Here is a 144,179-nt window from a genome sequence, read left to right as displayed (position 1 = left end):
TTAGTCCCGTGATTTAGTAATTAGAGCCCATCTTTCTACATTTTACTGAGGAAAAACTAAGGAAGCAGAAAATTCATGAAAATTGAAGCATGAGGTATGAAAGTGGCAAAATATGGAAAGTTTCAATTTAAAAATAGAAGCAAAAATCCATAAATGGTTTTTGAGGAGATCAGAACTGCATGTTTACCTTCTAGCTTTATGTGGTTGCAAATCTAAAGTGTATTAAGCAATACACCTGTCAGGATCACTTTTTTCTTGTAAGAACAAAAACAACCCTAACTACAGAAAATGCAGATAGCTTCTCCCCTAACAAGACTTCCGCTGTTAAAGGTTATTGATGTTAAAAGTTATTGATAGGCATGGCAAGTCTCTGCTTTAAACAGTTTTAAATGAAAGCCATCACAGGAATTGATCCATCAACGTGTCATTTGCTACATCAGTACAATCCAGTTCAATCAAGAGATGATTTAAGGCATTGATTTTTACAGTGGATCCTGACATGCCATTACTATCACTCAACTGTGTTTTTTGTGTCAACATGCTTTTAAGCAACTTTGCTGGTTAAAATTGGGATTAATAGAATGAGCTCCAACAATTGCAAACATGGGACAAGCTAAGATCTCATATGGCTTTTTTGACTTAGCAAAAAAAAATGGTGAAGTAAACCATGATCAGAAAATAGAGTTCTTTCAGAGATAATTATGCTGTTCAAACTAATAATGCTTAAGAAGTGTAACATTTGCATGAATGTTTCAATCACTATGATTTAAAATAAACTGTCACATATCTCGTGTTACAAATAGGACCGAAACGGTTAAAATAAAAAAGTACCGTTAAGGCATCAGTCAAGTTGCTCCAGGGCAGCTTTGTCCCACCAGGGTTTCTAAGCAGCTTCATTCATGAATTACCGCAGCTGCAAAATGGTGGCATGAAAAGACAAAACGGCAAAACATGGAAACAAGATAGGGTGACCAATTTTCAAAGCTGGATATGATTGCTTTTAAACATTAGGCGGGCATTCAAAAGTAATAATTTAAAAATAAAATGTTACACCTGGTTTCAGTTTTGTCTAGAGATTGTTTAAAAGTTCTGCTCTTTTACTTGGTAAAACGGGGGCAACAGAATATTAAAATTGTTATCACTAATGAAACACCAGCTCATTAGGACTTTATTTACAATTATAGTAGTATTTTGTTAAATTAAGTTTTTTTTTTTGGTTTTTTTCCCCAAACGTCTAGTATTGTCTCACTGCTCTCAGGTTTGGTGTTCAACTAAAATGTCTAATTTCCCACAGGGCTTCAGAAAGCGCTAATGGAGGAAGTCTTTATTGAGTAAACAAATAGTTATTCAAGAGAAGAGTAAAAAATAAATTGAGCAGATTTGCAAATAATGAGAATAATTGTTGTTTGAGCCCCATCGATAGCATGCTTTAGTGAAAACAGCCTGAACATATCCAGGCCTACGTTGTAGCATTATGCTCGTTACACCAGCAGCCGTTGGACAGGGTGCACACACTTGGCTATGATTTGATACGTGAGCCACAGAAGGATGTGTTGAAAAAGTGTGCAAAGATGAGACCATGACCAAAATAGGAAGCTGTCTGCATCTCAGAAAAACAAGTCCCCTCAGGGCACACCACTGTCAGCTTCATCTAAGTGTGTTGTTTAAAAGACAGTAGAAGACAACACACACACTGCGGTATTCATGTTCCCGATGTCAGTAGCTTTCTGAGTGGACTACTTGTCAATTAGTGTTTGCATGGAATGGGTTATCGGAGTTATGAGGAAAGGGAGAGAAACAGTGAAGGAAAGCGATTAGTGCAGCCAATAGGGGTCCTAGAGAGAATGTGTGATTAGTGTATTAAACATGCATCAGAGCTCCTCCGAGCTGTCTCGGCAGAGGAAGGGCGGTTAGACAAATAGCTTTAATATCCCTGTATTGCGATAGAGAAGCAACAGTTGTTTGCCGTTGATAGCTTAGGGGTATGGCAGACAAAGACACCAACCTTTGGAAAACATCCCCCACCCTTAGAAGGCCTGTGACCATTGAGGCTTTGGAAACAATATAGCAGCAGAGGGAGAAGTCCATGTATGTTAAAGGAACAATGGCAGCTAATGCTCTGTTTCTCTCTCTTTATACCCAGCTGGGGATAACCCGACCTTCTGCCACTTGTTTCAACATGGTGAAAGCATCACTAGTAAGACACTGACCTCTGGACCTTTGACCTCCATGTCCGTACCCCCACTGAATGAATACATGGACTTAAGCAGATGCACACAAAACTTCGGCTTCCTGAAAGTCTAGAAACATATTCAGAGGGAACATATTCTAGATATGCAACTCAAATATGGACCAGTACATACCCAAGGTTTTAAAACAGCAATTTTTTTATCCTGTGTTTAGAAAACACAGGATAGAAAGTGCCAGACTTCTTCTAGTGTGGAGAGCATAAATAATCGGCTTCACTACTCCCCCACCTGTGGCTGCGCACTGCTGAATAGCATGGCTCCTGATAGGAATTTTTTTTTTAAATAAAAAAAAACACAAAGAAAACAAAAAGCTTAGAGGTATTACTAGTCATACTAGTCATAATATTTAAATCCATCCATCCATCTATTTTCTTACACCCTTTAATGTACTATTAACCTTTTTTAACTGCTAATACATCTTCTGAATGAGACAGGATTTCTGTAAAACAACCTGGATAGGTAAAAAATATACAGCTCTGGAAAATATTAAGAGACCACAGCACTGAACCCCATAGAAATCCTCATGGTTATTCCACCAAATATTGATTTCTGAACTCTTCCTGAGTTAAAACATTAGTATTGTTTCTAAATGAATGTGAACTTGTTTTATTTGCATTATTTAAGGTCTGCAAGCACTGCATCTTTTTCATTACTTTGACCATTTATTATTTTCTGCAAATATTAAGTTTTTGCTTTGAATTTCAGAGACATGTCAGTAGTTCATAGAGTTAAGAAAAACTGTTCATCTTACACAAAGGAAAATCGGAGAAACTGGTCATTTTAAGAGGTCTTTTATTTTTTCCAGAGCTGGATATGGTAAATGTTGCTTAAGAAGTTTGAGATTTTGTAAGTGTTCACATAAGATTTTCACATGATGTCACTGTTTGAAGAACTTTACAGGAAGTTAAACAAACACTAATAAAAATCTAAGCCTAATTTCTATCTGCAGAGAATTAGTCACAATGCACCTAGCATTAAGATTTATTAATTGAAAAAATATATGACTGCCATCTAAAATTACAACCGAATGCACCCTGCTTTCAGACATATTTTCTCAAAGCTTAAATATCTTTTTCCACAAGGAGATGGAATGGATACTCTAAGCTGCTTTCATGTCTGTAGTTTGTAGTTTGTAGTTGAGAACGCTGCATTTATGCTTAAGGCAGTAGCTTTTATGCTTAAGGTCACATCTCAGCTTATCTGATGTATTTGCCCCTTTGAAAATGTAGAAACTCAAACTCCCTAAAGTCCAGTATTATTACTCAGTCTCCTTACTTTAACTACAAATCAAGAACATCCACACAGATGGCTAGTGAGGGAAAGGAAAAGGTTTTGAAATATCTTTCCATAGGTAAAAAGTTCAAAATGCATATGCATTTCACTACTGTTGGTCAATGATGGTTGAAATGATCCTGATTTTCCTTCTGCTGTCATGGAAAGGCAGTGAGAAGCAGAGGTGAGCGATATGAACAAAAAACTGAATTTAATAGCGCAGTAATCAAGCACCGTTTTCAAGGCAATTTCATTGTAAAACGATAACACTAACCGTTAGAAATTATATCATGGCATCCATAAAAACTAGCTTGCATTTCATCCCGACTGCATTCAAAGTATTGTTTTAAATCTGTCTGGCTGTCATCTCACTCAGCTAAAAAGACAGACTCTTATTAATCCTCTAATACCCATTATGGAAGTACCTTTTCTCTTCAAAGCTTCAGGATGAAAGCCCATCATGATGTTACATTTGAGCACTAAGAATCCAGCATGTGCAGAGGAAATGGAATTCATTGATTTTATGTGCTGCTGTTTGTTCTGTAATATTTCTGATCGAGCCTGGTGTATGTAGACATAAATCAACCTGAACAACAGCTGGCTCTCTGATTTTAAAAATAAATCTCTCTGAAGGCCCTGGCATGGCAGAATATCTGCCATGTAACACCATCAAATCATTTACAGATGAAATAATCAAGATTGACTGCCAATTAAAACATGGATATATTTATAGTATTTGTAAAACAATTTTTACACTAATCATATTGCATAAATATCATTTGAAATTAAACAAACATGCATTTTAAACCATTTTATTTTTATACTATAAAAATATGTAAAAACATCACATCACAGAAATCTCAGGAGGGACCCATCTCCACTTCCCCAACTTCTTTCAGCAGATATTGACACTTAAAAATAGCACAAAGTAATCTCAGTCATCTTCCACTTTCTATATACCCTCCATCTTTCCCCTTCTTTCACAAAAGACGGATTTGAGTTGTTCAAGTGATAGCTTGAGTGATGGCCATCTTGGGAAATGAAATATTTGCTGAAACTCTGTGCCCTTGAAAGTTAATTCAAAAGAACATAGGGGGTACGGTGGAAACGGCCAAGAGAAGCAGTAATGAGTTTTCTTGCTTTGGCTACTTCTTGTTTCTGCAGTCTACTTTACCATTCCTTTGAAGTTTCAAATATATATATACAGATTTATAGAGGTAGCACAAAAATAAAAGAAAAGGCCATCAATGCAAATATTTTTGATCACTTCAAGCTTGTCTTTTTTATTAGATAAATTTTCATCTAAACTGAGGGAAATAAAAAGTGCAGTAAGGGTAACTCTGCTCTTCTATTCAGACAGTTTAGTGTATTCATGAATGGGCCAAATGAGGAAACTTTGCTTATTTTGATACAAAGCAAGTGGAGTTACTCAAATGTAATGTCTGCTGACATGACAAACATTTTCAGGTGCTTCACTTTGCCGCCTGTTGGCCTCAACACCAGGCTCAGCAGGGGAAACACCCATTTTAGACTGTTCTTCATGTTTTTCTTAAAAAAGAAACAGTTTCTTCTCTTTTTAGCTTTTTTTGTAAACGTCTTATTACACCTTGTAGTCTGCTCTCAGTATGATTGATTATATACATATAAATTGAACGTAATTACTTCAGTGAGAAATGTCAGTGTTACATAAACATGTAGCAAGTAATAAGGTAATATTAAGGTAATGACTGTAATAAGGTTAACCTGATGTGATACAACTGTGACTTTTGCTATGTTAAACAGGAGTAACTAGTGTTTTTTATATTAAGTTTTACAAAAAGCTTTTTTAAAACCTTTTCATTTTTATTTTAATACTCGATTTTTTTAAAAATACCTGTCTGTCCAAATATGTCAGAAAAAGGACAGGATCTTATATGGTGTCTCAATTTATTCCACAAGATGACAATCTGAATTATGAGTTATTATATATATGAGCCATAATCATCAAATTAAGACCAATTACATAAAGTGAAAGTGCACCACTTTCACTTTATGTAATTAATCTACACAAACTTAGTTTCTATTTATTGAAACAAATAACATTTTGTATAAGATTATCCAAAAGACTGTAATACTGCATCTAAATATTTAGGAAAAATGCTTTCTATTAGTTTCTAATAACATAACTTACATGCTTCAACAGATACAAGCATACCATTTAATTTAAAATGGTAAATGGACTGAACTTATATAGCGCTTTTACAATCATTTAGACAGGAAAAGCGTTTTACACTGGAGTCACAGTCATCCATTCACACTCAAACTCACATTTACACTCAGGTACTCGGGGGTTAAGTGCCTTGCCCAGGGGCACATTGAACCTACGACCTTCTGGCCACAAGACGACTACTCTACCCACAGAGCCACAGTACAATGTTTGACAATATTACATTTATGAATCTATTAATTCTGAATACCAAGCTATTTCAAACAAATATCTAAATATTTCTCCTGGTATTGAATGTTTGGAGCGGAAAGTGAAACAAAGTTATACTGACACCCAGTGATGTTTCACTTCAGGCCAATTTTCCCCACTTCTAGACAGTCATTTGCAGACCACAGACATGAGTAATTGGCTAAAAGTGTCAATGGTACATCTACACCACCTCTTTGTTTTCACTTTTCTGCTCTCCTCTCTGCTCCTGCAGTTGAATCAGCAGTGTTGTGTTCCACGCAGTAATTGCAAGAAGTAAAAGGACCGAGCCTCTCTCTGCAGCACCTTGATGGTTCAGAGGTTACTGAAGTCTCTGCAGTTTGAAGAGCTGTCTGCTTGAAAGGGAAGTTGACCTAGACAAGACAGGAGCCTCTCTTTGCCTTGTGGGAAGCACTAAAGGAGGGGCAAAGGTCACCCCTGTCTGCCCGCATTGCATTACTGAGACCTAACAGCAAATTGTCACAATGGAACACACCTCAGTGGCAAAGAGATGTTTCAGGGAGTGAGGCGAAAGTGACCACTTCAAGGTTGGACAGTTATTGCCAATAGGGAGTTTTGAGTTGATTCCAGTAGTACTGCTCTTTATGGTCTGCAGGCAGAAAACATGTCAGCTGTTTTTTAGCCTTCAGTGAATAAAAGGTGTGAAAATAGCCAAGAGGAGAGTCCTGGCTTTACTGTATGTTATTTTTTGGATACATCATGAACGACATCTCTGAATATATTAAGACGGTTTTTGTTAGCTTGTATGTATTCTCCTATGAATTATTTTGTTTTCTGCTGGAACAAAAATAGACAAAAATCAAAATTAAACATTAAATTTCATCTATGTGACTCAGGAGCCAAAAGGTTTATAATACAAATCTGTCATATATCTTTTAAATAACTTGTTTGTGACTGCCATTAGTTTGATTCCAGTAATATTAAAACACAAATACTGTCTTTTTGCCAGCATTTTTAAGTTACCATCTGTACACTTTAAATATTACTGTTAAATTGTTGCGCAGCTAAAATGCATCAATGTGTGCCAGGTTGAAAATAGCAAATAAAAACACATTTCTTGTACAAAGGAGCTCTACAGTGGAGGCTGGTGTCCAGAAAATTAATCAGAAACCACATCTGAAATCCTGCTTTACAGTATACATTAAAACACAATGGATAAGCATAGTGTGTTGCTGTTTGCAGAGTATGCTCTATTACAGCAGCTATGTGACACAATAAGAAAAATATGCAGATCCAAGACCTCCTGGGGTTGCCTTGATCACTCGGTGCCAGATTTCTAATCTCTCCTCTGTACGTTTTGCTTAAACAAATTAATTTCTTAGGGAGGGCAATGTTCCACTACTCTCCTACGACAAAATGCACTGTAAGCATATTCACAGCACCACTAAATCCCAGTTCTACTACTGTAATTGTATCCAAGTAAAGCAAGTGCAAATTTACAGAGGTTGGACGTGAAAAGTAATTTCTTTGAGACTAAATGATTTTAATAAAGCCCATCAAACACTTTAGCTTGTAACTAAGTGTTCCGAAATATACTGAACATTATAATTCAAACATAAACTTATTTAGTGTTCAAGCAGGCATTTGTTTCAGTTATGACAAGACAGACTTAGAGGAAACTTAAAGTGGGGGGGGGGGAGTTGAATGAGTTTACCCAGTTTTTCCTCATTATGCATCTTCTTGTTCAGTAACTTTACTGATCAAGCTAGAGATGCACTGGTCAGAATTGTCAATTATTGATTAGTTGGTCAATTATTTGGTCAGTCACACGTAAAGTTTGATTAAGTATGTAGACTATAACAAGTTTCTTCCTCTCACCTCATGAAAGCCCTAAACTGGAGTGTGTTTCAGGTACACCTGATGCACAAGTTACATCCACAAACAGTGATGGACAACAAAGCCGCTTCTCTTGGTCCACTGTTACTTAATTTTTGCTTTAACAAACAATCTAATGAGACGCTTCTGATCCGATGAGACAGTCCTCTCTTGAAGTCTGAATGACCTGAATATACAGTATATGTCATTCCCAAGACGAATTGACGCTGTATTGGCCGCAAAAGGAGGCCCTACACCATACTAATAAGTTATTGTGGTCTAAAACCAGGTGTTTCAGTTTCATTGTCCAACCCCTGTAAGTCTTAGCAAGCTGTAGAAAAAACTATTTCATGTTAAGTAGCTTGGATCTCTGTGCTTCCTCTGACTGTATTGTTAAACACCTCAGCTTAAAATGGCTACCCACTCAGTAACAGCATCCGCATTGAAGACCGTTGCTACTTATGATGCATTTATTGACCCAAAAATAAACAAATCATTTTAGTTTCAAAGCTAAAAATGAGGTCACTCTTGTCAGCTGCAAATTTTTTAGCTGGTGTCTAACGTACGCTCTAGAGAACAACTTACAGGCTCGAAATAAATTAAAAAAATAAAGTACATTATGCATGTTTCAAGTTATGATTGGAGGAAATTAAGTTGGCAGCTAATTTTCTGTAACTGTTAAGAACAAATAAAACATGAAGAGCTACAATTGGAGAGACATTCAGTCGGAAGCAACTTGCTCTGTTAGGCTTTTATTTTGAAGATGGCAGAGCTGACAGGATATTTTATAGCAGTGATGCCACAAAATGAAATGTACTCACTTGCCACTAAAATAAATCACTAACTCTATTTAAACTAATAATTTTTCTACCATCTTTTAAAAAGAGCCTCTGTGTCTCACTGCTTTAGTGGGTGGAGGGTTAACACTCAAAAGAACCACAGTGACTTTCTTATCCACGGCTTAGTAGGAGTGTGCAATCGATCAAACTTGTATTTAGATTTTTGGCAGCTAACAAACAACAACAACAAAAAAAGAGCTAATATTTTTGCCACATTCCACTGTTAAAAGTGCAACAAATTGCCTGGCTTGCCAAACTCGATGAGTAATATTTTCAAATTTCACCAAAATAGTTTTACTCATTTCTCAGCCAGATAATCAAGCAGCTTTACAGCTCAGTAAGACCAGGGCAGCTCTGCAGGCATCTCAGTGAAAGTGAAGTCAGTTCTAGCAGATGGTGTTTTTCCTGTGAGTAGGGAGCCATGATCTACAGTTTATTGCTATTTGATCTTCGCAGTATGAGCATAGCAGAAAAGTGTGAGAGAAGCTTATACAACCGTATACAGGTAGACATCCAAGCAGGGGAGTAAGCTTATTGACAGGGTCCTCATTCACTAAATAGTATTTTTTCCCTTCCTATACAACTCTAGTGAACAGTCTTTTAAAAACAATGATATGACAGCTTTCACTGTTCCTGAGAACAGCTGCCTATTTTTTTTTGTCTGAGACATTGCTAATTATAGCAAGAAAGTCGCTGATTTGGCAATAGTGGGATTAACCACAAACGTGCAGACGTGACCTGATGGGCCGGTCCAACAGTCAAACCTCTCACACGACAGAGCAAAAGAGCACTGATTGATTTTTAGATCTTTGGGGTAAGATCGGCTCCATATGCAAGTATCAGCTGATCGCCGATCTCCCAAAATTAAGGAAATCAGGCTGATTTAGTGGTGCACCCATAGTAAAGCAGCGCTAAGCATTAATGACATTTCAACATTTCAGAATACACATCAAATCCACAGTAAGAAATTATTCTTGAGATATTTTGTCAAAGCAGACAGCATCAGTCTAATCGGAACATTTAAATTATATCACAGTCAAAGCCCAGGGTACAATGTCAACAGACCAGTGAATGTCAAAAAGAGGAAGAGCATGCGTTAAGTACAGTAATTTCTGCTAGATTTAAACATCTGAGTGACTGCTGCAGTCCACCATCACTTCAATGGCAAGTAGTGCTACTCCATTCACTCCAACAAAGGTAACAGAGTGTCAAAGAGCAATCACACAAGCCACTGAGCACAACAACGCGCTAATGTGACAGCCTTATGAGAATAATGTCAAATGGAGATGAACTGATGTTCAGTCACAAGCAACTCAAGCAAACCAGAAAAAAGCCAGTCATGAGAGACAGAGCAATCATAAAAAAAGCCCAAGCTCTTAGCACTGCACAGACAACAAGACGCTGCTTCGCACAGAAAAGTAAGTGGTGTAAAGCTCTTACCTTAAGAAAAAGTATCTCCGCAGGTTTAGTTTTCAAAGTATATGTTGAAGTCCTCAGCAACGATTAAAGTCACTTCTGAACTCACGAGAGTTGAAGATATTTGAAGTAAAAGGTAGAAGTTAATTCCTCAAATTGTTGTTCAGTTTCTTCCTCTTCCCAGATGCTAATGAACAGAGCCACCATCACCGTCTTTGCACAACACCCATGCCTCTCTAGCGCTTGCTAACTGATTGAAAACACCTGCGGCAATTTCACAGGTCGCTTCTACATGAACTTTCTATGTTTCCACTAAAAAAAGCTGAGGTTTCGTCTTTATTCAACCGCAGCAGTGTAAAAAAAGAAGACGAAAAAATAATAATTTGGCTCTATTTAGACACCTAAATTAGATTTTATCCTGAGTGATTAAGTATATATATTCCTGGTAGGTGAAAAAAATGATTTCAACCCACAGGCTCAGCTTGAAAGTATATAAAGCCAAATTTGAAGCATGTATAAAAGAATGTTGTTTGAATGGATGTCAATGCGGACCAATTCGGACCGAGGTTGTTATGTGTGCAGTTTAACTGTAATTTTTACACTGTTGAGGGGAAATGAGAAAAATTAAAAAGTGACTAAAATAAACTAATTGGATCCCAGGGACCCCACAGGGATAAAGTCACAAAAACAATTAAGAACAGATTCTATATCACATGATTGTATTTTAAACTCATGCTACTACTGTGTAAATAGGCCTGTCGCGATAAACGATAAATCAATTAATCGTACGATAAATTAAAACTACCGACGTCATTTCAATTATCGGCATTATCGTCTCTTCTGACCTTTTTCTCTTTCTGTTGATGACACTGAATGAAAAAAGGCTCAACTCCGGTGCTCTCCACTGACTCCTCCCTTCCTCATTTCCTTAGTTTAATGCCCAGCGCACAAGACACGATCTTAGAGCTGTCAGCCGATTGTCGGCCCATTTTCAAAACCTGACAGACCACACATTAGCCGACAGAAATCCTAGCTATAACGGTTCGATCGTGTGGTGTCCAACAATGGGCACAAAATAATGGCTACAAGTCCAGTTAACTAATTTTAAAACCAGGCATTAATCAACGCTTTACTACAATCTACCTGCAATGCATGTGGCTAGTGTCAGTCCTGACTGAATGAAAATCATTATAACCTATTTACGTCACGTTAACGAAGAACAGCTGAAAAGTTACCGGGTTTATCAACTGCGGTAGCAATTTCGCTCCAACTCCTCCTCTTGTCATTTCTATATTCTTTGCACAAAATGTTGAATAAACATTAATGTTGTTTCCACGTATCAATGTCCGCTGGACTTCGGGTTGCGCCGCCTCAGCTGTTTGGGATTCCCCTCTGTAATTTCCCCTCAGAAAACATGGAGGAGAATCCGCGCTTTCTGATTGGCTACCTGTCACATTCAACAGGCTGCGTTAAGCTCCCAGTCGGGAAAATCTCTGATTTAGATCGGAGCGGCAACGACGATCTACCATAACACACCACAATCTTAGAAAGACCAACGTGCTAAGGGGAAAAATAGCAGCAGAAAATCATGTAGTGTGAACTATTGCATCAGGTAGTCGATGTGCCCATCTTCTCTATTTAAATCTAATTATTACTGAAGGGCAACATAATATACAGACTTCATAATCTGCACTCTTTTGGTTGAATGCAGTATTTATTTACACTTTGGCTTTATGTTGTTTAGTTTTTTTTCAAGTGCGTTTTTTGTTAATGGCTTTTGTTTTGTTTTTGGTTGTTTTGTTTATTTTGTTTATCAGTTCCAGTGTTAAGTGTTCTTTTGAAAACAAAGTGTATCTACGTATCTTTGGCAGGAAATCGCATGCGTTATTACGTCATTTCCATTACATCAGTGTTAAAAGGTCTTTAAACAATATTATCGCTTATAGCAATAATTTTTTGAGACAATTAATCGTTCAGCAAAATTTGTTATCGTGACAGGCCTATGTGTAAACATAAAAAGTTGCTAAATAAAAGAAAAGAAATCTGCCGTGTCTCATGAAAATAACCAGTCAAGGTTTTGTGTGTTTTTCATAGAATGACCACAGCAAATTTGACAGATTGTCAGGTTGTATGTGTGATATAAACTGAATGTCACGTTGTTCTATGATGGCAGTAACAATGTGACAAGCAACTCCGGTTCTTTTTTACAGCTGAGCCGCTTCATGCATTGGTATAAACACTTGTCAATATGTCCTACTTTTAAACTGCATATAGTTGAATCTTGATCTGCTCCTGCGAGTATCAAAAAATAATTTTGAGAACAAGAACCATTTCTTTTTAACAGAGATTATTCAGCATCCAGGTAAAATTCACTTTTACCAGGCTTTTGTAATTCTACACATTGTTCTAACGTTTGGGGTTACTTGTCTTTTCAAGTGATGTATGGGGCCTCTGTATGTTACGCCCCGTAGCATCAGCTGATTCTGTTGTCTGGTGGTGGAGCTGATATTGTTCACAATCACTTTCAATTTGTTAAAATATCACCAACAGTTGAGTAACGAGGAAATGTCACAACTGCAACTATTGCTCAGGTGGCATCCTATCATGGCATCATGCTGGAATACGTGGAGCTCCTCAGAGCAACCAATTGTTTCACAAATGTTTGTTGGGTTGAGTTCTGGATTTTATGCAGCATCAAAATGATTAGAAGACCTGAATTCAATGATCTGGAGAAGTAAACAAATACTTTTGGAAATATAATGTTCAAAATAGAAAAGCAAACCTTTAATCCAGCGCAAACAGCAGTTTAGTTGGACAAGTACAGGTAAGAGCAAAGTTATTCACACCCATGCAGAAATAGATTTACAATTATGTATTCAACCCAACATGTGTTTCTAATAAGAAACAAGACAGGCATTTCATAATACATAATAAAGCCCAGTTTCATTTAAAAATGTATTAAGCCTGCATCTGGCAGAAATGAGAAAAATGTTGCCCATAACTGTAAATTTTTACAAATAAGCAATTAAAATATTCCAAAAGTTTGGCTTCCGAGCTAGTTTCAAACTAGAGTGACTTGCCTTTGATATTCCTCACCATGGCAAGAAATGCTATGTAAAATATGTGAGTGCTCATTAGAATAAAACTGTTTTCAATGCAACAGTCTGATCGTCCTTACCTCAGAAAAAAATTTGCCTCGGGGGACAAGCTTTATGTATGTTTTTCAAAGAGATACAAGATAAAGCAATCATTAGCATCTTCTTGGTATGAGCTGTGACCAGTACCTCTGAAAACAATACTTCCAATGACATTCCACTGTTTGATTCGCTGCAGTAACCTTGGCAATTGCCTCAATCACAGCAAATTTATTCCAGTCACACCACCACCACAACCTCCCCTCCTCCCCTGAGTTGTATCGGGTCTAAGCATTGTACCGCTGGCCTTGATTTACCCTGACCATCAGCCAAGCCCAAAGATTTTCTGGTCCCCAGACAGGTATCTGTCTGCTCCTGCTCCCAAAATGGTCAAAGTTGTGGCAGATTCGATCTTCCTTGATTACCATATTCAGACATGATGTCATAGCAAAGAGGCTGTCTTTGCTTATACGACAGCTTCACATTGTTTTGGACAAGATTGGAAATGTTTGCCTTATTGACAGTATTGTGTACAGTGCAGTAGAAAAGTGTGGTTTTTCACATTTTATCACATTACAACCACAAACTTCAATATGGTTTTAGGGATTTCATGTAACAAGTACATAATTGGGAAGTGAAAAAGTGAAATTACTCGTCTTTTTGCTGCTTCTTGTTTTTAATCAAGAAGCAGTCCCTTAGCATTATCTTCCCACCACCATGTTTGACTGTGTACATTGTAGTTTTAGTTTTCCAGCACACACACTGTAAAATCTGACAGCCTTATAAAGTTAAATGCACTTATTTTTTTTAAACGCCTCTTGAGTGAGTTTTTCATACAGAATGTAAGTTTATAAGTTTTAAAGTGTCTCTGTCATAGCCGCCATTTAACTTTGTCCAGACTGTTTTTTTAAGCTCGTCAACATTGGTTTATCTCACGTTTAAAAACTGACTTTACTCACTGTTTTGAACTTTAATTTTGAAGTAAAATTATTTATTAGTGTACTATTTTTTTCATATTACCCAAAAAGGGCAATTTATTTAGAAGTACCAGAGTGAAGAGTGTTGAAAACAAATGCAGGCCACATGTTCAGGATTTGTGAGCAAATCCTGTGTACCTACTCTATTGTGTGCATGCTTGTGTTAAAATCCAGATAAAGTACATGAATCTATGGAGTTTTCATGTGACAAAATGTGAAAAAGGTCACTGCTAGGCACTGTAAATAATAAGATCTTCCACAAGGATTTAAATTTTTTCATATGAGCACAAATGTGTTGCCACTAGGATATCAGATCGAATTTTGAAAGTACTTTGCCAATATCGGCTGCTCTCAGTTTCAGCACATAGTTGAATAAGGAAACAGCATCTGCTGCTCGCTGCCGTTGTGCTGCATATTGCTGTTACCACTGACTCTCCCTATTCAAAGGGCCGTGTAAGTAGCTCCATCAACAATAACGGATGCTGTGATGCCAGGCAGGTAGTCTAATTTCCACCACCTCACTTTTTGTAATGCACAATTAATGAGCCGTCTCACACAGGTTAGACGAGGTCTTTTAAACTCTGAGACATTTTCAAGAGCATTATTTAGAGTCTTATTTGTTCTGGCAGACTGGCCTCCTGCAGGATGAAATGTTGTACTTTTTAGTTTGAAGCCGTTTCTTTGTCAGTTTTATACAAAGTCATAATCCAAATTTCATAGGGTGCTCTGTTGGGAAGGTTTTGATGAATATATAATTGACAACTGATTGCCGTCATCTCACAGCATGCAGGTCATGGTTTAAAACCCAGAGCTGTCAGGAAAGTTTTTATTCGTCTGTGTTTCAAACTCGTACATTGTCTCCTTGTTTGTCTGAGTTTCTCAGTAATTCTCAAAGACTCCAGATGGTGGGTGAGAATATACTGAAACTGTAACAAATGTCTTTAGGTGCAACTGTGAGTGGTTATCCATCTTCATATCAGAAATGGGTGACCCACATATGTCATGCAAAACCTTCTGTTGTAATTTGAACACCCTGTCTTCAACGACCCTGAACACTATAACAGGCAGGCGAATGAATAATTAGTTTTTGTACAAGACAGAATCTGATTTTAGCAAAAACTTTTAATGTTTATTCAAATACTTACAGATTTTCCTTTATCATCATTGGCAAATTCATCTGCAAAGCATTCATAATGTAAGTTCTGAATGGATTTTTATCAGGGGGAATGATGTATGGCTCATGTAAAGTAATGGTGACTTTGGGGGAGGTAAGTTGAATCTACAGTGAGAGGTTGTCTTATACCAAAGGCATCTGTGTGGGAGTGGCTGTAATTGGCTGCAGTGTGGAATTGTCTCATTAATATGTGGCCCTGGGGAAGGAGACGACCAACTTCTTCCCTCTGTGTTTGAATGTTTGACTGGATCTTCATTGATGCTAAATGCAGAGCTCGCGGGAAACCCCATGCATTTTTGCCCGCTTCGTTAAAACCAAGAATATGAATATTAATGTAACACAGTCTCTGAGTCGCACTAATAGATTGGCGTCAGAAGTCTGAAAGGCCTTTAACCCTGATGTCTGGATGGCTCTAATGGAGCCTTTGTGATATGGGCTAAACTTGCAGGATGGGATGGTTCATTGGTGTATGGCTTACATTTTATATACTGGTTTGCAGTCTCCAAACACCTTGAAAATGTACAGGGTGCATAAAATGCAATGTTTCAGTCTATCAAACATGTTCCTGGTCATATGTGAAAACATAAATACCTAATAGTTAAACTATGAGAAAACACATTTTTTGGAAACTTTAATTTAACTAGCCAAATTCATCTTACCACACCACAGACCTGCAGGATCAAAATTCACTTCAACAGAGCCTGTTTGGCCATATTAGTAGGCTAAAAGATATAATAAAGTAGCATATCATGCCTCAATCTACAGAAATTCAAGAACAAATGACAAAAAAAATCCATTGACATCTTCTCATTTGAAAGCATTGCAAGACTAACAAAGTAATTTTAAAGGATTTGTGACAACAGAGAAAAGTGTTAATGGGTAAGAGTGGTATAAAGAAATTAAAACCTGGGACAGTGGTGAAACTTTCCCTGACAAAGTGCATCAGCGACTCATCCAGGAGGTCACTAAAGTCACTGAAACAACTTAGGTCCATATTTAAACTCCTCCAGGCCTCATAGACCTTAAAGTTAAGGTCCACAATTCAGCAAAGAGAAAGATACCTGACAACAATAACAAAACTTTCAGTTTTTAACTTTAAAATTGATTTCTCATTTCATTATGCATTATACATCTAAAAAGAGTGCTGAGGGTTTAAATATCATCTTGTTTGTTCAGTAGTTTCAGCTCTCAACAAAGCACCAGAGTTCAAAGACACCCAGATAAGCTTTACACATCTCATGGAGTTGAGGGATGAGTTTGTTTATGTTCATATCCCTCCACCAGACCATGCCACCCTGGACAGTCAGCCATATCACCCATATCAAAATCTGCCATCGGTTACATAATCAACTAGAAACACTTCATTTAGGGTGAGTGAATAGACTGGAGCAAACTACTAATATGTCGGTCTCTCCACTGGACTGCTATCTGTCTGTGATGAGCGGATGAATAATTAATCACAGAATACATAGAAGCCTCACTAGGGAGCTGCTCTGTATCCTCCGAACAGAAAACCACACAGGGACAGTCAAGGTCAGATAAAACAGGTTTCTTTGCCGACTATGTAAGAATAAAGACACTGAAAAATACTTATAATTGGTTTAAACACTGGCTCCACACTAGCCCTGCGGCCATATTGGCTTCTCTTCTAGCTGAATTTCGGCAGAATTAATGAAACTTCAATTAACCATCAGGGGTCCATCATCTGCCTAACCTTCCTAATCTACTGTGATAGAAGCAGTTAAAGAATCAGCAGATCCAATTTATACTATCCCTCCAAGTAGTCAGAGTGAGAGTATTGGGTACTGGTAGTTATAACAGTGACATGCTTTCCCTGTCATAGTGTGCAATGTTGCATCATGCAGTGTCACACTGTTTCTGTTTAGCCTCCCCGATAATTTGTAGCTCTATAAACACTGCCACATTATAGAGCCGATGTCACACTGTTTAATAGAATCTGACCCCTGATGGTTAAATTATTTAGGTGCTTTGAAGAGAGGAACCCAGCGAGCCTCCTTAATTGATACGCCCTCACACAAACGCTCCCGCTGCTGTGAAAGGGTGCGCTGATCAGCAGCGCCGCGGAGGCCTTTTGGGCGCATTGTCATCCTTCCCTCAGCAAACTGGAGGCTTTATAACGAGCGACCACCCTGTTTTCCGTAGCATTGTTTGCAGCTCAGCTATCCACAGCTGGATTTCAGGACCAGGTGGAGTATTCATTATGCTGCCTCAGTAAATAGGATGAATCACTGTAAAAGATTTTCTTTGTGTCCTACATCATTTCCCAATTACCATTTTGCTGATGCTTCTTGTCACACATCATTTGCGTGGTTAGTCTCCAGCACAGTTTTACCAAATGATCTTAATTCAGGTTAATTATGAAGGGAAAGAGAGTTAGTTATTGATTGCACTGTCTGCGCAGCGGATTTAAACGGATTAATCAAAACAAGTTTGAATTTGTGAATTCTAGCACATCTGCGTTGACGTAAACATGCAACAAAATGGCACCAGTGTAAAGCTGCTAATCAAAACACGCAGCATTCTGTTAAGTTAAATATTCATTAACCCAAGCACTTTTTGAATACATTTTATTTCTAATTTTTGCATCAAGAATCAAATGCAATTCTGAAAAAGCTGTCCCCTGCGTGCAAGTGGGTTCTTGTGCAGAAGCCAAAATGTGCCGAGTGAAATATTTATCTTACCATTAACATATGAGTGACTTATGCTTGCCTAAGAAATTGCTCTGTAATCCTACTCCCTGTCTCCCTTCCAAGGCTAACCACAAAACATTGGAAGGACTTAAGGCAGCTCTGGCCAGGAAACAACAATGAGCCAATTGCCATTTGTTAGCTCCATGGTGTGCAGGTAATAACATAACAACATAATTGGCACCCTTTCTTTTAAAGAGACAATCACTCAGAAATATTACATCCAAGCCAAGCTGCAGGCTGCATGTTGCGCTGAGTGTTTCGACCGCGGTTATGAGTCGGACATTTCCTTCAAAAATGAAAGCATTTTTATATTGGACATTTTAATGGATCTGAGATTTGATTTTTGCTTCAGGTCAAAGGTTTTTGATTAAACTGACAATGGACAGTCCCAAGGATATAAACAAATAAATAAATAAACACCAAGAGGGTTTCTGTTGTGCTGCTCAGTTCAGAGAAAAAAGTATTCATTTCTCCCCCTATTCACATGCTGAACCTGTAGACAATAATCAGATTATCCATATATTTATTAGAAATCAAAGCACATCTTCACAACTGGTTTACTTGAATGTTCTTGTATTTTTCATTATTAAGACTTCCTAAGGAAAAATGGCTTCTATATAACAATATACAGTAGCTTACTAAACTCTTCACACCCCTGGAAGTTTTCAACTTGAGGTCATGTCAAAACCACAAACTTCAAAGTATTTTATGGGGGTATTTTCTGGTAGAAAAAAATAATGCATGGATTTGTATTTAGCCTACTTTTATTCTGATAGCACTAAAATAAAATAACCTTCAGTTAACTAAGTATAAGTACAGCAGTTCTGAAAAGGCCTCTGAATTTTGCTTGAGACTAAAACTGAGCAAACAGCATCAGGTCAAGAATTAAATCACAGAGACATTTACAGGAAAGTTAGTAAGAATAACATTCATCAGAAAAGCTGTCAAAACATTCATGGTAACTCTGGAGGAGCTGCAGAGAGCCACAGCATAGGTTGGAAACTGATTAAAAATAACAGAGAAATCTCTACAATATGAGAGAAGACGTCTATTGCCCAAAAAAAAAAAAAAAGCCGTCAGACGTAACATTTGTAATGTGTCAAAAGCCAAGTTTGGCACTGCAAACGTGGAAACGTGCTCTGGTCAGGGGAGCTAAACATAAAACTGAATATCACCCTGACAAACATTCCCTACTGACTGCTGCAGGGAGCCTTTCATTCACGGATCAAAACTTGAGATAAAATCACAAAGAAGGGAATACATTTCATAAACTTTCTAGAAATTACTAAGAGAGTCTGCAATGTGACGCATTTGGTATCACTGTTGCCTTGTAACAAGAAGGTTTGAGGTCCGACGCTCCCAATGACCCTCCAAGGAGACGGGGATAAAGACACAGGCGATAATCCAGGGACTCTGTTAAAAATATTCATAATATTTTATTCCCTGGTTAATAAATGTTCTCAAAATAAAGGTTTTGCTTCTACAATGAATATAATAATTGATTTTAAAGCTTTTTACTCATCTTCACCAGGAGTGGCATTAATTGTGGAGGGCACTGAATAAATTCTCCCAAAACAAAATTAGTTGAATATATTCGTATCTACTTCACCGCAGAGCAGCTTGTGAGCTCCTCATATTCACCTGCATTAAAATGCCAGCTTCTTTTTTAACTTCCATGCTCAGAATAGAGCATCTATTTGTCTATTTACATGTGTCTCTGTGTAAATTTGCACAAAATAAATATCAACTTCACCTCACGGATGAAGTGAAAATGTCTCATTTGAATAAGGAATGTTGGCAGCGCCAGGAAAGTCAGCCTCCTGAAAGATCCAAAACTTCACCTGGAATATTGTCACATAAAATATGGCACTTAAAAATTGCTTGTGACCCAAAAAGACAAAAATTAGCGAACAGCATGATTTCAAATTATTTTCCACGGCTCAAAGCAAACAGCTAAGTGTGTTTGGTATTATTTAGAAATCAACAGGGGACTACACTAAAAGTAGATGCTAATTCATTATCATCATTGCAGATTGTCATTTTTTATGTTTAGGACGATTAATCTCATTTCCAAACTGAAGCCTTCTCTTTGCAGCGAGCGTACGGACAGGTGTGGTGAAACTCATAGGTGTCAGTAGGGAAACGGTGATTTAATGCTCGCTCCATATGCTTAATCATGTAAAACACACAAACATGGCGGTGATTTGTTGGCTGCCAGTCTCACCCGCATTCAGAGCGAGCCATTTGATAGATCAAGCCAGCTGGATTTTCACGCCTCCATTTTAACTTGAAAGTCATTAATCCATGCCTGTCTCTGTGCTTTTGTTTTGTAGTTAGTTTGACAGAAAACAATAACGGTGATAGGAAAAAAAATCCCCAATCGCTTTCATTCTCTAGCAGTGATTTTCTCTTTCAGACAAAATCAAATGGAACCCACACAGGGTTGATCTATTCCTGTAAACATTTTAATGAGGTGTATTGTGTAATGTTATTATGAATCAGCTGTTCATTGTACATGATTCTTCTCACATCAAACAGGAGTAATATAAGAAATAACAAAAGAAACCAAATGCAAATCTCTTGATTTGATTAATTTAACACCTCAGCTTTCCAAGAAAAAAAGTGCTCAGAGAAACTGGCTGGTGAGAAATGCTTGATAACTCGATATTTTTCCTAGAAGGTAATACACTATACATAATTATTAGCTTAGCTCCCATTTTTTAGCTTAGCTTCCATTTTAGCAACATCTTTGTTGAGGTTTTTATTACTTTAAAATGTTCAGTCCACGTGCTTCATATTTCTGGAGCCACATTTGCAAGTCCGTTTTGCAATGTATTTGCTAAATATTTTGTGACCTTCATGTTGATCTAATAATAATTTACGATTCATCCGAGATATTTCTAGCTACTTAATTCAGGATTTGAAAAGGTTAAACTTTTCTGGAGTCTGAGTCGGACAAATATCAAACAAATGAAATGTCAGAGTTGGTACCCCTGCACAAATGAAATCTCAGGGACAAACCTTAGCCCAAAGCCCTCCCTCACCTGGCTCATCACCTCCATGGAGCCATATTTGTAGTTGAACATAATCTGACAGACCAAATAGGCTTTCTTTCATTGTGCTGACCCATTAGCACCTTGTTATTTGAACTGCTGAATGAAAAGTGCAAGGAACTTTTGCACCTATTGCAGAGAATTAAGGTCACAAAGTTAAATTTTCAGGTGGTTTTTCTCCATCTTTGGGCTCTTTGGTTGTGCTGTCTCTTGTTTCCGCTGCCTGGCACAGAGCCCCGATTCCTCCCAATGTGGACATTTTCCCGTGCACCAACTCCCGACTATCAAAACAACAGTCATTAGGCAAATTTGCTTTGGTGCAGGATTACGTTAATTATCATGGAATTATCACTTCATTAAAGCAGGCAGAGATAAATTAACTGTGATGAAACGAATTCAAAATGAGGAAATAATGATCATGCCAGGGAAAAAATCCCCCAAAAATAAATAAAAAAACAAAGAGACTACTCGTTGAAGGGAATCAAGTCATTGTGTTCCAGAGAGTTGATCCCTCTGAGGCAATGCAGCACAGCACAACATGACGGAGCAAGTGGGACTCCACAGAGAGAGGAGTTAGGACCACCCACCCCTTTACCCAGTGCGATCCAATTTTCCTGCCGGAGACTCGACAGAGCCCGTAGTCTCGGCTGCAAATTGTGAGTGTCATTAATCATGCCAAATCCCACTTTTAATGAATGCCTGCATACACCCAGTAGCACTCTTTGTTTCCGGGCAAAAAAGCCTTTGTTGCTACAGCAAAACTGGAGAGGGAGTTTCTTTTACTACTGTAAAGATGTAGAAGTACTTCATGGTCATAAGCAAGCTTTTATTGAGCTAAATGCAGTCATGGTGAAATGATAGTGGTGAGTTGACACAGCCCACTCTGCTTTATTATGGGGGTAGTGGCTTGCGAAAGAATTAATACCCCTGTTTATTTTTATTTTTTTGTCACATTATAATAACAAATTAACAACAAACAAAATAACGTTCAGTTGTGAAGCAAAAAGAAAATTAAAAAACTAAGAAAAAAGAATGAAACACGTTTTGTACTAAGCTCCTTTTACCCCATGCACCTAAATAAAACCCTGTGCTATCATTTAAAAATTAGAGTTCAGTTGTATGTAATTTGACAAGAAAACCATTAAGTTTTACTTTACTCACAAATCTACTTTTTATGTAAGAGAGGCAAGATAAAAAGTAATTGTTGAAAGAAAAACCTTTGTAGATTCCTCTGCATCTGGAAACATCTATGAAAAAAATTCAGCATGCAAAAAGATAAAGTAAAACTTTTTTTTTAATAGCTTTTTTATGTGGCAGCTGCAAATCACTCCTAAACCACAATCAACATTGTGAAACATAGTGGTGATACCATCCTGCTGTAGGAAAGTTTTCTTAAGCAGAGGCAGGGAAGCTGTTCATTTGATGGAAAGATGCTAACTACAGGAAAATCCTGAAGGCTTCAGAAGTGACAAGACCTATGACATGTTCTCTGACTGAGGTTGAGGAGTTTTCCAGAAGATTTGACAAATGTGTCAGTCTCTAAGTGAGCTAGCACAAAATACTAACAGTTGAAAGAGTAGCCAAAAAGTAGCGCTGCAAAGTGTTAAGTCAGACAGGATAAAAAGAAAATCAATAGCAAACTTTCCAGACTCTTGTTTTGTGAAATCAATATGTTCTTTCAATCCCGCTTTACAGATCGGCACCACTTTCTGTCTATCACAGAAAATCCAGATAAAATGCAACAATTTTTGTAGTTATGACAAAATGTGAAAAAGCTCAACGATTCAGGATATATTTGCAAGCCCCTATGTATGCTTTCAAAAGCAGGAATTACATGTGCAAACGCGCAGCTGTCATTTCTCCATCTTGTAAATAGAAATTTAGCACATTTATTCTCAGACTTGTCCATAAACCAGTGTGTGACATCTTGATAAATTAATCATTCTGCATCCATAGTTTTCCTCTGTGGAAGTGAGGAGTGGCTGTGATGAATTTGAAGCATTGTTACAGCAGCGTTTTCTGTTTTAATGAAACTATCTGGATCACACAAATCGCTTTGTCACACCACCAGATCCCCGGGAACAGAAAAATAACATCCTCAAAGTGACAAGTTATTCTTTTCTTGTGTGTTTTTCCCCCTCATCCAGACAGTCATTTAAATGATTGCAGCACAAGGACAGTGGTCTCTGTTTGATATACTATCATGAAAATAATCATATTTCTATGGTGGCATTATGCAGTAGCAGGGGTCTTGGCAATATTCACTGACTCGCAATGTCTAAAAAACAAAGTGCTCCTGTTAAGGTCCATCGTCTGTGAGAAATATATTGTGGAAGTGTGATAAAGGAAAAATATTGCCTCAAATTATGCTTGACCTTTTATCTCCCGTGTAATTTATTTGTGCACTCAATCTTCTGGGTAAAACCGCATTGTTCTGTCGCTTGTTATGCAGCAGGTGTGATGATCGGTTTTGTTGCTTATTCTCGAGGCTTCCAGCTCTAACCGCCTATTTCAGACACACTGACAAATTGTTGCCCTACAAACCAGAAAAGGCTTTAATCCCGCTCAAGTGTTGTATTTTGTTGACGTTGGGGGCAGCCTTAGAAATAGTTCCTACAAATTTGACCATGTGCTGTTTGAAAGAATGGCTCAAATGCCTCACCAAAGGTCCAATAAGGTCTCGTTTATGCTGACTGTGACCATATTAAAGTTCATAATTTTTGTTTTCGCTCGCACGTGAAAATGGCTGAAAATAGATGCGTTATTCTACAACCGTACATCTTTGAAAAGCAGAAGTGGAGCCTCCTGCATAACTAACAAGAATATAGCAAGTGGTTTCTGGATGGTAAGTCAACGACAAAGCACTTTTCTTTTCCAGTAGCCATTGTACGGCGGAAAACCAGCTGACCACATGTACTGGAGCTCTGTTTCTGTTGCTAGGTGAGAGGGGCAGTGCTGGCTAATTTGTGACGTTACATTCTGAAGGATTTTTAAACGATTAATTTTCCAGACACTGAAAACTTTAACTTAATGCCAAAAAACAGCTGGATGGGGTTTTTCCAAGTGCTTAGGTTGTTTTTGGAAGTAGTAAATCCCAAATGAAATCACAAAAGTGTGCAAAATGTGATTTTTTTGCATCATAGATCCCCTTTAATGCCTCCTGGTCCTGTTGGGACACCTAAATATGTCCCATTAGAACAAGCAGATTTTAGTTCTGAGACATTTATATATGCTTGTTTTTATTCAGGTATAGTTTAGGGATTATTTCTCTCATCCCTGTGTTTTCCCTGTGATCCTTAAATTGTTCTGTTATCTTCTCCAATATTTCTTTGTAGTTGTTATATATTCTCTTTGTAATTTCTAGTCATTTTCTCTCATATCCGCAGTTCATGCTCTTCCGGAACTACTCTTTATTCAGTTATGTAGACTCACCTGCTCTTTGATTCACTTATCACTGCTCAAAGTATATATGTTTCTTCCCTTCCGTTTCCTTATATTCACCCCTCATGCTATTCTGCTGTTGATTCTCACCATGTTCTCATGTTCATCTCTTTAATGATCCATGTTTTGCCTCATGCCCCTGGCCTCCTCTTGGACAAAGTTTCATTTCAATGGCATGCTACACATTTGACACTGCGACATATACAATTAGATCATTGTATAATCAAGACTGCCACTGATATTTTTAAGACTTGTTGAAAGAAATTCCACCATGAATAGCCACAGCACCGTAAAAAGTTCAACTGTGATTCAGACATTGTAGCAATGACCCAATAATAACGTTACTTAACCTCACCTTGAAGCTATGCAGACACTTCACTGCCCTCAGGATGCTTGATGCTTGAAACTGAAGGTGAAACTGTGGGAGTCACTTTCTTTCTGATTAATCTGAAAGAAAGTAAATATGCACATATAAATATTTACAAAAAACACTTTTAATTTTACTTTCCCCTATATATATATATATATATATATATATATATATATATATATTATGCTGAAGTCTGGATCCAGAACTGTGATTTTCAAGGACTCAATTCCAAGGCTCACTTACTATTCAAGGCGCCTTTTAAAAGTGCATACTTATAAAGCATAAACACACAAAAATGTGGCAGGAATTTATGTTGCACAGAATTCTATTAATTAGATCGCTTTTACCCAAGTAAAGCAATTTTTTCCAAAATATCAGAGTATGGATGGAAAGATAGGAAATAGTATAACAGCAACTTTGTGGATTAGATTCCTTTACTTTCTTTAATCCATTTATATGTTGTTTTGGACTCTTTATCATAGGTGTTTATATGTATTCAAACTAGTGTAGATTAAAGAAGATTAACAGAAAATTTGTACTAGTGCACCCATTTTTTGTTTTAAAAAATGCACAGCATGTTTAATCATTATCAAATAAACCTTCCACAAGAGCTGTAAGTCTACTTTAATTGTCAAGAATAGTTTCTGCTCTGCAGATATTCATCAGGGCCAGGGATTGGATTAATAGCAACACGAAAGCTTTAGTGTAGCATTCTCTGAAACCCTCATAATAGTTGTGCATTAAAAAAATAGGTTTATTTCAGAAACATAGAAGCATTGTGGTTAGAAAGCAGTCTGTTGAATTTGAGATTAGGTTCCCATGTGAGTTGCTGAAGAACGACATAAGAATCACCAGAGATAGGGGATTCAAACGTCCAACACTGACAACTTTCTTTAGTGAATCCCTTGCAGCTTTCCTCCTCTCTCCCTCCCGAGTCGTAATGGTGGTATAACCCAGGTCTTCCATTGTTTGAGTGTTTCTGGGGGGAGAAAACCTCACACCAGGCAACTTATTCTTCATGAGGTCACATTATACAAAGACACTTTCTCCCCATGGGGGACCAACTCTGCAGGTTTTTCTCTGCCTCCTAAAAGCCTTGCATTGTTAGACCAAAGTTGCTTTGGCTACAGGAGGCAGAATACAGCTTTCTAAGGACAAAAAAGGGGGCCATAATCAATTTTAACAAGAAACACTAAAGCTTGGAAATTTAAATAAGGCTTTGAGGAGCAGCAAGCTCGGTGTTTGACAACAAAAGTATGGCCAGTAGAATATTGCGGATAAGGATGTTATCCAGGAATAGTAAGTCAGTGGCAAGGCCACAAGTGTTGGTAAATCTTCAGCTTTTGTATGCAGTACTGGCGAATCCAATACCACAGTATGGAGACTTATACACTAGGCTGATTATCCTGGTGTCGAGTAACAAATTACATAAACCACCCACAAGAAATCTGTGAAGATGCATTGTAATGATGGAGCTACTTGAATACTCCTCGCACCCTTTTTTTGAGCCAGTATTTAATGTTGTCCCTTTGTGCTGCGGAGAAAATTGTTTTGAACAATTTATACAAGTTTGGCCCAACATAAAAACGTGTCCAATTTCCTCTGCCTGTACCACTTTAAGCTACACACACCTGTAGACAAAAGCTCCAGGCTCTCCGTTAGCTTTTGTTCAGAGATTTAAATAACGCAGGGAACAGTAAGCAGCGTGCTCTCTGCAAACTGTTCCAATTTCAGCTCCGAGTAATCTCTCATTCTTCTCTGCGGAGAGCTGAAATCCATTCAACCTTTTCTTGTCATTGACTCGCCAAATATTCACAATGGTATTTATTCAGAACTCCAATGTAAACAGAAGGACTATGTACCACCTAATCATCTTAGACTCAGCTTAAGTTCCTTATGATTTGCTTTATATAAGTACAAGATGTCCTGTATGAATTATAAATTGAACCATACACAATAGTTCTAACAAGAGGTGAAAAAAGCCTAATTGACACCTGGCCACATTCAGGTGATCAGACTGAAGAACACTTTTTAGGATGAAGGGGAGGCAACTTGTGTATCAGGCTTGGTTTGCAACATTTTGAGCGCAGAAAAAAATCCTTCACACACAGAGGAAAATTCATTACAAGACATGCAGAACAAAACAGGTAAATATATTATATTAATATTTTCCCACTAATATGTTCATCGCGCTTTGATTGCCCTGCCAGAATGAGCATACAGCACACATTTTTCATTAAGAAAGATTTTGCAGTCACACCTTTGTTTGGATTTGAAGAATAAAGTGATTTGTATGATTTAACAAGCATTTAAGGCACTTTATTCTCTGTGCACTTTCTATTATATTGTTTAACTACATCCAATGATTTTAATCAATAAAAGTTTGATCATGAACATCCTCAAAAGGGCCAATTGTAGCAGAATGTATAGATAAAACTACAAACAGTTAAAATATTATAGCTTTCTCTACATTTGACTTGTATTTCTTAAGATTAAACAACATTTATTATTGATATATTTTGGCCATATACAAATAAAAGCTCTTTTGACTGATAAAATGATATTTAAACACAGTAGTACCGTCTTGAAATTCAATTTCTGTGGCCTTTTGTACCTCAGACTGCCACAGAAATTCCTCTAACCGGGTGGGATTTGGCCCCTGTGCCTTGAGTTTGACACCTTATTTACAGTGTGTAGAAAACACCCTCATTTGGCTGTTTCAGTAATGCTAGCCTCGCTAGCCATTCTAATTGCTACAATAAGACGCTAAGGAAAGTCTAGCCTAATTTTACATTGACTACTCACATACACAAAAGAAGTGTGACATTGCATCTGCTCCTAATTAAGATTATTGCTCACTGTTCATGGCAGGAAGGCTGGAAAATATTTTACTGATGACATTAGCAACACTTTAAAATAAGAGTTCATGTCCAAGCTACAGAAGACTCAACAACTGGATCTTAGATTATACAAAATATGAAGTCATATTTTGGTTGAAGTAGCCACCAAATTAAAGCATCTGTAATTCTTTTTAAAAAAATTGTACACTTTCATCTAAGCTAGTTGCTGATTACAGCATTTGAAACAAATACAGTTGTGCATGTTCACTGGCTATACAGTTATTCATAGAAAACATGTAAACCCTTTTGCTTGTGGAAGAAAGGAGTTGACACAGTAAGGAGAAAACAACTTGAACCATAATAAAAGGGGTGCAAATCAAATGGTACGAAGCTTGAAAACACACTGGCACTGATTATATTTTATGTAAGAGAAACTTAATTGTCAAATTATCTCGAGAAGCAGAACATCTAATAACACTTGAGAAAACAAAGAGCTTGAACTGTTTTAAATGTTTTTTCAATATGTGCCACATTCGAGGAAACGCCTCTTGTCTTCTAGAAATATGACGAGATAGCAGTTTCAGTCATGTGTGGTGACATCTTAAGTAGTACTTTTTTTTCTTTTGTATTGATCTCACTAACACTAGAAGCCAGTTCTCCTGCATCTAAAAGAATTTTTAAAATATTTATACCACTTATGAGCTAAAATTCAACAAAATTTTGTTGCTTTTCTCCTCCTGGAGGTCAGCAAGGTCAGAAAATGTCCCCTGTGCCAAGGGTAATATAAATCATTGACAAGCAGAGACTTTGGGTCAAATAATCACCCCTTTGATAATCCATGTCCATGGATTGGGCTGGTGAGATTCATTGCAGCACTCCTTCTGACAATAATGGAGGCTTTCAAAGGCCACAGTCTTTAATTTCTAGTCCCTGCCATCAGCGTTTTTATCCTCTGGAGAAGGGGAGGTCAACTACCCCTGTTCCACAGCTCTAGAGTCGGCATTCTGGGCATTAAGGGCTGGGAGAGGTGACAGAGGTCAGGCTGTGATTGCTGCTGGAGATGGCTGAGTGACGAGTCCCGAGGCTCATCGGACCCATCCCAGACAAAGAGGCTTCACAGAGCAGCTCCCAGGTCAGTCTTTATCGGGGCATCACTAATGGTTATGATATGATCTGTCTAGCATCACTTCCAATTAAAGCTTGTTGGGGAATGTGGCAGACACTGCTGCTCGTCTCACTGTGTGGACTATTGTTTGAGCCACTCATTTCAATGGCGATCAAAGTTCTATTGTGACTCCCACAAAGGGAAGTGGATACTGGCCGGGCCTATTAGATATGTAGCCATGGTGGGGAGATAGAGAGGGTAATCAGTCTTCTTACCGATAGCAGCGACCACTGTGACAAAGACTAACCTCTGCAATACAATATCAAACTATAACAAAAGACTTATTCTTGTTCAGATTGCCTAGCATTTCAACAAGGGAAAATACATTCTTTTAACTTTCAATATTCTATGAAAAACTTTTTTTCAGGCCTCACACCAGTCTCCAAGCTAATATCCTATTCTTGGAACTTGCAACTTTCAAATGACTGTGACTGCAGCAAAAGCTTGAAGGTGGCAAAGTCTGAACATGTCATCCCAAGCAGAGTGAAAGCCCTGAATCCACCAAGGACTCAAATCTCCTCCAGGTCCAGACTGACAGCTCTGCAGGTGTTACTTAGGGATACACACTCTGGCCCGATTCAATTTCCAGCCAATAAAAGATGTAAAAATACACGATAAAGGAAATTGCCCAAAGACTGATGAAATGATAGCACATCTCATGAGAAAATAATTTATAGTTTGAAAATGTCTATTATGTGTGTGAGTGATAAAGATTAGATGTCAAAGTATATAATATATTTTTGTAGACTTCTCGACTCAGATTCTGGATTCCTGACCGCCCCACCTGCTTTTCAGTGATGGAAATGAGAGAAGAAATGTCATCTTGAACTTTTTAAAGTTAGAGGATGTGTTGGAAAGAGTCTTTTTCCAAAAGACATAGTGTGCCCCACAGTATGAAGGCATTGGCACAGAAGAACCAAACTGAGAATCCACACAGTATTCGATTCCATTCACCTGATTTATATGAAATTAGTTAAAGACAAATGTCATCTTAAGGCAATTATTCATTTCTTATCCTCCACCACGCCAATCCTTTAGTGATAATGTAGTAAATAGATGATGCACCATGTTACAAAATTCACATAAATTCAGACTTATTCTTGTTGCCATTGTTTATCTATTGCAAAAGCGACAATTGACATCAAAAAACATGCAAGGCTAATTTTTGGAGCACGACATTCAGCTTACTGTACGGAAATGATCTCAATAGCCCCCAATCTCCAACCGAACACCTTTGGGATTTAGTGGAAAAGGATTCAGTTATATTAGAGTACAGTCAAATTTACAATATGATGTAATGCCAACAGGTTAAATATTATTTAACAGGGGAGTCCCTTTAACAGGACTCCCCTGTTAAACTCTGGGAATCGCCCAGGCTTGAAGTCAAGCCCAGTTCTTCCAAGACCAAGACTAAATGTTTAGAGTTTGAGTAATATTTTATGATTTTTTTTTTTTTCAAAAATTGTACACCACAAAATGTAAAAATCTATAAAAAAAAAAAAACAATTACTCAATTATAAGCACTTTCTTGTATTAAACTAATAACTGTCAGAATACGCCAATATTTAAGTTATGAAATGCAGCCGCACAATCTCTTAACTGAATTCATCAGCAAGCATTGCACAATAGTTATCTGAGAAATTAAAAAAATAGTAAGAGAGGAATAAATCCTGGTTTACCAGAGATGTAGACCAGGAAAAACTCACAAACACACTGCCTAACATCACAGTTTCTTCGTCTTAAGTTTTTGTCACTGAATTAATTCCTTCTTCTATGTCTTAAATTAAAACGTTTATCTTTCAAAATGTTCATAAATGTTACCGTTTAAGATGAAACCAATATAATTTTATGGTTTTGAGTATGAGCTGCTTCAGAGCATCAGACACATTGGCCGTCAACCTAATCCAATCCTGAACTTCCACCAGAGGTTAGTGAATGGAGTTGTTGGTCATAATGAGGCGGCAGCAGCTGCAAGCCCTTTTGATAGAATGAGGTCACTGGAGCAAGAGCTATCAGTGTGTCTGATTGGGGGGTTGGCTCAGCGCAGATCCCACTCAAAAGAACAGACGACAAACTATTTCGTATTGAAGGAATGTCAAGCTGCAAGCCCTCCCCCTGCTTTTTGTCAATTCACAAATACACTGAAATGAATCACTGTAATTGTTCCATGTTTACCCCGGTCACCATTTTACACCGTGATAATTAAAACATTAATAGGATCTTAATGGGCTGTATGTCCCGGTAACCTTTGCTATAAACCTCAGCATGATGTAGAAAACTCTCTGTGATCACTAAGAATAAAGGGTAATTAAATATGTGTGCACAAGAAGCAGTTTGGGAATTTCCTGCATTAAAAACGAGGTTTAGACGGTGAACATGTATGTATAATGAACAACACCTGCAATATTGTGTTGAGGTTAATGACAATCAAAGTAGGTTTTCTATCTGAAGTTTAAACTGCCTACTTTGCCCTTCAGATGGAGGCAGGACTGTACCTTTGGTGTAGTTTGTTATGGAAACCCAGGGGTCTAAACAGTGCTGAAAGGGCATGAGTAATTCATATGAGTGGGGCAGGGCTAGAACAGCGGTATTGCCCATGAGAAGAAAACATAGCTGGAGGAAACAAGATCTTCCTTATAGACTAATGGATGTGTTAGCAAGTAAGCTTTCAGACCAGCTTTCATGTTGGCTCCACCAGGGGGTATAGAGGGAATGGCAAATTAATTATAGAAATGAAGCCAGCCTGTTTTTTTCTTATCATAGAGGGCAGCTGTGTGTTTTCTTCCACTTGTATACTCCCTTCTCTTTCCCGCGCCAGAATGCGTCCTGTTCTGTGTCGTTTTTCTGCTGCTCTTTATCAATCCATACTAACTTACTTAAGACAGATACCTGCTGGCTGCGGGGGAGGTGAAAAGTGGAGCTTTTATCGAGTGAAAGTATCGCTCAAAGTGTCGTAGGCCTCGCTGAGAAAAAAATCTTGCTTTTCCACTTGTCTCATGGCTGTAGGACCTTTCCATGAAAAAACAGTTGACTGATGAATCAATACTTCAAGTAGATTCTGGTGTTTTAATGACATCATACTGGTAACCGTGAAAGCAAATCACTGTTAGAGCATGAAGAGCCTCAATGACAGGCTACATGGCTCTGATCAGCAACAGCATTATGGTGCTTTGAGAGACGTCTCAAATATAGCAGGTCTAACATGCTGTAGCAAATAAAAAAAGCATTACATCAGAAAACAACTCTAGTGGACAGTTGGCTCACTTTTAGGAACATTCACACGTTTCTCCTCTGGCATAGTAATGAAAACTAATTAAGTTTGTATGTTAGAAGCTGATTTTCACTAATATACAAGATTATGCTATAAAATAGGTATTTTGGATTGGCTTCTTTACATAGATAATATTTAACCAGTTGGCATTACATCATATTGTGAATTTGACATCCATCCTCCAGGGTAATAATTTTGATTTCCCTCTTAATTTTTTCACATATTTAAATCAGCACCTCATGGCATAGATTCAAAAACTTATTCCAAACTTTCTTCAGAGAATTTCACCCACATTGACATTAAAGCGTCAAGACGTTGATGCAGATTTGTCAGCAGGACATCCAGGATGTTCTCCTGTTCCAGCACATCCCAGCTTTGCTGTATAAGAATAAGTCATGTCATGTTAAAGAACTCAGTTTAAGGTGAGATGAGCTTCCGCTGCTGAAAGTAGGCCTCGGAAGACAGAGAGCTAATACAGGCATTTACATGGTATGAACCAATATTTAAATGATATTGCACATGTACAATGATACCAAAGTTGTTTTTGCCAGTTTATTCATGGCTTCTACTTGTTCAAGTCAAGCTAATTTGTCTGTGAACGTTACACACCTGGCTGGGGCTCATGGACGGCGGTAGCTAGCTTAGAAACTGACATATACCTCCTCTCTCCTGAAATGTTGATCAATTTACCGACTTTGCCTGAATTCAAACCACATGATTTATATCACTGTGTCATAAATGTTTTTTTCCCCCTTACACAGGAGCAGCAATAAAAAGGTACAAAAAACGCTAAAAATGGTAACCAGTCTATTTTCATACATGCTAGGCTACATGACGGTGCGGCACTGTCTCCATGGTTACCAATTGATAGAAGCAAAAATTCTCTCTAATGCCATATATTATACCTTTCTAATAATGCTTATTTATAAAAAACGTTAGTCTTCTTACCTTGTAAAAAGAGGTCGCTGCAAATCCGCGATTACACCGTAGACTGACAGTCATTATTATTGCCGGCTGCTATCCATCTGCGCTGTATTTTTCCTCATTAAATGTTATAAAGTTAAATGACAGGTCTGGTTTGCATCCCTGTCTGTTTGTGCAACCGACCGCGCAGCAACCTATGACCATTTTTAAAGTGAAATCAACTAAATGGAAGCGATATCATGTTACAGATATTTGTTTTTAGGCTAGCTTTAAGGGAGTGCATTGATTGTTTTCACGTCCGTTGTGGCGGAGTGGGAGGAGTTCTGGACAGAGTGACGTGACGTGCAAAGGGTCATGACCCCATGCCATCACACCACCACCACAACCTGCAGCTCATAGTAATGCTAAACACGATGTGGTAGCATCAACCTTTCTTCAGTGGGACAGGAAGTCTCCAGACCAATCCTAGACATAAAAGATTTTCAATTGTCATTATGTTGCTGGAACATAATGAAATTTTAGTGGTGACCTTGATGATAAGGAAAATAAAAATTAATAAACTAAAAGTAAAAAGGATGGATGAGAGAAAACCTATTAAAGTCTGCAAATGACCTGAGAATGGGGTGGAGGTTCACCTTCCCACAGGACAAAAACCTTAAACATAAAGCCAGAGCTACAATGAGTATATCAAGGCATGTGTGTTCGAATGGTTAATGTTAAAATTTAATTGAGAATTTTATCAGCTTAAATGTGGATGTGCAAGTACCAGTGCCCTCTTTGTCCAATTTAAGTGAGTCCCAAAGAAGAAGGGTAAAAAAATAATAATTCTTTCTAGATGTGTAAAGCAGAGAAATGTTGTTCTAGGAAGGACTCATGTCATGCATGTGACACTTTTTGCTATTATGGTTCATTTTAATAAGGCATTACTTTGTACTGGTAGCATAAAATCCAATTATATACTTTGAGGAGCTTGAGAAGAGCTATATGCGGTTTCGACTTGGATTGCAGAAACATAAGAGGCTCAATAAGATTCAGAATGCAGAAATCATGAATCAGTTTCCGAATCATCTGAACACACTACAAATCAGTCCATAATTATTAAAAAAAAAGCTAAAAAAGCCAGATTCTTGTTTGAAGCCTTGGAGGAAGGAGCATCTTCCTGTGAGTGTTTGACAGTTAATCCTCACACTTGGTAGGTTTTACTGCCAGGAACTCAAGGTGCAGTAGAAGGTGTGAAGTTGTTCATATTGTCCTGAGAACTGCCTCTGCCTTGGCACTTTCTCCGTATCCATCCTCTCTCTGTCTTTTCTTTCCTTATGGTGCTTGATTAGAGAAACAGTGGACGGTGTGTAGGTTTTAGACCAACAGCAGCTGCCCACATTTTGACTTAAGGCTTAAAACAATGTTTTATTTTTTGAATTATATGAACATCAAATTTTTAGTTGAATACATAAAATTTAAATAAAGTACATTGAGTTTTTACCATTGTGTCATATTATGACAACAAAGAGCATCAAACTGATCAAACATCTTTTTCTTTCCTAATCATTTGTTCTCAAGATTGCGTGTGATCACATTTTAAACAATTATGCCAGAGATTAAAACAAAAGGCTTGATCTGTTTTTTAGCAGTTTTGTTTTGCAGGATGAGTAAGCTTTTAAGACGAGCATTATGTCGAAGCTGTAGTTTTTCTCTTTGTTCGCCTCAGATATTAATCATTCCTCTTCCTCGGTGGAAATACCACAATCAGCCCACTCCAAGCAAACAATGAGAGAAAACTCTCTCCGAGGGTAAAATTCATGGCCGGCTTGAAGCAGCTTCAGCAGAACCTTTTTATTTTATTTTTCTTTATGACAGCAATAAATAAGATACAATCCTGTTTTTTTTTAAACATTAATTCTCACCTCATATTTTAGACTGTATAAAATATTGCTTCAACTCTATATATAATCTGGACACACTCATACTCGCATCCCACATTTATTTTATTGACTTTTCAAGATTAATATCTTCCATTTTAATAAACAATACACATAAATGTTGATACTGTTCAGTCCTTATATGTTTTGATTTTCCTTGTTTGTTTAAATGTATATAAATCAAGTTGAACAAGTAAATGTAATTTTGTTCATTCTCAGCTTTGACTGTGTCCTCTCATTTGTTGTTTGTGAAGCAGCAATCTGTTCTAAAAATGAACTTTTTTCATATGGATAACCATTCAGTGTAGGTAGATCACAATAAAATAGGCTGCAGTGAGTGAACATACATTTTTTGATTCATTATGCAGAGATTGATATGTTTTAAACGCTGACTTCTTTTACTTTAAATGAATGTGGCTTTCAGTTTTTGAAAACCAAAAATTATTTTGGAAATTCAAAAATTTTGCATAAGAGCAATGAAAAATATATGCTTAATGCAGAAATGTAATGCTATGACATATATACGTATTGGAAGATTGCTAAGTTAACAGTCCACCCTCCTAAAATGGCATTTTGGTAATAAAAATGATCTTTTATTTTCCATTTTTTATTCGACTAATGTAAATATTGAACTACCAGAGGTTAGAAAATAATGCACATTTACTGACAAATAATGCACATTTCACAATGATAAATGTTCTTTTTTCAAGGAACTAGAAATGAGCAACTATAAATGTTTCTACAACAACCTAGGTTGATCCAAATTTGAAACGCTGTTCCTACAGGTTCCCATGTTATCTTGATTATTGACAGCTTCCTCTTGTTCACAGGAAACAACTGCTGAAAGAATGGAAAAACATCATTGTAGGATACCCTCTAAAAGCATTATTTTAACAGTATTGTACTGGGAAAGGCACAGTGCTGCAATAAACTGTGATGAAAAAGATAATTAAAAAAGGAAGAGTGTGATAATAGTTAACATTAGGCTTTTCCGACAGAGAAATTGTGAAGAAAGTCAAATTGTCGGTGAGAACAGTCCCCTTCCTTAACATCTGGGACTCAGAAACTCGAAGAATCTTTGACAGGAAGATGCCTGAAGAGCCAAGAACTTATGAAAAAGGCGTCTCATGGGACAGAAGCCTCAAGCACAACTTAATACTGGCTGTAGTAAGCAAGTCTTAATCTTAACTGCGGAGAGAAGACTTTAAAGTGCAGCAAGAAAGATATTGCTAAGATATCAGAAGAGAAAAAGGATTTCCTGGACCCTGAAACATGAACCAATGGGTTACTGACAATGGAAAGAAGGTGTTATGGATCCTAGAATCGATAATTGAAATTTTTAGTTTGTCAAAAATAATTTTTGTAGAGTCCAGCAGGGTTTTTTAAAACCTAGTTCAAGGTACACTGCCTTGCATGTTTTAGGGGTTTCCCTGCTTCAACACACCTGATTTGAATTGCTGGATAATTAACAAGCTTTTTGCTGAGCTGCATTCATTTGAATCAGGTGTGTTAACCCCTGACATGCATCTAGTTAGTCAGTAGATTAATTTTACGTTGCAATCATTACCAATGGGTTACGTTTGTGCTTCCTTAAGAAAAAGTTTGACACCGTGGAATGACCAGCAACGTCTCTTAATATTACCTCCATTGAGCTGACTGGGATGAACTGACAAGACAAGTGAAAGCAAAGCACCGATCAGTTGGGAAAACGTATGGAAACTTTTGCAACACACCAATGAGTGCGTTCAGCTTTTAATTTGAATTTATTGTGTGTCACTGTACATATGTGCAACGAGATTAAAGCCAGCTCCAAAACAGCGTAAACAATGTAGGAAAATCTATACAATAAAGACATAATATGGTGATATTTGCAATATTCAATCAGTTAAATTTATATATACACACATACACATATAACCATCATATAATTAGTGCATGTGGGCAGTCAGAGTGTTAATTGTTTATTTTTTATCTGCAGAGTGACTACTTTAAGACCTCAGTGTAGACCTCAATGTAAAAAGCAAATCAGTTATATATTTTTAATTAACTGTTACTTTCAGGCTAGTGTGACATATTAAACTGCTTGATTTTAAATACAATACTGGAAGACCAGATGTTCTGCAGTGTTTGAAATGAATCTGATATATAAGTTTCACTTGTTGAATTAAACTACACTTTGTTGAGGTTCGAATTTTACCGAAATGTACCTTGATGCATGATTTTAGTTTAACTAGCATCATTTCATCAGGTCAAGTAAAGACAAGAAAACAATGCAGAGCACATTTAATAGTTTAATTATAAGCTGCTGTATACATTCAGTGATTATTCCGATTTTTATGTTGCCAGAAGCATGGGTGAGACCAGCAAAACATTCAGCCACAGGATCTAGTGTGTTGTATGCAATCTGTCCATTTTCATTCATCGACTTCCACATTGTACATACTACTGTGCACTGCAAAGAAACATTAAAGCCACACTGCTGGCGTGCAGCGTGGGTCTTCCAGGACCTTTGCTGGTTCAGACATGATTCCACCCAGTCTGTTGTGTGGTGCTCATAGGAGGGGAGAGCCCTGTGTCTACCACTCGCTGCGGTCTCTACCTCGTCTTGGAGATCAGCTGAACACAGATGGCACATGGTGACAGCAGTGCTGAGTAAAGCAAGTCTGCATGTCAGGAGCTCATTTGAACTCAAGTCCAGCGTTACAAGCTGGAGCTAAAGGTGGGAAACTGCAACAGCTTTCTCCTCCTGAGATGCTAAGGATAAGCAACATCCTGCAGTCAGCACAGTTGGGTTTACATCTTTTTTTTTTTTTTTTTTTTTGGTTTCTTTTGCTATCTCACTCTAAGCTTGTCAAACGGACACACTAATGTTGGTGCTGAGATTGCTTTTTTTCTTCTTTTTTTTTGTCTTTTTTTTCCACATTTTCTAGTAGCCCACACAGAAACTGGATGGCACAAGAACTGACCAATAAGAAACTCTTTACAACAAGGTAGACTGCAAGTCAACGGTTGCCAGGGATCACACATTAAGCAAATCAAAACAAAAAATCCAATTTCATAAAAAAGAAAAAAAAAAATCAAGATCCATATAAAAGCAAAAGACAAATGAACAAAAAGCAAGTTAATTTCAAGTATAACTTACTCATAAAATAACTACACAGCATTAAATATTCTCATTATACATTTTAAATTATTTATAAAATATATTTTGGCATATATGTTTTTTTTATGTTATTTTCGTGTTTGTGTAACAAACGCTACCGTAGCTTCAGTTGAACACCAATGTTTATTCGATTTTTTTTTCCTTTTGAAACAAAACATTAAAGGGATTGTCACATAACAACAGGTTATTAAAAATGATAATAGTAAACCCTATACAGAGTTTCACATAGCAAGACATGAGTGACGATCCCTTCTATCCTAGCCCCATAGTCAAAAGTCAAAAAAAGTACAAGACCAAAAGCACAAGGCTCTAATTTGTGCTCCACTGGCTACAATCAAGGTTGGGCACAGGAGATTTCAAAAGCATTAAAGTATTTAATTTGTTCATACAACTTGTTCTGAACACAAAGATTGGTCTGTCCCACTTCCAGCGTTCAGAGAGGCTTGGCAGATAGCAGGAGTTCATTTAGCTCCATCCGTGATAAAATATAAATACTTTAAAGACCTCACAGTCTGATGATACCAGGTTGTCCTCAGGGGAAAAAGCAGAAGTTTTCTCTTATCAGCCAGGCAGAAGACAAACGAGACTGAGAGGACTCTTGATCCTGCTCCTGAATGCACCATGAAGGAGCCAATGAGCAACATGTGTTTGGGTGAATCTTGCGCGTGTATCTGTGGTTGTTTATTACAGTGTCAGAGCTCACTATACAAAGGAACAAGGAGCGATTTTAGCAGCTAAAACACACTGCAAAACCAAAAAAGGCAAATGTCATTTTAGTCATACAAAAGTAGTTCAAAAGGCATAACTGTACGTAGGAATTGGCACCTCATGCGTCCAAACATGTAGTGTCCTGCTTTGGCTCGAGGGCTGGAGGAGCTCCACTGGCCGCGTCCATGCAGTCAACAGTAACCTGCCTGTTTACTTAATGCAGACTGAAAGAAAAACCAAACAAAAGCAAACGAGGAAAAAGTACTGCGACTACGACAAAGCCACATCCACTACCTGGGCTTGAGCACACAACTATCTGCAGCAGACTACAGTTCATCATCAGCAGCCCAAGCTGGTTCTGGAGTTTTGGATTCTGCAAATGGGTGTGTCTCTACACTTCCACAGCATGGCTGTGTACACACAGCTACCGTGGAGTAAATATATATATGTGAGTTTACACTGTATATGTGTGTGCATGTTGGAGTGTCGCCAAGATGCTTGCTAAAGCACAATGTCCTTCAGGCGCTTGCTGCTGGGGGACTCCTTGTCCCGGCCGTCGTGCAGAAGCGTGTTGATCTCCCTGACGGCCGGCTCACTGTCCTTCCCCTCAGGCTGCCGCAGCAGGCTGTGGTTTGCGATCCGCTCTGCGTCACGACATTTCAGTGTATTGTAGGAAGATGACGCCTTGGACATTGGGCTCTTCAGGTGCACGGGGGAAGTGATGGGGCTGGCGGCCTCACGCCCGTTGCCAGCTTCACGAACAGCCCCTCCGTTGGCCTTGGGGCTACACACCTGAGACTCCTGAGTCCGCTTTCCCTTCAACTCTCCCCGTTCAACATCCTCTGGCCCATCCTTGCCAAAGGTGGCAAAAGTCCTCTTGATTGTGCCGTCCTCGTAATGCGGCACGTCCACCGTGGTGGCCTCGATGGACAAAGCGATGACGTTGCGAGCGTGCTCGGGTGACTTGGCGCGTGCTGGGACCGAAACCCGAGGCATCCAGCAGCGGTCAGAGTGGCCCAGTATGCGGCACTCGTCCTGGCAGTGGAATCCCTCTCCAGGATCTGCAGACAAAGATAAAAAGTTTCCGAGATTAGTCTAAATTTAAACCACAAATTTTATTTGCGATCATTAGGGCTGGGAAATAAATCAGTAACAACATGAATTGCAATAAACACCTGATCAATATCAGTAGATAATACATGTATATTAAATAATTTCACTCCGATCAATAACCAAAGAGCATTCTGGGAAATATAGGCAGGAAAAAAACTTTAGCCGCTCAATCTCTCACGGCCAGTTAAGTAAGGTTGGTGGCATGAACTAACTCACTCACTCTTCGGTTACCTAGCAACTCACTCTTTGGTTACCTAGCAACAACCTGTTGAGTAACTTGCACAGCAGTAGTTTCATATTTTGCCACCAAACGATAGTACCTCATAACTGCTCAAAAATAAAAACAAAAGAGTGAAATGGAAGGAGAAAATGAGTACAACAGCTTGAGAGAAAATTGTGGATGAAACAGAAAAGGTCACCAGTTTGGCTGTATTGCTGATATTTGAAACAAAAAACTAATCAATAATTATCAATATCGACAGATATGAAACACTGGTATTGTGATATGTTTGTTAGACATATCATCCAGCCGTAGGAATAAATTACAGAAATCATTTGTTCGTGTCAAATCAACCATAAAACAAGTTAAAGAAAAATTAATGAACAAGATAGGAAGATTTTTTGAAGATGATTTGGCTTCATTCAGCAGGAAACATCAGTAGTCCCCCGTCTCTCCCAACAACCACAGGCTAATATGAGGCAAGTTAACTTTTAACTGGATGTGTACTGCCTCCAGAATGGTTTTGTGTATCTGTGTAACTGGTTACCAGCCTCTCAGGTCTTTGTGTTCTAGCCAAGACTCTTCTTGTTTTCACTAGGAACGGCAAAACATTATTACAAGACTTTCGGCCTTTTCCACTAGCTTTTTACTTTAAGTGACACAAATGAACTGAGACACAACTTCCTGTAAACTTTCACAATAAAATAAGGCACTATAAATTTTAAGAAGCACATTGTAAAAGCTGATGAAAACAGACACATCCTTTCTGCTCATAACTACTCAACAGCATAAATGTTGCCTGTACTGTTTGTGTTCAACATTTGCTTGGAACACATGTTTTTTATTTTACTTTATTTATTTATTTTTTTACATATTTTAACAGAAAAATGATAAGATTGATACCCACAATGGTTTTAGGCTGTTAAATTCAAGATTTAGTCTCTCTCCCAGTCCTCCCAGTCATAAGCTAGATGTTTGAGGCACATCTAATGTACCAATTAAATCATGTATTGTTAAATCAAAAGTCCATTTGTAGCTGTTGCATAATTGGGTTTTCACTACCAAACGACAGATAAAAGGCAGGTTTAAACAGTGCAATCAGATATCCCAGAGAAAGACACCAGACGAGTTGCGGCGTTGCTGCCTGGTTCATATCTCTTCCTCCCTCTCTGTCTCTGTCATCTGGCGCCGAGTTATAAATATGTAATGATGTTTAACGCTGGAGCAGGGGGAAAAAAAGCAGATTAGTCTGACTCTGTATGGCTGTGCTGCACTTTGTTGTTGGTGGGAGAACTTTCAAGAACATTTTGGCATCATTGGTGTTGACAAAAAGATGCTATGATGACTCATTTAAATTTAAATGCTGCTTTTCCTCAAAACCAGTGAACAATTTGTTTGATAGAATCTAAATAAAAACATATTTGACATGAGGTAAGCAGAGCATCAAAAAGTGCTTCAAAATTGTTTGACTTAAAGTATTACAGTTCATTTTTAAAATCTCTCATTGCGGATGTAGCATGTTTTTCCTCCAGCTCAAAGTCTAAAAATGAACCTGCTGCACGAGTACATGTGAGATATTTCTGTGCTCCCTACTGCTTGTTTCACTCCAAGCAGCAGCCATCCACCGTTCCAGAAGCACAAAATGACAAAAAAAAAAAAAAGGAATTGTGAGAGAGGGATTGGGATCGACCCAAATGCATATGCTTACATCTGGCAATCCCAGCTTGAAAGATCACCTAATTAAAATCACTAATGATCTGTTTTTTTTCCCCCCCCCTTCTTTTCCGCACTGGTGAGAGGCACCTCTGCTAAGGCCCTGGGGATCGATATTTAAAGATCGAAGACAGGCTTTTCAGGGGCAGATATGTCAGCGCTGTCTCTCATAAAGTATAATCTGATGGCGCTGACAGATAACACGGAAACTAAATGCCTGAATGAAGTGAGTAAAAGGGATCAAAGGCTATCTGAGCCCAAATATGTGGGAGTTGAATTATGGGCAGAAAATATGAGCACTGGCACCAAGAATGCAGGTCACGAGTGACTGATACAACGGCACGACATTTCTTTGATGATCTCAGCCTAAATTTGGACACTGGGAAGCATTTATGAGCATTTAATGGCTTTGAAAAAACCTCGGGTAAACATGCAAGTCATGAGGTAGTGACTGGTTTCAACGAATCTAAATTTTTTTAATTGTACCAAGAAAGTGCCAGACTGACCAGAGTTTTCCTAATTTTTACGGCTCATGCAGTCAAGCGTTGTTGCCGCTCCCAGCTTGCTGCTAAGCATTCCCAGAATCAAAAATGTCTTTTTTTTCTGTCACGCCATTTCCTACGAGCTCTCGGACATTCAATGAGGTTCCAGATGAAGTGCAGAAGTGACCAGAGGTCCTCCATTGTTCCTTAGCATTTGATAACGCAGCGTTGCCCCTCCCCAACTTGTTGCTATGTGAAGCCGTGTAACTGTATGACGCTTTTCCCCCCATTGACCATTCCTAACATAAAAAAATAGCTTTTAATGACACACCATAGAATATTCTGGGGTGACTGGAACATTTTACAGTTTTCTGGAGCACAGTCTACAGTTGCCCCTCCCCTACCTGTTTCTATGCACCACCAACCAGCTTGCTAAATGAAGGCTCCTTAAACTTCCTGCTGCTTACATGTTAGAGGAAAAGAATCCTATTGCAAAAACATTGTGATGTTGACTGAGATTGTCATATTTGATCAAATATGAGATGTTATGTGTATTATTACAGCATATAACATTATCATAGCATAAATAATAAGTCTGTTTAAGTACTTTGTCAGGAGAAAGGAATAATTGGTGCTTTCCTTTTTGTTTTTTAAATAAAAGCAATTAGATCATGCTCATTATACCATAAACGTATGCTGGTTTTCCTAATGTTGTCATCTACTGATAACTTTAAAATGTTTGAAAAAAAGATTAACTTTAGTTAATATACTGCCATAAGAACCTCAGGGAAGCATATGAAATAATTTTATGCGGCAAAACATAACAAAAGAGGAAACCGTATGTTTCTCTTCCTGGTTTAATAGCCGGTGTATATGTTCCTATAAATCCACACTGATTGAACTGACAAACTGCAAAGGCAGCAATCAAGCAGACAAAAGCTGTTAAGTCGGGGATTTTTTTTTTCTTTTATAAGATATGCAATCAGTATGTAACAATGCAATCACAGGAAAAAGTCTTTACAAGGTACCACAAACATAATGAATGGTGATGACTGAAAAATAAGCACATCATTTAAGGCTATATGGTACAGAAAAACAGCCCTTTTTAAGCAATTTTCATCTCCCTCTGCTTTCTGCAGGTCTTTTGTTACGGCTTTCTGAGCGACGAGTTTTTGAATGCATCCACAAACAATACAGGAACAATAAGAAGTCCCATTTTTGATCAGTACACTAACATATAGTTACCATTTCAGTGCTCACTCGTGTAAGTAATTTGATTTTACACATGTTGGAATGTGAAAATTCCTGTAAAATCTTGTTTGGCGTGTTTGATAAAGCAGATCTTTTTCTCCACTGATTAAAAATTTACAAGCATCCTGGTAATGAATGCAATTTCCTCTAAACACTTTGGCTTATTTCTATAGCCCAAAGCATCCTCTGGGGCATGAAAAGCCTTAAGGCACAAAGAAATATACACAAGTTGCATGGTTGCTACTTAGCCGAGCTTGCATATGCAGTGGAAGCCATTTCTCTCTTTCCTTTAGGGGTCTATCAGAGAGCAACTGGGTTGTAAATGACATTGTTATGGAAGCCAAGTGCTATTAACACTCACACATCCTGCCTGTGCTCGGAGCTTCATAAAACGCAGATGTTGCTCTGAAAGATCCACAAAAAACTGAGAGAAAATTTAAATAAAATACAGTGACAGGCCATCGACCTCTGACAAAGCATAATCTCTTCCTATTTGAAATAAAACGAGGCGACTGTAATGGAAAGAGATGAATTAGTGGCTTCTACAGCAGCACGAGTACAGAATAGGAGGCAGTGAAGGCACCTCCTGCTGAGAATGTGTATTCAAAGTCATCAAGAAAAGTCAGGAAATAGGGTTGCCAATCAGCACAAGGAGCAGATTTAAAGCAGACGCACAAAGCAGGATGTTGTTGGGAACATTTCCGTTTGCAGATTTAATACCTATTAATTACTAAGTGACTTTCACTGAAGGGCGGAGGTTGCTTGTCTTTTGTTTTTACATGATTGAAGCACTTAAACTACAATGCATTCTACTGGAAATGCAGTCTAAAATCCTTGTTTATTCACCATTGCCTTTGACTCAGGCATACTATGCTTTAATACAGATTTTAGGTCAAAGGGCCTCTACGCTCGTGGGAAAACTTCCACAGCATGGAAATCTAATAAATAATGCCACTTCAAATGCCCAGGACAAATCCCCCGGCAATGCTGCTGTCCTTGTTTTTCTGTTTGCAGTTACCTGGAAAAACATCCCTTTGCATCACCACGGGGAGAAAACCTACACATTCTGAGTCATTTTATCTTAAATTTGCAGCCTGCGACGGCAGATTCAGCTCTGACTCATTCTCTTGATCAGTTAAAGGCATCTGAACTTCAAGTTACAGATCTTTAGCTTCACTGTGGGAATCCCACAACCTGACTAGCTCATTGCTCACTTTACTCTGGTGTACTAGATATAATGATCCCTTCATATTACATGCCTGCAGGCACTATTTTTTGTTGCTAATGTAGCAAAAAACGAGGAATCAGCAAAAGACTTAAACCCTCTGACACAAAAGCAAAGAGATGTGCTCCCTGTAAAACTCCTCCAGCTTTCGCCAGCTATTTTTTGTCCTTTTTGGCTCACACATGGAGCCTCTCTTGGAAAACACAGCCACTTATTGTTCCAAAAGTAAGTGTTGCAGCTTCCACCTGTATGTAGCACCTCGTAATATTAAAACATCACAATGTGCCTTGTGAAGCACTATGTAGTTGCTATTTTAGTCCAGGCAGTTATTACAAGCCCCAGATTTGAAGGTATGTGCTCTAGATGATTTTGTCCTTTTTTCCTTTTTTTAATCCAATTGATGTCATTTCTTACCTTCCTTGTTACATTAAAAGATAACTTGCCCATTGTGTAGTAGTGTGTTTTTCTTTGAAGTTAAGTATTTTTATATATTACAAAAATAATTTTCAACATTTTAAAAAAATTCTTAATTAATTCACATGAATAATTTAGAATAATTTGATATGCACCAAGGTCCATTGACTATAGTTTAGAAGTCTAATTACGCTTAGCTACTTTATACTGTTAAATATTATTCATTGGAGTCATAATGCCTCATTTCACCTACTACTCAAAGTGCGTATGAAACGTCCACCTGGTAAGTATGAATTACCAAATGTTTGATACCAACCATTTTACAATAACTTTGTAAAAATGACCAAAACTACATTCTATCGATATAAAGCTGCAAAGTGTCAAAATGACTCGTTTTTTAGCTGGATTCCCTGTCTGACATTATTTTAAAGTAAGGCAGAATACAGTTCTAGACTTGCTGAACACTTGTCTGATGAAGAGTGCACATTTAACTCTGTAACATAGACACTGAAGGTATAAGTGGAAAATAAATGGTGGCAGGTTGACAGACAAGATAGAAACAACTTGTAAAAAATACAAATGGCTAATCATTAGCCAGTTAGCACCAGCTTTCAAAAACCAGCTTGTAATTTGGTCCAGATACATTCTTTTAAACTGGAATTTATGAGAACTTTATTCTAGCAGTCAAAACAAAAAAGGAACATTTTTAAACTTTTCCGGAAATTCAATCACTTTCAGACCAAGCACAAAAACCACAAAAAGCAGATTAATAAAAACCTGACTGGAATCTAAACGAGTAACAGACTCTTTAAAATGAAGTTTGTTATTCTGGGTACTCTAGAGTAAAAAAAAAAGAAGAAACAAAAGATACAACATATTGTGAAATATATTAGAAATGATTTTAAAGCATTTCAAGAACACTGCAGCTGGCTAACTCTTAGCCAACAACAACTCTGCAGTTGGCAGCAAAGGCATCTGAACTGTATTTGTAGTGCTCTACTTCAACGTCTAAAATATTTATAGAGGTAAACCTAAACCTGATTGCTTAACACTGAGCAGCGGTTCTTCAAAGCCCAGTTTGAGATTTATGAAATATTAAAAATTCTTTGCAGTAACACACAATAAATGGTTTATTTTTTTGCTTTTTTGGTATTAGTACCCTCTTACACTTAGAGATGATAAAAATCATAGCAGATTGACTCATCACACTTGGACTGAATTATTCTACATTGATTATAGGCTCTTTAAAAATTCACTTGTAAAAACAAAAAAAAGTGGTTTATAAGTTTTTTCTTGTCTTGTGAGCTCAATCTTACGTATCATGTCAGGAGCTGGATGTATTGTTACACCTCAGTATGTAGTCATGAAAATTAAGAGTAATGGAGGACGGGAGGCAGGACTGAATTCTCCTGGAGTCAGATTCGAGTGGCAAAATCTTAATTTTAGATGAACCACAAGCCCACAAGTATGTGCAGCATGACACAATTCAGTCAGTTCAGCTTTAAAGCAGATGAACTCCAAAAAGAATGTGGAGCAGCTATCTGGTATGATAAATTATTTGACAAAGAATATCAGCAACTTTTGTCCTTCACTACTTTTTTGCGTTTTCTCTTTATGCTGACATTTATGCTGAAGCAACAAATGTCCCAATTCTGTTAGTCATGAAAACAGATATCCTTGCACAGACAGCCAGACATTTTAGTATGTTTCTCCTTGTGATGCAGATGTTACAAAAGGAAATAATTTAGAGCACTTTAAAGTAGATACACGATTCCTGTGGCCTACACAGACTTTACACATTCTCTTTGATTTCCTGTTTGCACATTGTCTTTGATAGTGAACCCCATTAAAATGCTGTGACAAAGCCATCACACAGAGCCTGTATAGTCAAGAAAGACAGTTATTAAGCTCTGCTGACTGAAAGAGCAAACAGCGACTATGTCATTGCTCTCTGGCCTTTTTTTCCATCACAGTAGCATGTGGTATATTTTAAATGCAAAAGAACTACACCATAGGATAAGCAAAGTGAAACCTCTGAGGATCCTGTTTAGAAGTTTCTATTTCCCGCAGAGACTTTCCCTGCTTTTCTGCTCTCATCACCGTATTCGTGAGCGTCTTTGACACCGAGATGACTGTTTTCTAATTGCTCTCCATATTAATTTTCCATCCTAGCAGTCACATGGCAAAGATTGATTAAATCTAAATTGTTGCTACAGTGTCTTGATGGAGCCTGCGATGCAGATGCTGATGAAAGTCTCAGAGTGGAGGAGAAAAATCTGATAATACAGCAGCAGCGGCGGCAGCAGCAGCTCAGAGGGCAACTCTCTCTGTGGCTGCGCTCGAGACGTAACAGGCTGGGTCCCTTCTGATCTTTATGCTGCGAATGGAGCTCAACATCCAGCCTGTCCTGTCTGAGGACAGTTCTACGGCCAGCTGAGGCTGAAGCTCGGCCAAGCAGCCTCCCACACTACTCACGAGGGAGAGTCCAAGCTCTGCTGTCATCCCAGCCAGCCAATTCAGTCTGCAGGCCATAAATCAGCCTGGAGGCTTGGCTCCTTCGGGAGCAGCAAGATGGAGTGTGATGGTCTTGTTTTTACAAACAGTAGAGGGGCACCCTTACTGCGCCACGTAAGCCATCATTCTCTGCACAGCGTCGAGTCCTTTCCTTCTCCCTACAGCATCTGGCTCAGCCACATCAAGCTAGCCCCCTGAAAATCCCCCAGATTCATCTCTCACCGCTCCCTGCACAAGGCCATCTTTTATGCCTCTCCTCCTTCTGTCCTACTCTCCCATCTAACCAGTGCTGCCAGATCACGTATATTGAGGTAATTAAATGAACCCCTCACATAAAAAGAAAATCACTCTCCCTACTTTTTTCCTATCTGACCAGAATTACTTAAATCTTTTAAAAATCAAATAGTAAATGCTGAGAATATCAGACACAGGAAGCGATCGTGTTGGCGTCTGACAGGCACCGATGTATCAGCTGGTGACCGGAATGGGACGATTTTATGCTCATCACACCCTGAAACAGATCAGCCCAAATTTGATTGGTAACTATGGGATCAACTATGCCTAAGAGCCAACAAGTGGTGCTGATGAGACTCTTTGATGTGGAAGTTGATACTGAGAGAAGACTCAGCTTTCTTCTACATGAGTGAGTTAAAAATTAACGCAATAGAATCATGTCAGGTCAAGATGTGCAGATAAATCACACAGTGATCAGCTAATCGTATGCTAGATGACCATAAGTGGATGTATCATCACTAAGCATCACAAGTTGGAACAAGCAGCACTCTTCAGTTTAGAAGTGGTTAAATGCAGTGAAGAAGAATTAGTTGAAGAAAGGAGTTTAAAAATGAAATTAGAGGAAGCACAAAAACTAGAAGGGAAGCTGCATTTCTGTGAAGACATTTGTTGTTAACCAAGTCCCTTTAAATTTTTTAACACTTTTTTTGTGTACTAGTAGCTTTAAATGTAGAGTCCAAGCTCTGCTGTTAACTGGACAAATGTGTTGAAGTACATTTACATCAGGGGTCTCAAACTCCAGTCCTCAAGGGCCGCAGTCCTGCAACTTTTAGATGTGCCTCTGCTGCACCACACCTGAACAGAATAATTAGGTAATTAAGGCTCTGGAAAACTGATCTACACAAGGAGGAGGTAATTAAGTCATTTCATTCCAGTGTTTTGTACCTGTGGCACATCTAAAAACTGCAGGACTGCGGCCCTTGAGGCCTGGAGTTTCAAACCCCTGATTTACATGTACAGTGATTTACAGAGACATCGTTCTGTCACTTGATCTTGTTTTTGTTGTTTTATTTTATATTAAACATTTTGTGAAAACAGTTACATTTTCAATTTCACTAAAAAGTAAAAAATAAAAATTTAGACACCAAATCTCTAATCGGTGAATCTCCAGTTATGCATGTTTTGCTGGTAAGGTCAGTCTTTTATTTCTATTCCTGGACCTCGGCAACAGTCAAAGAGTCAAGAACAAATTCTCAGAAAATCCAGGACCTTGCAAAGAAATTTTTTTTCTTCTTCTTCTAGTACATCAATAAGAATTACAGGGCAGGAACAGTTCAAGCCAAATTATGAAAATATTTTCTTCCAATGCACGCTCCTCCCTTCCCCTGCTGCTCATCCATATAGCAGAGCCAGGGCATTGTGTAACAGCCTCCTGGTGTAAAGAATGAATTTCCAAACTGGTGTTGACAAACAATGCACTAGCTTCTAAATTGGTACAAACAGCATCTGCTTAACAGCTGTGTAACAGCAGCGGGAAGAAAGAAAGAAAAGCAATCGCTCCGCTGTTTATAAATCACTATGTCATCGCAGAGCACTGCTCTGTTCAGGAGCAGGACCACTGGCCAATGGACTGCTTGATGTAGTGGAAACAATGCGAGCGGGTTGTCATGATGACATACGTGGGTGGGCTGGTTTCGGTGGCCTGGCAACAAATAGTATTTTGCTGAGAGGATTCTCTCACCCTATTATGCCCTTCTCTAATGATTACTGGCTCCTAAGGGTCACAGTGCCCCAGTCATACTTTCTAAGCCTGAAAAAGAGGCACCCTTGACTCATATCATGGCTTACAAAACTCTTGGAGGAGAAAGGTTTGCTTTGATGTGATCCGTTGTTGTGCAGACCAGCCAATATTATAATTCATGCCCTTTTTCCCTACATTACATGAGCCAGTGACTATTTAACTCTCTCAACAGGCACTCTGAACTGGATTTAACCCAGGCAGGAAGGCGTAAACAGATAAGCATGGATGCACAAGGCTAAACTGTGTTAAAGAGGAAGCAGCGAGGTTTTCTCAACACAGGCTTCGGCACCAACACAATGCCCGTCTGTGGCCACCGAACACCAGAAAGCCTGTGGGGATGGCTGGTTTCATCTCAACCTGAAAAGAGCCCAACTGTTCGACCGTGCTGCCAATTCAACAACATGCAGAGATTTCGTAGAGAAAGTGACACACTTCCAGCATGAATCCATTACTGGGCACAGAAATACTGGATCGTGACGGTCCAACAGCAGCACTGGGCCATCCAGGTATCGAGATGTTGGTGTTTGTTTCTCTAGTTGTGAATGTCAACACTACGCTTTCCTCATATCTTCTTATTTCAGGAAGCTTTAGGACATCATTGTATGTTTAAATAATCTAAATAGACTACCAGAACAAACTTTCTGGTTATTTTATTTTTTACAAAACAACAAAATGTGGATAAATAAGTCTTGCAAGTGTCTTTGTGGAAAATCTGTTATTACCACGTAAGGCAATTGCTGGTTCAGGACTTTATTTAAAATATCAGAGTAAAAGGGGAATGAAAACAAATGCAAACAACACACTTTTTTATTTTTAAGCAAAGTGGAAAACCATATGTTAGGCAAAGTATGAAATTCTCATGGTTTAATAGCCTTGAGCACGGAAAACCGAAAAGCAACAATTATTCCTACTGCTAAAATAATATAAAATTGTTAGACATTAGCAAAAGCATAGAATAAACACCCACTAATCTCCTTAATAGTTTTTAAAGTGCTTATGGTTCAGAGTATTTAACCTATGTGCTATTTTGACAAGTTGATATTAGCTGGTTGCTCTGGGAACCAGCTTGTAGTCTTAGTCATACATTTGTCCACATTTCAGCTGAATTTGTTTTTCTTGTAACCAACAGAAAACTCTTCTTTCAGCTTTCTGTGTCCATACAGTCTGAAAAAACATCTCAGGCATCCCAATAAAAAGTCTTTAAACTGTAGCAAACTTAAGATGACTGTACAGTATATCTCTTTCAAATGTGTAATGATAATGAGAGAAAAGGTAATTAACTGTAAATTGTTGGAGTTGCTTTGATCTACTTTTCCTTTTATATAGGTGATTTTACTGAAAAAAGAAATCAGCTCAGCAGGTTTAAGCTTGTAAACCGAATTATATTGTTAGTCTATATAAGTACTGTGGGAAAAAAAAACTATTCACCGGTGTAATTCAGTGATGAATTTTATTGGATAAAATTCATCTTTTCGGCTGGAGTGTTTTAAAGAGACAATTATTTTAACTTGTGAAAGATGGAGGAAGAGGAAGAATGCAATTATAGTTCAAATTAAACCGAAACTCCAGCTCACCTTGTTCGCATAATTTGATCTGTTTCCATTTAAAATAGGATTTGGTGGAGAGATATCTTGCAGGGCGGAATCTATTAAAAATATCCGAGAAAAAAATTAGATCATACTAGAAGTTTGTTTGATATGAGGTGTTTGCTCTAGCGTGGCATAATTGGTTGTAGCAAATTTCCAGACAAATTGCCTTTAAACTAAATGCTAACATATGGTTCTGGAAAATATTTTTTTGTGAAAATTAGAGATTATTTTTGGAGACACATTGAGTTTTTCGATCTTGACCTTCATAACCTTCAATTTTCAAAGAACAGTAGTGCAAAACAGAGTGTTTACAGTATGCTCCTAAAATGCAGGCCTGTGTCCTGTTAGCAACTCTATGGCAGACCTGCCCACTCCGCTAAGCAAGCCAGCCAGACCGCCTGCTTCTGTCTGCCTGGCTCGTTCCTTCTGCAAAGCATCGACAGAGGACAACTTTAAATACACTGGAACAAATGCAGTATTTCTGTGTTTAAACTTGACCGAGCTGGCGAGCTAATTTGCTCCTAAACCCTTGAGTCTGGGAGAAGCAAGGGGGCAGAAACAGACATTTAAATTACATCCATGAATGGGGCTGAGGGGGGAAGACGAAAGATATACGAGTGGCGATGGAAAAAAGAATAGACGAGGCGGGTTGAAGATGGAAAAAAATGGATGGAAGGAACTTATTCTTCTTGTGTTGACAGCCTACAAAGACAGACACTTGATTATAAACACTAAAGAAGCTACAACCAATTCTCAATTGTTAACCTGAAAGCATCTTAGGTCAGACAGACAATATTTGAACATCATTGGCACTGTGAGAATATCGTGGCTGGCTAATCATTAGCCGCTAACGCCACTGAAGTTTCCTTAAGATACAGAGAAACCTATGTGGACAAAACTCAGATCACTTTTCTCACTTCTAGTGGGACCTAAATATCCTTAAGCAATGCCTAATTTGCAGTATGAAATGTGTAACAAAACCACAAGCAGACAAATATAACACAACTGGCTAAACATTAGCCAATAATGACGCCAGTTTAAGCATCTGCGCCAAACTATTGGGCTATTTAAGAGACTTTAAGGAGTTTTGGTGGCATATGATCAACTGCAGTTCAATATATAAAAGTTTCTGTCCTTGTAACAAACACATTCTGTGAGTTTTAAACTATCATGACACAAGAAATTATTGCATTAAGGTCGTTTTATGCATCCGCCCATTTGTACCCATGCCTTGCCAAAATCAACTATTATATACGCTTTGTAGTTTTTCATTAATTATGGAAAAAAATGTCCCTTTTTTTTCGTACCACACATGATTTCCCCTGATTTAGGTACAAACTTCTCAACGTCTGTTTGGTCCAGTTCTTGGGAAATAGGACATCCTGATCTAACTCGAGACAGTCTCGAGCTGGTAGACAACATTCACTTGAGTCAGATAAAAATTATTATTAAATTGTTAAAGTAAGACAAAGACATCCCACAGTGGCTATAAATTGTTGAATGTAGCATCCTGTAGCAATCAGGATCTTTCTGTTCCTCAAAAACTTCGATACAAAGAAACTAAAACTAAAACTGTCTGAAATGGTGAAAGGACAAAGTGACCAATATCAGTTTTTTTTTTACTTTAAACATTCATGTAGCTTTCTAAAATAACTTCATTTCTTCAGAACTTGTTACTGTGTCTGACTAGGCATGACAGCACTGATAAGGTAATATCTAAGGATTTCCTCTCCTGCTGTGAGCCAATGTTTTGCTTCAAAAAAGGGACCTTACATAAGTAATATAATGTGGCTTCTCATTGAGTCGCATTCACTTTGCGTTCGCCAGGACTGTGTGTTTTATATTCCTTTTTATCTCATCAAAGCAGCAAAAGAATGATGTCTACTTTCTCTCATGTTCTCTTTTCCCTCGTCTTTCCATTTTCAAAAAATGCCACTGGTCTCGTTATAAAGCGATCCTTGGAAGTAGGACACTGTAACACGGTGGTGATGAGGGTACGGCGTGGGATAGGCAGGTACAAGTTCTGCACAGAGGAAGTGGGCCACCTTGGGAAACGATCATGGCTTGAACAAACAGCCCCATTGTTTCCCACTGAACAACACAGACAGCGTCACTTAGGGATAAGAGGCATATAAAAGAAATAAAGAGCCACAGCGAGACACCCCCATTGCGTCTAGATACATTAGATTTACACCTACTGGGTCTAACTCTTTCTCCAGCACACATCCTGCTTCCCTGTCATGAAGGATGATCTGTTTGGCATCTTTGGAGGCTTGCTGATTCTCTCCCAGGTTTCTCCATTATCCACCACAGCAAAGTCGGCACCATGATGCCACTTAATATAACGCAGTCAGAACCTATGTCCGCAGCATTAGCCACCCACCAGCCGCCACCACAATATATAGACGCTTGTCAGGAGAAAACGCTGCAGCCGGTTCGGTAAGACACACAGATTAAAACGCAGGTGGGAGAGTGTTCTGAAGAAAAGAAGAAGGAACTAATAGGCACATCTTTTCTGATTTGAGGAACATGACTACAGCATACATAAGGATGGTGGCTGGGGTCTGACACAGAGGTAGTAATTGGATTTCTCAGGCCCTGTGCCCACTCATGATAACATGCTGAGCTGTGACATGAAAAGTCCTTATGTGTGGCGAGGGAGCAAGGTGCAGCAGAGTGGAAGTGACAGGTGTCAAAGATCCAATTCCCTTGCTCTTCTCGATCCTCCAGTTCCTTTTCTCGGGAGACAGCCGCGGAACAACCTGCCCCACACTAAAGCCAAACACCACGCTTGACATTCAGTTGCAAATCCCAGCAAGTTAAAGTTATGTAGAGAGCAGCAGGGGAGGCTGAGGCAGAGGCACAGGAAGGGGAGTCTGCACGTGCTGTGGATGTAAGGGGTCACAGCCCTGATTGCCTGGTTTATTTACAGTATATTCTGATGCTAATAGGAGCTGAATACAGAGGGAACTCAGGAGAGGATTGTGAGAGTCCTGCTGCAGATCTTGGAGATGATGGGGGGGATGTGCGGAGTCTGCACGGACACAGTCCCCTCCCTGTCCTCTCCGAGAGTTCTGGCCTCGTCTTTTAACGAGAGCTGCATGAGAAGAGGCACATCATTAAAAAGAGCCATTCTGAGGTTTTCCTGTCTGCCATTAAACTTAACAACCTGCCTCTCTCGTTACCTTTCATCCTCCCTTTAAAAAAAAGGGAGGGGACTCCTATTTTGAAAGTTGCATCAGGCTCATAATGATGGATTCTGTCGCTCATTCAATCAAACCTGAAGGCACTCTGGAGTTTCGCAATATAGAAATTGCTGCTACAGCTAGTGCTGTATTTACATGTTTAATGCTAAACTGTTTTTGCATATTACACTAACTTGATATAATAATTGGGTTAATGCCCAGAAAGATATGTGGTAGCCTAAAGGAAACATCATATTAGCAGCACCACAGAAAAACAGAAGCCTTTGAGGACGTCTCTATTTAATGGCAATGAATTTTCTCTAATTTGATTATCAACCACCAGCAGCTATGCAACAACGTAGAGAAACACCCCCCTAGATCCTGTTCTGCTCTTGACCTTTCTCTGAAATGAACCGAGCCAAAACAGGCAGATTACAGCGTGTCCGCGGCACGGTAATTCAGGCCGACTTGTGGCGTTCAGGCTGTGCACATTACAGTCTTGATCTTCATTCACCAAGAAGACACAGCTGAGCTCAGCAGCAATTAGTGTTTGTTTAATCTGCATTAGACGTGGGCCAGTGTGAGATTCCCATGGTATGATAATGTTGAGTTAAACTACCAGGGTACTTAAAGGTATTGGTGCTTATGGGAAAATTGAAAACAAAAACGTGTAACCTGATCTAATTGCTATTCTTTCTTCTCTAACATTTCTACTTACCTTTATTGCACTTATTATTACACTTCTGTCGGACTACCACAAATCTAACACGATGTTAGCTGATTATTAGTCAGGCTATTTCCTCAAATAGCCACTCTGCATTTGGCTGCCTAATAAACCTGCTGCTTGTAGTTTGTCAAACGTAAAACATTATCTTAATATAGTTGGTTTCCATGACACAATTGTCTTTTTTCTTTTCTTTTTTTTTTTTTTTACAGCCGGAGATATTTATAAGCTGAAGGAAAAGTGTGGCAGCTTTCTTTCTTCCAGTGTGCAGCAACAGCAGGGGGAGGGGCAGTACTGAATTAAACGAAATACAACTTCAGTTTCTGGGAGCCTTTTCTCTGTAATTATAGATTGTAGTAACACTGAAAGGTTACCAAAGTGATACTAACTACTTATTTATTAACTGTCTACTCAGATACAAAAAGTAAACAGGTGATCCCACTTTAAATATATATATGTTTTTGTTAAAAGTAATCAAATTAAGTTTATCCAAGTAAATATATTAAGTTGTCATATTAACACAAATGTAAATGAAGTACGTTTGGCTAATTTAATTAAATTACATGTAATAAACTAGCTATTTTTTTGTTTTGTTTTTTATGTTGGTGCTCCATTTTCTTTTCTCAATGTAGCCAATTGCGTAAATAGGAATTTTGATTCATCCAAAGGAACAAGGCCTTATCCATTATTAAGTTAATATTTTAAGATGTTTTACTAGAAAATCAGGATTTTAATAGTTGAATAAAACTGAACAACTGTAGTGAGGGTTACTCTAACTACAGTCTCTAAGAGTTACTCTCCTACAACTTTTAGATGCATGGATGCTCCAACACACCTGATTCAAAAGGTTAAATTACTTCTTCTAGATATATGGAGTTTGGTAAAGGCCTGATAATGAGTTATTCATTTGATTCAGGCATGTTAGAGTAAGGTTGTGCCTAAAAACAGAAAGCTCCTGACTGGATTTGGAGACTCCTGCGATACACTGAAGGAAGTCAATGAGGTTGGGAAACTGATTTGTCCTCATGCACCAAAATGATGCTAAGAAAAAACACACTTATAAGTTCAGAAAGTTATGTTTGAGTTGCCTAATTAGCTGGTTCGTTTGCTTGCATCTCATTAAAACTACTTTGAACCGGGGGAGCAACATGCCAGAAAACATTTATGGTAACAGTGAAGCCTCTTTAAACCTCCATATATCTTGATAAAAGCAACTGGTCCACGTTTAGTCTGCATTAGTGAGTTACTTTAAGAGGTGAGTGATGACAGAAAAAAACCCAGAAGGTTTTTACAATGAAGGTCTGTTGAGAGACGAAATGCAGACAAGGTTTTAGGGTAAACTGCTGAGGAGGGAGACGGAAAAGGGCACAGGGGGGCGGGGAGGATCTGGATCCTGACATACCCCAGAAGGTCTTTTCTCTCTGTTACTGCACCCTCCGTCGCTCATCAATAGTTTATAATGTGGGTCACTGGCAGCCATAAGGTGCCTCCCACTCCTGAGGCCGACTCAAAATGCAGAATTACGGCACACTGAGCTCATCTCTGCAAGGTCATGTGGGGGACAGAGCGGGGAACACTGACACTAATTGGTGAATGAAAGATAGTAATGATAGAGGTGGTTTGGATGACTTCTCTTTAACCTCTGTTTAACTTCTGCAGAGTACAAATCCAACAAGCACATTCTGCCATGCTTTAGATTTACAGTATGTCTAAGGAAGAGACGTTGAATTTAAACGGCCGTAAAATGTTATGGGATAAATCACTCCCTCTGAATATACATGAGGAGAGGAAAATATGGAAATATTACATCTCTATGCCTGAGGTAGTAACCTTTTGTTGCCACAACTGAGGAGGACGACATAACTTTACATATTTCTGCTTCATAATCCATTTGAGTAATAATGTTGTCAGCAGATGCAAGGTGATGAGCGCAACAATAGAAAAAAGGAAAATGGAGAAGACAAAGGAATTAGGGTAGATGGTGGAAATGAAAGAAGAAAAAAAACAAGCAAAGGAAATCCCAAATGGCTATAAGAGGAGGGAGGTAAAATATTTTTCCCAGAGAAAGGAAGTAATAAGGGTTAAAAAAGACAGATACACTATATGCCGCAGCACTGGAGGCCCCCCCTCTCTCTTTCTTCCTTCCTTACCACAGCTGCAGTGATAAATGTCTCTTTGTATTCTGCACAGAGAACTGCAGGCTACAATGTACTTGTCAAAAGACAGCTGATTCTCCCCCCCACGCCATTTAAACAGAGTATTTTTAATCTTTCCTTTCATAGGAATAGAGCAGGAGACGACAAAACAAATGCCCTGTGCCAAGACGCATAATGCCCAGAAAATCTCTCCCCATTCACTGCATGTTTGTGTGCAGCTATGAATGCGCTCCTGCAGGTGTAGTATTGACTGGTGTAACTGCATACTATTTGTACTTTTCCCCAAATTTTGCTGCGTCCTTAATCCCCTCTGTGCAGCCGTAGTTCCACTATGACGGCTCCTAAATAGGCGTCAGTGCTACAGGTAATGGAGCTGATTATAGCTATCTGGGCTGTGGGCCAGCTGCCAGACTCTGTCCTGCCTGGAGGGAGCTCAGGCCGCCTGGTGTCTGATATCCTGGGATCCCTGTAATACAAGCCTTGCCTTGGCAGTCACTCTGCAACTATCTTGCCCACTTCAAGCCGCACACAGAGGTTCCTTGGAGGAAGTCTATGGGTATAGGATGTCCTCATCAAGTTGTTTACTCCACATTGTATTAGTCTACAGTCCTACCATTTCATCAACAAGGATGGAGTAACTTTGGTAAGAGAATGTTATTGGCTCAGAGTGATAATAGAGGATTGGGACCTGGAAGTGGTTTTAATAGGTCAATAAAAAAATTATGTACACCGATTGCATTGGTGACATAAAAAAAACAATAGGTTATCAGGCGGTGATACATTCTCCCCTGTTGTGCTGTAATTTTTCCAGTCAGCTGAATGGCAGCTCAACCAATAACACCTGAGGCTCATCGAGCCAAGTGGGAGAGATCCGAACACTGTGCAGCATGCTGCTTTAAATAGCAGCGCTTCATTTATGATCACAATATCTTCCTGAAGGTTTCGCTTGAACACAATTATCCTGGAACCGCAAAGAACACGTTAGGATCCAAATGACCAACGAGTCATATCAAAACAAAGAGGAAGCAAACTGAAATGAGCCCGATCCAAATACTGCTATATGCAAGACGTAACCTTTCTGTGTTTGTGTTATAAATAAATGATGGCCCTGCGTGTGTTTTAAATAAAGTGTTGTCCGAACATTTTAGCGGGGCAGAAAATATCAGATCTTACAAATAAAACAACAAAGAAATATTTGGAAATATCGTCTTTACTTTCCTTCTGTATGAAAGATCAATGCTCCTCTTTTTATTAATAGCTTCAGAAAAATGTTGAATTAATCCCAGTAAATTGGGTTATTTGTCAAAATATTAGACTCCTACCATATAAATAGATACATTTTTGGTGAAAGAATCTTATTTTTTTTAAATATGTAACTCTGAAAACAAACTGAAATTTGAAAAAAATGTGACCATATATCTCCTGGCCTTAAGCCTGGGCAGCTTATTGAACATAGACAATTAAAAATATTATACTAAATACCTTGGTGACTGGGGGAACGTGTGACATTTACTCTAGTTGTTACAATGTAACTTCACTTTAAATAATTTAAGAAAGTTTTAATCTAAGGAATCTGCTCAGATCTTTGACTTACTGGTCTGTCCAGATAAGCATCAACGTCCCACATGGAAAGTGAATGAACAGATGGATAGTATTTTCTCATCAGTGGTAGTTTTAGACCTTTGATTTTAAATTGAAGTCAAATGATGACTTTTGGACCTGAGGTTTTACAACTTTTGGCATAGTCACTGCCATTTACATATAGAGCTGCTTTAAAATTAAGCATGTTTTTAACCTGTATGTGTCTAAACTAATTACCTTTTTTCTCCAGTACATCACTTTTCTTGCTTCTTTGTCAATGCTAAATTACCATGGAGACAAGAGGGCTTATTCACCTAACTATAAGTGGCATTTGCTGAAACAACATCCACTTGGTGCGACTGATGTTATCATTGTCCTTGGGAGAGCGTCTCTATAGATGCCTCGAGAAATGTGAAATTTCAACACACAGGAAAACCACAGTGAATAAGAACTTACAACACTTCCTTTGAAGAAACATGTATTTTTTGCTGTTATGACAGGCATTTGTGCAGCAGCCTACATGAACCTGCGGTGTGTTTGTAAATGAAGAATGGCAGTTTTGAGAGGATCCTTTGTTAACGCACGGTTGTATTAAATTTACAGCACATGATGATAAGATAGCCGCTCTGGGGGGTAAATTGGGTTCAGATTACGATCGCCTGTCAATGGCAGAATGCCCATTTTGGTCTGGTGGCACAGATGCAACAGCATGGAAGCAGTAATTGAAAGAACCTTCAAGCAAATTGAATTTACCTTAAGATAGATATATGATTATAGATAAGGAATATATTTTGTTGCTATATACATGTATATAGCAACAAAATGTTTCTATATATGTTTTCTGAAGAATTTACAATTTTCTTGCAAATAGTGTCTGATATTTTTATAGTGGTGGAAAGTGAACGCAATGTGGCAACACATCCCATTTCTGAGATACATCAAAACGCAACACTGTTCTTCCACAAGAAAAAAGATAGATCTGAAAAACGAAAAGATTCCTGCTAATCTGGTTTCATGAACTAAACATTTCAAACTATTAAAGAATGTTGTTAGATATTCCAGTTCATGTTTCAATTGTCTATGTACCATGGTTTTAATGGCTGTGTTATACTAAAGTTGGTCCTAACAACAAACACAACAAGAACAAAAATAATAAATGCTCCCTTTTTGTTTAATCACAAATCCAAATAAAAGTTTTCTTCATCTCAAACTGTGTTTAAAAAAAAATCTTTTCAGCATAAAATCATCCAGTCTTGGTTCTGAAGTATTTTAGATTTTAACTCGAGATGATTGTTTTTGAAACTCACACAAAACTGTAAGATATTAGTTTAGCATGTTCTGAATCAACATATTCAATGAATCAACATATTCATTGAATATGTTGATTCAGTCTATGTATTTCAAATTTTGAGAAAGACTTGATTAAAGCCAGTCTGTTAAACAAACTCTTATTAGTTCAGCTTGTGAAGCTCTAACGTGTCGCTAACGGTTAGCCACTAGCATTGTTTTAGCAATGCTGCTAGATAAACAACTTAACCGGACAGAAGAGTTTTTTAGGATTTATTCAGTTGAGTGTACAGTAGGTTATTTCAGATTTTATCACAGATAATTAAATGCAGTCTGGACCCAAGAAAAAAACTATGAAATAGCTGTTTGCTAGCATTAGCATTGTTGGCTGCTCATCTTTCTGGCAGTTTGTTGAGAAATAACCTGGAACAGAATTTTTTTTATGTGAAAGAAATATATTTATAAAAAAGTGTGGATGAATTTCTGACATGTTACAAAATGTGTGTTTTAAATCCCTGCTGGCAGAAAGCTTTGAAAGGGAGACCTTTATTGCTTCAGCTTGTGCAGAAGGATACGCTCCATTCAATAGTAAATACACAAAAGGTTGCATGGCCTCTGGACGATATAAATAATGTGTGCTAGAATTGCGCGGGGCATGTTCCCTGTTTGGAAAATGCAAATGCACACCAACAGGTGTCTTTCTCTGTAGGCATTGCTTTAATGTAACAAGGTACATTTGAAAGTGACACAACCCAAACCCACGAGGCGTTTGTGATTTCAGTACTAATGTTACTGCAGTCCTCACTGCTTTGTTTTACCCCACAGTCATGGTTGCTCCTTGCTTTGAATTACAGTGGGAAGCGGCTTGTGTCCACGCTGCGACCTCAAAGAATGAAACACACAATGCAGTGCGGTTAGAAAAATGGCTGCTGCCTTAGTTCCTCAGATGAGAACAGAATCAATCAGGGCCACAAAAGGCAAGCAAACTGGAGACAACGCTGTAGTGCCGCTTCTTGAATTTCACTCTTCTCCTCCCTTCCTACCCACAGCATTTCTTTATTCATCTTTCTCCCTGTGCCTCTCTCTTTTCCACTCCATTTCTGATTAACCTTTATAGACGCACACCTGCATGCACACACAGGCTCCTCAGTATGTTGTGTATGCACACTCTCAGATGGATTTAAAATTCAGGTACTCTCCCCTTCTCTCTTTAATACACACTCGGCCCCCATCAACTTCTGTGCATTACCTGCTCTTAATCTCCTTCCCTCTGTCTGGGATCATCCTGATCCCCCTGTTTTCCCATCTGCTGCTGATTGGGACCCAGCTTGGCAAGGTGTTCAACAAACAACCGCGATTCTCTTGGTTTCTGCGGAGATTATTAACACACCTAGCATGCCACAGCGTCATGAATAAGCAATGGAGATCCGGAGACCTATTTTCTGTCTGCCTCTGTGTTTCCTCCCTCTCTCCAAGTCTCTGTCTCTCACTCTCCCTCTTTCTTTTTTTTTTTTTTTTTGCACCGTCTCGTTGTGAACTGAATGCCAGGATTGTCTAAAAAATGAGCTGTCAGTGGAGGGCCTGCAACGAGATACATCAGGCTCATTGTGAGCTCTAGAAAATAATGAACTATTCCCATTTCTCCCTCTGATATGTTCAATACGCTATCCATGACAAGTGCAAAGAGATAAGCAGTCCCCTCTTGAGCTGATTAAATACACTGAGTACATTCAGAAGAGCTTTGACAGCACGAGGGTTCAGCCGAAGTCATTATGGTATTATAACGTTACTATATGTTTTCTGTCTCGACTGGAAATGAAGACCTTTTGTGTGCGGCTTCTGTCTGAGCTCAGTTACAGATGCTACCTGGTGGTAGCAAATGTATACAGACAATAAAAACAGAGCTGGTTAATAATGTCTGGTTTTCCACTACAGGATTTCACAAAATTCAAAGAGATAAAAAAAAAAAAGATCATTTCTGTACGCATTTAGGTTGTTGATGCCATAAAAGATCCCAGAATGAAGGTGATCAACTTGCATTAGGTGGTAAACACCAACGCGGCGACTTTACACTGATTTCGACATAAATCCTGGATTAATATTTTCACCATTTTTAACCAGCTCATAAAATGACGGAAATGAAAATAACTTCAAACCCTTTTTAAATTAAAGAAGTTTAAAAATATGTTGATATTATTGCAGATTATATATATGATCGAGTGTTTTCTGAGTGCGTAGTTGGTTTTTACTGTAATTATGCTGCTGCTGTCTTTGCCGGGTCTCCCTTGTAAAATAGATCTCTGATCTCAGTGGGACTAAAACGGTAACATAAAAGTTAAATAAAATAAAGACAAGATTATGAAATGTTGCTTTCTACTGTAAGATGGGGTGTTTAATGTCCTACATGTCGCAACTCATACCTACCAGAGAATGTTTTTTAACTGTTTTGACAACCAAGAACTTAGAAGTCCTTTCTTTTAATCTTTTAATCTAATTATAGTCAACTGCAGAAAAATGTTGCAATGGGGCTCCAGTAAACTGAATTAGAGTTATTTTCGTATGATCAGGGCACATTATCTCTCTCAATTCATAAAATTCAGCTGTCCTAATTCATAAGAGTTTGCTCCAAAATACAATAATATTTAAATGAATTAAATTACATGTGCTGCGACAGACTGGCGACCTGTCCAGGGTGTACCCCGCCTCTCGCCCGGAACGTAGCTGGAGATAGGCACCGGCAACCCTCCCGACCCCATTAGGGACAAAGGGTGAACAGAAAATGGATGGACGGATGGAAATTACATGTGAGATTTGAACATTTAATGAGAATTTATCTCTAATTAATGGAAAAACTTGATTACAAAACCAACAAACACACTCTATAGTTTAATTTCCTAACTGTCCCCTCTTTGGGAAAATAAAGAATATTTCTATTAAATCCAGAAGTACTGAATGGTTTCTTTATGAAACAAAAATGGCAGTATTGAGGGAGAAGTATTGGCACGAACTGGCGAAGGATAGAATTAACCTGCAATTGCAAACATCTTCTTGCAAACCGCTCTATGTCTGATTATCCTAAAACTCACGCAAGGCTCATAAAACACAAATCAAACTTTTTGCTGCAGCCAAGCAGAAAACAAAAAGCACTTTTGAATGAGTAATTTGATTTAAAATATGTAAAAAATGAGGAGAAATCAATTGGAGAGGCCTCAAAACTACTCAGCTTATGCCTCAGATGATGTCACCACAACCATGTGAGGATAGAAATTAGTTTCTGAGGTATATTGATTTTTTAAAAAGAAACAGCAAACTAGGAAGATGAATAAAAAAACTGATCATTGTATGTTGTTTTATAGTTGATGAACTGCATGTGAAGTGAGTTACAGAAAAGTCCGGGAGGTAGCTTTAAAGAAGAGCAGCTACAGGCAATGTTTGCAAAAAGCCGTCAGGCAGCCAAAATATGCCACATTTGTTTTCACTTGTCTCCAATAACGTCATGAAAAAAAGGAGAGTACTTTTTCAAACGAATCTTGGAAAAATCGTCAGTATGCTTTTGAAAATATGACAAAAACTAACCTGGAGGTTGTGAGCAATTTAGAAAAAGAAAAAAAACTTAAAGGAGAAATGAAAGCTGCGTTTGAAAAGAAACATTTTTTTTTTTCCAAATCGCACAGTGAGAAGAAAAAAGAGCAGAAAAATCACATCTTCCCCTCCAGTCACATGAGTCGTTTTTTACAAGGTGCAAAATCAATATCAGTCTGCTCTGTTTTATTATATTAGGTGTAATTTCAATATGACACAGCCAGGCACCTCACAGTGTAACAGAATTTCATTCACTGATAAGCACAATAAAAAAGATAAGCCCAGATGGACACGGCTTGGAATGACATTTTATTTCCTTCTCTTTTTTATCCTCACGTCTCCACAACTCGGAGGCAAAAATCTGCATGTCGGGTTGTTCATTACAGACTCCACTACACCTGCTAGCAAGCATGGAGTGTGTTTGCACTCTATCTACCTTAATGTTGCACCCAGCTCTTTGTCACTGTCAGCCATTTTACCTCCACCGGTTCCCACATTAAATTAGGCAAATCCAAATCAAAATGGATGGTCTCAGAGTGGAGTTTACTTGTTAATCTAATCATAAAGTATCACAATGCAACATGTGTCTTGTACAGCAGTTTTGATGCCTAATTCAAACAAATGTTGTTTGGGAATCAATCACATCCTCTGGCAAATTCCCATTTACCTCATAGCAAGAGGAATGGAGAAAAAAATCCCTCCTGCCTGTCAGGGATTTTGTTTCTTCTTCCCTTTTTATTTTCCCTCACTAAGACTGCTTAGTAGACTCTCAGCTCATCTCTCAATCTCTGTCTCCCTCGCACACAGACTCTCTCCGCCTCCTGTAGTGTTGTCAGCACAGCCCTGTTCCTGTTGCCTTCCTGATTCTGACACCTGTCAGCATTTTTCGTTAGTAGATCAGAGAACTGCAAACTAGAAATGTTCCCGTGCCGAATTTAGGGCAAGTTCGTGGCAGAAACATGTGAGGTGCCTTTACTCTTCCTCTAATTCAACAGGGGGAAAGGGAAGTGCTTGACTGGCACAAAGTTTGGGAGATGTGGGTTGAAGGTGTTTGCAGTCTGAAGAAAGAAGAGAGAGAAAGAGAGGGAGCGAGAGAGGAAGGAAGAGAAAAAAGGTGGAAATAGGGGGAGGAGGGGCTTAAATCAATTAGGAACAGTGAAACCCTGCGGATCTACTGATGGAAAAAGGGAATATGAAGAAATGTGCAGCCCACAAAGGGGGCTTCCATTCCTGGGCTTCAGCTTCAGGCACACACCCACAGGGAGCTAACAGATAGATGAGAGATATTCTCCAGAGGTGGAGGCCGAGGAATATGTCAGAAATAAAGGCGCCTGGTTCCCTGCTCTGGCTAATTGAGCAGTCCTGCATCCCCTTTGAGTCTAACAGCCCAGGCAGGACTGAATCTACTTGATGAGCACTTATACAGTGACCTGGAAACAATACCAAAACCCAGGCTGCAAACCCTCTAAAACCAGAAAATGGCAATGCTGCAAATGACGCGGCGCCCCTGTCTTTTCCACTCATGCTGAGGTAACTTGAGCGATTTAACAATACATGAATCTTAATCCTTGAAAACCATAGCTCATCCACATCCGAGAGGAATTACAATGTGAGCTACAACAATCAAAGAAAGTCGGAAAAAATAGATTAAGCTCCCTTTGTCACCAGCCCCCTCAGAGCCAGTTCCCCTGACACTAATGGTTCCACAGAGCCAATGCTAGCAAGTCCCCTATTTCAACAAAATCCCCCCTAACTTCACAGACATGCCTGCAAAGATAAAGAGGAATTCATTATATATAGCTCTTCTCCTCAGTTTACAGTTTCAGCGACATCGTCCTTTTATTCAACTGGCAGATTACGTGTTAAAGATACCCTTCCGTTTATAGATTTTAAGAGATTTAAAATAATTTGGTCCTCAGATACTTTCCAAATCTAATCCACAGGGTGAGGGATGTTTAAGGTCAGCTCGTTGAAAAGAGCACACACTCTTCTTTAGATTCCAGGCAGGGATTCAACAAGGAGTTATTCACTCAGATATAAGTCGAAAATCTCTCCACAAGCACTTCACTGAACGTCACCTTGGTAAGCCCGTGGAGAAATAATGGATAGAAAAAAGTCCAACCCACCAGGGACGCAACACCATTATTGGACTGTCCTCCAGTGGGGTCACCAAGTGGGGTTGATGGACACCTTTAAAAATTTGCAGATGACTCTGTCTTTGTCTAACACAGCATGTCTTCTAGGCAGACAATGCTTCCAGGGCAGGACCTGTCATGAGGAACAATAAGGCCAATCAGAAGTGCCGATTTAGAAATATTATGCCTAGAAGCTTAGACTTCCTCTTCAGCATCTGAGACATAAAATTAGTGATGCACCGATTGCAGTTTTCTGGCCAATTACCGATCTTGAAGAAGCCTATCCTGCCGATTCCGATTTTGGCCTATACCAATGTTTTTTGGCTGAAATATTGCTCAATATAGCAAGAAAGTGGCTGAACTGGCAACAGTGGGGTGACTATTGTTAACAGTAAACGTGCAGACATGACCTGGTGGGCCGGTCAATCAGTCAATTCTCTCTGAATGGAGAGCAAAAGAGGACAGAAGCTGATTTTTAAACCTTTACAGAAAAAAATCGATGGATAAGATCGGCTTCACATGTAAAAATCGGCCAATCTCCCAAAATTAAGGAAGTAGTTGTGCATGAAAAGCATGAAGAATATTTTTTTAAGGTTATTATTTTGAGACACTAACACCCAAATCAGTTGCTCTTTTTTTTTCTAAAACACAGAATCCAACCAGTGGCACAGAAGAGCAAAGAGGCTTTTAAAGTGACAAATTCAACAATTTAGTTCACTCTACTTTATCTATTTATTTATATTATTCAGCTTTCTATTTTCCTTTATGACACAAGTGTCTGAATGTTTGTCAAATAGTAGCATGATCACAAATAGGTCAAAGTTTTGGAGCGATACAGCAATTTAAAATCATGGACACCAAATTTTAAGGTGGCGTATGTATATGCTAACTGGCTAATTCCTGGTCTATAGCTACTGTTTTTAAGTTCATGCTTTTTTATTAAAATCCCTGAACACTTCTAGGCTTCTGGTTTTGTTGGGCTCACCCAAATATTATTAGTGGCCCCCTTCTGGACACCTCTTAAGACATTTCCTGGAGACGCCCTTGCTTCTTGATCAGAGAGGAGGGAAAAATCCATTGTGATCGGATTCCCACATGAAAGTTAACAGAATGAAGGGAAGGCCGGGTCTTTGTCTAAAGGTAGCGGCTTGTCTCCTGGGCAAACAAAGCCTTTGCATGGCACTGGGAATGGTAAACATTTGCATGGTGAAAAGCCCCAGAGTTTAACCCTTCCTCCTTTTCCTCTTACAACTTCCTTTTGTTCTTTACACTTATCAACACAAGAGAACAGAACAATAAAAATCAAACACAGACACACAAAAAGTAGGTGCTGCTATCCTTAGCTAGCGTGCTGCTGTATTCCTTTGGCAACTGCAGTCTCTCAACTTGTTTTCTGCTTTAGCTGGCAGGCGAGGCACAGCACACCACACAGCAGATTTACTCCCAGAAGACGTCTAAACAGCGGGGCGTTTAGCTGAGATGCCGCTTTGTTTTCTAAAAATCTCCCCCTATTCACACAACAGAAAAGTGTCCGTTTTTTTGTCAATTAAAACAGACGATCTCAAAGTAAAGCCCGCATCAGCACATAATGTGTAACCACTGTACCTCTCATCTTCCATAAACCTCAAAGGTTGTTTTTCCGCCTTCATGCTCGAGTCGGTTCGTACGCAGGGGTAAAACAAGCAGCAGGGAAACGACAGAGCCACGGCGTTCTCCTGAGGAGCTCTGGAGAAATTCTGATCATGTAAAACTCGCATAAACCGGGAGAGACGGATTCAACTGTGCATCATGTGCCCATCACTGTCAGCCTTCTCCGCCCTTTAACTGTGTAATTAGACCATTGAGATGGAAACGGGGGACAATTTCATCCACCATGTCATTACATTTCTGCATGTCATCTTTGGGCAAATCATTTAACAACTATGAACAGGCCCTCTGGTGTGACCACTGTAGCAGACTGACATCCAAAACAATGAGGAAAAAAAGATCCGAGGCAGTCATTAGCTTCCCGACAGTCTTTACAGAGTTCCTCTGTATCTCTTGTAAAGCAGTTTTAGACATTTCTTGGCTTAAATTTCCATAATTCCCAGTCAATCCATTAAGATCCAGCAAAAACAAGAGACTGAAGGAATGAACAGAGTGATAGGTGAATGCATCAGTGGGCGAATACTGGATAATGGATGGACAGACTGATAGATAGATAGATGGTGAGAAGATTGATAAAAGAGAGTTGGATGGACAGATAGTATGAGCATGTTTTTCTTTTGTAAAGTTTGATGAATCACCAAAAAAATCTCCCTAATCAGCTTTGAATTGTATAGAAAGACACACAAACAGGCGGATAGACGGATTAATGGATGGACAGACAGCTGAAAGGACGACTGGACGGATGAAATAATTGTTAAACTTATTAAAAGAGATGCTTTTGGATGAACGGATAGATGGATACAACGTTTGAACAATGGGTCCAGGAATTAAAGAATCAATTTCTCCAGCCTTATCTATGCCAGAGAAAATAAATCTAATTCCATATTTTTCCATAATTTTCCGCAGCTTGGAGGAACCTCGTTTTTACTAAAAAACAAATGCTGGGGGGAAAAGTGACTTTGCAGCGAGTGGAGATGAAAGAGGAAGAAAAGAAAAAGCCAATAAGAAGCAAACACATTGTAATTCCACACAGATACGCTGTTATCATCTATTTTACTCTGGTCAAAAGAATGGACAGCACTGTGAAATAGCCTCTTGTTCTGTTTACCGGCAGTGTTGTGCTGCATTAGACATTCAGGAGACACGCTTCCATTTTGCTGAAACAGATACAATCATTGGTGGTGTTAATGAAAAACGCACCGCCTCAGAGAGCTCTCCCCCTTGTAATATTCTTCATGTACATCATTTCTAATTGTCTCCAATAATGAGATCCCACTACCAGAAGACCTGTCAGTGTGCATTATTTGGAGGCATGAGGATTTTTTTCACAGGTTGTGAAGTAATTACAGCTGGCAACCACTAGACAGTCAATTCACTTTTCTGCGCCTTTTAAGGGCCGACGCTGCCGGGCGAACACCCGGGACAATTCGGTTCTAATGGTCACCATTCATTCTGACCCCGCACACCTGCATCTACATTTCTCAGCCAAAAAAACCCCAAAAAACATCAACAATAAAAACAAGGAGAGCTGCCGGCCAGAAAGACAGATGCACTTGTATCGCTCAATTCTCGATGAACATAAAATGAAGGTTTCATGATGTTATTGTTCCCCAGTCAAACAACATAAACAGCAAAACTGCTCCAAGTGAAGCATCTGGTTGGGTAAATACGCCAAGATGAGCCTGCAGACGTCTCTTACTGCATTACAAGCCACACCCTCAAACTTAACAGGCTACTGGTAAAAATAGATGGCTAAATAATTCAAATAAATCACATCGTGTTCATTCTTGAACATGATGCATATTTTTAAAGCAGGATTCCTTCCCGCCTATCTTTGGCTCATTAAAACCTCCTGCCTTATGTGAACTAAAGAAGCACGAGAATGAACTAGTGAGTGACTAGACAGTGTTTTCTAGGGCATTGTTGGTGTGAAATGAACCAAAGTTATTTTCATGTTAGACAGGAAAAGAAACCTTATACAAGCTGAAGAAACTGGAGCAAATGTGACATGTGGATGAGCAAAGGGATTCCTCCACAAACACTTTTCATTCAAACTAATTACGAGCTAAACTGCTAATTTTCAGATCATCTCAAATTGCTGGACCATTTTCACACGTGTTGGCGAGCCGCAGCACCTGTGTGTGCCGTTTCCTTTGAGCTCATAAATACCCCCGCAACATCCTGAAACAGCTTTATCCTGCTGTTCTCCTCTCGCTGACCCCCTCTCTCTTCCTCGGTCTGAATGAACACGACCTTGTCACCTGACCCCTGCCGATGGAGTAAATGTTTCTTTTTTAAAACAGCCGATCAGAAATGAAACATCAACATTAATTCCCTGCTAAACGTTCCCACTGAATAATGGATAAGGACACAAGCGAAGATATGTAGATTTCCACCTTCTGCTCTAATTGCTGCCATTCAAACATGTCTGAAGTCGCCCTCGCTTCAAGAGCCGACTTGGCTGCTATCAGTCAATGAAGTTGCCTAAGCTGGAATCAAAGGGTGGCCTTATCTGTCAGAGATCCCTCACATTAGCTGAGAGCAGGACATCAAAGACGAAAAAAAGGGGGATGTTATTTATGCACATCTGAAACCTGCAGTGGACATAATGGATCTTAAAAGATGTCCTGGTTGAGTAAAAACAGACTCAAGCACACGCAAACACACAAATCCATATCTATCTTGAAAGTGGAAACAACATCCTCCAAACCTCTTGACGCGCGCAGCCTGCACACATAACAACAGGCAAATATGTCCTTACCTTGGTCTGGCAGCTGGCAAACATTGGGGGGGACGGTCATGTTCAGCATGTCATTGACAGCCGTGTCAACATAGTGTCCTCTCTGGACGTCATGTTCGCTGTCGGTCTGGTCGCTCTCCTCGTGGCCGCTGTCCTTCAGGCTGTTGCCCTCCAGGTCCTTGAACGTTGATGTGCTACATGGGGGCCAGGAGGGAGAAAAGGGAAATGTTGATTAACTGTCACATCACCTTTTCTGACACAGTGTTCATTGTCGCTTGGTCCCTGATGGTTTTTGACTAGCTGCCTGTCTTTTAATCTTCTTCCCCCGCCCCTCAAACAGAATATAGAGAAACTGGCTGGCCTGTTTTTGGAAACTCCACTCTCCAATCTTTTTATAATCAGTGAACCATATTTAAACTCTCTTTGGTATGGAAGTTGTTACTGCAGGAAGATGACACAATGTTTTTGAGTTTTGGTTGTGTCAAACCTGACTTTTTCAGGTCCTTGAGGTGATTTGTCCAATCAATATCAAATTAAATGGACCCAGAGCTGATTTTAGCAGAAAACAGAAAGTTTTAACACATTCTGGGCTGGAAACACTCTTGAATTTTGAGGCTGTTGCTGAGTAAAAACTCATGAAAAAAGTTTAATATTTTCAGTATTAGTGAGGCGTTTAAGAAAGAAGTCAGAGGAGGCACAGAGAAGGAAGTAGCCTTTAAAAGGAAATTGTATTTTGTACATGGTGAACCTTGTTTACAGGTCATTCAGGTGTTGAAAAAGCAAGAAAGAATACAACTTTAAACAGATAACATGAACATTTTCTTTGAGCTTTCAACCTATTTCTACTTTAGAATATACAGGATTTAGAATTGTGGAAATTTCTAACTTAAGGTAATTGTTTCTATTCACTAGGAAACACAGAGAAAATGCTGAGGATATTGGACTAATCATTAATGGGTTGATGGTTATTTTGGTGCATCATTTTGTGCTTTTGTAGTTTTGATCTACCTGCTGAATGATACTTTGTGTCAATCAGTTTGAGACCTCAAAGAGAACATTTAATTTAAGTATTTTTTTTATAATTGACTAAGACCTACTGTCATTTTAAAATGATAAAGAATTAAGTTATTTGTAAGATTTAGGTAATTCATAGCTATTTATCTCTAAAGTTGTTACCACAAAGAGGATGAAACTAATATCTAAGTGCATGGAAGCAAGAAAGAATGAAATATTAAGGCACAGATATGAAATGGAGTTATAAAGTGACAAAGGGAAAATCTGAGCTGGAGTAATCACTGACATGGAATACTGAAGACAATTTAAAATTCATTTGTCTTTTGTAAAAAAAAAAAAAAAAAAGTGTAAAACCGTGTTTTACAATAAATCACCAATTCTTCCCCTGATAAAAAAATAAAATAAAATCGCAATTTCTTTCCTGAAAGCTAGAAATAAATATTTGGAACTTTTTAATAGATTTAAAGAAAAATATTAATCTTTTCAAATGTATCATCAGTTCAAAGTATCATAGGAACTGGAGGGTAGCATTTGCCTACAAATCTCTGATTGCTGTGTCCATAAACACGGAACATTTCCAGGGATTCAAACTTGAATAATAGTAATTTATTTTAGAATAAGTCGCCTTTAAGCACTACGCCTTTGAAAAGAAAAGTCTATGTCTGGCTTCTGTTTGCAGTTTCCACAAGATAAGAAGGAAGTGCAAATCTTTTGAGAGCTTTTATGGATTAAGCACATATTTCTGAACCTCACAAAGCAAGTATGCGGTGATTCAGACGGGGACATTGTGGATGGATGTGCCGTCTTCAAGGACATTTCAACGAACAAACAGGAGGCACTCACTCACTACAATCAAACAAATACTGCAGTAATCAGGAAATCCTGCAAGGGAGATGGATGAAGAAAGGCGCTGGAAGCATACAAACGGAGCATCTGTCTTGTTTGGGGCTCACAGTCAATAAAGATGGTGGGGTGTGGGGGCCACAATCAACAGCTGCACAGTAACAGCGTGATTTCCCCTCGTTTGATTTCCTTCCCACTGGAACAAATCCTACTTTACAAACAACACTAAACTGGAATGAACACGTTTCTTGCATGGGAGAGGAAATAAGAAGAGCTGGTTTGTAAGGAGGGGCGAATCAGCGTAAACAAAAAGGTACGGTAAAGTAAAAGGTGGAACAGGAGGAAGTGAAGGACAGTAGAAGGTAGAGCTGCATTCCTCGGCCCAAGCTGGGAGAGAGGACTGCAGCGGAGGTAATGCCGGCTCTGATGTTATCACTGTAATTGCACCTGTCCCAGACCATAGGCTCCCTGGCTCCTGAGGGGATCTCTTTGTAGTATCCTGCAGAGGCCCTCACTTGAATGCTCTTTGTTTATATTAATGCAAGGAATCTTTTTCTTTTTTTTAAAAGCGGGAGAGAGGAAGTAAGGAAGGGGAATTACCTTAATGGGTTTTCAAAAGGGCGGCACAGCCTCAAACAAAAGAAAGGCTTGATTGTTTTACCGCAGGTAAAAACCAAGAGCTGCAGCAAAAACAGTTAGAAACCCTCATGAGGTACAAGGAATTTCACTATGACCCCCTTCAAAACCGTGACGCTGAATTCCTGCAGCCCTATCAAGTATCCCGCATCAAGTGGGCTGAACAACAATGCACAAAGAAAACATTTATTCTTTGATTCTTCACACAAGGAGACCTCAAGTGTATATTATTTATGAAAGTGTTGCCTTGAACACCTCCAGAGAAAACTTTTAAATAGTGTTGAGGTGCTGCTTTAGTTTTTGTAAAAGTCTGGACTCTGAAAAACTTAGAATGTGGAAGAATTTGGTACTTTGTGGATTTAATCTAATAAATCTTTGTTTTTTTTTAACATAGTGTCTGCTAGACATGTCTCCTAAACAGGTTTCCTACACAATACAAAACACAGAAAGCTTTGTTTCCTGTATCTTATTTTCTTCTTTGTTATCCTCTCTTCTCTCCTTCCTTCCTTGAATTACCATCCTTCATTCCTTTTCTAATTTTTTCCTTCTGTCCTTCCTTGCTAAACTTCCTTTCGTTACTTGTATCCTTTTTGTTTCTATTCTCTCTGTCCTTGCTTCGACCCTCTTTTTTCCTTCCTTCTTTTCTTACTTGTTTCCCCTTTGATTCCTTCCTTCCTTTCTTCACTTACTTGCATCCTCCTTGTATCCTTTCATGTGCCCTTATTTCCTTCATTTCTCTCTTCCAAAAATCCTTATTTCTTTGTGTCCTATCTTTTCTCTTTCCTTATGATTTTCTGAATACTTACAGCCTGCTCACTGTGGAAATATCTATCAAATATTCATGGTGAATTTACTATTACTACTTTACATTTTAAAAATCAATGTTAAGGACCGAGATCCTCTGGAAAGTTGAGTCTGGAAAAGTCTGTAATCTGAACACGATGAAGAAAAGCAGGAACTGTAATCGTGTCGGGGTCGGTGCCTCTGCCTGTCTCCCTCTGTGCGACGCGGCCCGCTCGGTCGAGACCCAGCTCTCCCTCCATCTGAGAGAGACCTGAGGGCAGCACTAATCATTAATAATTACGACGCTCAAAGTACTTAAATTATCAAACAGCAGAACAAGCCTTACTTTGATTTTTTTTTTTTTTTGTCCACACGTAATTAGTGGAAGCTGCAAAGAGAACATGTTCAGAGGCGAATTATCTCCAAGGCGTAGAGAGGGCTAACGCTGGTCTGCATCTCCCCAGTCAAGATCCTCAGCAGAGCAAGATGTGAGTTTACAAGAGACTTTTTGAAACGATATGTGCCAAATCAGACATGCTTTTAGAAATAAATCTAAAGCTGTGTGTGTTAGAGGTGAAACACATTACAGTAGATTTGTAAAACACAGGAAGACTGTCCAGAAATTTCCATAGGGAGTAAAATATCGAGTTAGAGCAACAAAAAAAACAATATTATAAACCATATAATAATGATGAAATGTAGTGTGAAATATCACTTCACATCCAAAGAGTGCACATAGCATAAAAAACTTAAATAATCTCATTAAATGTAGGTTATTTCTCATTTGAACTGTTGATATTGTACACGTTAATACCATAAACAGATGATTTTCTAAGCCTTTAGAACGTGTTAACTAAGCTGAATTTTCATTTTAATTACTTGGAAATAAATAAAATGGGGTTCCTATGCCTCTGGGATTAGGCAGCTTATTGAAGGCAGACTCTGCAGGGTTCCTGCAAATTTTTCATGCTAAAATTAAACATTACTCCAGACTCAACTTTCCAGTCCTTTGTAGTCATTTTAAATAATAAATAAAACTAAAACATTCACAATAAATTTATGGCAGATATGTGTACAGTGGGCAGGGACAAGAAAGTAACACAAGAAAGAAATGGAGAAAGAACATAAATGAGGGACAAAAAGAAAGAAAGAACAAAGAATACAAGAACTGGAATAAAAACAGAAGGAAGGAAGATTCAGAAACAAGAAATAAGAAAGAACACGGCATGTTTATATTTCTGCATTTGGGAGATGCTTTTATCCAAAGCAACCTACTATTGAGGATGAAACAATGCAGTTGAAGTCAGAGCTAATAATGAGCTATTTAAAAGGAAGCCCTCTAATTTGACGATGTAGAAAAAGAGTGTACGCTCAAAGGGAAGTGTAGAAAAATTGTTATTTTATTGTTCAATACTTATCCAGACCTGGAAAACATTGAAATCAAGTACCCTGGTTTTCCAGGCTGCATAGGAACCCTGATAGTTCAGGTTTGACCTCAAATGTTTTCATTTTGCAGGTTCCTGTTGCAGTTTTTGTATTTCTGTAACATTGTGTTCAAATACTTTTTGTTTATTGAGGCATGAGAAGTCAACTTTATCTTAAATATTAAATGTTAAATTTAGAATAAAGTGCAATTTCTTGTGCTTGTAAGCTGGAAACAAATGTAGTAAAATGAGTTAATTCCTCACATGTTATTGTGGATATTTTGATTATAAAAGCAGATTTGGACTTTCCTGCAGTAAACCATAAGCAGATGTAAAATAACCCACATGTTCTACTGATAAGTAAAATCAGAGAGGTGGAATATTCTAAAACATGAAACTATCTTTCTTATAGTGAACAATCTGAACATCCCTTTTAAACATTTGTTTCCACTAAATGCTTCACAGAGTTACATTATTTATCCCAAAATCTCATACTCCCCTTTTCAATTACACCGAGTAAAAAAACAAACAAAAAAAACATGCAGGTACACATGCAAGCTGCACCAACTGGTGCTCTCATTAAGATAAAACAATTACAGATAACAATGGTAATGAGGTGCTGGTAACAATTCCTAATCAAGACATACCTTTTAATGAGGTGGGCTCTGCTGTTCACATAACTGGAATCAATGGAATAATTCTCCGTCTGCAAGAGAGTGATGAAGAGGGAGGGAAGGAGGGAGGGAAGGATGGTGGGGGCAACAGAGAGAGGTACTTTTAATAATGGAAGCAACCAAAATAATGTTAGCAGTAATTGGCTTTCAGTAGAAATGTTATTTTACACAAAGGCCCTGGTGAGCAGCCTCGGCTTTCAAAGGGCTGATTCCTATTCTCTTTCAAAGCACACACGTAGAGAGGCTGACTGAGAGCTGAGAGCAGCAGAGGAGAGTGCTGCAGCGAGCGCAGCCGCTCTTCTCCTCTTTGCCCTCCCCGCTCTCGATCCCATGCTCCCTCCCCACCCTGCCGGTCAGCCCACTGTCTTTAAAATGGAGTCATAAGGGAGGACAGACTATCATGCAGATAGGAGAAGAAACAGAAAGGTTCTCCTTTTCTCCCTCTCTCTCTCTCTCTAAACTCCCTGCTTTTCCCATGTTGGAGAAGACATTCATGTTGAAATATTAAATAAATAAATAAATAACTATAAGAGCAGTAGATGAAATTAAGAGTGTACCGGGGGAATCTTAACTCCGCGATTGCACGATGAAAAGGCTTTCAGAATATGCATTCAATAGATCTCTGACCCATATTAAAGAACACAGTTAAAATTGATCTTTTGGTAAATTTTTTCCACATTTATTCAGTTAGTAGAATCTATGACAAAAGGAATGAGAGTACTTTTGTGCAGGTAGCCCCTCCACATCTGTCAAACATCTACTGACTCTAGGTGAGACATCAGAGAGCAGTGGCAAATCAAAGACCTCTCCGAGGAATTTCCCCGTTCTGCACCAGGCCAAGATATGACTCCTCAGACAAAGTTGGACACGAAGCAGGAGTTTCTGCAGAAAGAAAACAGTCTTCACTTAAAATTCCACAGAGGAGACACTGTATCCTGATAAAGCCAGAGTCAACGCCTGATTTCCGAGGAAAGTGTAGCATACCGGCATCAAAGCCTTGCTGAAAGAAGAAAACCCTCTTTCCTAAAGTTAAGAAAGGTTAATGTAGCCGCTGGAGCACGGTTGCTGATCATCAAGTGGACCAACTATTTGACGCAGGCCTGCTGTTGAGGCAGCAATGGGCCTGTGCAGCTGTCATATGCATTGACAAAACACATTTGGACTGAAATGGAGTATGACTGTGCAAACGCTGACCTTGTTAGAAGGTAACTGGCTTCAACACTTTGACTATTTGGATTGCTACTGGGTTCCAGCCAAGATAAATGTCATTTAAGGAAAAAAATAAATGCACAAGCAGGAAGCTAAAGCTTAATAGGCAAGGTCAGATTTTGACCAATTCATGCCAAATCTAGTCATTTGTTGCCTTTTCAACAATAAGAAGACGGATTCTGCTTGGCTATTAGCATTAGCCCTGATACGAGGTGGCTAACTTAACTTAACCAATCAGCAGTCCAAAGCCATATTTTACCTTTAGTACATATACTTCCAAAATTGTTGGTAGAAGTAGCACAACTGTGCACAAAGATCTCACTTTTTGTTATTTGTTTAGGTGAAAGCTAGGATTAGCACTGAAGCTAGTTGTTCCCAAAAGTTAGAAGCAAATACGGTAATTTTAAAACATCCCAACGCTTCAAAAATAAGACAAAGCTCAAATATTTTTTATAATCTTTGATTTTTACCCTGTGATAACAATCAGACAGATAATGACTATAGAAAACTATTTGGTGTCACTAAAAATCCCCATATCAGCCACCATGCTGAAGGTTGTTTGGAAGTGTGTCATAAATTGCTGGTGCTTCACAAATTTCATAAGCCAGTGCCACACTAGAATGTCTAAACTCATCTTGGTACAAACTAATTGAGGAAGTTGGAACCGTTCCGCCTTGAGAACTGTCTAGATGGCTTAAATTCAACAAGGTCAGCAAGAGATTTTGGTCTACGTCAACAAGATAGCAACTCAAAGTTTCTGCAGATTTGCCAAGGAGTCAAAAGTCCTGATCCAGTTCATCCCAGAGGTGATTTAATGGCTTGAGATCTGGTGACATCTGAGCTACTGGAAAACTGAAAAATCACCCCCATGTTCAAGAAATTAGTTTGAGATGATTTGAACTTTGTGACATGGTGCATTTCTCTGCAGGAAGTCTCCATCGTGGGATATTTAACTGGTCATAACGAGATGAAGATGTCAGTAACAACACTGATATTTAAGCAATGCTACGTTGCTACTAGCAGGGAAAAAGTAGGAAACTACGCCAACACTTATTACAGCATGACATAGGTCAGGACAGATCCATGCTTCCATGTTGTTCACATCAGAGTCTGACCCTAACACCTAAAAAACCAGGAAAAGTTTTTTGATCTATAATCATCCAATTTTGGTGAAGTAAAATCAACTGTAGCTTCAGTTTCCTGACTTTAACAGACAGGGGGGAACCTGGTGTGGCTTCAACCCTTCATATCATTCAGTCTGTCCATTTTCCTCTAACAAAGCATTTTATCCACACAATTGCCGCTTTGTGGATTTTTTTTTTCTTTTTCAAACATTTCTCTCTAAACCCAAGAGATGGTTTTGTGTGAAAATCCCTTTAGATCAGCGGTTTCCGAAATACTCAGACCAGTCCGTATGGCATCAACAACCATGCCATATTTAAAGCCAGCTAAATCTCCTTTATTTCCCATTCTGATGCTTGTTTGGAACATCAGCAAGCCGCCTTCACCGCATCTAAGCCTAAATGTGAGTTGCTGCCATGTGATTGGCTGATTTGGACTGGGGCCATTTTGGAAAACTTGAGCTTCTGAGGTGTGTCCATCTTTCAAAGTCCACCAAACTTTGATAAATCACTAGACAAGCTAACACAGGCTCAGGATGTTTACTTAATAATAATGCATCATATTGTAATTCCTTCTCCTTTTACCATTTACCCCTAATTAAACTTTAAGTCATTACTGTAGTGGATAAATCATGAGAAGGAATGTAATTAACATTTCAGTAGTATCAAATAATCTAGGGCACACAGTGTTTGTTCATTTGTATTACCCCTGACTCCTCCTGGTCCCATTCGGCTTGACTCCATTAAATATCAAAGTTAACAGTAGTGGCAGAATAATGCAAGTCAAATTCTTCTTTTAATTAATTCATAAACAGGGGTATATTTTTCAAATGCACCTGTATGGGTATGTTTATTAAACATGTATCCCATGGCAGAGGCATGAATGGGTATCACAATGTACGAGGACTCAAGTTTGTATAATACAGAAATTATGCACTGTGTAGTTTATGCATAATGTTTTGTGTTGCACTTGCGCGACGCTTTGATCCCAGCACACAAAAATTAAACTGCCTCATCTGCCACAGAGGCTGCACATCCACTGAGAGACTAATGAAAATGCAAGGCATGAGTAACAAGAGGAAAACTTCATTTAAAAGACCAGATAGAAAATATCTTGTGAATGTCACTCAGGCAGCAGGCTGTAATTGGTTTGGTTGGCATGTTTTGGGTGAGAACGTCCCGCAGAGGACGGCGGCAACCCCCCCACTCAACACCCACACACCCACCCAACCACCCAAACTCACAACCCGTCCCTGTCCTGAAATGGGACTCTGCTTTCCACAACACGACTGAAGGGTTCCAGCAGGTTCTTCACATCCAAATCCTGAACCGTTCCTGACTCAAATCAACAGAGTCCTCAGGGTATTGAGAGGGAAAGAAAGAAAAAAGAGAGGAAGGAAATAGAGAAAGACTGAAGCAAGGGAGTGAAGAGAGTTTAAAATGGAAGGCTAAAGGAAACAGGAACAAAAGAAAGAAAAGAAGGAATAACAATAAAGAAGGGAAGGAGAAAGAAATGGAAGTAGAAAAAATTAAAAAACAGTAAACACATGAGAAAATAAAGAAAGAAAAGGAAACAAAACAGCCATGAGGGAAAAGAGAATAAGAACAAAGAGAGAAACAGAGACAACGAGAGAAACAATGAATGAAACACCAAAAAGATAAAAGGATGGAAAGATGAAAGGAATAGCAAGAATGAAAGAATTGCAAAAAGGATAGAAATAAGAAAAGGAAGAACAGCAAAAGAGAAGGAAGGAGAGAAAGGCAGGAAAGTTGTAAAATAGAAAAACAGGAAATAGATAAAGAACAAAAAGAAAAGAAGAAGAAAACAAGACCAGGTTGGAAGAGTATGAATAAAAAATGACCAAATAGAAAGATAATAAGGAAGAATGGGTGAAGGACAAGAAAGGGGAACTGCAGAAGAATGGATGTAATGAAACTAAAGACCGATAGAAAAATAAAAAGGACCAAAATGAAAGATGGAAAGAAAGTAGGAAGCAAAGAATAAAAGAAAAGAGGAAAGATGAAGGACAAAATGATGAAGATGTAAAACAAGGAAGAAAAACAGAAAGAGACGAAGGAAAGAGGGCACAACAAAAGAGACAGAAGAGAGTAATGGAAAAAAAGAGGAAAGAAAGAAGAGGGAAAGAAAAAGCATAGAAAGACTAATGTATGTAATAGAAGAAGGGAATGAAGAATGGAAAAATATTTTTCTATTTTCTTTGTCATACTTATCCAGACCTGGAAAACGCATAAAGTCAATACTAATCCAGCCTGGCGTCTGAACCCTGACAATCGGTGCATTCAGGAAGCTCCATTACTTCCACTTCAGCTATTCCTCCAAACTGCAGTTCCCCATTAATCAAAGAATGTGGCCTATTTTCCTCTGTTTATTAAATTGTCATAGGGAAATAAACAATAAATCATCATGGGGGGGGCATAACCTTGGGCACCGATGAGTCAGTCAAGAGGGCCTATTCTGAGGGAGAATCAGACGCATTAGTCAGGGCTTCCTGTAAAGAAATGCAATGTCCTCCCCCACATTTCTGTCCGACCTCAAACTGGAGGACATGTCAATATATCTTGCAGGGAGGTCAAGTTTCACGCAAGACGATCGCGGACTGCTTAACTACAGCGCGGATGCCACAAATGGCCGCTTAATCAGGTTGGACAATGTGTTGTTGTGATCTGAGCGGCCCCAGTTCAGCGGCCAGAGTCACTCTATCCCTCTAATTATTGTTCCGTTTCATCCAAACGACTGGAGGCAGGGATGTAGTCCCCGGTGTCACCCAGTGACTGATGGGGAGTGTCAGGGCGAGTGGAAGGAAGAAGTGGAAAGAGATTGGAGGGGAGGAGGGCGAATGGGTCCAACCTGCCCAACAGGAGCGTCGGCATAACCCAGCAGCTTTCCACTTTTCAGCCGTCTCTTCTTTCCCTCCATCAGAACCAGAGGGAGCGATGGACTCGCTTCCCTGCGACTGAGAGGAAAAGCAATCTCCTCGCCTAGTTCCTGCCATAAGATTTGATTTGCCTTCCTCTCAGCGTGACAATTGCTTCGGCAGTCTGGATGCAAGTGTATTCATTGTATGGGGGCTCGGGCGGGAGCATCAGAGTGAAGACGGAGAGCGGCAGCAGGGGTGACGACACCAGTTGTTACACCAGTAAACACCCGACAAGTTCAGCAGATGTCACACCGATAGGGGAGGAGAGGGAGGGGAAAAAAATGTGACACAGCTGGTTGACTCTCTGTACCATCAAAGCTGATTGAAAGCCAGATTCAAACCAGCTATGAAACACTTTTTCTTCTCCATTTTAAAAATGGAAACAAAACACCAAACAGATTGACATTTATCTATTTACAAAGTTCTGACCCCGCCACAACCGCAAAGCGAACAATAAATCTTTTAAAGTTAACATTTGAGACAAATTGCATTTAATAGATCAAGGGCGGAGGGAATAGAGGGGTAGCAACACTGAGCACATATGGAAGAAAAACTGATTCCCTCATGTCTGTCTGCCATGGATGCAACTCTTTAATGTCATCAATTTAGCTGACAAAGAACATCCAGCCATGCTGTTTGTGGAAAAACTAATGTTCTCGCTGCCACGCTAAAACGCAGGCTTTAAACACACAGAACAACAGACGAGACTGAATCTATTAAGACTGTCGGATGACATTTGTCTGCTACGTTTTGTGTTTAAGCAGCACTAGGTTGTGTCTCAGCCTCCTCTCTGCCCAGGAAGGAAATATTGCATGTAATGCCCGATGAGTCAGTCCCTTGAGTTTTGGATATCCTAGTGCAAAATTTATTTATTAATTTTTTTAAAGTAGGCGCATGAGAAAACAGTCACAATAATCAGATAAAAATACAACATTTTGTGAAAAATACAAAATTTCATACAAATTGACTTTTTGCTTAACTTTATGTATCAAAATAGGAAGAAAAATAGATAACAACTGCTGCTCTAATCCGTAAAGTTTTTGGTTTTATTTTCTTTAATCAAAACCAAAACTTGTATTTTATTTCTTATATCTGGAATATAATATTCAACAATCAGTCCTTTGGCACACATTGCTGTAATTAGGATTATTTGTGATATTTCCTGCTTTGCTAAAGCTGCTTTAACTCAAGGTTATAAAGCTGTGAGAATCTCCTAGCAGCTCATGCCTTGTGCAAGAAGGGAATATTTCATACAAGAAATATCTCTTTTCATGTAGTTCTGCAGCGCAGATCGAGGCTACATTGTGAGCGCTTGGACTTGCAGGCAACTTTTTGATTCCCTACACAGTGTCTGTGAAAAGAAATGCTTCACTTTGAGCCTCCTGCACATCAGCGTTCCTGCACACACACACGCTCTCTGTTTCCTATTTGGAACAAAAGCACCACTCCAACATTCCCTGACTCACAAGTCTGTGCTGGCGCCTGACGTCCCCGCCTCTGGGTCTGCACCCAGCCGTGCCTCTAAGCAGCTCCAATTCAGGCGGCGTGACACCCACGGACAAGACGCAGATGATGAATGCACCTGTTCGCGGCGGACCTGCGCTTTGCTCACCTTCCGAGAGAGGAGGAATGCTCCTTGGCTATCGCAGACCTTTTGCTCCCTCCCCTTCGGTGACCAACATCAACACCTTCAACTTGATTATAAGATTTCTCATAGACCTCTGCCATCTGCTAGATTATAGATTTCCCTCTTCCTTTAGAGAGGGCAGAGCCCCAGAGGGAGGATCAGTGGTAAAAAGGGTGAAAGAGTGCCTGAGGCGCAGCTATGGCTGTGGATGGGATTACATTTTCTATTTCTGCCTTCTCAAAGAGGCCCAGCATGATGAATACAGAGAGTTGTTACCATTTAATATCAACTGCCTTCCCTGCAAACTCAAATTATACACAATCAATTGTGACAGAAGGGTACACGTGTGACGAATAACCTGCCACATTCTCTGCATCATTTCACTTCATCACACATAAGTTCACCCCAAACCCAGTCGCTCATTGGGAAATCAATCACGCCACAGAAGTGAATGATTCTGTGGAGGGGTTTTAAAAACATTTTGTCGCTTTGCCGTTGCTTGTGCTGAACTCTTTACGAGTTGATGACAAAAAAACAGCCGAGAGCGCTTGTGAGGTCACATATGGCCCTGACCACCAGTGTTCAGCATTGTGTGGTCACGCTAAATAACAGGCTTTTAGCAAAACAATGAAGCTTGAAACACAACGGCACTTCCTGCTTGCGTTTCCTCCTCGTTTTTCACGCCTTCGCCCGTGTAAACGGAGGAAATATTTTCCCATTCAGACCAAAAACAATCAGCCGCTGTTCCATGATGCTGTTGTTTTTGCGCCACCTGTGCATCAACCACCCACATTCAAATCTGCATATCACTCGACTGCCTTTCAACCACGGAGCACAGACAAAAAGTGCAGACCAGTTTCCACGTCTCTCAGGACCACAGGCTCCACAGAAGTCCAGTTAGTAGGAGATGTGATTAATTATACATACATTGATAGAAACAGCATTCATTATTCATGAGCTTCTCAACGTCAAAGCTATTTCCCTCCCTCTCAGAATGATGAAAAGATTTTAAATAATAGCACCCGTTTGCAGACGTCTGCATTCCAGCGGAGACGACTGACGCTGAAAAGGCTTAAAGTTGGAGCTGCTGTCTTAGCGGGGAATCACCACTTGGGCCCCAACGTGTTTCAAACTGTTGGTAGCGTTCAGGGTGCGAATTATACATTCCCAGGCAGGGTGGGCCGATTTTCAGTTGGCAAACCCTGAAACCAATTGTGTCTCAGTAAACGTTCTTTTTGGGTTTTTTTAAAGATTTAAAGAAATCAAATCCAAAGGTTTTCTAGCCAGAAATCACTTTAAAAAACTAAATGCCAGAAAAATAGACCATGAACAAACAAATCGGACCTGCACACTAACACATCGACTGATGTTTCTACCTAACATTTATTGCAGCTCTGTTGTTTTCCTAGAAATAAAGAAATGATCCAATTAGTTAATCGATCTACTGCATTTCTGGGAATACATAAATGAGCAGAAAAACATTTTTTGCTCAATTAGTAACACCTAAAAATAACTGTCTATTGTTTGGTAGGTGCAATGCCTTCTTTTGTAATGCAGCACACACAATGTGATCAGCAGAGAAATCACGCAGTTACAGCTTTTTATTTAGTTTTTCTTCACATGCAATAAACACCACACACCAACTGAAACCAAAGATGTCACTTAATAATTATCTGACTACTTTGGGGAATTCATAGAGAATTGAAATTTAAAGGTGGTCAGTTTATCCCTAATTTATTATGGCGATAGTAATGCACCCAGTTCTGATGCAGCAGAACTCTGTGAATTTCACACCCTTGATCCCAATGCAAATGCACTGAAGGACATCACTGATGATCTACAAGGTCTTCTTTATTTCCTCACATCAACCAACATAAAACGTGGTTTTCAACATGCCACAATGCGTGGCAAAATGCATGGATATAAAAAAATATACTTAAAAACGAATACAATAAAGAAACTCTTAAGGTCAGAGTGATTAAATCCTAACATTTTCTTCAATGACTTACTTCGGATCAGCAGACTGTGGTATATCGGTGGAGACGTTTGTTTGGAAGAGGTGGAAATTTAAGAAATATCAGGTTCAGAGATAATTTAAGGCGTCTGAAATTGTACTATTAAAATATTCTAATTTATTTATGCAGCCAAACAGGTTATGAATGTTTTATACCCAAATCTGGTCTTTTTACCTTTGTTGTTGGGTTCCAAGGTTCCATTTGAAGGATAAAACCCCACTTCCTCCTTGTAATTCACATAATACTGGTGTTTTGTTTTGCCTTTTTGTGTCGACACAAGGCTGGTGCTTTTAAGCCGTTTAGATGGAGTTACAGTGTCCATTAGAGTGAATAGGGGTGTACTGCTTCAATCTGGGGGGATAGAGTTTCACTTAACACCTGTTCAGTGGTTAGGGCTGCATTCGCTCTCAGATCCAGAAAACGTCTGCTCCATCGAAACCATTATAATTCACGGTTCAGCAGAGAGAAAAGCAGGGAGGGAGGAAAGCGACTATCTGCGCTGTTTCCTAAAAGAAATCGGCTTACTTTTCTAAAAGCCTGGGGAGCCCAATCAAATTCAAATAGCAGGGAACTTCCCTTCCAGGCAAGTCTTGAGGGATTTTCTTTAATTTGGATGTCAGACTCAAAAGTTTGCACACTCCTCTCATCCTAAAATCCGTTAATGTGCATATATAGCGCCACATGAGAGCTAGGTGGTAATTTTTTTGAACAGACTTCGGAAACACTAAGGAGCCAGTCTAATCCAGGTAGATTTTGTGGTTTCCGTTCCCCCCTAGGAATAGGCATTACAAACATATTCTTAGCAGTCATTTAATTTCTTTCTTTCCTCAAAGAATCACTGGATAGCAATTTCTCCTTTGAGTTGTGGCCTACATCAGCCACAGTGTTGAAGGGGATGTTAAATTAGAGCAGAAAATATTCCCAAAGGTTCCTCCCGCCTCCCCTGGGCCGAGCCTTAAAAATAAACACTCAGAAACACTCCAGATTATGTAAACACATTTCTCTTAAACGCTTACGCGAGAGCAGCGACTGAATAAACAGCACTTCTTTCACTCACTTTGGAAATCAGTAAGCAAAGAGCACATTTTTAATAAACTCGGCGAGGACGACAGAAATTAGAAACCCGAATCGACTCGTCTTCTGCGGCGTGGAGAAAGGAGTGCAGGAATTTCTCTCGGCAGCTTAAAGGTGGCTGCCACTCACATCGGCCCAGCTGTAGTCTCCCTGTCTCCCCTGCCCTCCCTCCCTGTCTTTTCTTTCTCTTGCTCACTGTGACAAGGCATCTTTCCAGACATTTTAGTTTGATGGAGATTTGCAGCAGCTCATTACAGACTGGGAGGCTCTGTGAGCGGATGCAGTCACTCGGAGATGGATTGAGTGGGTCTGTTTATTGACATGCCTTAATCTGACACTGGGTAAAGGGAATGAGTCACCGCCTCCAGACACACTGCCACATCACAGCCACTCCAGCAAACAGGGAGGCAGCACCTAGGATACGAGTGGAACTTCATCAGCGCTCATTAATCTAGCAACCCCAGGCCACTCGCTCAAACAAACCGTGTTTACACTGCATGTTGGCTGGATGGGGGGGTGATGGAGCTTTTCAAAGGGCATGTGTGCAGGTGCTCGGATCTCTCACACACATAAATGCACAAACTGTGACCACACACAGGCACACAAACATACAAACTTCGACTCAGGCTCATAAAAAGGGATTCCTTCCATTCTTGCCCCTAAGCACAATGCATATGGAAACAGCTGCTATCAATTGAAAGTTTTGTCACGTTACGACAACAAGCTGCAATGTATTTCACTGGGATTTATGTGATAAGCCAACACAAAATAGCATACATAAAACATGGTTTAAACATTTGCTTATGTATTCACCAAACTCAATTTAAACCCAGTGTAAACAATTGGTTAATTACAAAACAGATGTATGTGATGTAGTCTCGATATACAACATGGAAGAACATTGGACATTTGAGCCTACATGCAAAAAAAAAAAAAAAAAGAGTAGTTTACTATCATTGTACCCCGTCGCCCTGAAAATCTCTGTTGAAACATGGCGGTGGAAGCATGATGCTATGGTGATGCTTTTCTCCAGCCGGGAAAGTTAAGCTGGTCAGAGTTGATGGGAAGATTGGAGTTAAATAAAGGACAACAATGAAATAAATCCTGTCAGACTGCAACAGACTTTCATCAAAACAACCCAAAACTTACAGCCAGAGCGACAATAAAATTGTTTAGATAATTGGTGTCTAACGTAGGTCCTCTGGGGTCAAGTCCAGAATGTTTTACATGTTTTCCTGAATAAAATCAAGGGTTCGTTGGTAGTTCTCCGTGGAACTTGACAAATAATCAGAACGCAATTCCACTGTTTGAATTAACTAAAGCATGTATATGCATTAAAATGGCCCAGTCAAAGTTCAAAGTCCCTAAATCCAACTTGAACTTAAAAACTGACAGATGCTCTTTATCTAATCTGACCAAGCCTGAGTTAATTTGCAACAAAAACATCAATGTAAAGCTGCTAGTAAAACCCCATGTTAGTCAATCAAATAAAAAAACCATGTCAGCACCTAAAGAGTGTGAATACTTTTATAAGGCATTTTGTCCTCCGCCCATTCTTCTTCTGCCTCCCCTATCCTTTCTATCCTGTTTGTTGGTGCTTCATGTTTGAGCACATCTGGTTGTGATATTTAGGATGGTCCTTTTAGGCTGCTGTCAGTGTGGGGATTGACAGCGGAGCATTAGCTGCGTGCAGATCTCTGCCGCATCTGTAAATCCGGCTTATTAGCAGGACCGCGACAGACTGCATTAAGGGCACAGTTAGAACAAAACGACAGCTGACGCTTTTCGATTCAGCAGCATCTTGTTTCTGGTGAGAGATCTAAACGTATCACATATAGTATACTGGAAAAAAAAGAAAAACCTTAAAACAAATACTCTGACATCATACCCTTACATAGACAAAAATAAAACTATTTTTGAAGAAATGCATTTGTGCACAGCCAGAGAATATGAAAGGGAAGAAGTTCTGTGATTCGAATTTACAGTGAAACACTCATTCACATTCACAAACACGCATAAAGTCGCAGCAGGGCCATGAGTCTGAGGGGGAGCCGGCTGCTGCCTCCATCAGGGACCGGGAGTCTGGCAGCTTGAGAGCTCGGCCAGCGGATAGGGGTCCAGATGCACGCGTTCATGAGAGAGGGTGGGGGGGATTCAGCAGCTGAAACACACAGGGATTATGCGCAGACTTCATTTAATTTAATTTGTATCAGGGTTGTCTTTGGGGGCAAACACCGTTTTTCACTGCGGGGGGAAATGCACGGGGTCACGGAAAACAGCAACAGACGGCGGATCTCTAACTCGCACCCCTGCAGTGGATCCACAGGGGAAAGCGGCGCACCGCGCGCTCAAATCCTGGCCACGTTGCTTCTCATTTTCACACAAACAAACACGCGAGCCGATATCCTGCTTCTGTCTAATTACGACCATATTATAGAGTCAAATCCATCCAATTGACATGCATTTTAGATCCTGCATCCACCTATCCATGGCTTGATTTCTTGAAATGAAAACCCGGAATGCTTTTGTTCTGCCTCCGTAAACAACATGTAGTAATTTCTGGTGCTTATCAAAGCCTTTGTGTACTAGTCTGTGTGTGTGCTGCAAACACTCAGACTAAGCTGTTATCTACCAAGAACATATCTTAGGGGTGGATGTTTATCTGTGCAGATGCAGATTGCTGGTGTTCCCTTTGTCTCAGAGCTGTGCTACATATTATTTGTCTTCTGCTTTTTCATCATTTAAGTCTGATGCAGTTTGATGTCTTACAATGGAGAAATTATTTTAGTTACCCCAAGGCATCAAATGTGCTTCTACTTGTAATCTGGTAAAGGCGCAGGGGGGGAAAAAAAGAAAGAAATACCAACAATTGATTATTTAACCTTCCTTTTGTTGCTTTAAAGAACATAATTTAAGCTGTTAGTGAGTAAGAAACCAACACATCCTCTATGTGTTCCTTTTTCTCTGCTTTCTTCAAGTGCCAGCTGGTAAAATGTAAGACTTTTAAGATTATTTCAGAGTCTTTGTTACATATATTGAGTAACTTATATTTTAATTAGTAACTTTAACAAACTAGATGTAACTTTGGCAACACGCAAAGTGTCCAAAACCTTTGAGCTTTTCCATATTTTCAGCCCCTTATTTGAATGTAATTTATGGGGATTTCATGTGAAAACCAACACAAACATTGAATAATTGTAAAGCGGAAGGAAAAATATAAATTTGTTGCATTTCAGTCTCGCCTGTGACAACAGCTGGAAGTATTTTACGGTTTGTTTAGACACTGACATTTCTCCCCCCTTTCGTCTGCAGAACAGTTCAAGCTCAGTCAGATTATGCAGAGAGCTTCTGTAGGCATCAACTTTCAAGTTCTCTATAGGAATTTGGTGTGGCTTTGACTAGGCCATTCTAACACATGAATATGTATTAATCACAACCATTTTTTATAGCTCTGTACCTCTGCTCCAGTTTCAAGTCTTTTGCAGCCTCAAAAATATTTTCCTTCAGTATTGTTCTGCATTTAGCTCCATCTGTCTCATTTAATCAGAGCACCTGTCATGTGTATTTTCTAACCTCAACAACTCTCGTGACAAACTTTAAATTAAAGATTTCTTTCTCATTACTTCTCAAAAAACATCAGATTTGTGTCCTATTAACTCTCCTGTCAGATGAAACAATTTCTTTAAGCCATTGTATGTTTTTTTTATCTGGAAGGTAAACCAGTTGCTTTTACATATCAGTTATCTAACTTTAACATCCTTTACAAAGCAGCCTCCTAAGTGGGCATTGCAGTGGTTATTGACAACAGGTGGCAACCTGCTAACGTAATGCAAGTGTTTAAAACCAGACCTCATTAAAAATATCCTCTCCCACAAGGACCTGGGGGACAATGAGGTTGTAAGAACATTTTAATTATCCAAAGAAGCAAGAAAGATCCAGTTTCATGAGCAGATTTCTTTACCAGGTTTGGGAGAAACGGCTTTGAGTGATAAAATCCTCCTGATGTTTGCTGCAAAGTAACAACATATGAATTCCCTATAGGATCTGGTTCAACACAATGTCAGTGATTTGTTCTAAAAAAAACATGTAAAGGTAGAAAAAAAGTCAGTGGATGAACAGAGTTAAGTCGTAACAAAATGAAAGTTAAGACCCATTATAGAAAACTTGGACATTGTCAAGACTTTTTAAGACTTAAAACTAAGAGGATTATTTTTAAGACTTTTTAAAACCTTGAGTAAACCCTGTATGGACTGGAAAAAGTAGTTTGATTATAAAAAAAATTAAGACAAAATGTGTGCAAAAGCATCGCCTTGTCACTTCCAGAAAGGTCTGCGCTGCTGGAGCCTGTTGAAGACAATCAGGCTCTCACTGGCAGTCTTTCCCTCTCCTCTTCCTCCCCCCAGCCCCTATCAAAAGATGTTAGTGTGTAAAATGTCAAAGACAGAAGAAAAAAGAGGCAAGAGAAGTAATCTCTGTTTCCGTTTTGATCGCAAGTGGAATAATTGGAACCCTCTTAGGCTCATTACACGAGTTGCCCGCCAGCCAAAACACGGCTCCAACTGCCCCTCTCCATTCATGTGGCAGCTTTGAAAAAAATATCGCTTCCTCTAGTTGCAACTTTTTAGGAGACGTGGCGACGAAAGGTGCTGCTACCTACATTCACGGATAATCCCTCGGTGTCTTTGAACATCTTTCAGTTGCTGATGTCAAGCACCAATTGTGAGCAACTGGGAGGAAACAGAAACAATCTGGCTCCGTAAGAAGGCCATGAAGCACGTTACGCAGCGTTATTGCTCAACCTCGCTGCTGTTTGGCAATACCATTCTTCTCAATTACATAAGGTATCGCATACGTGCAACAAGTCCATTAGGATCCCTGTTACTAATGGACTTGTCTTCGCTGCTATTAAAGTACGCTTGTAATTATTGTGACTCTAATTACAATTACTGTATTATCCAAATTAACCTTATTCCTGGTTTAGATCACCCGGAATGACGGTAGCCAAGACATGCCTGTGAAGAATGGCACCGACGTCCCTTCAGATAAATCCGGTATAATTAGCTGTGTGCCTTACAGGGCCAGTGTGATGGTAATAATTAGAGCTACTGTAGCAAAGGTCATGCAAAACAATTTAGCAAAGATGCGGGCTGCATGGGTAATGGGAGGCGGCCCCTTCCTATTCAGAGCCGCCGCTGCTTTACCTCTGCTGCACTCGCCTCGTGTTTTTAACCAATGCTCTCAAAAATATTAGAAAGTGAGAAGCCATCTGAGCGGCAAGCAGACTCCCAGCTAACACAGTTTAAATGGATCCGTGATTAGATTTGAGGAAAGTGCTACAGGGTTTATGTGTTAACTGGTATCAGCTAAAATCGATTCGTGAGGTGCGATAGCCCCCACGCCCCCCTTACTTTCCCTCCTTAACTCCTACCACTTCCCCATATGTTGCAACTGTTAGCCTGATGTAAAAGTGTTTATGGCTACCTGTCGTCATTGCAATTAATTTTGAAAGACGGGGAGAAAAGGAGGGAGGGGAAGAGAGGGGGGACAGAAAGCGGTAGATGCTCTGATCCACCCAGGTGCATGGGTTAATGAGCTGAGTCAAAAACGTTGACATGAAGGCAAACAAGCGAGCACGTCGAGGTGCTTCTATTTCTATCCGTCTCCCATGTGGCTTCGCTCTCTCCTTCTCTCTTTGCAACTCCCAGATAGCTGGTGCGCAGGGAGCTCCGGGTTCGCAGCCTGGAGTCCACCAGGAGCTCGCTCTGCTCCCTCGTCTCTCCTCCATCACGCCCCGATGAGATAAGTAACAACCTCACACTTAAATATAGCATCTCAAACAACACATATGTGAGCTCGATCGGTCTCCGCGCTGCAACACAACAGCCCTGCCCAAACTCCCAGCACTCCCAACAACACTTCTTTAGCGCTGAATGATATAAACTGATCTGTCTGCCACATAAGCAGCTTGACAGCTCATAGCTTGCCAGCTGATTTCCCTCTACCTCGACAAAATGATGGTGCTTTTGGATTTTTCCACATATTTCTGACTGCTACAAAGGTCCATCTCTTGCTATCAGCTGTTAAGAGGAACACCAGAGAGTAAAAAGATCAGCCATCTGGAATATAAGAGATTTTTAAAGTAGCTAATTATGTGGTATTTCTTCTCTGTTTGGCACAAACAAAAGTGTAAAATGAGCAAGTTTTCAGGAGAAGTATGTGCCAGATTTTTTCTTGGACCAAGATCTGGCCGTAAGAGCTAAAACGTCCCTACATATATCTGAGTTGAATGGAAAGCCAATAAATATGACAAAATTTCTAAAACTATTTATGTGTGGGAAATAAATTCAGAAAAAAAAATCATTCAAAACCATCATCCGTGGTCTAGTAGATATAACACTTTATTTTATTGCTTCTGTCCAGTTACCACAACTCATTGAAGTTCAAATAATATCTAATAATATGGTAGAACAAGGTTAAAAAGAAAATTAATGTAAAGTTCAGTGGATGGAAAAACTACACAAACAACGGTGTGAGAGTTTTAAAATGAAATACTGAAATAAATTAAACTTTTCAATGACATTCTACTTTACTGAGATGCAGCTGATTTTCATCCATGTTTTGATATTTATACTTTACAGTTTTGACATATTATAGTTTAAGATAGTAAGAAAATTAATACTTAAAAAAACAGTCCATTACATCAATTCACCAGAAAAATTTATGCTTTATACCGAAGAAGAGAAAGAAATCCGGACATTCTTAAACGTAATTTCTGTGCCAATTCCACCACTCATGGGTCCCCCTGCTGGTGTGGAGGCCTTAGACAAGCAGCTTAGTTTGCTTATGCCTTGGGCTGGTTCTAAAACGTATGAACATACTTCTGCACCACTTGTAGAAAAACCAGGGAAAGAGATTTCCTTTCGAGGAGGAACATCTGTTTTCTACGAGTATTTATATTTTACTAAGACAAAATAAAAAGTTAAAAAATAAAATTACAAGAATAAAGTAATAATATAGTTAAATAGTTTTTTAGGTTGTTTCTTCTGTTTGCCTACAACTTTAAGACATTTGCATATATTAGAGCAGCATCAAGTTCACATTTTTTATCAAACAATAAAAAACCCCAGAAAATCATTAAACCTTACACAAACCCAACTCAGTAAGAGCTGTCTAACATCTAATTCATGTGTTTTTGTTCACTAAGAGGAAGCCTGCTGATAAAATTTACTGGATGGGAGCTGAAGCATATGCTACCATCCATATGGTTTTGCGACTGTTCGGGTTTAAAAAACCATAAACTGTGATTATCATTGATCTACAGTTGTCAGACGCCTAATCTCTCTGACTCATAACCACCCTGGTCACATAGGGCGATGATGGCCCGTCCGCCCCCACATCTGAGGACCCAGACAAGTGTTGAGGGAAGCAGCGATAAGCATGTCCTTATCCTTTTAAAGACACTCCCATAATCCAACAGCGGTGGGAGGAGGGGCAGGGAGAGGAATGGGAGGGGAAGAAGGGGGCCTTCATCTTTAGGGGATTTAGTCTGGATTATAGCTAGTCCTCCAAATTAAACCAAAAGTCAGCTTTCTGCAGTTGCTCATGCAAGCTGGCAACTGGCTTGTTACCAGCCCTACATACGAGGCGAGCGATGAAGCTCTATAATTAGAACGTCTTCAAACTCAGCCACCACATGATTTCACAAAGGAACTGTAGCTAAACCCGGATCCATCCTCTCTCCCTCTCACACACACACGCATACCATCGCTCTCTAACCCCGCCACTCTCCTGCTGACCTCCTGCGACTGCACTGTCCTCCATGTTGTGTACCTGACTCCCGTTGCCAACCGGCTTAGCCGCAGACAAGCTTCTCAGCGAGAGCAAGGCTGCTCTGTCCCTGCTGATGCTGCTTCCCACAGCAAAAACAAGGCCAAATCTGGGGCTTAGAGGCTAAAATAATCATTACTGGGTAGTGAACAAATGAAAAGTCAGAACACTACTCCCATGGCCCCCCACCAACCCCCAGCACCACTGGTATTTTGCCTGCTGTCCTATCTCAGACAAACAAAAAGAGGGAAGCCATATATTAACATTTAAACACAATTAACAGAGTTTTAGCTTGAGACGGATAGAAAATAAAGCTAGAAAAGGATTATCTCTGTCTGGAATAAATACATAAAGGGGAAAATATGTACTTAGAATATAAAGAAACTGTTTGACATTTTGTAAAATTAAGAAGATTGATCCTACTTTCATATTAAGTGTGTTCAATATAAAGCTGCTAGTACAGGGATAAGGAAAACTAAATGAAGAATAAATCCATCTTTGCATAGACAAAGTGACAGGAATGTTATTGGTGAGACTTTAATTGTTTAAACAAAAAAAACTGTGTTGGTAAAACTTCAGAAACTCATTTCCTCGAGGAAATGCTCACATGAAGAGAAAATATAAAATTTTATAGTTATTTCATTTAAATAGTTTTAGACTTTCTGAAGTTAAACGCTCACCTCACGCAGATTGTTTCTGTCTTTAGCTGCATTCTGTGGAAAACTTTGTGTTCTTTCAACATTAGTGTAATATCGACTATTTTGCAATTGCTGTGTTTCCATTAAAATAGAAACGAAATTAAAATCAAAAGCAACAAGTCACTAAAAACATTTGAGTGAGTTTTTTTTTATTGAGGATTTTTCCATTAAATAAATTTTCATAATTCCAATTTTATGGTCAATGGAAACAAAGTCTTTATCTGTGGAGGCTTTTTGTGAAAGACGAAAGTTTGGAGGGCGACATGAATACTCAAAATGAAATAACATTATTTGTTAGCACACAAAATATGTGAAGCAATAGGAACATTTGTTTTCAGGATTAATATTAGTACTTTTTGTTCTAGTTTCTAGTGCAAATATCTTATTACACTTAAAATAAGACAAACTAACTTAACAGTAACTTTTTAGTAATATATAGAGGCATATTTTAAGTCAATAATTTCTTAACATTGATGAAAAAGCACTTGTTGTATTAGCAGATAAATTGACTTGTAACATGGGAAAAATGTCTTGTTATAAGTTAAATAATCTGTCAGTGGAAGTAGAACTTTTTCATCAGTATTAATGAATAATTTACTTTAAACAAGTCTCTATATATTACTAAAAAAACTTTTAAGTTATTTCAAGACTACTTAGATATTTGCACTAGAAGACAAAAAATATTGGTAAGATTTTGTGTTTATACAGTGACCATGTAGTACACAACACTGGCATTAGTGAAAATGTGGGAAGATGAGAGAATGAGTTTATATAATGAAAAGGAAGGCGGTTAAAGATGATGGCAGCATCATGGTGTGGGGAGGCTTTCTTAGCATTGACGGGAAAAGTGGCCAAAGTTACAGAAACGGACTGGTGATGATCTGATCAGTTCTGAAATGATAAGTGTCTTTTTTGTAGCATGAGGCTCGTAAAGTGTGTGTTGTGTTGTGTTGTGTTGAGGCGTGTGATGCCCCCGATGGAGATGAAAGCATCATGAACTCGTTAGGGACCTTTCTGCAAAGGTGGAGCCAGCCTGCGTTACTAAAGCAAAGACATTTTGAGCAATCTTCTCTGAAACACGTACAGACAAGTTGTCATCATCCAGCTTCCACCAGTCTGAACTGGGTTCAGCTAATCTGGGGCTGAGGAGGTTTCTGGGCAATGCCATGCCCTCTGTACACATTAAACACACTCAAAGGCCAAGTTCATTGGTTTTCTTGGCTGTGTTTGTATGTCAAAACACGGATGAAAGAGGAAAGTAAGGAAGTGGTGTCCCTTGGACAACTAAAGACCCCAAATTGTTTTGTGATTACAAAGAAGACAAAGACATTGGTAAGGCTGTTATCAATCCCTCCGCAGGGCAATCATCACTAATATCATTTGTAGTGTTTACTACTTCTACACCCACTCTAGAGTATATGCAATCTATTGCCTAGCCCACATTCTTGTCTTTGCAACTCGACCTGGTATTACTTAAGCAAAGAATTGGTTCCCCGCCTCTGTGGAAACTAGATATGGGTGTAAATAATACGCCTCGGCACTTTGTAAAAGCCCTAATCCCAAGAAAACAAACCTGAGTGAATCAGGCCCACCTGAATTGCTTTCAGGAAAACTAGATAATCAAAATGCAAAGCAGCCTTTGATGGAAAAATGAGCCAAGTTCCAGCAACAAATCCCCTACAACTAACATCAGCAAATTCTCCCCTGAACTTTTATTTGTATTCAGTGTTTGGGTTTTTAATGTAATCACGCCGCATTCGGGGCTCCATCAATGAGCTATTCTGATTTATGTCAGGCTGAATCAGACTTGGTGCTGAGAGGTTTGCAGACATCATGAATGAGAAAAGGAGCCACACACTGAACACATTAGGGGTCCCACCATCTCCAGAGACAGGGGGGACAATGGAGACGGAGCAGAGATAAAGGAGCGGGATAACAGGGGTGAAGGAATGGCTCATGCTGATCGGGCAGGAGAAGAATGGGAGAATGGGCGAAAAGAAAGGTGGAGGCCCCGACATACTGGCCACACAGGGCAGAGGGAGCGAGGGGGCTCTGAGAGGCCTACACTTCGTCATAGCCCATTAGGCAGCCTGGGTGAAAATGCTACAGCTCATTACATGCTCTGCCTCAGTTCTGTGGATGAACAATGCACAATTATGCTACCCTGCTGCTCCTCGAGCCATACTGCTGCATGCCTCTGAGGCGCCTGATGCTGCAGCTACAGCGGCCGGCCGACCGGCCGGCCTGCCAAGAGCCTCCACTGCTCTTCAAACAGCCCATACATGCACTCCCTAATGCAAATCCAGGTTTATGTCAAGAAACAAAGGAACTGTATGAATTTGCTCCAGTGAAAGGAAAGGAGAAACAGGAGAGACGGCCGTGCCGCTGGAGAGAACACAACAAAGGTATAATGCAGCATTTGTGAGAGCAACACAATGATGTTTGCTCCTTTTGTCTGCTTTGTCCTCTTTAAGTTCCTCAAAAAGGTAGACATGTGACAAAGAGACAATTCTTTTGTTTACCCCATTGGATTTAGTTCCCCCGTTGTTATAATTACTGCAAGCGGAGGACCTACCCAAACATACAAAGCGTGTACATTTATGACCCGAGTGAATCAGTAGAACCTCCAAGTTTAGTTAATGTCAGATGTACCAGTTTTTAGATGTTTCTCTAAAATCTGATCCCTTCTAATGATAGATGAAGCTTTCATTTGCATGTGAACCGCTGCACTATTCCCAACTCCGCAGCTAGGAAAGTAGCTAAGGACCTTACCAAGCTCCGCCCACAACCGACCCACGTGACCGCAAGTCTCACAAACAAAGCCTCACAGCGCGTTGTTTCTATGTAAACATGACTAGATTAGTGCATAATTTCTACTGGATTTTCACAATATATCAGCTACTACAATGGACAGAGGAACTAACAAGTTCATGTCATGATCTGGGAGGAGGTTACTGGTTTCTCAGTCACAAGCTGGTTGCAAACCTGAGGCCAGCAGGTGTCAGTCAGTTATGGTAGATCTGAAATTTGGTTTGATGACGTCAATATGAGAAGCTACAGACTGAACCAAAGAGCTCTGTAAAGGTAAAGGCAAATCTTCTGAAGCGGGGATATAATTAATTTAATTTCACATAATTATCGCGGTAGAAGCCATTTGTTTGTTAAAATTTTATGAAATATATTTGTTCTATTTGATGTTTGTTGTGAATGACGTAAACTCACAAATGAACGAGGTAATTAGTCCAACGTTTAGAAACTACAGCGGCTGTAATGCGCCACAGCAAAGGTAAACAAAGGTAAAATAACCTGAACAGGTGATCAACTCAAAACCACTCTTACCTTTTTACTCTCTCTCTCTCTCTTTGTAGTTTAAGCACACCTGTTACCGTGGCAACCGCCTGCGCCCCGCAAGACGAGCAAAGACGTTAAAAACATAACATTCAGTCCGTTACGATATCAGGTTTCCAGGCTTAATATTTATTTCTCGATTATTAATCAGCGCTTCCCTGAACACAGCCATGGTTGATTGACTAGCTGTATTTGGTGCTAGCGTGGCTAACACGAGTAACAGTTTAGTCCAAAACCTTTTCTGCTAAAATAAAATCTTTAGTGTATGTCAGATACAGACACATTGCATATTGATCTGTTTAGCTAACGTAAGACTGTGTAGCAGACAGGCTTCAAGGTGTAGAAGTTGTATCAGTTCTGCCATTATGCTGTACTTAGCTAACGGGAAGCTAACGGTGTGTTTGTGAGACGGCCACCCACGTGACCACGTAGAATGGGCATCAGCCAATGAAAAGCGGCCCCTCTGGTAAGGTCCATTGGCCGCTAGAAGCTACTAGATTACGTCATCGCCTAATTTGCATATTTGGTAATGTGATCCAGACTATAGTAGGAAAGAGAAAAATCAACTTGGTGAGACAAAAAATGTCTCAATATGTGTAGAACTACAAATGAATGTTATAAAGTAATTTAATAATCTATGACAAAAACAGCAAATACTCAAATATAGAAAAAAAACAAAACGTCACTTGAGGGACCTGAAAAGTGGCTAAATATTGTGACAAAGTCTCAACGTTGGCAACGGTGAACTTCTATAAGACTCTTCTGTTGTCATTTTGTGTTTGAGCTCCATTAGTTTCTCAGTGGCGACCGCTACTGTTTAGGAGGAGAACTACAGCAAGTAAGCAAAATGAAGAGTTTGTAGGACTTCATCAGTCCAGATCTTAGTTTCTAAGGACTATTTTAAGAAAATATGCAGAACTATAAAAGATGCAACAATCCATGCTGACCAGAGCTGATTTTTGGTTTTCTTTGAGATCTGACCAGCCAACTGTTTTTTTGTTTCTCAAATCCCTAGATTGCCACAAAGTGAAAAACAAAAATTCTTCTTGGGAACACAATTATTGTGGACTTTTTTTTTTTTCACTATTTCTGTTTTTTTTTTTAAGTGTAAGAAGTAGACTTCAATCTTAACCGGTTCTGTGTTTTCCTAACAACTATAGGGAAATCACATGTGTAGTTTTCAAGCAAACGAAAAATGAAGGAATTATTATATTATCCTCTTTAAGCATCAAGTTATAATTTTCCTGACTTTTGCTTATAATTTTTTTACTGTGATCAAAAATGTTTGAAGTTGGTTAATGTGTCTATATACAAAAAAATGGGGGGATTTTTTTTTCGTTTAAAAGCAATAAATAAATTGGGATTTAACATTCAGATTGTATAATACTCCACTTGAAGATCACGGATTAAGATTCCTAACCATCTTCTTCCGCTTATCCGAGGTCGGGTCGCGGGGGTAGCAGCTTCAGAAGGGAGGCCCAGACTTCCCTCTCCCCAGCCACTTCTTCTAGCTCCTCCGGGGGAATCCCGAGGCGTTCCCAGGCCAGCCGAGAGACATAGTCCCTCCAGCGTGTCCTGGGTCTTCCCCGGGGCCTCCTCCCGGTGGGACGTGCCCGGAACACCTCACCAGGGAGGCGTCCAGGAGGCATCCTGACCAGATGCCCGAGCCACCTCAACTGGCTCCTCTCGATGTGAAGGAGCAGCGGCTCTACTCTGAGTCCCTCCCGGATGACTGAGCTTCTCACCCTATCTCTAAGGGAGAGCCCAGCCACCCTACTGAGAAAACCCATTTCGGCCGCTTGTATCCGCGATCTCGTTCTTTCGGTCATGACCCAAAGCTCATGACCATAGATGAGGGTGGGAACGTAGATCGACCGGTAAATCGAGAGCTTCGCTTTTTGGCTCAGCTCTCTCTTCACCACGACGGACCGGTACAGCGCCCGCTTGACAGCAGACGCTGCGCCAATCCGCCTGTCGATCTCCCGCTCCCTTCTTCCCCCATTCGTGAACAAGATCCCGAGATACTTAAACTCCTCCACTTGGGGCAGGACACCCCCCTGACCCGGAGAAGGCACTCTACCCTTTTCCGGCTCAAGACCATGGCCTCGGATTTGGAGGCACTGATCCCCATCCCGGCCGCTTCACACTCGGCTGCGAACCGCTCCAGCGAGAGCTGCAGATCACGATCTGATGAAGCCAAAAGGACCACATCGTCTGCAAAAAGCAGAGATGAGATCCTAAGGCCACCAAATCGGATCCCCTCAACACCTTGGCTGCGCCTAGAAATTCTGTCCATGAAAGTGATGAACAGAATCGGTGACAAAGGGCAGCCCTGGCGGAGTCCAACTCTCACCGGAAACGAGCCCGACTTACTGCCGGCAATGCGGACCAGACTCTGACACCGGTCATACAGGGACCTGACAGCCCGTATCAAAGGGCCCGGTACCCCATACTCCCGGAGAACCCCCCACAGGGCTCCCAGAGGGACACGGTCGAACGCCTTCTCCAAGTCCACAAAACACATGTAGACTGGTTGGGCGAACTCCCATGCACCCTCCAGGACCCTGCCGAGGGTGTAGAGCTGGTCCAGTGTTCCACGACCAGGACGAAAACCACATTGCTCTTCCTGAATCCGAGGTTCGACTATCCGACGGACCCTCCTCTCCAGGACCCCTGAATAGACCTTGCCAGGGAGGCTTAAGAGTGTGACCCCTCTATAATTGGAGCACACCCTCCGGTCCCCCTTTTTGAACAGGGGGACCACCACCCCAGTCTGCCAATCCAGGGGAACTGCCCCCGATGTCCATGCGACATTGCAGAGTCGCGTCAACCAACACAACCCCACAACATCCAGAGCCTTAAGGAACTCCGGGCAGATCTCATCCACCCCCGGGGCCTTGCCACCGAGGAGCTTTTTAACCACCTCGGCGACCTCGTCCCCAGAGATTGGAGAGCCCAACCCAGAGTCCCCAGGCTCCGCTTCCTCAGTGGAAGGCATGTTGGTGGGATTGAGGAGGTCTTCGAAGTACTCTGCCCACCGGCCCACAACGTCCCGAGTAGAGGTCAGCAGCACACCATCCCCACTATAAACAGTGTTGGTGCTGCACCGCTTCCCCCCCCTGAGACGCCGGATGGTGGACCAGAATCGCCTCGAAGCCGTACGGAAGTCTTTCTCCATGGCCTCTCCAAACTCCTCCCACGCCCGAGTTTTTGCCTCAGCAACCGCCCGAGCCGCATGCCGCTTCGCCCGCCGGTACCCATCAGCTGCTTCCGGAGTCCCACAGGCCAAAAAGGCCCGATAGGACTCCTTCTTCAGCCTGACGGCATCCCTCACCGAAGGTGTCCACCAGCGGGTTCGAGGGTTGCCGCCGCGACAGGCACCGACAACCTTGCGGCCACAGCTCCGATCGGCCGCCTCGACAATGGAGGCACGGAACACGGTCCACTCAGACTCCATGTCCCCCACCTCCCCCGGGACGTGTTCGAAGTTTTGCCGGAGATGGGAGTTAAAGCTCCGTCTCACAGGGGATTCCGCCAGACGTTCCCAGCAGACCCTCACAACACGTTTGGGCCTGCCAGGTCTGACCGGCTTTCGCCCCCACCACCGGAGCCAACTCACCACCAGATAGTGGTCAGTGGACAGCTCCGCACCTCTCTTCACCCGAGTGTCCAAGACATACGGCCGCAGATCCGACGAAACGATGACAAAGTCGATCATCGAACTGCGGCCTAGGGTGTCCTGGTGCCAAGTGCACATATGGACACCCTTATGCTTGAACATGGTGTTCGTTATGGACAATCCATGGCGAGCACAGAAGTCCAGCAACAGAACACCGTTCGAGTTCAGGTCGGGCGGGCCGTTCCTCCCAACCACGCCCCTCCAGGTCTCACTGTCATTGCCCACGTGAGCGTTGAAGTCCCCCAGCAGAACAAGGGAGTCCCCAGGAGGTTTCCTAACCTGAAAAATAATTTTTTCTAGTCACTGTTCAGATTCTGAGCGATAGATGAAAAAAAATCAGCTGCACAGGCCTGTTGTGTTTTGATTGTAATATAAAAGAAATGTTTTAAAAATAATTTTGTATTTATTCTAATTCAGTTTCTTCATGTGGCTCATTGAAATTCATTGAATTACATCCCATTAAATCAAATTGCATTGCATTAAGTTGAACCAAAACAAGCAGAGGCAGCATGTGGTTGAGTGGTGAAGCATTTCATCAAATTTGTCTTCATGTATAGTTAATGTTTCTGTCTGATATGATACATGTGGCACAGAAACCCAAAGCAAAAACACACAGTCCCTAATATAAGAGCTAAAAATGCCCAAGATGTGGAGTCATCTATCCACCAGCAGCATCAGCTCCCTTTAAATCTTCCATCCTGCTTTTCTGCAATTATGCATGCGGAAGTTGACATTTAATCTGATGGGAGAAATGCTAACGAACATACTCCTGCTTCTGCTTTGTTTTAAGCAAAGCAAGCAACAACAAAAAAACAGGACACTTGGAAAGGTCACTCTTCCTTGGTGTCGGAGCAAAGGAAAAAGTTTCTGTTCACAGCAAGTATTGGAGTATTGTTAAGCTAAACTGCCTCCCTCCCCCGTTTTCCCCTGCCATTCAAATAGCCAGAGCAGCGGCCCTCGGGACAAAGCCCTGGGAAATCTCCCAACAATAATGTGGCTGCAAGACAGGACACAGAAACACAATTATAATTCTGATATCCATGGATTCTAATTAATACCTTTTCTCCCTGCACATTTGGAGAAAATTAGTTTTGGGCAAAAGTAATTGTCATTATGAGTGAACTGTAATTACTTTCCACTGACTTTGTTTACTTTCTTTTTCAAGTTTGGTTGTTTTGTTTCAGCCAAAGGATGAAATGTAAGGGATTTTTTTGATACTTTTATGCACATTCAGGATAAAATAAATGAAAGAGTCTGAGTTTTGTACCGTTTCATGTTCGAGCTTCTGAGAGCAAAGGTAAAAAACTGCAGCTGGTGCGCCGAGCTCACGCTGAAATGAGATTCTCCTCCAGGTTATGACTTGAAGTTTGTGTTTCTGTATGTATAAGATGACCTTTTCTATGCTCCAATAATGTAAATACAGGCATTTCCACCACAGCCAGCCACATTTGCATGAATGAAAGATGGGGGTATGTTGTTTTTTATTCTCCTGAAGTCCTCGACTGTCAAAGCTTTTCCTGAGAATCCCAACAGAAAGGGGTTCTAACCCCACCTTAGCCCTGTGGTTCGCCGCTGACAAATTGTGCAGCTAAATGTGAGCGAGGCTGCTTATGAGCACTTCAGCACATCTCAATAAATCTGTGTTGATGATGCATTTTCCCTCCTCTGTGTTGGGACTTGAACACCGAAGGATCTCCAATAAAGAGGAGCAAATGCGGTGTGTTTGTGTTGGAGAGTTTAATTTGAGAAATAAAAAAACAACAACAGAAAAAAAAACAACGCTGCGAGAAACTAATTTAAATGGGTAATTACATCCACGCAGCATTGCTTGCAGGGCTTAACAAGGTACGTAATGATGTCCCCCTTCCCCAGCGATAAACATCATCACTTCGTCCATTTCCTTCACTCCATTTAGCCTTTTCTCATTTGCGGGTGGACCCATCAACCTATAAGCCCAATGCCATTACACCCCTTCTTGCATTTAGATTTGCGTCCAATAAAGACCCTGCAAACATAAATTGCTGGATGGCTGCAGCCATTATGCTGCTATTTTTAGCTGCGCAAAAATCCCCCTTCATTTGACGTTTAATGGGTTTACAAGAAAGCTAATTCTGCCTTTTTGATAGAGCTTTTAAAAGTAATTTAAAGTGTGTTTCCCCTCATTTTGTTGAAAAGTTGTTTCTTAAATCAAGTAAAATGATCTCAAGAGGAAGGAGGGCGATTAAAGCTAATCGGATTGAACTTTTCTGAAAACATGCCTCCTGATGTTTCTGTTGCAATTCCTTAAGTACAGCCAAGGTGGAGATGTACATTTAGTGTTTATCACATTACAAAAACAAACCTCATTCTATTTTTTATGGAGAAAATGAATGTAAAAGACAGAGGAAAACAACATTATTCTGAAGCAGAAGAGAATACATATATGGAATTCAAAATTAATACAGATCTGAAAAGTGTGGCATGCATATGCTTTTAGACCCTAAATTAAATTCTGAACACAAAATTAATTTCTTTTGCTTTGCAGCAAGAAAGTCCTGGGTTCAAATCCCACCCTGGGGTCTTTCTATGTCGCTGCAAAAACACAAAATCTTCTAACGTATTTTTGGTCGTTTCTAGAGAAAATATCTTAGTACAATTATAAAAGACAAAACTAACTTAGAAATGACCTTTCAGTAAGATATAGGAGTTTGTTTTCAGTAAACAGTTCCTTATTTTTAGGATTTTTTTTAAAAAAATACTAGTTCCACTTGCATATGATTTCACTTATAGCAAGACATTTTTCTCATGTTATAAGTGAAATAATCTCCGAGTGGAACAAGTACTTTTAAAAAAATCAATATTAAGGAAATTGACTTAAAACAATTTCCTTTCTTGCTGAAAAGTTACTTGTAAGTTAGTTTTGTTTTATTTCAATTCTACTAAGATATTTGCTCTAGAAACTAGACAAAAATATTTGATATTATTTTGTGTTTTTGCAGTGATAGAGTTAGCATGTTCTCCTGGTCATACATGTTTTCTCTCTGGGTGCTCTGGCTTCCTCCCACCGTGCAAAAATACAACCGTTAGGTTAGTTGGTCTCTCTCACGTGTTCTTATGTATTAGTGTATGTATGATTTTGTGTCTATCTGCTGTGCTAATACTTGGTAACCAGCTTGCTTTATGTTTCTGCTGCACTTGGAGGGTCTCCAAGCCATCGCCCTAATCTTAAAATCCCTCCGCCAGGTATTAATTAGATTCAATGGCCACCTATAACTTTTTTCAGTCATAAGAAAAAAACATATAGGTATATTTAATATTACTTTTAACCTAATTCTGCCAGATGTATGAATAATTTTGGCCACTACAAATGAACACCCAATACAGAAAAGAAAAGACATGATTGCTTTCTGTAAAGGTCACCATGATTTGTGGAAAATAATCTCGCCCTCATCCGAACACTGCATTTTGCAGAGAGAAATAACACGTTTCAGGCAGCAGGAACACAGGTTGAGAAAAATCATTGCCATTCTATAAATAGATCTCGCTCCCCACTCCTCGTCTTCCACGTTTCTCTCCCTGCAATTTGCCAGGACTTGGCGTTTTCCTTGCCGCGCTCTCCCTCCGTACAATCTGTACGAGTCGAATGCAGTTAAGGACACTCGCGGTGACATGCATACGTCAGGCGCTGTCACTCATGTGTTTTGACTGTTAAGCTCTTCTGGCCGGATGCTCTGATCCTAACAAGAGGGTGGCAACCCAGCGGGCCCGGCTGCTCCTGACTGGCTGCCTGCGGATGTTATGTCAGTTTGTTGTACCTCCGCGACATCGGGGGTGACATGCGGCGTTGGGGGTTGTTGGCGGGTTGGGGTCAGGGCTATAAAAACCTAACCAAGTGTTAAACCATCACTGCTTGCCAGGGAGCAGAAAACCATCTCGTTGAGTAATGTCACTCAGTCACCCTTGGCCACACCCTCACTTCGCCTTAAACGTGAAAGGAGGAGCCAGCGGTGGATGATGCCGAGTCCATCACTGTCACGCTGCTAATTTGCTCGTGGCAGACAGCTTTATTTCACCTTATAAACAGTGACACTTAAAAAGCAGCAGAGCGGTTCTTAAAATCGCTCCCTTACAAATGACCTCCCTAAATAATTAACAGGTTCGTCTGCCGCTAAATCGGAGCTCATCTGAAGCTTCTGGTGATGAAAGATTATTTGCCAACTGCTTCGAGAAGGAGGAGACTTTAAAGACTGAGTTATACACCTGCTGAAGTTTCCAAATTCTAAAATATATATTAAAGACACGCTGTAGAAGATCAAAGACTTCTATAGCTCTTCCTTTATTGCAAAATATTTGTCATGATTAGTCTCTGACAAACTGTTGAGCGATAAGAGGCTTATACAGACTTGCGTATTTTTATATATAAAGCTGATAAACTTATACATTTTTAAAGGATGTCTGTGCAAGCATTCATCCGCAACAAGACAGACGGGACAAGATGAGAGAAAGACGAGGCTCTGCTTTCAATTTCTGCTCCTCTGCTATCTGTGTTGTTTTTCTCCCAGTTACACTTTCAGCCAGCAGTGATGTCCTCCACTTTATGTCAATCACAGCTTGCTGAAGACAACAAACAAACAAACAATCAAAGCTAAAGCATTTTGCAAGAATCAGTCTGCAAAGATGAAATGAAAGAGAAGCCGGAATAACTTATCCCGACTACTCAGAAGATTCACAATGCTAATATGATTTGTTTTGTTGTTTTAAAATCGAACATCTGCTGAGATAAGAATATAAAATATTCATTCCTCTTCCGTGTTTTTACACTCTGTCGTGTCACAATTACAAACTTGACTGTTTTATTGGGATTTTATGTGACACACCAACACGAAGCAGCATGTAACAGTAAGTGGAAGGATAAAATGACACTTTCTCTACAAAATGCAAATTGAGCAGAACTTTGACTAGGCCATTCTCAATAATAAATACACTTTGGTATCAACGTTCATCTATTTAGCTCTCACCAGCTTCCCTGTTCCCCACAGCATGATGCCGCCACCATCTTGTTATAGACAGCATTGATTTTTCTGCACAAAAGCTACATTTTTGGCTTTCTTCTGTCAGGAAAAGTGTGGAAAAAGTTTAAAGTATCTGAATACTTCTTCAACAACTGTGCATATGTCACATAAAAAAAAAAGTTAGCGTTAAATATTGAATATTGAAACCTTTTCTCCTGCTTTCGCTCATGTTTATTTATCCAAAACGTTGACGTCCCTTTTTCATATAAATATCCGTGTACAAAAGCAACATAATGTCTGGAAGTGAATTCATGAGTGAGTGAGTGAGTGAGTGAGTGAGTGAGTGAGTGAGTGAGTGAGTGAGTGAGTGAGTGAGTGAGTGAGTGAGTGAGTGAGTGAGTGAGTGAGTGAGTGAGTGAGTGAGTAGGGGGAGAATAGCACTTTAACAGATGTGTAGCATGACATCTATTTTGCATGCTCAATATGACACATTTGAATGCCTGCATGCATATTTTCCCGATGTGAAGCAACAGCCTCAGCGGAACCACTCCCTGTTGTTCCTCCCACGTAAATGCCAAAAACATCCTTACTCACAAGGAACAAAAAAACCCCCAAAAAAACCCACGATGAGCGCCGCCATGTTGACGGATTTGTTTCACTTTTTTTTCTAGTCCAGCTGGTTTTAATAGTATATGTTACTGATTTCTGTTTGAAGTTAAAATTACCATTAAAAACCATTAAAACTCATGAAATGGTCCCAAAATGAGCAGCACAGTGAGCATCTGGAGGAAGAATGCTCCAGTTGTCAGATAACTTTTACTCGTGGGACTCGGTCTCAGATGAATACTAAACATCCTGCACCATGCAGGGCGATCTCCAGCCGACGTTTTTATAAATTCACCTGACATCTTTTACAGATTGATTTATCATCCCTCTAAAGGAAAAATCATGACTCTCTTACCTGAATTATGTTAATTGATATAGTAAAATCGCCAATTTTCCTGCTCTGCTCATTATCAGGATTCACAGGTGTGAGAAGCCTTACTGCAAATTACAAATTCAAAAACAGATTCTAGCCAAAGGCCATTCCTTTACTGTATAATTGTCTCCCCCCCAACAAGTGATTCACTATAATTAAGCCATGGAAGACAGCTTTATTCTCCGGTGAGCATTCATATTAGTGCTACTACAGGCGGGTCTCACAAACATCTCACAGCTGACGCTTTAAAGACAATGGATAGTTATGTTCAAGGAGGAATCTACAGGCTTACATTGTCACAAGGGACAATGCAATACACACAATGTACCTGCAGGTAGGAAGCCTTCAGGGAGACCTGTCACTGTTATCTTGGCCGACTCTGCCGTGTCTGTGTGTCTTTAAGAGGAAAAGCCAGACTCCAGCTGCTCGGAAACAAGCAGGATGCTCGCTGGCCCACATAAACTAACAACAGAGCACAACTCTGAATTAATCACATACATAAATTAAGAATAAACAAAAAACTGTATCCTTATTTACAAGAGAATAATCACAACCGTCCCTGCTGTAGGGACTGTAAACCAGATAATCTGGTTGTGACCAGAAACGGTTGATTTTCGGTTTTATAAACCCTGATTGGCCGATGGGAAGCTCTAATTAAAAAAAAAAAAGAGAGAAATAGAGAAGAAAGGTACAATAATCAAAGTGAAATCAAATACTAAAGAAATCAGGCCAGTTAATGCAGTTAAAGGCATTCGGTGTGGATGCTCTTACTGAGAGAACCTTATCAGAGAATACCATGAAGAAGCGTTGCTACAAAATCTGAATATTGGAAGCAATTTAAGACATGTCTGCAATTTATTCAGACAGTCAAGAGAGAGCAAAACTTCAGCAGATATGAACATATCACAGAAGATCCTATTGAACTTTCATCCTCTGTCTATCATGGGGTGGATTAGGAAAAGCATTTTGGAAATCTCAGAGTGAAAATAAGGATCTAAATCTCTTAGGGATGTTGTGTCCACACTTTACCGACCCAAAATATAACAGGAAATACTTATGGCCCTGACTATTGGTTGACTGATATTAGGTTAATTGGAACAGCGTAAAACAGGAAGCAAAATCATCAATTACTTACTATTTGTTTTTTAACCGTTTCATGCATAGCGGATAATGCAGGGACAGCCATCTCAAAGCCATTTTCTTGTGTTTCTTGTGAATTTGTATGTTATAAATGCACATAGACCACTGAAGTTGACACTAGTACATCATACAATATACTGCCAACTACTGGCCATCCACTGCAAGTACAAGATTTTTTTTTGTTAAATCCAATATGGCAGACAGACGAAAAAGCAAAGAACATCCAGTCCCTCCTTCTACTGTAGAAAAAAATAATATCAAGTAACCCCTAAAGACTAATACTACTGATGTATTTTACAAATAACAACTTTGTGTTTGGAGAAAATTCCAATTGATCACAAAGAAAAAAAATCCTAGAATTTTTTTTGGTTTTACAAATCCCCCCTTTTCTCCCCACTTTTTTATGCTTTAAAAAATGTTTTAAAACATTTGGAAAAAAATCGTGACATAAAGGATCATAACTCGTTCCATAAAGGGTTAATATTAATAGCATAAATATAATTTATTATGATTATGTTTCCATCAGCTTGGTATTTGCACTTGTTGTATTTGCACTGTAAATCAGAAAACTATAATAAAAAATGAGTTAAAAGTAGTTAAAAAATGAGCCATGTGTACTTTTAAGGTTGCAGTCAGGCTGAATTTATATTCTTTTAGTGGTACAAAGAATGCAGTATGATCACAACCAGACCATCGCTGGTGTCCTAACCAGTCAGAGGGATTTGGGTCAAGAACTTGTGAGGTCAAGTGGTTTCAAATCCAAACAACAAAGCCATTATCAGCCATTCCACCGCTGCTGTTTGTTTGTTCTATAAATGGTATTGTAATTAAACTAAGCACATTTTTTATTCAAGAGCCACATCTGTACATACCGGATGCTTCTGTCTCTTGCAAATGTCACAGTGGGGAGGAGGGGAAACAGTGACAACTGGTGTAGTGCGGGTCGCTCTGTTGGAGGCTGAGGCGTGCTCCTGCTGCCACTCTGCACATCTCCCACACACATAGTTGCTTTTCTCAGGCCAGATAAAATGTGCACAGACTGGGTCAAAGAGATGTTTGTCAACATCAAGTGTAAGAAGGAGCGAGGTGGAGGCTGCATGCTAAGCAGCTCCTGCCTCTATCAAGCCAATCAACTGGCCCTTAGAAAATGAGAAAACGTGGACACCTGGCACTAAGACTCCAGCTTCACCCTCCTTATCTGTCTATCTGCCCTCACACCGCTCCATCAAGACAACTCCGGGCTTTGCATAATGAATCATCAAAATCAATCTCCTCTCCTATTTGCCTTCCTCTTCTCTTTTTCATTAGCCGGCACAAATAACGGGAGTCCTAATCCTGAGTCTAACGCAGTTTTATTGGATGCTTCAGCCACCGACGTGCAACACTGCAAGCATTTTTTTTCTGTCTTGGAGCACTGGTATCAAATATTTAGTTAGTTGGCTGCGAAATGGTGGAAATTATCTGCAAAAGTACACAGCATGTAATACTTTAGGATTTGTTTGTTGTTTACTTCAGGGCTGGTCATTACATCCCCTCGCTTTTTCCTCCTTTGTTGTTTTGTACGTCTCAGACACAACTTTTTGAAGGAAAAAGGAAGCATTTTGTTCCTGCTTTGATAGTTTACTGTGAGGAAATGTATTATTTTTTCCCCCAGGTAAAACATTTACCAGCAGGAGTTAATAAGGTTTGATGAGGAGGTTCCAATCTGTCTTATTTTATGCCAGTGAGCTGACCCAAATAGGAACTGGAACCAAAATGAATGGATATATGGGGAAATTATGGCTCGACAATAAATCAATAACTATATACTGTATATCAGGACCGACAGGTGATCAATATTAACAGATAATTCATCTGACCGAATATTCAATATTCAATGAGAGATTTAGGCAGAGGAAGGGTTTTATCTTCTCAACCTCTCAACAGGAGCTAAATAGGGTTAGTGGAATCAACTATCTCACTCACTCTTTGGTTACCTGGCAACTCATTCTTTCGTTACCTAGCAACAACCTGTTGAGTAACTTGCAGAGCAGCAGTTTAAGGTTTTGCCTCTGTACTTCATAACTGTTTAAAACTAAAAAAGAACTGCATGGAGTGAAAACTGTGGAAGGTTGTGCCACCAGTCTGGCAGCATTGCAGGTATTTAAAACCGAAAACAAACCAGTAATTATCAATATCGACAATTATCGCTATAGAGTGATATGAAACACTTAAATCGTGATAGGTTTTTCAGCCATATCATTCAGCCCTAGGTTAAATAGACATTTTCTGAAAGTCGTACACAATTGAATAAAGTTATAAGAGAGATTTTACCACTTTATGACAAGAGAAAAACTCCTTTAAGAAGAAAAATAAATTGATATACAATTGTACGAACACCTACGTAGGAACACCTCTATATTTTTCTACACTGTTTGCCTCTTAATAATTGACCAATTTGTTTCCTGGGGAAGGTACGTTCTCCATTATTCATTACAGCCAACTGGACAACAGGTGGGAATTTCCCTCCTTTTGTAAAGCAATTTTGACACCGACACTGTAGGATACCCTGACCCACCATATATATAAAACATCCACTGACCACCACAAAGTAACACCCCAAAAACAGCATCTTATCCCTTACACCTGTGCTATTCCAGCCCACTCGCTCACCCAGAGTGGCTCAGACAGGCCCAGTAAATCAGCAAGCCTGTAAGTAGGTCTCATTGACCCCTCAGTGTCCAATAGCGCCTGGATCTCTCTGGATCATCCGCTCAATATATCAATATCCATCCTGTTTCTTGTTTTAAGACCCCCACTCCCAAGCCAACACTCCCCACTCTCCCCACACTGAATGTCAAGCAGAGATTGGACTCATCAATTTCAGGAATGTGTGCGTGCAGTGGAGCTTTTTGTATGAGTAAGCATGGCACATAAACTCATAAAAACACATGGCCTAATGCACTTTCCCTCTCTTTCAGACACACATAAATGTCCCGATCTCCTATGAGAGAAATGGGTCAAGAACAGAAAGAGGGAGATTGCCAAAAGAATCCAGTAGACGAGTTCATACATGCAGAAATCCATAAAGTAAAGATCAGCGGCTCGGCATACACCTGTCAGCTTGAATAGTCAGACTTTCATTGCTCTGCCAGAGCAGCGTGTGGTATGTCAGGGCAATTCGAGCGGCCATGCGACAAACGCTGCAGCCAATCGGACGACATACAGATTCAAGCAATGATTACTCTTTCTGTTAGCCCCTGAATTGATGTGTGCAGGAGCTGATTAGCCGAGTCAATACATCTGGCAGGTGCACAAACTCTTGTTCGTTTTGCAGAGGCTCAGCACACAACCGAACATGGAGAGAGAGAGAAAGAAAGAACAAACAAAGGAACAAAGAAAGGAAAAGAAGAAAGAAAAGGTAAACAAGTGCAGTTAGAGAGGCCAAATATTCCACTTTGTCAGGCCTCCAGATTGTGCTTAGCAAAGCGTTCTGATCACAGGTCAGCTCCAGCCTTTAGGCACCTTGAAATGCCTTGAAGGATTCCACTCTACTGACACATTGCCATATTGAATAGCTCAGCTTTTCCATCAGCAACAAATATTTCCTTGACACAAAGTGCTTTGATGCAACTGAATGCCAAATATGTCTAGACAATAGGCTGTGTTGAGAGAGAGGTTTGCTTTGTTAGAGGCTAGTTTGACCTAGGAGACCTTTTAATTACACTTGATGAAAAACTAAACGTTCAAAGTTATGTTCTTGCCGCTACATTCGTGTTAAATCAATTTTCTCCTTCTTTAACCGCCAACAGGCAAAGGTAGTCCAGCCAAAGATCAAGGACATAGCACATTGGATTGTATCTCACCTCTGGCAGTGGCATGCCGTTGATGATGAGGTCTGGCTGCTGGTGACCCTGCCCTGTGAACGAGTGCTGATAGCCGTGGTTGGGGGCCGCATTGCGTGAGTTCTGGTTCTCCACGTTGAGGAAGGTGCTCTCGGAGCGCCTGCAGCCCAGTGGCAGGCTCTGCTGGTGGTAGTCGAAGTAGTTGAGCGAGGAGGTGAGAGATGAGCAACTCACCACATTCATCTTGTCTGTCTCCTCGACGTCTCGCGGCACCAGGCGGATGTCGTTCTTGCTCAGCTTCTTCTTCTTGCTGGATTTTTTCTGGTTGCCATAGGAGTACTCCGCCACCCTGCGCAAGTAGAAGAAACTGAACAGACTCAATAAAGCAGTGCTCTGTCTTCCCCAACCAAGCCCACACAGTCAAAGAGCCTCGGCCCCGTCATGCTGGGTGGGGTGCCAGGCGAAAGCTCATAGCCAGGGCCGGACTTAAAGCTGCTGCTGTTTTCTATCTTGGCTTGTTGGTGGTGTATTAAGACATGAGGAAATGAAGTAGATTCTGTGTAGCATAAAGTCATTTAGGAAATATGAGTGTTGCTATTTGTGCCTCCATTCTTAAAGGTGTACATGTATTGGGACCAAGGGTGAGTAATTCACTGTGGCGCTGCATCAGGACAAGGTGTGTTACTTTACAGTTTAGAGTTACACACTCATCTTTTGCTTGCAAAACAAGTAGTTTTCCCACATTATAAGGTACTTGTACTTTTTCATCAGTGTAGAAAAAGTACAGCTTAATAAGTAGGGGCTTATTTTATTGATTTAAAATAAGTCCCTACATCTTGCAGAAAACTTACTTGTAAGTTAGTTTTGTCTTTAGATATTTAACTTAAAAGCTAGATTGAAAATACTTCATAAGATTTTGTGTTTTTGCAGTGTAGTTGGTGAGTTGATTATTTTGGAATATAAAATCAAAATAATCCTAGATAGTCCCTAGATAGTCAGATCATTTATTTGCCAAATTAATCAGAAAGCATACATAGTAAAGCATCAAATTCAGTTTAACTTTCAAGCTTCCCATGCTAGTACATTTTCATCAGCACAGACAGAGCGTTTGCATAGCTTTATATGAGATTAAAAAAGGTTTTTTTGAAGGGTTATTGCTACAATCTTTGAGGAGTAGTTGTGGTATACTGTGTCATGGTAGCTTGTTTTATCTAATAAATTATGTACACTACAGTGTTAAATACCTTGTAAGTTGATTCTGAAGCATTGTTTACCGAAGGCATTGTGTTTTCTTTGCTCTTAAATTACAAAAGCATGATAGGGGTACTTGAGATGGTACAAGTAAACTGAGGCAAAAGTCCAAAACTACACAGCCACAGAAACATATACATACTCCAGGGCTGCATAATATTAGAACTGCAACAATGTTTAAATTTTGTTAGATTTCTTTTTCATTGCAAGCCTTCTTTTGTTTTGATGTATTTCAGTGACCGAGTTACTGATACTCACTTCGATACTTTACCAGTTTGGTTACATTTTTGTATGGAAGAAGACATTCCTACAAATGGTGGCATCTTTATAAGAAACCTTTCAGAAAAGACAAGTACAAAGATTGTTTCAGAAAAACTATTTTAATGTGGACATGGCCTAGAAAGACTCAGTCAATATGCACCTTTGCAACGTTTTATCTCTGCTTCACAAATATGCATGATGATTTATTTTTCTCCAACTTCTAAACAGTTAAATATTTATAAACCAGGGTCTGTAAAGCTTTTTGTTTTGTTTTAGAACCTTTATATATTTTGGAGATAAATGCTCATAAAACACTGAAATCTCTCACATAATTTAATTCAAATAAATATGATGTTCTGAACTTCTACTGTATTTCTACTTATATTGGTTCTGATCTCCTTTTGGGACCAGTTACAAAATCTGACACATTTTGAGCCCTGATCAGACCCCAGTTACTGAGTGACCTGCTGCTGACATGTATAATTTATTGCAGTCATGTAACCTCATTTCTTTACTCTAGACCACAAGTATTACTTTAAATTGTTGGTTGTCAAAATAGGCCTTAAATGTCATTCTGGAAGGCACAAATTTATGCGTGGCTGGCAGATGGCTCCAGTCCTTACCCGAAGTAGTCGGGTACGAAATGAGCAAAGCTGCAAAGGCACAAAATGGCAATGAAGGAAAATTACTAGTACTCCCTAAACACCTTCAAAATTATGTGTACCTATTACTCTGTTGCAACAATCATGAAGTAAAAGCAACCTGTGTGGACTGGATACCAAGACTGGCTCTGGCCCACTTCCTCCTAAAATCCGGCCCTGTTCAAAGCCCCTGTGCGACTGTGAAACGGCACACAGGGGTGACCCACCACACCCGGCCTGCAGTGGGGCCGTCGTAAATGTTTGTTTGCATTTGCATGCTCAACAATCAACATGTCACAAACAGGCTGAAAATGCAAACATGCCAAAACCACAGAAGCAAAACAAAAAGGAACACACTGAACCTGAGAGGCACCACCGGTATATGCAATCATATTCAAAGCACAGAACACTCACTGATTCCAGTTTTTTTCTTTCATTAGCAAGCAGGCCCACAAGCAATATAGAAAAGCAAGAGAACTGCAGATTCAAATTTGTTCGACGGCTCTCTGTGACTTCTGCAAACTGAAGCTGAGCATTTTGACTTTAATAAGAGCAAATGAGCAACAGAGCTATGCTTTATCAAAGGATGCTCACATTGGGGGAAATGTCTACTCTTTGCAGAGCCTTGCAGTTTCTCCACAGAATAACAGATGTTAAGTAGTCCAGTGATGACTACAGCCCTCACAGGACATATTTACCATCATGTCTGGTGTTAGTTTTTTTGTTGTTGTTGCAAATTTTACTTTACAATCTCTACTGACTCAAACTCTGAAAGGTAGAGTCTAATTCGATAAGATAATCCCTGTGGCTTATGTCCTTTATTAGATCCATAACAAGGATAGAGATATCTGTGAAATTGCAATCTCTGTTCCTGTCACTTTCTGAAATTTCTCTGCTCTACTCAGCCACACTGGTCTTTGGTATTCACCCCAGTGCAGCACCAGGGCTATCACTTTTTTTGTTTGTCTTTTCATTTGCGTCTTGTTACAAGCACATAACCTCAATCAGCTCCTTCTTGATGCAGAGGGAAAGAACCTGGTAGAAAATACAACATCTCTCCTTTTTTTCCCCATCCTTCGTTTTCACATGTTCTCTCCGCCTTATGCCCAAATCGAAATCTTGGAAGAGAGAACTTCAGAGCAAGACAGACTGACAGAGGACAAGCAATAAATTGGAGATAACTGCTCCTCATATTCGAGGTGGTGACTGAGAAGCAGAGCACATCAGCGCTGATTAAAGCTCCCAGCGGGGAGACGGGCTCACAATGGGAGAGAGGAAAGTACTGGGAGCAGTTTTGAATTTCGAATTTGTTGTTTGTCTGTCACTGTGCCTTCGCTGCACAAAATGTATGAGTGACATTTAAATAAGAGCAAATGTTTTTAATCAAGCTGTAACTTCACAGATTTTTTTTCCTCTATTTTCAATCAAAGCTAATTCAAAATTACATCTGGAAAAGTATTTTTAGTCAGACAGGAAAGATGACTTCTCCGGGTCAACTCTCAAATGTGGAGCAGCAATCATTTCTGATGCTTTCCGTCAAGAAATACTTAATTTCCATATCTAATCTTGTCAGCTGAAAACATTTGGGAAAAAAGAAAACTTTAAATCAGTACAGTAGAAATAAAAATCTGATTACTATTATGCTCATTTTTCTGCATTTCTTCTCCTTTTAAAAATAATGAGGTGAACCTCAAATCAACAAAATTATGTCAGGAACAAAATACGACTATAGCTTCAGGTTAAATTCTCAAATCCAATCTATATGTAAATTTTACAGTCGTAATGTGGCACATGCAGGGAAATCAAAGCCAGAGCTGATGCTCAGATTGATGAAGAAAACAGAGTTCGCAGAAAGGCATCAAAAGAGGGGGGAATAATCAGCTGCTTTTATCCATAAACCTGCCTCCTAACAGTTCATGACACTCATGTAACTGATAATATCTTCTAAGGCACAAGCCTAATCTCCTACATTTATTTTAGAGTAGCTCCTTCTGATGTGCCTTGATGAAAACAGAGGGGAATCGGAGTGATCCTGGAGGACTGTCCATAATCACAGCAGATTAGAGCCGATAACAGCCAATCAGCCACGGTGGACGTTAAATAATAAATGTCCCGGACTGCCATTGAGGCAGCAGGACGTTAATTGTCCGGCAACACATCCGCAAATTGAACATGACAGTCGAACCGTCGTATTTATGAGTCAATTGGTTACAATGGAAGGATTAAATCCATCAATCACCGTTTGCCTTAATGCAGAACAGTGGGCCTCAGCAGAATGTGTCTGATTTAAAGCAGTCGGGTTCATGTAGGTCTACTTCAGCTGTGGAGCCGAGAAGGGAGAGAGAGAAAAGGGAGAGGAGGGGCGAGAAACGATCTGCAGTCCTCACATACAGGGCCTCTACATGCTGCATGGTAAAAAAGCAATGCACTGTCAACTGGCACAATCGCATTCACACACATTCCAGGGTTCCTACGCAGTCTGGAAAAAGTCAGGATTTTGATTTATCTAAATATTTCAAAAATGCCATTTCCGGGAAAAAGAAAGAAAGAGAAGTTTTTTCATTGATTCATAAATAGAGGGCATCCTTCAACGCACACTTGTTAAAATTTAAGACAAATTATTACATTTCGCCTTTCTTTCTTTTTCTTTTCTTTTTTTCTACTACAGCCTCTTAGATAAGGGTTTGATACTGAATCTGCCATTTCTTAAATGGGTGTGGAAACCTTTTCTTAGTAAACAAAAAGATAGTCCACATCACCAACTGTGATTTAAAGTATCTGTAGTTAATGTAGGACAACATAAGCCATATTGAGCCATATTTGACAAGTTGTAAATTTTGAAGTGTCTATATGCCAAAATTAAACTAAAACAGCCCTCAGGAGCATTATTTTACAGAAAATAAAAGCCAATTAGGTACATATATAGTAGGTCAAATATACAAGATGTGATAAACTCCCAGACGTAAAAAATCTGGAATCTGATTTTAAAATTGACAAAATTTGGATAAGAACAGACACCATTCCTGGTTTCATTATCTAAAATATTCTTAATTTTTGAAAAATAAATGGCTTTTTACATTCATAGCAGCCATTTGACTGGATTTTTTGCCTCGGTTTTACTTGGATCTTCTGTTTGTGAATTGTTGTTGTTTTGTACTCAAGATATCCACATATTTATGTTACAAGAATTGTAGAAACCAGTGTTAGTTTTTTTTATATATGGCCCACCACCCAGGGTGCTCTTCTGTCAGGGGCGGCACGAGTGATTCATCAAAATTATGTTTATATATTTCTGCCACTTGTGCCCTGCACATATTTTTAATTGCTGTTTCCATTTTCCTTCAGTGTTGGAATGAATACAGAGTAAATTTGACTCTAAAGTATGTTTCTGATCACGGGTTCTGATAAGTTTAAGCTGAACTAAAGTTTTTAAGGTAAATTTATTTTATTTTTTATATCTAGCTGAAAATATAAAATAGATCAATCAAATCTGAAAGTGATTACTTTTCATGAAATACTATTTTCTTAAAAACAGTAATTAAAAAAAAACTTTTGTCATATTTGTGAAAACACACACAAAAAGTGCTTTTGTAATGTTTATGTAGTTTGAGAGGAACGTAAATATTGGGCCTGAGGGATCTGGTTGCCCAGGGCGCCTTTCATATCAGGACCACCACTGGCTGAACTATTTATAAATTTGAGTGTAGAAAAAAAAATGAATTTTGAAATATGAACATTTGTAGGAACCCTGACATTCACATTTCCTGTGTTCATTCAGTACCTGCAGTTGTATGTCCGGATCTCCTTGTTGTCCCTTTTGCATTTGACCGCCACAAAGATCATGGTGATGAAGAGGATGGCCGCAATGGAGCCCAGGGCGATGATGAATATGAGGGACAGGTTGACGGGTCCGATGGTCTCTTGGGCGTTCAGATCCGGAGAGAGGTACACCACGATGTAGGCCGAGGCAGAGAGGGAGGGTTTGCCATGGTCCCTCGCCACCACTGTGATCTCATAGGTGGACTTGGCGTTCTCCCCAAACATCCTGGTGGAGCGCACCTCTCCATTCACCTGGTCGATCTCAAAGAAGGCCCTATCGCCCTCTGAGATGGTGTAGGTCAGCCGCCCGTTCTCCCCTTCATCATAGTCATCAGCTTTCACCTGGGTCACCATGTACCCCACCCCGGCATTCCTCGGGATGGAGACCTCCGCTGTACCGTTGACCAGCGGAGGGTTTGTCATCACAGGCGTGTTGTCGTTGACGTCCAGCACCACAATGCGAACTGTGGCGTTGCTGGACAAGGACGGGTTGCCATTGTCTCTTGCCAGAACTTTGAAGTCAAAAGTCCTGGTGTATTCATGATCAAACGATCTCATGGAGTAAATGCGGCCTGATGGGTTTATGCTCACGTATGTGTTTACATCCATGTGCTTAATCTCACCAGGGACTATAGAGTAGGAGACTGTGCCGTTCATGCCCAGGTCTGGGTCCTCTGCTGACACAGCCAGCAGACAGGAACCTGGGAGGTTGTTCTCCATCACCATCTCTTGATAGTGTGGCTTTAGGAAGTGTGGCGGATTGTCATTCTCATCTGTGACTTTGACCACCAGAGATTTGGTGGCACGTAGCTGAGGGATGCCGCTGTCCTCTGCCTGGATGGTCAGGTTGAAGGTGTCCTTCTGCTCTCTGTCCAGCCTCCCGTCGACCAGAATGGTGGAGAAGCTCTCATACTCTTGCAGCCTGAAGGGAACATTGCCCTGCAGGGTGCACTTCACTTTCCCGTTGGCCCCCGAGTCCTTATCTGACACCCTCACCAGCGCAATCACATACCCACGCTGCGCGTTCTCACTCACTTCCACCATCTCCGTGTTCAGAGAGAGCAGGCTGATCACAGGTGGGTTGTCGTTCGTGTCCATCACGTTCACTGTGACTTTGCAGTGAGCCGGGATGGAGTTGGGACCCAGATCTTTGGCCTGGACGTCGATCTCATAGATCTGCGTGGTCTCGTAATCCAACACGCCGTTGACGGTGATGATCCCCGTCCTGGGGTCAATTTTGAAAGCCTCCCTCGTTTTCTCGGTGACGTAACTGTTGAACGAGTACACAACCTCTCCATTAGTGCCCTCGTCAGGATCAGTGGCGTTCAGGTCTATGACTAATGTGTTGACGGGGGAGTTCTCCATCACATTCACCGTGTAAACCGGCTCGTCAAAAACGGGGTTGTTGTCATTAGAATCTATCACTTTAATGTTTAACTGGACCGCGCCTATCTTCGGAGGGTCTCCTCCGTCCTCTGCGCTGATTTCATACGTATAGTGGGACTGGGTCTCTCTGTCTAAAGATTTCTGCACAACAAGCTCTGCGATCTTGGATCCGTCCCCTCTAGTTTTTATTTCTAGTCCGAAAAGCTCGTTTGGGGTGATGGAATAGGACTGCACTCCAAAGATCCCCGAGTCCGGATCGCTCGCACCCTCTAGGGGAAACCTGGTACCAGGGGACGCGTTCTCGGAAATTTCTATGTCAATGTGGCTCGTTGGGAACCGGGGCGCGTTGTCGTTCAAATCCTCGATTTCAACTTTGATTACGCAAATCTCCATGGAGTTTGACATCACTTCTAGGGAAACAATGCACTTCGGGTTCTGTCTGCAAACTACATCCCGATCTATCTTCATCTGGGTTGTAAGTATCCCGGCCGGACTGAGTTCCACCCATCGCGGTTCTGAGTTGGAAATAACCCTCAAGTAAGGAGGCTGCGGCGCAATCTGAAATTCCTGCTTGAGCGCGTCCCTCGTAACGTTCCCAATCACCGACCCGGGCTTCATCTCCTCGTTTATTCCATATTTCAGGTTGATAACAGCCTCAGTTCCGACCCAGAATAAAAGGAAAACGGAGGCTAGTTGTATTAATTCCATCTCCAGGGCTTGCTGTTGAACCTGTTGAGTTTTTCTGAAGAATTACGCACAAGGATGCGCGTCAAAAATAGGAGAAAAAAACGCGCAGATAAATCATCTCTTTAAAAAAACTAAGTTTGATTGAATGTCTCTTCTATATGTAGTCAATGAGCTCTAATTCTAACAAGTACCTATTTGATTCTTCTCAGGCAGAGCACATCCTCCGGTCTGCTGCAGCGGGAGAAACACTGAGCGCGACAGAATAGTAAAAACATGCTGAATCTTCTTACAGTTGGGATTTAGCCGTGGAAATCCGCGCAGCTCTCAAAGAGCAGAAAACTAATCTTACGCACGATTCATATGTTAAAGTGTCCATGTTTTTTAAGAGAGCAAAAGGGAGGAGAAAAAAATGCTGCAGAGACTCAAGTCCGCAGAAATCTTGATCTTTCGCGCAGATGGAGTGATGTAGCTGAAAAGTCTGTGTGAATTTCACCGCCCCGACCTGACAGGGGGTCGATATTCAGGTCGTCCCTTTTTTTGGATAAAAATAATCACTCTTTTTAATTAGAAGCAGCAATTTAAAAAAATCCTCGCATCTCAATAAAAAAAGAAGATCTTCAAGCAAGGAAATGTTCAACAGTCCGGATATCTTTTTGCGTAAAAGGGGTGCAGTTGAAGGAATGTCTCATCACATCACTCAAACTCCCGATTACCTTTTCATTTCCAGCAGATTTATCCCTTCCTCCAACCCCTTCCTCAAGTCTTCAAGCTTTCACTTCCTAATTAATTCCCTCGCATCTCACTTGGAAAGGCTAAAACAGATCCCAGTCAATAGTCCAGGCGCACAAAAAGAAATCCGCTGAAAATGCAGCCAGTTGGGATGAGGCGATGCCAGAGCTTACTGTACGTTCAAAACGCATCTCATGTGTGGCTGCAGAGAAACTGAAGCACAGTAGCCTATATCCAGCCTGACTGAGGCAGAGAGAGGGATGGAAAAAAAGAAATCACCACTCGTTGCCAGTAGGCTGTCTAGTTGACTCCAACAAGCGCTCCTCTCGCTTCGCTGGTGCACACTGGCAGACGCGCAGCTCCGAGCTGAGCGCTCAGTCTCAGGACCCGCAATCCCCTCAGCCAATCAGGGGTTACTCAGGAGGGCCGGAGCTGCTGGTGGGTGGGGCGAAGTAGAGCAATGAAACGCGGCCAACTACCTGTTCTCCTGCAGATGGAAGACTCTACAGGCAATTATGGTGTACACGCTAAACACGAAATTAGATGGTCGTTAGGGCTGCTTCCAGAAGTATGGTTCTGCGGGGATGTGGGGGGGATCACCATGGGAGTGGATCTCTGAGAGGGATTTCACGGGGGCCCACAGTAGAGAAAAAATAAGGAACCGTGTTTTTAACTCAGCAGAGACGCAGAGGAGAGGTTACGTGGGGTAACTTTCCAGAATTGTGCTCGTTTTCTCTTCTGCAACAAGCACCATGAATCTATTTCTAGTCAGATTTTTCACCGTAAAGCTTCACGCACTGTTTTGGTCATTTAAAAAAAAAAAAAAAAAAAAAAGTTTGTGGACTTCTGAGCTGGTGGTATTTGCCGAACCAGAGTTCAATTTAAAAAAAAATCCAGGTCATCGTGGTGTTTTATGGGACTCTGACAAGATTTGAATTTGAGGTAATTGTTTTGATTAAATTAATAATTCAGGATGTTGGAAGTGAGACTCTCCTTATGGGCAGTAATATCCCTGTCATCTTTATTATAAATCCAGATTAGTTGGACCTGGAGGTGAAAGCCTGACAGATACAAGACCAAACTATTCTTCTAACTCCAACAAAATAATGAAGCTTTACACCAGTGTCATGTTTGCATCACGTGGATATTTACACAGAAACTAATGATTATTAACACTGGAAATAAACGCTGGAGGCGGTGCAGCACCACTGACCTTCCTGAGGGAAGCAAGCGGTAAATGTAAAATATTTCTGCTAAGAGTAAATGTCTGACAGAAAAAGTACGTTGTTAAAAAGCAATATTTTAACTGGAGCTAGAGGGAGCACTATTTTACTGATTTTTATGTAGCCGTGCATTTCTATCAAATGTTTTACATGCTGAAATTTTAGTAAGTGTTTAATAGAAAAAGATTTTTAGTGGCACTTCTAGTAAATCCCTATCCAACGCATACATGATAATGCTTTAAAGTTCAGAAAGCAGCACCAAAAATGTTTATTTTAGATGATCCAAACCCCATGCTATCCATACTAGCATTAATTTTTATAGTGTACTAGTAAAATAAAAATAAAATCACCATGTCCCAGAATGTGTGTTGCTTAGCCCTCACATTAAGCACTTTCCATTATTTATTATAGCAGTCAAAGTGTGGTTTAGCAGCCATGTGTCAGGAAGAGGATCCCAGTTAAAGTGGATGAACTTATAGAAAATTGTTATTTCTTCACTGATAAAAATTAAGGTGGGGAAGATGAATATTTTGTGGCCCCTCATCTGGTATCCTGAGCAGCAGCTTAGTTTGCTTATGCTTTGGGCTGGGTCTGAAGGGATATTAAACGCACCAGGACTGTTTTTAGGTTCTCAAAGACTTTTCACAGCAAACAATTATCATTTGTGACATCACATGGTAATAAAAAAAAGGAAATATTTTTCTCTGCAATTTTACAGTTACTACACTACTCAGTTTTTACATTTATGATAAAATATTTTTTTTACATTTAAAATTTTGCTTTTATCAACACTTCAAAAGCATTCTCATTAAATACAAATATGAATTTCTGAAATCTATATGTTGCGAGAATTCATGTATTTGGTATCTCCAGCAGGTCGACCTATTTTCCATATTTCTGGCTTGGATTTCTTTTTATCCAAAGATTTATTTGTTATCTACTTTTAAATTTTACAAATTTCATTGCTTTTAATTTGGCTATTTACAAACTTTAGATAATTGTGATTTAGAAGTAGGCTCTTCCTTAAACATAACTACACATTTGAAAGTGTAAAGATGTATATTCTGGATTATGCAGCCCTTGGGGGTCCCCTGCTGGTCTGGAGGACTAAAGCAGCTGCATAGTTTGCCACGCCTTGGGCCGGCTTTGATGGGAAAGACTTGTCACCTCTCATCAAATGTTTTCATTACATGTTTGATTGGGATGCCTGAGGCCTCAGGGTGTTTGATGTCGGTCTTTCCAGTTAAACACGATTGAAAAAGACAGTACAGGATGAACTTCCTGTGACCTTCTGAATGTCAAAGTCAAGCCTGAGCCTGTTGATTGCAACTGTATCTGTATCATTTTACACCATTTACACGCTGATATGGTTACTTGTTGTTTATTGTACAGCCCAACTTAAGCTGCAATAATGAGACAACTACCAATATAATGACTGAATAATTGATATGGCTTAAGTTTCCATGTTGGAAAGAAATATTGACAAATCAATAAAGCACGTTTTAAAATTACATTTTGAAAGATTTTCCAATCAATAAGGCATTTGAGCTCCACTCCAAATAGTTTGCTGCTTTAGGATAATACACAGTCAACCTACAACCTGCTTCATTAAAGCTATAATTAGCTTCTCTCATATAAAAATAAATATGCTTCAGTCAGTATATGAAAACGCTTGTTATTAAGTTAATAAAGAGGAGAGTGCTGACCTACAGTCTGGAGCTCATCATCATAATAAAAGGAACAACACATCAATTAGGCCATTATTCAAAGCGACCCTTTTCTCTTATCGCCGTGTAATTCAGGCCGACGTTATAGCTGCGGCTCCTGGTGATGTGAACAACCACCAAGCGCTCCACACGCCAGACCATTCACGAAAAAAAAACCTCGCAAAGGCATTGAAAGAAAAAAAAATTAAACTAAAACTGAAGTTCTGCACATACTGCGTCCTCTTTCCTTGAAATCTCACTTCTCTTTAGATACACTCGCTAACAGCTGGCTTCTTTCTCTCTGTCGCGCACCCCAACCCACGCCCACACACACACACACACACACACACACGCACCATCTCTCCCTCTTCCCCTGCAACCACCCTGCTCGATCCTGTCGGGAGGCAGGCCGATTTCCAAGTCACAAGGGTGACACCTAGCGTCCGCAGCCGCCGCTCGGTTCTGTTAGTCCAGGTTGTCCGTCTTGCCCCCCGGACTCCTTCACCCCGAAGAAAAACAAAAGCGCTCCTCGAGAATAATAATGAAGCACATCAGCTTCCTTTCTCTATTGAAACAGAAGTCTTCATTTAGTATTCTGTCCATCACGGTCATTTAGGCTCTGAGCCACATCCAATCATTGCTAATCAATCGTGATTGGGTTCTAAATGAAGATAATATAATTTTTCGGGAAAATGGAGATGTTTGTTTTTAACTTATTTTATTTTTAGAAGCTTAAATTGAGTCAGTGCATTAAAAATGTGAGAGTATTTATCACTACTAAAAAATATGGATCTCCATTACTTAGAAACTATCTGCACCACAGTCTGTTGTATTTAGTTATCGTAGATAATTCAAGTGAGAGCAAAAGCAATATCTGTGTACAAATCTCAAATGTGTGGCATGCATTTGTGGAATCAACTTTTGCTGCAATTGCAACTGTAAAAATGGGGATTTTCTTCTACCATCTTTGCATATCTGCTCAGACTGAACTGTGAGCATCAGGTTCTCCCAACATTCACCATAAATCCTTAGTTTTGTGGCTGGAACACATTGTAGCTCTGGGTGCTGCGCTGGAAGGTAAATCTCTGCTCAAATCTAAAAGTCGAGTGCAACCTCACACAGCTTTAATGTATTTAGCTCCACATATTTTCCCATCCACTTTGACCAGATTTCTTCACAAAGTCTTCAAAGTCTCTTCAGCCACATTTCATAGTGGAGGTGTTGTTTTCATGGTTAGTTTTCCTGCACACATAACCAACAGGTCAGTTTTAGTCTAATCTGATCAGAGCAGTTCGCTTACACATTTTTGTGTCTTTTTATTTCGTTCAACAAAAGCTTTTCTTCGCCCCACCTTTTCAGAAACACTTGTACTAGTGATAATCTCACAGCTCAGATTATCCCACCTGAGCTGTGGATCTGTGCAGCTCCAAACTTAAACCTGCTTTATCCCTGACCTGTCTGCTGCATTCCCTCATCAACATCATGATGGGGGTGAGCGACACGGACTTAAAGGTTTGCTGTGATAGCAATAAAAGTATGACTAAGAAGTCAAGTCAAGTTTATTTGTATGGTACATTTCTGCAATAAGGCAGTTCAAATGCTTCAAACACCTCACATCTATTAACCTATTAGCTACTTATTTAAAAGGTAGCTGTTTGGCCGTGACTGCACGACACAGCAATCATAACGCAACACAAATACCGCTCTTGAAAAACATTTGAACTATGCCTCCTTACGACACAAACCACATACAGAACTGTGATTTATATCACTGAACGGCACACAGTTACTGCATTTTATCATATTTAGGAATTTGTGGGTATTTATCAATACTCTAATTCAGGGGTGTCCAAACTTTTTGCAAAGAGGGCCAGATTTGATCAAGTGAAGATGCCCGGGGGCCAATAGTTTGTTCGGACATTTTTTAACTACAAAAGTTTCACACACTGTTATAAAACAATTTTCATTGTCACAATTATCTTTATTTTTCAAATGACAAAAAAAAAAACAAACAAATATAAGCCACTCAGGCAAATGAGAACAACTCTAAAAACACAAATTCTGCCTTTCTTTCATATCTGGAGAGTCAGATAACATTGAACAAACTGTATGAAATACCTTAAATTTACATGAGTTTAAAAATATCTTTGCATCAAGAACATTTTAAACAGGAGTTAAAGTAATGCAAAGTTGTCTATTATTATTAAATCTTAAAACAAGTGAATTTTGCTCGTCATTTACAATATCTACAGGTTCATAACCAAATCTTACTCAAGAGTTTAATAAAAATAAGTGCCATAAATCCAGGTGCATAAATGTTCTTTTGGCTTTTCACTGCTGATAGTGACAGATGTTGCCGTTCAAAACACTCAGTTTCATGTCCTCAACTCTCGGAGCCACACTGTTACGTGCCAGGCAAACATTTTTCTCAAATTCTTGCTTCTTCTCAGGGCAAAATGTTCTCCACCATTTTCATAACACAGTCTTTGATAAATGTATCTTCAGTAAAAGGTTTGCCATGTTTAGCTATTAACATTAACTTCGTAGCTTGCTTTGGTGGTATTTTCTTTTGACTCACAGGCCGGCGTGAAGAATCGCTGTTGTGATGCCAGTGCAGCTTGGAGCTGCTTCACTTTTTCAGCACAGTCACTTCCTGTTAGCTTGTTGTATGTGTTAGCATGTTTAGTCTGGTAGTGTCCTTTTACGTTGAAATCCTTAAACAAGGCAACCGTCTCACAAATTAGACAAGCACAATTGCCTTGATTTTCAGTGAAGAAGTGTTATAATTCCCATCTCTCTTGAAAGCGGCGGCCCTCACTGTAAACTTGTTTTCTTTGCAGTGTCCATGGCAGAAATGAGTGGAGAGGGGTTCGCTGCACGGAGGCAGACTGATAGTATTAAAGTGGTGCTGCCACCATTTGGTGAAAGGAGGAATTACAGTTTCAAGTTTTATGACTTATTTATTCTGTTTCACGGTGCAGGCGGGCCATAAATAATACATTATAAAACCGAAGCTGCGGGCCGTATGAAATCTGACCGCGGGCCGTGATTGGCCCCCGGGCCGGACTTTGGACATGCCTGCTCTAATTGAACAAAGAGCGGAGACAATAGTAAAACTAACAATCTGGACAGATTTAAACATCATTAGTTGGAGTTTATCAACAACTCGATTAATCAGAATACTTATCATAACAAGGAATTTATCACGATAAATGATAAACAATACGATAAATGTCCTTCCTTAAACCATGATGTTTGTTTATGAATGTTTACTAAATGTGTGAGGCTTTCACAGAATATCTGGATCTACTAAATCACACACAGTTCAGCTCTCCTTACTAGAAACTTTGATGGGTTTATTTAGGGATATCAGAGTAAATAGCTTGAATACAAACGTAGAACCGTGTATCATCGTCCTTCACAAATAAACACGTTTCTGTCTAAACACATAAAATCCCAGGAAAATTAACTGAAAGTTTTAGTTGCAATAAATCAAAATGAGGAAAAAGTACAATGAATAGTTTCTTCAAAACACTTTGCATCAAAACTCATCGAACATTCCTCACCGTCAACAAAGATATTGAAATAACCAGCAACGTTTCCTTAAGGCAGCGTGTCTATTCTCCTGCATTACGCAGCCATATCTGGGCAAACATGCGTCAACAAAGCAACTTGTTTGTTCTGCTGCAACACTTTCCAAGATATGTTGCAAGTCGTACATGGAGAGTGCCGGTTGAATCTTTAAGCTCATAAATTCTTAATGTCGGTGAGTTAAACAACCGTAGGCAGCGGCGGGGGACGTTTCCCTTCCTCTGGGCTTTCTGGTGGCCATGTGTATACCAGAGCGCACTGCACACTTTGCGTTTCCCTCAGCTTGAAATTATGCTGCAGAGGCTTACGAAAAGGTTGCACTCAAGCGCAACTATTGACTAGAAATGCATATATATGGTTGGCTTAGTGTATTTTTTATATATATATATATATTTGTGAAATTAACCATTAAGTCTCTCAATTGGAGAGCTAGAGTGCATGAGAAGGACCTGGAGGGTTAGAAAATGTGTCAGTTTTTCTTTACCCCCTCCAGCTGAGTGTGGATGCAGGGAACAGCTCTGCCCCGAGCAGCAGGGTCATAAACTACATCATAAACTACAGCAGTAATTTAGCCTCAATGTTTTCACTTTTGTCCTTCACAGAAGTGTTGTATTTCTTTTAAGCTACAATCTACCTCATATATTTACAGGTGCTGACATTCCTTTGTATCCTTTATTGATTTTTGCATCTATGTTAAAATCTTTAAACTTTACCCAGTGAGTGATGGGTCATTGACAACTCAGCAGCGCCGTTTGGATATTTCATTAAACTGTCAGTACAAAGAGCTCTGAAGCTTTTAGCCGGACATAATATCTACTTGCCTCGTTTCTGTTTTTCAAAAATAGAATGCTCTCCTTCACTGAAAACATATTTCAATGACAAATGTGAGAAACACAAATCTATAAACATGACTGTGTGCTGATTGAGGCTTCAAAGTGATAATTAATGCAAATTACATACTTGTCACTAATGTGCATCAAACATGCAAAACTATCCTGTCAAATTAATGGAAAAAGAAAAAAACTGCAATCTCAGTTAAGCTTTGTTTTTATTAATACACACATCATTTATCTGATGTGCAGTAAATTAAAAACAGAGAAAATATCCAATCGTTTTCATCACATGTTATCTATTCTTCATCAATGTGTTTGGGTTCAATTTAAAAGCTATCAAGTGCTGTGGGGTATTTTTAAAATTGAAAATGAAAGATATCCCCCATATGTTTTTCCTCACACATCTAGAACTGCAGAAAGAGTGATTTAGAGCTTTGCAGAGGTTTTATTGTAAAACCTGAAGACAGAAGGCAGAGTTGCGTTATTGAAGTCCATGGGAATTTCAAAACCTTCACATCAGTTTTGAGCATATTTGAAGCGTTTGTGGTGGGAAGCTTGAACCAGTGCTGCCGAAAGTACACAGAGAATGACTGATTCTGTTTCATATCAGTCCTTTTTTTCTCTCCTCTCGCTCTCCTTCTCTCTTCTGCCAAGGAATGGCACACGTCTGTAGTCTGTCCCTGCTGCTCACTTGGAAAGGAATATCCAAGCTCCTCCGACGGATGCTGGCTTTATCACCTCTGACTACTGCGCTGCTCTGGATCTCGGCCCGTGCAAAAGACACAGACTTAGAGGAGCTGGTGTAAAACAGCAGAGACTGAGGCGCATTGATTCTAAATGGGCAAGATGGTCATGGTTATTTTGGCTGCAGCTGAAGATGATGTCATTATTATGGTCCTACTGCATACAGCTCTACTTAAAAAATGTATTCCTCCTGGGCCTCCCTTGCCAAAAGCGTTGGAAAAGAAACTGTCCAATTAATCCATGAGGTGCTAGTCAATGACAATATGTCCTTCACTCTTTTCTACATTTTGCTATTTCATAACACATCAATTAGCGTCAGCTCCTAATGTCCATGTAAGGATCCAGGGTCTTTTGGGATCACCAAAATGGCAAAAGGACCCATTTAGAAGCAAAACAGTTTCTTTTTGTGATTTTCAACGATTGTTTTCTTGGGTTCCGGTGACTTTTAATTTTATTCCTAATTTCCCCAAGCAGTTGCCCAGGACCCATGGGTGAGCTGAGGAAGGAAGAGTACAGCTCGGCTTTCTGTTGTTATGAGTCGGTACCGTTCCTGCTGCTCACCGTCACTAAACGAATGGAAATAATACCGCTACACTTCCCTCTGTTTTCTACTTGAAATAGCTACAAAACTAAACCATCCTATTGTTGCAGACTTTGTTTTGGTGACACCAGCTCAGCTTCCAGAAAAAAAGATGTTTTTATGGAGGGAGCCTGCACAACATATCCTGCAAAGCAGTTTTGTAAAATTCAGTTCCTCTGGTGTTTTAGAGCCACAAGTCTGGCTTTTCTGTAAAGACAATAAAATTCCCTAAAGACAGAGTTTATTAGTGATTGGAGATCCATCCATTACCTTCACCTTGTAGAGCAGAACCGTCAAACTCATTTTCATTTTTAGCAAAAATCTAAAGCCCTTTTTGCACTGCAGGGTCCGGCCTGGCCCAGCCCGGTCCTATTGGTGCTACGGCCCTGGTCGTTTTGCATTGAGCTGGATACGTCACGTAAATCTTGTTGCTAAGGCTACCCAGGTGATCTCTGAACAGTTTTCTCCTTGGGTTTCCCTTCCCGCTTTTTCTGTATGCGCTCATGAGCGAGGAAGCCGAGGGAAACATTTACCTCAGTTTTATATCTAACGAAAAAAAAAAATCTCATCTGAATGTCTGTCTGAGCTGGACTCGCGGCCTGCTGAACTACCGCTGCGGTAGGCGGGATTTCCCGGCTGGAGCCGCACCGCATGCGGAAATCTCGTCGTTCACAGTCTTGCCGACTTCTGATCGGTTCATTTGGAGAAATTTTATTTACATTTACCACTAAAACCTTTGGCTGAAGATGCGATTGTAATCCCAGTGTAGGGTAAGAACAGATTATGACTGGAACTTATGCAGCATATTGAAATGACAGACATCTAGAGCTCCTCTGACCCAGAGATCTGCTCTTTGTCCCGCCCCCGCAGCCAACGAACCAATCAACAGCTAACTCCAAACCCTTTTCATAGTGACGTCAGACAATGGCCGCCATAACTCAAAACTGGGTATCTTTACTTCCGGTGTGATTTTGCCTTGGGAACCAAGCTGAAAACTTCCCGCATTCTCATAATCTTAAGGATATAATAAAAGGTAAGTTTAATAATAACAGCATTTAAGTGTTAGATAGCTGTTACTAATCATTGTAAATTCACCATTCTCTATCTGTGTATAAAATAAACAGCCTCCGATCGGAGAGTAAACCACCTAGCAGCAGCTTTAGCCACATTTAGGAAAAATATACTCTCTGTCAGCGCTGTAACGTTTAGAGGTTCACTTTCTGTGTTTTATAAAACGGTGTTTACGTGCTAGATAACCGTTATCAGTCATTGTCAATTTACCATTCTCCAACTGTATTCAAAGGAACCAGCTTCCGATCATGAGTAAACCAGCTAGCAGCAGCTTTAGCCACATTTAGGAAAAATATACTCTCTGTCAGCGCTGTAACGTTTAGAGGTTCACTTTCTGTGTTTTATAAAACAGTGTTTACGTGCTAGATAACCGTTAAGTTTAGAAAAAACAAGACAAAAGCCACAAATAACAGTTGGGCTTGACGATATTTCTGTTTTTCCAGCAACAAAATGCGCATCTCCATGCACTGTTCATGTTTCTGTCACTGCTAACTGTCACAGAGTCTCTCCCAAAGACGCAAAGAAGGAATAAAAATAAATACACAAGAAAATATTAATGTGCAATGATTTGGATAAATAACTTTAATCTGATTACTGGATTTGAAATACGAACTCGTTAGATTATTCGTTACCGAAAAAGTGGTCCGATTAAAGGCATTACAAAGCAGCGGCGGCACCGGACATCTCTGCTTATAACAAACAAATCCCTATTTTATGGGATGAGTGGCAACTCCAGTCTATAATTTAATAATCTGATCAAGATTAGAGCCTAAAACGTTATAGTTCAAAAACAGTAAAAAGTTCTGGTTAAGGAACAGTTATGTCACGTAGTTAGCTAGCTAACAAAATTCACTAATGCTAAGCTAACGGTTACGCAAAACAAAAATACCTACCTTCATAGTCAAACAGGTATTGTTCGGTGAAGAATTTGTAGCCTTTGTCTAATTTAGATTTTTTTGTCAGAGAGAACTGGTTTGCAAATCGTGATATATCTTCAAATCTTATTTTAGGCTAATGTTTTAGAGACTGTGTAAACTCCATGCTCCGGTGATCTGTCTGATCAACATATGCTGTCAGATTTATACATCTCTCTCTCTCTCTCTCTATATATATATATATATATATATATATATATATATATATATATATATATATATATGAAATAGACAACTTTATCATTACTTACTATGTACACCGGAACTAAGGATACACAGCTTCGAGCCAAAACGGAAGTTGTGTGACGTCATGTGAAAAGGGTCTATTGGAACCGCAGCTCTCGGGGTTCCAGAGAGTGGGGTGGTACCGGGCTGGAAGTACTAATGCAAAAACGATCAGCTGGGCCGACCCGGGTCCAGATGTGCAGTAAAAGGGGCTTAAATGTTCTTAAGGGGCCAGTTGCGCCAGAATGTATTGATAAAGCCCATTAAATTGCTGAAATATCAATAAATAGCTGTTTGTTTCAGCATTCAATAAGTGTTTCTTAAAATTAAATAATATTTATCTTCTTTTCACTCAGACCATCCAGGATTTTATGATTGTTTTTGTGTTTGCTTTTTTTTGTAATCAAAATCACAGATCTTGTAATGCTAATTTAGAAATATTTGTAAAGACTTCTTAAGATATTTGCGCTAATCTGTGATATTTTATGTGACTTTTTATTAATCGCTGTAGTGGACATAGACTATAACTTGACATCAAGTAAGGCTGAGGCAGCAGCCACTTAAGCTGAATGTTTTTGGACAATTTGGAGAAAAAATGTGAGTAAAATCAGGAAAAAATGTGGGGATCTGTTGATTTTGTATGAATTTTGCAGATTTATGGAAAAACTGGACTGACACTGATGTAATTTGGAGTCTAGAGAGCCACATAAAAAGCTACAGCGGGCCAGACTTGGCCCCCAGACCTTGAGTTTGACTCGACATTAGGTGAATAAATAACACATAATTAGTATTTTTATTCTTGTCTTTTCCTCATATTTTAAAATTTTCTCAAATTTTACTTGAGAGATGTTTTCTTGTACTCTGTATAACTGCAACAAAATGATTGCGGTCCATTAAATGTGACCAAACAAAGCTGAACATAAGACTAATGTACAAATGAAGGAGTCTATTTTTTTTTTATTAAAACACAGACAAAGTAATTTCAATCAGTGATCACAAAATAAACACATCCTGGCAGTTTCAAGTGTTAGCGTGGAACAAAACGTCTCTGATAACTCCTGATCACACATGCGTGGGTTTCAACAGTCCTCAAGAGCTGCTGTTCATTTTCTCATATCTGATCCGATGTTTTCTGGTGAAATGTCAACCGGTTTCTTCATTCGCCTAGCTCAAGTTTAAGAAAACGAGGCGCCTCACCGTTTATTTCTACCTAGACCATCTCCAGCAGAATGCGGCCGGAGATGGTTCATGTATTTACAACGGCTGTGGTCGTTGTGGCATACAGATGCAAATGAAGGACTTGTTGAATGTGGCTGTTTGAAGTTGCATGGGTGGTGCGGATGCTGATCATCAAACGCGGAACTAATTTATTATGCAGTTTGTTGATTTTTAAACAATTAATAATTTGTAACCCAATGACCCATTTGCCTCCGAAATGAAATATATTTAAGAAAAGCTTGTTCTACTCATGCATAATTGCTTTAGCAATTTATGTTGTTAGGTGGCAATTAGCAGACTTTGTGTATAGTCCTTTCATATTTACAAGCAAAAAAGCCAAGAGTTTTTGGCTTCTTTTGCCAAAAACATCATATTCATATAAATTAGCTTAAAATGTCTATTAGACTGAGTTTCTTTCTCTTACGCTGTATTGTTTTTTTAAATTATTGGTTAAGAAGAGCAGCAATTGTTGCATAATTGCTTTTCATTTACAAAATGCAAACCTAACTTCAGCAAAATGTCATAGAAAATCAACAATGTCTGGAAGAGATTTTATAATAATAATAATTATATTTTATTTCTTTAACATTTTCCAGAATGTGTTGTATTTCCCTGCTGGACATTTGTAAACAATGTCTTGCAAAAGTATTTATACCTTTTGAGCTTTTCTACATTTTGTCTTAATTTCTGCATACATTAATGTGTGATGACAGGATGTTACAAGATAGACCGAAGTAAATAATTGCTTCAGCTCAGTCAGACTGGATGAAGAATGTCCAAGTCTTGCTACAGATTCTTAACTGGATTCAGTTCTAGTACTTTGACTAGGCCATTCTAACACAGTAGTATTGTTTGTGTCCAAGTTCAGCAAATTTCAGATGCATATCTCTGCCAACACACCTGAATTTCCTCACAAACATTCAGTCATGCAGTTCTGCAGAGGTCTGGTAACGAGTCATTCATTTGACTCAGGTGTGTTGACCCAACACACCTGAAGGTTGCAGGATACTAGTTCTGCAGTGCATAGGTCTAATATTATGTTCAGATTATAAACTGTCCTTGCATTGCTAGTAAATGTCGATGGATGGTTATATTTTGGTTGGTTTACTTCTTAAAGCTTGACATGTTTGTTTTACAACCTAAAACCAATTTTAATGTCTCCAGAACTTTATCCTGACCTGCCTGTTCATGTCTCATATATTAATAACTGGTCTTCATGATGCTGTTTGTTCTCTAATGTTCTCTTTAAAAATATTGAGGCGTTCACAGAACAGCTGGATTTGTAATCAGATTAAATTAGTCACAGGTGGATTTTGTTCAAAAGCTCACTGTCTTCTGAAGGCTGTTGAATTTCATTTAAAGGTGTCAGAGTAGGGGATAAACACAAATGCAAACCCAGCTTTTTAAATTTTAATTAAATTTTGAAAGCCACTTCCACTTAGCAACTATGTGCTGCTTTGTGTTTATCTACCAGATAAAATCCCGATAAAGTACAGTTATATTTGTGCCTGAAAGAGTTTAAATACCTCTGCAATATTTCTTCTTCTGGCCTGTTGAAGATTATTGAATTAAAAACAAATTACTTCTTAAGACTTTCTGCCAAATAAACAAAATTGTCTATTTAATGTATTTTGAACACAGTTTATGTTTACATGATGAAGTCTGACCATCAAACTGGGAAATAAACTTGTTACAGTAGTAAAATAAAACAAAATAAAACCAGATCAATTTAGAACAAGTTTGATACGTTAACTGCAAATGTTTTAGCTGCATGTTTGTGAATGCTTGACTGCTAAATTTGTGATATTTAACATCATTTGCACATTTCTATCGCATGCAGCACAATGCATGCAATCAAAGGCACAAAGCTGTGCTCACAATTTCATTTTGATCTGATTACACTAGTGTGCAAAATCAGGTGTCTTTGTTAGCCGCACTGCGCCTTTTCCAAAGAGAGAAAGGAGCGGAAGACAGAAAGAAAAGCCCAAAAATGCAAAGAAAGAGAGAGAAAAAAAACAGACAATACAATGGATCTATAAACACACACGTCTCTGTTTTCCTGGAGTCTGGTCAATTAGCTTTGCGCAGTTGTGTTTATTCAGTGTCAGCTCTGATTTATAGGCACTACATGGTGAATGGGACACCTGAAAATGCAGTTTGGTGTCTGGGTGGGACATTGTTGCCAACTGATACCATCTGAACAACATGGCACTTATCTCGTCGGCCCCCATGGGGGTGTTTACAGCTGTTTGCTCGTCAAGACAAATTAGCGTGTCGGTGTACCTTATTCACCCTCCTGCAGCAGAACTGAGAAGGCAGATGTCACCTCCCCTCACTTTGCCTTTGAATTGGTGCGTGTTTATCCCATGCTGTGTAGTTTGTGACACATTATATAAACACCCTGTAGTCTAGTTTATTTATTTTTTAAATTTCTCAACCACAAATTCCCAGGTATTTTATTTGGATTCAATCTGATGGACCAACATAAAGTAGTGCCTGATTGGGAAGAGGGGCGAACATTATACCTGGTTCTAATATCAAACACATGTATTGAAGCCACCGAGTCAGTAAATATTAGCTTCGCTTGTTGGGTGTATGTCTCTGTAGCCACAGAACAAAAGTTTTACCCATTATTCCCAGACTGGATGCAGAGATTTGAAAGCCTGCGACAGCCTGCTAATGAGCAAATACCTAAGCTAATCTTCCACTTAGTGCTTTTGCTAACTTTGAAATAATCTAATGCACTTAGTTTCCCCTAATTTATATTTTTGAGATAAATTCTAAAGAACGAACTGAAGCCCTATTGTGGGCAATTAGGCAAAATCAGCAACTGAGTTTGCAATTAATCAACGATTATAAAACTGAAACCCTGAGTGACAGTTTTGCTCCAAAGAATCACTTCCTGAATCACAGCTGTACAGGTAGATGTGCAATAACAAATACGACCCGGATAAAGATGATTTACTATGTTATAGCACATGAGGTGTCACTAACACATAGTGGGTGTCAATGTGGTTGAATTTAGTGCTTTAGCTACATAGCATTAGCTTCTGCTCAATACCATGTTAGCATGATGCTTTAGCATTAGCAGAACTAATGTTTAAAACAGGGGCGTCAAACTAATTTTCGTTTTGGGCCATATCAAAACTCAGAATGTTCTTAAAGAGCCGGTTGAGCCTGAATGTATTGATAAAACCCATTATATAGTTAAAAAAAACCAATAAATAGTTGTTTCAGTGTTCAGTAAGTGTCTCTTAAAATTAAATAATGTTGAACATCTTTTCACACTGATCAGTCCAACCAGGATTTTGTGATGATTTTGTGTGTTTTTTTGCAATCAAAATTATAGATTTTGATTGTGATGATCAGTGATCATGATTTGTGGTCCGAGTTAAAAAAATATTTGTAAGGAATTTTTATATTTGTGCTAATGTATGATGTTAAACATGACTTTTTTATTCATCGCCATATTGATCATGGGCTATAACTTGACATCAAGGAAGGCTGAGGCAGGCAAATTTGGGAATTTGTAGACTGTGTGAATTTTGTTTGAGTTTTGAGTGAATTTTGCAGATTTGTTGAAAATCTGGAGGGACTTATTGATGTAATTTGGAGTCTGGAGGGCCACATAAAAAGCTACGGCGGGCCACATTTGGCCCCCGGGCCTTGAGTTTGACACATGTGGTTTAAAATTTGTACTTAAGGGTTAGCACAACCAACTTTTTAATTAGCCCAAAACTGATGACGCCACATTAAGGTTTAGGTTTAGTGGAAAAACACTCTTGAATTTGCTGGAACATGAAATAGTGTATTGAACTGTACCAATCATCGGTATGCCTTGTTCAGAGAAAGCAAGGCATAACAAACCTTTGAGGTATCACAGACCAGCAGGATTCATACTGAGGTTTATCATTAAAGTGACTTTTAAATGCAAATTCACTGGATTTTATTTAGGGGCATTTGAGTCAAACAGTTTGGTGGGCATTTTAAGCTTTTCCTTCCACTATATTTTCCCATTAAACAAAATGAGATTGTTTATCCCATTTTTCTTTTATGTTTGCAAATTGTTGACACTTTGTGTTGCTCTGTCACCTACAATCCAATAAAATTGTACTAGAGTTTATTAGGGTTGAAATGTCCAGAGCTTTGCATACTTTTACAAGCCTCTGTAGGTTGTGACACTTGTCAGTTTTAAGTAAATTATTTCAGTAAATCTTAGCATTTTTGACTTGGGGAGCCACAAAGATGAAAACATATTGTTGGGATTTTTCCTCCTCTAATCTGTCTATCTAATCTAATATCCAAAATGTTTTAAGCGGCTGTGTCTGGTTTAGCCGTGGTAATACTCTAAATCCTGACTAGCCTGAATGTGTTGCACACAGCATAAAAAAAGAGAGACAAAAATGAGAGGTTAGGTTCACTGACGACAACAACTCTCTACATGAACACGCGCACACCCAGTCTCCCATCCTCTCTGCTTGCCAGTGCTTTCCTCTTGTTTTCCAACACACCTAGAACAACAGATGCACATATTTTACTTACAGTAAGGCCTAAGTGAGAACGTTGTAACCTCACTCTAGCAAAAGTTGACTTCATGCTGGTGAAAAAGCAGGTTTTTACACGAGCTGTGACAGCGTTGTTAGCAAACCCGGGGCGGGTAAGCGCAGCCACCCCTGTGGGAACCCATATGTCGCCTGTGTGATAGATGCGGGAGCCTGAGGGAGGGTCATGTTTATTGCTTTTCATAATGTGCCACTGGTGCATTGGTGGTAATGAGGACTTTGCCCTATGATTGTGCCAGTTTAAAATGCTACACTTCATCACCTTAATACCGGGCCTCAGGAACATTTGATGACACAGGCTCCATAAGGCTGGCTGCAAATTAGTGGCTCTAGTTATTTCAACATTAGCTTGTCAACACCTCATCTTAATTTCACAGCTGAACCATATAAATGGAGACCTTGAATGCTTTGGCTGCTTGTGTTGCGGGTAGATAGGACGTGAGTGCGTGTGTGAGTGGGTGTAAGCACACGTTTGTGTCTATGTCGCTGCATAGGGGTGTGCGTGAGTGTGTGTGCATGTCAGCATGTGTCAAAAGAGGCATTCTTCTCCTCAGAGAGATATAAATTCAAAATAACAGACACAGAGATAGAAATAGAGGGAGAGAGTCAACGAGCGTGAGCGGTGGAGAGAGAAAATAATCTCATGCTATGTTATCCCTGCAAAACCTGACAAACCACCCCCGAGACTGATCTGGCTTAGCATGCAGGGTGGTTAGGGGCTTGTTTGTGCTCCTATGATTGGAGCAGGCCAGGCTAAGTTGGCCTCATAACGGTCCAGTCACAGTGGAGCCCCAGTGGGGTCAAGCTGCCTAGAGAGGCAGGCCTGTCTCTATCTGGCTGCAGACATCAATGAAAGCAGCCGTGCAATCTACTGGGAAGCTTGGGCAGCCCACATTTCCCCCCCTGAAGGACGGTTATTAATTGTCTCCATGTTGCGTGTGGTTTGCTTGCACAACATGCTTTTTTTTATTTTGGGTTGAACGTTTCGAATTCCAGGCATGTGTCCCAGAATGCAATTAGCCCTCCGCCATTAGATCAAGCGACACATGTCTTCTCGCCTCGTTCCTGGTCTGGAATTACAGTGAGGGGCGGGAGAAAAGAAAGACATTAGTATGGAAATTAGCTGCCTTCAAAGCCTTTGGCGTTAAAGGTGGCGCGAGGTGCTACAGGAGGTTGGCGGCTCCTTTTACAGATATCTTAGCAGCAGAAAACCAGGGGACACGGGGGGATTGACTTCCGTGGGAGACTCAAATCCTCCTGTGCAATGAACGATTAAGGCAATGGGACTTGAAAGGCACATCACGCTGTTTAGTAAACTCTAATTGTGCATTTGGTACAGAGTGGTCTGGCGTAAGCAGATTGTATTCTAGCACCACACACACTGACTTTTTGATCCTGGGAAGGCCCTTTATATTTCAAAATAAACATATTAACCTTTGTAATCTTTTCCAAATAGAACTAAGCCTCAGCCGGCGATAGGAGTCGGCTTTGCATCCTTTCCTCACTCTGGGGTTCGGAGATCCTTTCCTGTTAAATTCAAACCATTTAACTGATTCAACTCATCAGAAAATATACTTCTTTTTTTAAAACGTCGGCAGCATATTTGTAAATTCTCTTTGGTATGACAACTGAGTCATGAATTTAGTCTCAGTCACAGTATTTGTGGTAGATGGTGACAGTTCACGTACACACAGGGAACAACTGGCATCCAGCTGACTTTTGCTGAAATTACCTTAACAACACTGACATTTAGAAATGTAAAACATTCAAAAACACAAGACATAAAAAAAAGAAACTGGAAGGTTATATCTACAGCATTTGGATTGCAAACTCAAACCTCTTCAATTTTTCTCACAATTTGTCATTTAACAACCCGACTCTTTATTGAAATGTCAAAAATGTGCTTTGTATGACACACACATAAAAAAAATAGGAATGCTTTGGGCTAAAGAAACCACAGCATGGTAGTGGCAGCATCATGCTGTTGGGGTGATTTTCTTCAGCAAGGAGGAAGAGTTGATAGGAGGGATCAGATCAGCGGAGCTACATAAATGTCAAAAACAGAAAAGCTGCCAAAAGACAGCAGCTCTAGAATGGTTTGAATCCAACATATTCAAACCATATGCCATGTGTTAGATTGGCCTAGTTAAAGTCCAGAACTAAGTTAAACTTGTTTCAAAATAGAAAAATCGATTTTGCCTGAATTTCAAATATTTTGCTATGTAGAAGTTTTTAAATGCATGAAGCTAGTGGAAACATACAATTCAATTCAGTTCAATAAAAAATACCTTATTGATCCCAGAGAGGAATTAAGTGTTGCAACTCATTTAATTAAAGTTATTGTGCATGGTGATGGAGGTGTAAAAGGAAAACCTTGCAGATGAAACTGCAGTGAAGGATGGTTCTAATAAATAGACTGAATGGAGTCTATTCTCTCTGAAATTTTCAGATTTTTATTTGCACCAAAACAGTATGATTTTCCTCCCACTTCCCATAATATCCAAATAAAATAGATGGAGGCATAAACATTTTGGAGAGAAGTCGTATTTATTCGGGATGAAATGGGGGCAGACAATTTTGTCAATCAGTGGTTCAGATCTGTTTAAATCTGTGTAACATTTTAAAATTTCACAGCTTGTTTACTTGCTTTAAAATCCTCTTTAATGGAGATAATGCTTTTGCTTCATTAGTTGAACAGATTTGTTGCTCATTGCATTAATTTGAAGTAAACTTGATGCAATTTCCTATTTTGGCCAATATTATTTATCTTTACCCTGATTAAAACTCAAGAGGGGCATTTTTCTTTGCTGTTGTTTTTTCATGAAGTCTTTTGATGTCTGGGCGATGTGGAGCTGTTGAGGGAACATCGATTGGGAGACGAAGACTGACGTAATGCCCGAAAAAGTCCTGAAACTCACCAGTAAGCTGATGGGCGATGTTTAAAAGTACCGGTGAAAACCGGCCCACTTAAAGCACGGCCCGTCACCGCTTTTCAGGACTATTCTACCTGAGATTTTTTTTCTTATGATTGTTCAAGTCAAAGGATGGCGCAAACATTTAATCTAAGAAGCTTTTTCCCTCTGTCATTTACTCTACTGTGACATAGATTTCTCACAGGCGTAGTGGTTTACTGACTGAAAGGACGACTTTATTAGGCACACCTGTTCAAATCAAGCTGCAGCTGTGTGGGCGACAGAGACTTGTTAGTGTTGGACGTTAGAGGAGAATGGGCAGACAGGGTCTAGATCAGTGTTTCTCAACACTGGTTGGGGCCACAGTTAGTTTTAGATGCGCTTCACTTCACCTGATTAAAATGATTGCATTACCTCCTCAGCGTAACTTCAAGTGCTGTTAAACACCCATTAATTTAGGTCAAGTCTGTGGCAAGAAGGAAACAACTAAAACAAGGACAGAGGACATGAGGCAGGGGTGGGCATTTATCGTATATCATAATAAATTTCTTGTCATAACTTTTTTGATTTATTGTTGTCTTGATAAATTCCGATTAATGATGTTTAAACCCTCCAAGACTGTCCATATTGTTAATTTTCTATTCAAAAATTTGATTACATGCAGTAACTGTGTGCAGTTTAGTGAAATAAGTCGCACTTGTTTATGTGCGAGTGAGATGAATGTTTCAAACACCTCTCTGAACCTGTAATGAAGAATTAAATCCAACCCTATTACTAGCAAGGTGTACCTAATAAAATGACCAGTGTGTGAATATATTTAAATGTACCTTTGACTCTTTGATTAGTGTTCACTGGTCAATTACAAATGTGTACAAACCTTTGTCAGTGTTCTGCTAAAGTTGAACAAACACAACTTTGGCAATTTCTTTTCATTAAAAGAAACCAACCTGGGAGAAGTTAGTCAGAGCGATAAGTCATTAAAAAACATACTGATCCCCCAACTGCTTCCTGTCGTCTTCTTATTCGATGTTTCCGCCAGTGGAAACAGCCAGTTGTTGGTCATGTGACCTGTGTGATTTTGCCCATAAACCATCTCATCCGGGCTCCAAAACTTTATCAGAAAACACAAGTTCTTTAAGAAACTGGTGTGTCTCCATTAAGCAAATAGTCGATGGAAACACAGCCACTGATTAATGGTTAGATAATCACAAAGAAAGCCATTCAGAAAAGACTCAAGGTTATATTCATAAATGCTAATGTTATGCTTGACATCTTCTTCTGTTCGCTCTTTCAGGTCCAGTTTCAATCAATACCACCTGCAGGTAAGCTAAGACTGCTATTACCTGAATAATTAAGGTAAATGCTCCTTCCAGAACCTCCAGCCTTCATTATCCATTTCACCGTGAGGTGGTTCGGTGTGGCTTATTTTGGCAAAAGGCAATCTGGCCCTCAGGCTGTGGGGAATCCTTCCTCCCCATGTGTCAGCTAGTGTTTACTGTGGCCTGAGGACTCAGGATGGATCACAGCATTTCATAATCCACTGCCCGTACAGTGGAGCAAGGGCAAAAAAATCATTCTCTTTGTGTCAACAGTCGTTTCATTCATGGGCAATTTTCACATAGCCTCTTGCAGCAGGATGAGGAGATAGCAGGAGATGTGCTCCCAGCCCACATGCTCTGCTTCCTTGAAAACTCCTTCACGATTTGGGTTTATTTTTAAGCCGTGATATTTGTATTCCACCTGGTCGTTCGTCCTTCTTTTCCCTGTATCTTAACCGTCCACGTATTTGAATCTGTGAGCGCTCTGCAAGTCAAGAGATGCAGATGGAGTCAGCAGTTCTCTACTGAGAGGGAGACATCTTCGGATTCGCCGCTCAACAGTTTTCCTCCAGCTCCCTGAGCTCTGGCTGTTTTCCAAAAAAGAGTTCAGGATCAATGCTCGGTGGAAGTGAACTCTGAATGGCAGCACTGGAGGTAAAACTCACTCAGACCTGACCATTGACTGTGTAACTCTGAAATGTTAGAAATAAGGTATTTCAATTTTTCTGTCTCTCTCTGCCTCTGTTGTGGAAAGACCTTTACAAGTGCTTTTTATCGCATAGCATAGATGTATTTTCTGAAACTAAAAAGCTTTTGATTCTCTGTAAATTAGAGACCAATAGCAAATATTCATGTTTGTCCTTGACACATGACAAACAGGATGAATGTGCTCCTTACTTTGCAAACTATTTGAAATTATTTTTACCCTTGTTTATTAGAATTACACCTTTTCTTTTTCCGTTTTTTCCTTTTAATTTATTGCCTTTTGAGCAAAAAACTTTCAGAAATAATTCAGCTACAGCTCATGGACCTTGTTTTCTAACATCGACCAGCTTATTAAGTCAACTCAAACACAGGGGCTGCAAACAGCTTCCTCCAGCTTGTCCTGCAGCCACACTGTTAACCTTCCCCATCAATACATGTTTATACTGCTGTCAGTACCGCAACCCGATAATCACAACAGTGGAACAACCCTTCCACAGTTTCTGTGGGAGCTTACACAGCCCTTTACAGACCTTAGGATGTGCATTCAGTGCATATCTGTGTACTTTTCCTCCCTTCACTCTTGACTGATATCTGGGCTGCACAGGACTGGAAAAGGAGGATCTTCTTAGGGTGGATAGAGAAAAACGTTCTCTATCATAAACCTGTGGATTAACTGCCTCCCTCTCTGTGCCCGTGTGAAAGTGCATTTCTTCACAGACACAAGCACAGCAGGCAGACTAAATGCTGCAAGTTAAAGGTGAATGGATTATTCTCTTGCATTGTATCACAGTGTTTGGAGACTGGGGGGAGCAGCTGCGGATGGTGGCTAATTAAAAATGCATACGGTGCTGGATGCATTTCTTGGCACCCTGGTAAAGAGGTGTAAAATCCCTTCAAATAAATCCATATTTTACTGCAGTACCAAAACTTCACACAGCAAATTTGAGAAAAAATCCAACATTTATTTGTGAGGACATGTAGTGGGAAATACTGCAAACACTTCTTCTGTTGCAGCAGTGTTGAAATTGGGATCCATTGGACATTTATGACTCTCAGGCTGGTTCTGTGTACAAACATAACAGAGGCGACTGGTGATCTTTAGGTAGAGATTTTCACAGTTGCATGGTATTTCAAAACATGCTGACAAAGTAAAATCTTAATAAATGGAAAATATTAGGTGTGACACTAATTATTTGTTCTTAATTAAACACATCAAGCAACAATCCTGTTGCTGGGAATGGACAACAAACTTGAATAAAATAGAAATCAATGGACCTAAGAGTAATTGTAGGAGTGTATGTTTCAGATCTACATTTACAAATCATTTTTCTACAAAAATCAGACTAATTTGTTATTCTGTTAACATATGACATGATTTGTTGATTGTTGAGCATCCGTCTGCCCATCCTTCCAAACCCTGCACGGTATC

At 39.7% G+C, this 144,179-nt stretch overlaps 1 protein-coding gene across 7 annotated transcripts; it reads right to left on the bottom strand.

Annotated features, from left to right (window-relative positions):
* Positions 1-37,321: 37,321 nt before the first annotated feature.
* Positions 37,322-121,495, bottom strand: pcdh19 (protocadherin 19). 7 transcript variants are annotated; one of them, XM_023328629.1, is made up of 5 exons: positions 118,287-121,495; positions 112,374-112,719; positions 75,855-75,913; positions 70,529-70,713; positions 37,322-39,975 (listed from the first exon to the last, which is right to left on the bottom strand). In XM_023328629.1, the coding sequence occupies exons 1-5, from the start codon at positions 120,416-120,418 to the stop codon at positions 39,416-39,418; spliced, it is 3,282 nt and encodes a 1,093-aa protein (XP_023184397.1). In that variant the 5' UTR covers positions 120,419-121,495; the 3' UTR covers positions 37,322-39,415. The 7 variants fall into 7 exon arrangements, with proteins under 7 accessions (XP_023184397.1, XP_023184398.1, XP_023184401.1 ...); XM_023328630.1 differs by having other exon boundaries at positions 70,529-70,701; XM_023328633.1 differs by having other exon boundaries at positions 112,587-112,719.
* Between the last annotated feature and the right edge of the window lie 22,684 nt (positions 121,496-144,179).

This window comes from Xiphophorus maculatus, chromosome 23, assembly GCF_002775205.1.
Source record: "Xiphophorus maculatus strain JP 163 A chromosome 23, X_maculatus-5.0-male, whole genome shotgun sequence".
NCBI lineage: Eukaryota > Metazoa > Chordata > Actinopteri > Cyprinodontiformes > Poeciliidae > Xiphophorus > Xiphophorus maculatus.
Note: the sequence above shows the minus strand (reverse complement) of the source record. Positions and strands in the feature narration are given on the sequence as shown.

Coding starts and splice junctions, on each gene's coding strand:
- pcdh19 (XM_023328629.1), bottom strand. CDS start 120,418: ATGGAATTAATACAACTAGCCTCCGTTTTCCTTTTATTCTGGGTCGGA. Junction 112,720..118,286: donor ATCCGGACATACAACTGCAG/GTACTGAATGAA, acceptor GAGTCTGTTCAG/TTTCTTCTACTTGCGCAGGG. Junction 39,976..70,528: donor TTGCCAGCTGCCAGACCAAG/GTAAGGACATAT, acceptor CTTTGTCTGCAG/ATCCTGGAGAGGGATTCCAC.